Source organism: Barbatula barbatula (assembly GCF_947034865.1).
Source record: "Barbatula barbatula genome assembly, chromosome: 18".
Classification (NCBI taxonomy): domain Eukaryota; kingdom Metazoa; phylum Chordata; class Actinopteri; order Cypriniformes; family Nemacheilidae; genus Barbatula; species Barbatula barbatula.
This window is the reverse complement of record NC_136781.1, coordinates 8947869-9092047: the sequence shown is the minus strand read 5'-3', so window position 1 is coordinate 9092047 and position 144179 is coordinate 8947869. Positions and strand designations below refer to the sequence as shown.

The window sequence follows — 144179 nt, the reverse complement described above, 5'->3', positions numbered from 1 at the left end:
AAAATCATAACAAATCAATTTGAAAGTGGGGGGCCACGAACAGGATTTTAAAAAGTGGAGGGGACATGTCCCCCTTGTCCCCAGTGGAAATGACGCCCCTGGCTGTTTCCAACAATCATGACTATTTGTCTCAGGAAACAAGCAGGATTGTTTTGCTTTCACCTCTCTTGCACTCGAAGAGAAATAAAGATTGTGGTTTTACTGGAGAATTCTTAGCTTAATTGACCACCTTAGGTTTTGTTTTTGATACTGAGGGCTAATTTTAAGCTCAGACAGAGATACCGACCGCCTTTGACATTGCAGAAATAGGAATGAAAACTGATGTTAGCCTGAATATCACATGAGAAGTGTGTGGTGATCTCTAATGTAAGTGTTTGTGAAAGGGATTAGCAATATTGCTTCACAACTGCAGCACGAACTATTTTAAATCTGCACCGCTTAAATAGGAGAGCTAGTAATGAAACCTTTTTCACATAGCTGCGAAAACAGACCGCTAGTAAAATGAGGAAAGAAAAAGTTTTAAAGGCCTCAAAAAGGAAAGCTGAGAAACCAAACCCCAGCATATGTTGTGCCAAATGCCGGTTAACTTTTCTTAGGTGACTACCATGTGTTCTTCTGGAAGAAACTTTCTCATGCCAACACATTCAAAACCTACTTCGTTTCCAGAAAAAATCACTTTTTATAAAGAGACTAACATAAAAAAGATTCGGTTGTAGGGTTTTTGCTATAATAACTCCAAAAACATGTTGCTTTATTTACGCACGTCATGTACAACAGCGGTTTGTCGGCACCAACTTGAACGTGCTTGGTGGCAAACATTTGTTTGTGTTTTTTGCACAGGCGTGCTCCCAATTTCAAAGGGAAGCATGCGTGAAACGTTGTGAGGCTCACAGTCCCGCTCCAATGAGAAACACATTTAAGCATTCAGCACTGAAATGTCAAAACCCACTACTGTGCCAGCACAATAAGGGGAAGGAGAGAATAGATTAGTGTTTGAAACCTGTCTGTTGTCAAACGATGGAAAACAAATCACAAGGCTTTAATTATTGAAATTGTAAAACTCCAATCTTCCACATCCCAAAGTGAGACGCACATGAATAATGTTCAGAGGGGAATTTGCATGCATGAACACAACCTTTGTTAAAGAAATGAGCGGGAGCAAATTAATGTTTCTATTTGTCATACATCAGCTAAGTTGGCATCCATAAGAATGTTAATGGTTTGGGATTTTTTGGCATATTTGATGACCTCCTGGTCTGCTTATTTTTACTGCACTAACACAGCGTCAGCAAAGGCATTTGGTTTAAAAGCTTTCAACACAACACAGAGACGAATTACTTATAAGACGACAAGCAATACCATTGGCAAGACAAGCAGAACTGTACTTCTTTCATTCTGTGCAAGAGAAATGTTCTCCTTTATAAATACTTCAATTTTAAAATCAAGTTGAACATACAAGCAAGAGAATTCTTTAAACTTGAATCCAGTTCAGAAATACATATTAATAAGTAATTTCTCATCGAGTTGTATTAACACTGATAGAAAAGTAATATATCGCCCCCCCAACCCCGTCACCCAATAGAGGCACTTCAGTGTAGAGGGTTTTAAAATTAAATTAGGATCCTCTTGAAGTCACATTTACCACGGCTGACATTTAACAACATCCTGTGACCTGATGGTTGACAAGCTTTTCATTAAGTACTGCTGCGCTCCTCTCTTGCATATTTAACATCTAATTTCCATTAGAGAAATACAGAGTAAATTCCTTTGATCTGACTGAATTTCACACAGCATGAAAGCTAAAGAAAGCATATAGTTATTGGTGTAGCAATTTTAGTAAGAACTGTACATTAAGGCATTTAGCGGACGCTTTAATACACGAAAAACAATTAAGCGATTCTTCTGGATGTGATCTGAGAAATGATTTACAGATGAGTTACAGAGTTTCTGAAGTTTGACATTGGGAATGTTGGTAACCAAACAATGGCAGCACCCTTTCACTTCTATTGTGCGGAAACAAAACCAGTGCAAGTGAACGGTTACCAACATTATTCAAAATATCTTCTTCAGTGTCCAGCAGAAGAAGAAAAAACCATACAGGATTGAAATGACAAGAGAGTAAGTACATTTTTGGTTGAACTATCCCTTTAACTGTATAACATGCATTATGCACATTATGAGCTTGTAGTCAGTAAAAACTATACATGTATTAAATTCTTTTTATTTACTTTAATATATAACAAGGCCCCCGTTTGAACGCACATAGCCTTCATAAAAAGTCTATATGTCCCTGGTTGCCTTAATTTCACTCAGAAGGAGGTTTGGGAAAAGATCAGTGACACAAACCCACCCCACACACGCAGAGCATGCAGAAGCCTAAGCAAAAACATGCCTCCCCACAAAAACAAATGCATGTGTACACGCACAGAACACTATCTTAATCATCCAAATCATTCCCATATACTGTTACAACAGGACTGGGAGGGTGAAAGGCTGAATGTTTTGATTTACCAGAAAGGAAACATTAAATGATTGACAGACCAGCCCACCTATTAGATTAGATTAGATTCAACTTTATTGTCATTACACATATACAAGTAGGCCTACAGTGTAACGAAATGTAGTTTAGGTCTAACCAGAAGTGCAGTTAGCAAGTGCACTGCAGGATACACAGTTAGAATAAATACAGAATACAATATGGGAGAATATAATACAGTGGGCATGGACTATAAAAATATTTTGCAGTAGGAATGTTCTATGAAAATATGACAGTAGGTATATACTATGAACAATATATACAGATGGCTATATACTATGAACATAAATGTACAGGTGGATATGAACAGATAATAATTTAGACTAAAATAGTGCAAGTGACTTAGGTATGCTTATATTACCCATCATAGCGGGGAGTCCAAATATTAAGCTGTTCTTTTGATTACTTCAGTTTGTGGATGCAGTTACATGAAATGAAAAGAGATGGAAAAAAGGCAAAGGGGGAGGGGGAAATGTTCTGAAACTAGACCCAAGGCACACCTGTCTGTGGACTGAGGGGGGCTGGGCAGAGCTGAAATAAAGTCCTTATGAGAGCACTGTGATCATAACCTTCACAATCCACAACCCTTACAGCTGTCTCTTACTGGCCCCGAGACCGACACGCACTTCAGCGCATGTGGGCATGTTCAAACAACATGGTCCAAAATTCTGCGATCACACTGAATACAAAGTCTTGGGATTTTTTTATTTTAACGTTAAACCAACTAGAAAGAGGGAGTTTTTCAATAAAGCAAAGTTCAAATTTTGTTCAATCCAATAAGTTAAACTTTCTCTTATTGTTATTCTCATTCATATAAATTGGCTTCTATTTTAAAATGTTTCTAATAAATTTGACATTTCATTGGTGGTCTCAGACTTTTGGACCTCACCACACATGCAAGCAGACAACCACAAACCACTCTCTACCAAAGTGTGTGTGTGCGCATGCGTGTACTGCATATCATCAGGGGAATAAATACCATCACTCACTTGTGTAAGTATTCAAATTCACAGCTGGTATATTATGGAAAGTAATAGGCTATAGAGAAGGAGAAAGAGGTCTTTTATTTTTAGGTACCAGAACAACACTAACAAGCATCGTGCTCTTTAGTGTCCCCACTGTTCACACAAGCACACTACTTTAAAATAGCTAAAGCACATCCACTTATCCTGCGAAGGGGATTTGAACCCCTAAATAAAAACGAGGGATGTTTACTCATCCGCATCTCACCCTCTGCTCTCTCCGACAGGGGAAAAACAGGCGCTAAGCCCCAATCAGGCTCAGAGAGGCTGAGAGTTTGTGAGTCAAGGCTCTGAATAGCAGAGAGGGTAAGATACGCCACCTGAGAATGCGCCCTACTTTGGTCTAATTAAAAGTTGGCCTCAAAGCAGAAGAAAAAATGATTAGTACTTTTGTGATAATCTAATTGGCGAAGTGGATGCACCTCTTACATTCTGTGGGATGGCTAAAGCAAGCGGAAAATTTAAGTATATGGAAATTTTGTGCCATGTTGTGGAGAGATGGATTACTTTTCACTTTGACGGATGGATGTGTTGCTTGTCACTCCTGAAAGAATGTATGAGACACTGATATGAATTTACAGATACAAGTAATTATACAACAATAATTTGCATTGTTTCGAAAATAACAATATTTTTTGGTTTTACAAACGTTCACTGTAAACACGCTTTCCGAAATTCTAGCAGTTAATAGGCTTCGGCTGTAGTTTATCATATTAAGTTTATAACAGTTATATATGTATTATTATTATTATTTTCTCTTTTATTTTTTTAATTTTCCTTCTCATAGTGGACATGATATATTTATGTGGAATGACTCATCTTCAGGTCAGAGTATTTTTTCTTTGCCATGGCTATATTTTCCGTCCAGTTTGGAAGGGATTACCTGAGCTTTGGCCGCTCACTCAGCCATTGCCCACCTTCCTCAGACTACCGCCGAGACGTCCTGCGCCCAGGGCGTAAAGTATCTGTCATTTAGCAGCTAAACGTTCTTTAGCTTCCCCTGCTCCTCCTCCTTCAACTCTCTTTTTGGCCCCTACTCTCATCTGGTTTCCAATGTGTTAATAAGGGGGATTTCAGAATATCTCAAGCCGGTTGCTTCTGCCTAACGAAGCTTCATTACTGTGAAAACGAAGAGGATGTTTCAAATTCCTCTCCAGAAACTGGCAAACGCCTTACAGAATTTATCTCCACATTGTTTTTTTATTACATGAAATGGATGGCGGGGATGTGGAGACCGTCTGCCATTTTTCTTTATGCTGTAATAACTCCTCTTTCTCACTGCAGTCCAGCACTGTCTCGCAAAGACAGCCTGAAGCTCCAAAACAGGCCTAAATATAGCTTACGTACCTCAGATTAGGACTAGTTTAAGAACAAACCAAATCATTATTAGACCGATCCTGTGTCAAGAAGGGATGAAATTATAAAGCCCTCAAAGGCAAACTCTTGTTTAACTAGAAATTAAATCTTTTACAATCTTATCCTGTAAATAATTTGGCCAGCTGGCTTTCGAATCACTGCCGTATGTCCAGGTTTCCTGAGCACGTTGTGAAAACTCTTCAGTTACGTTATTCTATATCAAGCACTTCAAATACGCTAATACTTTGTTTATAGTGAGACGCAAACTATTTGTAGTGTAGATTATATTTCATCACTGCATGGTAAATTACTAAATAGACCAAAAACCCAACGGCATGTGGGTGCCTCCTGCCTCATTGCTCCACCTCTATTTATTGCTGGTGCAAAGGGCACATTCGACGTCTCGTGTTGCCTCCCAGACAGAAAGAAGGAACATCATAAAACAGAAGAGAGAGCCAGTCTCACCCACCTGTTGTCACAGAGACGGGATGCCATGGTGAGGCTGTGGCACGGGGTCTATAAAACCACCTGCAATGGATACATTAAACAGGAATAAGGGAACTTCATCCTCCATGTCTTGGTTGAGTGGAACCCTCCTCACTGTGATAGTGATAATGAACAAAAGTAGACATTTTGAAGAATGTTGGTAGCTAAACAACATTGGACCCCATTGACTTCCAATATATGGACACAAAACCACTGAGATATTTCTCAGTGTAAAGAAATATACAGGTCATATACAGGTTATGAACAAATACATTTTCCTCATTCTTCCCATTTCTTAAGGAGTCTGTTTGACATTGATTGGTTTTTATTGGACACTCTTGAAACTCTAAAGGGTCGCCAGCAGACCCCTGTCGTGAGGTGAGTCATCCCTGCATTGACTGTAGGATGGAGGGATGGGAACATATGACAGGAAAACTTGGACTGCTCTTGACTCTCTGTATGTTGGGTGATGTGACTGTCCGCTGTTGGAACAATGGCAGGATTACACCAGAGGACTATTTAAAGACCAAAGCGTCCGTGCCAAACAATGTAGGGGTTGACTCCATCACAATGGAACGACTATGATCTGCACCATCTGCCAGGGATGCCTCCAGGGCTACCACACTAAACCCACAGATAAGTGTTGGCAAAACAGTTTAGGCAAAATCAAGGTCCCGAGTCGAGCTTTAAATGTTACTTGATATATGTATGTGTGTGTGTTTTTGTAGGCTGTTGTTCTGATTTTCATATTCTGTACTATGTTGTTTTTTTAAAACACATGTTTTGTATATGTGTGTGTGGGTGGGTGTGTGTGCGTGCATGCGTGTGTGAGAAAGAGAGAGAGAGAGAGAGAGAGAGAGAGAGAGAGAGTTGGAGTTGGAGTTGAGGAGGAAACTTGAGATGCACATAAATTAATCTCAAAGAAACTTTGGCAAACATTCAAACGAAACGCTCCCTTATTTATTATGACAGAGAGATTGACCCATTAAGAAAGCCATAACTTCAACCCGTCATGTTGCTGGCATGTTTTTAATGGCAACTCTGCATCTCTTTCCCCGTGTCATGACAAATATCGATTGCTGAATGAAACCTCGTCCAAACAACAAGCACGTGCTGCATTGTTTCAAAGCTATCCATGGCGCTTATTTTTAGCTGCTTATACAAACTATTCCACAGGTCCTCAAATGGTCATTCTTGCAAGCTCCAGCATTTTCATTGTGACAGTGGGATGTCCAAACTTTCCTGCCACATCTCATTTGTATTTTTCTTTCTCTGTTCTTATCATGTAATATGTACTACAATTTGTTTATCAGAGGCTAAGAGTTCATTCTAAATGTGATCTTCATATGTTATGTTCACAAATTAAGACGAAATAACAATGTATGATTGATCATCAAAAACTGAGTTAAAGGGAGAGAGATGATGAAGGCACATTATCTGACGGTCTAACGCTATTGTTGTTTTGCCTTTATAAACATAAGCCTTTCCACGTAAACTATCACCCTGACTGCCACAATTTATTAAAGCGATTGAGATGAAGTGTAGCATTCCATAAATCATAAAAGATGGAATTTCAATTCAAATCCGTATTGATTCTGCTTATAGAAACAAGGTGTTGTGTGGGTGTTGAGTCTGGCTCTGAAAAACTACACTGCGTTAGGAGGTATCGCTTTCAGTGGCTCAAAAAGAAACATCTGGAACAGGCACGACTCCAGAGAACACAAACCCGGCTGAGACTGAAGAGGAATCCTGGAGACCTGGCAACCCACATAATTGCACTCCACCTCCCACTACATGCACATAAACATTCAAAAAGCTTTACTGTAATTTTGTTTTCTCTTCAGAATTTGCTGTGATTACCAGTTAACAGGTTTTTCTTTCAGGTCATTGACTAATAAACTTTAAATATTAGATTTGAGAAAGTATACACATCTGTTCGGAGTTTGATTCTAGAGTTATGTCGGCAGGGTCCAGTGAATATAAAAGCCCACACTCATGTGGATAATGTCTTTTTGCTACCAAGTGTGTCTTACAGAGACATGGAAAAACGAAGGAAAAGAAAAATGATATTAGCAACTTATTAGGAATGGCAGATATTTACTCAAATGTATTTACATAATGAAGTTGCACCTTATTCTTGTTCATAAAAGTCTTGAATGTAATGATAAACGGAGGATGATGAATGTTTAGCCACTGGATTGCTATCAACTTTATCAGTAGGCAGAATTACTAGGTAGTCTTAAACACTCTCTTCTTCTGGCAGATAGCCCCATGCTCTTGTTCTGCTCACCATCCTTACAGAGAATCTTCCATTCTCATAAAACTCACCCGGGGTACACGGTGTAACTACTATTGCCACTATCAAGCCAAATTTTCAAGCATCAATGCAGCGTGTTGTGATTCTATGTGAAAGTTGTAGCTGCAGTTCCTAGAAAGCAGCTTGTTGACTCAAGAATATAATAAGGGGCCAGTATCACTATGTTTGGCACTGATGAGAACAAAGGGAAGCTTATGTAATGCAAATTGCAAACATATTCAACTCCGCATGAGCCCCACAGCCCGAACTGATTCAGCTCAAAATAAACCGACGCTTAGAGAAGGGAAAGAATGAGGGATCTATAAAAGAACAGCTAAGAGCAGAAGATAGAGGAAACATTGAGGAGGAGGAAAACAGTAGGACTCTTGGAATAGCTTCTATAACTCTGATATGGTGGGTTGTTGATTGACCACAGAAATCTGGCTGTGAACCGCCACTGTGTGTTATTGTGTCCTTTTCTCTTTTTCACATCTTTCGGCTGCAACATCAGCACTTTTCCCAGAATTACATCTGAGGGAAGTTCTTACACATATTGAAATCCCAGAGGTACACTGGAGAGTTTATTTTGTCAGCAATGTTACGTTTCACTCTTACTAAAGTGAAAGTGACACCTCATTCAATGGAAAAGAGAGAAAAAGAGAGTGATAGAGAGATGGAGAGTTTTAAAGATCCAATGTGTAATTTTTTTGAGGAACTATTGACAGAAATGCAATATAAAATACATGTCCTCAGAGGTGTATAAAGACCTTACATAATGAAGCGTTATGTTTCGATTATGTTTGATTATCTTCTTGATTTCTATCTACATACAATGCAGGACCCCGTACATGGAATTCGCCATGTTGTTTCTACAGTAGACCTAAACGGACAAACTGCTCTACATTAAGCGTTTTGAAAAGACGTTATCTCCTTCAGCAAAGAAGCAAAAACCTGACGACTTCTTAGGGGTCAGACGCGCATTGCAATTCGCATCCTCACCAACCGATCCCGCTAAATTACATACATTACAGTCTAGACCTTCAAGAACAACTTGTTTTTTAGGGAAACTGATAACAGACTAACAGTGTCTTGGTTCAAGATTGAGAATAATGTATGTACATGCAGAAATAGAACTTTTATCATCTGCTATTCCTGATAGCCACAAACTGAAAAAGTAAAAAAAAAACTTTATTCCCTTTAGGGAGGTAATGTTTACAAACACGCACAAAAATAAGATTGACAGTAAAAAAGTGCTCACTGCATGACGTTTTAATTTTTAAACATGATGCTATTTATACAATAATCACAGACAATACAACCATGTACAAGCACCTCTGCATGAGAAAACGAAAATGTTTCCTGGCAAGACACGAAGGCTAATTTGAAATGACGAAGTCTTCTGGTCTGCAGAGCACAGGCTGTGGGCTAAGATTACAGACATCTCAAGTTTAAAAATGCCACAGCACTCTCCCTCTCAGCCAGCAAACTGCCTTCACTGCACTTTTGCAGACGCTCTGTAAATTAATTGCGTATGAGCGTTTTCTGATTGAGCCGTCTGGCAACTTCTGTCCACTAACAGACTGAGGAACGATCTGAAAAAAAGCTGGCATCTTTCAGCAGCAAATTTATGGATGAAATGTTCTGCTCTTTTCATGTTTTATATGCTCAATTTTGACCAGTTTACTTTGGCAGCGCTTGACGAGAAACACGGCTGCACAAGATGTTGCGGCGTGAATGACAACTGATGAAATCCTCTTGTAACATACAGTTAGCGATTTCACGGTCGGCATATCAGATTGATATGAAAAAAATTCACTTATAGAGACATACTTTTTGGGGGCTTCTCATCTTTTTCACACTTGCTGACGCCTATACCAAAAAAAGCAAACAGACACCTTTTTAAACTGTGAGACTTCACGGATGTAAAGGTTAAACTGCAGAATCTGGGATTATATGGAAAATAATAAAAAGCAGGCTGTTTAACATTCCCTGGCCATGAAGTTCAGCCATGGAATCACTCCTTTTCCCTTTCGCGCAATCAACACTTTTTGTTACTTCCCTAAAGCTGTAAGAGCAGTTTAGAAAAGTGAGGCGCACTCGGAGGAAAAGTGGAGGAGGAACGAGGGGACGATCAACAGCTACTGAAGCTTAAAATGAGAAAAGAGACTGCCAGTGCCTCTCTGACCTCCACGGTTTGATTTGGCAGAGACAGTGGATAATGGGTAACGATCAAGCATGTAGAAGAGGGTCAAAGTGAAGAGGGAAGAAACAAAGAAAATGGAGATGAGAGAAAGTTGGTGAGAGTGAGAATGATGTATCCTTCTCATGTTTTCTGGCCTCCTGCCCTGCTGGTATCTCTCTCTGCAGTGTCTGCTCTCTCCTTCACGCCACAGACAGCTGGAGTTGTCAACACTCGTCTGGGCCCAAATCTCTTTTACCCACAAGCCCAGCCTCTGTTTATGCAGACAAAGCAGCCGCCTGTCACAATACACACATCTCCTACTGATCTCAAGCCTTGTGTATCTTGGTGTAACTCTTTGGGTCTGTACGCCCCTCCCTATAACGTGAGGTATCATTTACTCTTCAAGTTTGTAGCTTTTCAGCATCTTTGTAATATGTTTGGCTATAAGCCCCGAGTTAATGAATTTAAAGCAGGTTGTTTAACAGATATTCTTGTGTTGGGTAGATGATATTACTGCAATGCCAAATGTCGCCAGTGGAGGTTTTGAAGTGAATGTAGTGCAAATTAACGCTATAGAGACTGAGACTATCAATGTGAGACGGAGGAAAGTGTTTGATGCCAAAAACAATAACATTAACATGTCTCAATCCGAGCTAGCGCTTTCCTGTCAGAGTTCTGCATCCACCATTGTCTTGATACTAGTAAGGGGTTAAAGTTCCAACTACAAATCACACTGTGTGGGAACACACTTCATATACTTTCTTAATAGATTCCAGAAAATGAAATGACTGGTAATCAAATGGGCTTCCTTGAAACGTTTCCCGTGTACATTTTACTGCAGACGGGAATAAACTGGAGAATAACAAAAATGACAGATAAGAGAAGGTTATTTCCGGTCACATTTTAAATTGAATTAGAAATGAATGTCTGAAGTTTGATAAAAGTACACACTGTCTTGCCACAGAGTAAAAGAAGATATAGAAGGAAAGAGTGGAGGACAGCACATTCCTGGGAAGTAAGTTGGACTAGCTGGCAGAGGCGGTTCAGAAAAGCTGAGAGTGATGAATACCATTGGCCTTTAAAATTGGACTAGACAGACAGAATCCTTGTGACGGTTCACCGAAACCTTCAAGGCTACCACGACATCAAAGACAGACATACCAAAAAATTAAAATGTGACATGGCCTCATAAACTAGGGATGCTCTAAACCTGGCTAAACATTGGGAAAACGGCATCCCAGACAAGCAGATCGCCAAAACCACAAGAGCTAGTTCCAAACCAGGAAGAGATCTAAATTGAGTCGAAGCTTCCAAAACTAGAGGACTAAAAACTGAGAGTACATTGTTGTTTTTGCCTGCAAATAGGTAACTGGCGAACGTCATTGGGAATTTTATTGTTTTATTTATTGGTTTTAATGTTATTGAGTAAGTAAGTTAAAATGTACAGTGATAAAATCTGTTACCTTCCCCGATTCGTAACTGTAACAATAATTTAGGTGTTATTTCATGGAGACCGTCAGTGTGATGTCATTTGACCTCAAGCCATTGCAAGTAACCTGCAATTGTATGTTCCAAACAGCGATGGTGATAAAGCGACAAAAGTTTTAGATTTCAGATTTAAAATCATAGTTTACAATAAATCTCATAAATATAAATGTGGAAAGGGTTTTAAATTAAAGACAATGTAGCTGAGCAGTTTTAACATATATTGTATATGCAAGACCAACACAATCCTTCATTCATTCATTCATTCATTCATTTTCTACCGCTTATCCGGGGCCGGGTCGCGGGGGCAGCAGTCTAAGCAGAGATGCCCAGACATCCCTCACCCTAGACACTTCCTCCAGCTCTTCCGGGGGGACACGGAGGCGTTCCCAGGCCAGCCGGGAGACATAGTCCCACCAGCGTGTCCTAGGTCTTCCCCGGGGTCTCCTCCCGGTCGGACGGGCCCGGAGCACCTTCCGGGGAAGGCATCCAGTAGGCATCCGTAACAGATGCCCTAGCCACCTCAGCTGACCCCTCTCGATGTGGAGGAGCAGCGGCTCTACTCCGAGCTCCTCCTGGGTGGCCGAGCTTCTCACCCTATCTCTAAGGGATCGCCCAGCCACCCTGCGGAGGAAGCTCATTTCAGCCGCCTGTATCCGGGATCTTGTCCTTTCGGTCATGACCCAAAGCTCATGACCATAGGTGAGAGTAGGAACGTAGATTGACCGGTAAATTAAGAGCTTCGCCTTGCGGCTCAGCTCTTTCTTTACCACGACGGACCGGTACATCGACCGCATTACTGCAGAAGCTGCACCGATCCGTCAGTCAATCTCCCGTTCCATCCTTCCCTCACTCGTGAACAAGACCCCGAGATACTTAAACTCCTCCACTTGAGGAAGGAACTCTCAACCAACCTGAAGTGGGCAAGCCACCCTTTTCCGACTGAGGACCATGGCCTCGGATTTTGAGGTACTGATTTTCATTCCAGCCGCTTCACACTCTGCTGTAAACCATCCCAGTGCATACTGAAGGTCCTGGTTTAAAGGGGCCAACACGACAACATCATCCGCAAATAGCAGAGACGAGATCGTGTGGTCCCCAAACCTGACACCCTCCGGCCCCTGGCTGCGCCTAGAAATTCTGTCCATAAAAATTACGAACAGAACCGGCGACAAAGGGCAGCCCTGCCGGAGTCCGACATGCACTGGGAACAAGTCCGACTTACTGCCGGCAATGCGAACCAAGCTCCTGCTCCGGCCGTACAGGGACCTGACAGCCCTTAGTAAAGGACCACAGACCCCATACTCCCGAAGCACCCTCCACAGGATGCCACGAGGGACACAGTCGAATGCCTTCTCCAAATCCACAAAACACATGTGGATTGGATGAGCAAACTCCCGTGAACCCTCCAGCACCCTGTAGAGGGTGTAGAGCTGGTCCAGCGTTCCACGGCCTGGACGAAAACCACACTGTTCCTCCTGAATCCGAGGTTCTACTATCGGCCGTATTCTCCTCTCCAGTACCCTGGCATAGACTTTCCCGGGAAGGCTGATAAGTGTGATCCGCCTTTAGTTGGAACACACCCTCCGGTCCCCCTTCTTAAAAAGAGGGACCACCACCCGGACTGCCATCCCAGAGGCACTGTCCCCGACCGCCACGCGATGCTGCAGAGGCGTGTCAGCCAAGACAGCCCCACAACATCCAGAGACTTGAGGTACTCAGGGCGAATCTCATCCACCCCCGGTGCCTTGCCACTGAGGAGTTTCTTGACTACCTCAGTGACTTCGGCTTGGGTGATGGACGAGTCCACCTCTGAGCCCTCAACCTCTGCTTCCTCAATGGAGGACGTGACGGTGGGATTGAGGAGATCCTCGAAGTACTCCTTCCACCGTCCGACGACATCCCCAGTTGAGGTCAACAGCCTCCCACCTCCACAGTAAACAGCGTTGGTAGGGCACTGTTTCCCTCTCCTGAGGCGCCGGACGGTTTGCCAGAATCTCTTCGAGGCCAGTCGATAGTCCTTCTCCATGGCCTCACCAAACTCCTCCCAGGCCCGAGTTTTTGCCTCCACAACCACCCGGGCAGCAGTCCGCTTGGCCTGCCGGTACCTGTCAGCTGCCTCAGGAGTCCCACAAGCCAACCAGGCCCGATAAGACTCCTTCTTCAGCTTGACGGTTTCCCTTGCTTCAGGTGTCCCCCACTGGGTTCGGGGATTCCCGCCTCGACAGGCACCGGAGACCTTACGGCCACAGCTCCGAGTGGCCACTTCGACAATGGAGGCGGAAAAAACATGGTCCACTCGGACTCAATGTCTCCAGCCTCCCTCGGGATCTGGTTGAAGCGGAGGTGGGAGTTAAAGATCTCTCTGACAGGAGACTCGGACAGGCGTTCCCAGCAGACCCTTACAGTACGTTTGGGTCTGCCGAGTCTGTACAGCTTCCTCTCCTGCCATCGGATCCAACTCACCACCAGGTGGTGATCAGTTGACAGCTCCGCCCCTCTCTTAACCCGAGTGTCCAAAACATATGGTCGCAGGTCAGATGAAACGACCACAAAGTCGATCATCGACCTGCGCGTCCTGGTGCCACGTGCACTGATGGACACCCTTATGCTTGAACATGGTGTTCGTTATAGACAAACTGTGGCTAGCACAGAAGTCCAATAACTGAACACCGCTCGGGTTCAGATCAGGGGGGTCGTTCCTCCCAATCACGCCCCTCCAGGTGTCACTGTCGTTGCACCTCTACGCATGGCTTGGGCTCTGGAACCACACTCCTCGAGAGAGGATGGACACTTCTTGAAGACAATTTAAAGACAATGTAGCTGAGCAGTTTTAACATATATTGTATATGCAAGACCAACACAATCTCACAGCAATTTGTATATTACAAGGTGGCCAATTCATATAAATTCTTACTCATTTGTACATTTTAAGATTTGCTTTTGCGCCAGTGATGTTAGGTGTAGGGGTGGTGGATGGGCTTCAGTGTTCTTAATAATAGTAAGTTTTTATACAATTCACATCATACGACTTCATCCGAATTAGCCACCTCTTAAAATAGTTACAAATTCCTGTAAAAAGCTGGCAAGACCATAATGGAAAATTCATATCATGTTTTTTTACTTACGCATGACATATTTCCTAAACCTTGTATTTCTACTTGACTGATCCTGACAGCTTTGAATGTAATCACTTGTGATATACTTCCATTTCCAAAATTTCGTTCCTGCATTGCCTATACTCAAGTCATCATAGGGATACAATAAATAATAAATGATGCTGAAATTTCTGATGGAATTCCCATTTGCTGTGTGGACATTTTTCCAGCACTAAGGATTACGGTTCATTTCATGCGGTGTCCTTTTCAACAGTATCCGCTTGTCTGGTGGCACAGAGATTTCTCACAATCACCAACTGCACCACAAATTGAACCAAGCGCACAAGACTTCAACACGTTTTTAGATACGATTCGGACATTTCTTGATAACATTTCCAGGGTTTTGTAAACAAAGCCACTTTCTATAGGTCACTCCTGCAAAATGTCTGCTTTAGACCTGCTTCCCGCCCTTCATACTTGAGTTTGATCTTGAGCTAAATTAATATTTTGGTGTTTCAGAGTAGATGAAGCACCAGTCTCTCCTCCGTGTGAGCATTCTAATGAAGAAATGTGGAATTCTCTAACCATTAGTCACAAGTAAAGGCTTACAAAGCTTGCATTTTACATTTACATTCTAGCTACAGGAACGCTTTTATCTTGCCATCGGTGCAAAGTTAGCATACAGTACAGTACTTTCAAGCCCTCATGGATGAGTTAGGTGTCAGGATGATTCCAGCCCTCATTACCCAACATTCTTATTGGCTGGATGGCTGGCAGGGCTTGCTGAGCAGCAGGGGCGACAATGATTGATTGAAGTATGATTGATGACTACAGCTGACCGTTTATCTCAGATTTCAATTGTTGTGGTTTAGGCTCTTCACACCTTGTAAAGCACTTTAAGAGGAGTGTGTTGCTTGAAAGACGGGAGAGCAAAGAAAATGGAGGAAAGCAGTGTGTCCAACAAATGCCAGTCTAGCCCCTCATGTCATCAGCATGTTGCCATGGCGCCATTACTCTCTGGCCTATTTCTCAGGTCAGCAGGGGTACTCGCAGTGTCTCGACTGAGATGAAGTGGAACAACAAAGCAGACAGAAACGAATGTGTAAAAGAAAAGAAAAACAAAGGCTTAAGAGAAAACGAAAGCATTTGAGGACTCAAATCAACTATTGTTTGACTTTACTTTAATTGGTTGGATCACTGCAAGTACCTTTAAATGTCTTGTATTGGGTTACATATTCAAATAAATAGATTATTTTTTATATTTTTCATAATCCAAATACTTGTCATCAACTAACTTTGATAATTTGGCAACTGTCAATTGGCTAAACAGCAATGTTTAAAAAGAATCGGGAATACATTTGATCGATTGGCTTCATCATGAGATTGCGCGGACGAAACTGATTCAGGCCTCCAAAGTGACCCTGCTGGTGTCACAACTGATCTCTATCCTTCATAAATCAACCCCTGGGATAGGGGTCAGAGGTCATACAGCACCCCACAACACAACCAAGCCATGCACAACGTGAGGGATTTCCAAATCCATGCCACAAAGCGGGAGTCATCAGGCCTGGGGTAATATCAAAATTCAAGATGTAAAAAGCTTTACATTACCCACAGAATGCATGTGTAAAATCTATTTTCACAAAACGTATTTCATTTTTTGGCAAATAAAATGTGAGGAATAGACATAAAATCTATTCAATGGGATATAAGATGTTTTAAATCTTGGTGATGCATCATTGAAAATGGTTATTTTGAAAAAACATAGACAATTATTCAACATGCTGAATGACCGGCCCTTTGAGTTTTCTTTGCAAACAATTAAACCGTGCATCTATAAAAATGAAAAATGACATAGACATTCAAATACATACAAGAAAAGGGATCCAATTACAACATGCAATATGCCTTTAATTTGGAATTCAATGTTTAATACATAAGTTTTGCTTTGTAAAGGAAAACAAACAGGAATGTGGATTGTGAACAAACTTAATTACGAGCCGAAGACTGGGTGAGGGTAAATTTTGGCCTTAAAATCAGAAAAGAGCCATTCATCTGCAACATAAGCACAGTAAGACGAGGCCAGAAATATCAGAGATATCATCCTCCTTACAAATACCCCTCACTGTCCAGATAACTCTGTCAAGATACACAAGGTGATTTCAAAGGCCTGACTGCTGTGCAGACTCATGCCACAAGAATGTGAAGCAATAAGAACAAATAATGACAATAATGAAATTTGTTCTCTTGTCAGGGAGTTATTCATCAAATACCAGAATGGACACACAAAAAAGTCCCACAGGGGGCGACTGTTGTCTAAAGCCAAAACCTTTCACCTTCATCCAGACATGCAATATGAAGTCATTTTTACACAAACGGACCTTAAAGAGAGAGTTCATCCTAATTGTAACTTGATAAAGCTTTTCTTTGGCCAAGCAATTACACATTTGAGAAGGTAATAATTCTAAACGCCTGCGGCCAATCACAGCTCCATAAAGACAAATGTGATATAAGGAACACACAAATTTATGGCGTTTTTTTTCCACACACACTGTTGAAACGTTAAGTATTTAAAACACAGAATTTCATGTGCCATCTCTCCAAGTTCTTAGCAGAACTTGTTCCTGTAAGCTTAGTAACGTTTTGCGACAATGTACATTAAGATATTGCCACACACATGGAGTAGACTAAATACCCTGCAAAGTAGCCTTGAGCATCGTATTGACATCCACCAATAAGAGAGAAGCTGTGCCTGCCAAAGTTCTCTCTGCAGGATCTAAGTCCACTTAGGGAACAGCAGATGTGGCTTTGAACTCAGCAGTGGTGCCCTTTATTTACAGACTATCCAATTCAGGAGTATTGTTTGATAGATGATAAATGACAGATTAATAGCGGAGCATGACAAAACACATTCTCAATGAGGATTATTGTTAATAGATGACATTTGCATCAGTCAGGTTAAAAGACAACCTGATTTTGATTTTGTTAAAACTAGTTCTGACTGATGAAACATGACTAAAGTCAGTTCAAATGTCAACATCTTGTTTAGCACAAGAACGTGTTTAAATATAACACGTACCATTTTCAGATGATCCAGTTTAAAAACATACCATTGGAGTTAAAAGTCCATGAAAACTTACTCCTGAATTCAGGGGTACAGTTTGTACTCCAGCTTCGGAAATCCCCTCTGATGTTTGGTTACATTTGGTACATGCCAGGGGTGGTTGCTTGCCACGAGGGAGAGCGAAGTGCCATCAAGACCGTTTGGAAACATTTTATTTTAAGCAAAATTTACGAGGTCAGCTTCTGCCACCAAAGTAAATTATGATAACGCTTAAGCTTGGCCCATTAGGGACTTATTCAGAAGTATGTAGCACTCAACAAATCACAAACGGTCAGAAAAGGATTTATGACGCCCGTCGCAGTCCATGCATTAGAGCAATAAAATTGAAAAGCTTTTTCCGTGCATTAAATGGCAATGGTGTGACTTTGGTATTTTTTAGATCTTTGAAGGTTGCCTATAGTGATGATAATTGTTTTAGCGAACTTGAATGAAATGTGTTAAGACAAATACAGTACATTTTAGAAGATATGATTCCCAGAGCATAAGAGTTACATGGTTAACACACAGTGGGTCCATGGACTTTTTAAATCATCATCATCGAAGTTTAAATTTTAAATAAATACGTCCGTATATGGGAAAGTAAATATCTTCGGTTCAGCAACATTTCTTATTCGTCTGTGAAACAATAAAACACAAAAACCTCAAGTAAACCAAGTGGAGTATTCTATAGGCTTGCAGCGTTTCCAACTTCTGTGGCAGCATGATATACTCGTATGAATTAGCAAGCCTATGTTTAAACTTGAAAGGAGCGTGCTACTAAGCGTAATGCATTCTGCCAACAAGCTTGTATCTTTAGTGAGCAGTACTGTGCCAAGAAAAACATCTCGGGTTCTGATATTTATAGTGGCTTTGTGGATCTTCTTGCTGGACCTTGCGCATCTTATGTCTTAGAGGTTGACCGAGATGAACAGATCATAAGGAAAACGCACTATATTATTTGTTTTCACAGAAACAACCATGGCGTTTATCTTATAAATCCTCTTTAAAATAAATCATTAAATAAACGTAGGAAACTGACAAAACAGTGCTGATAAAATTATCCGTACACTTAAGCGATGCTATTAAAATATCCTTCCACAATTAGGCAAAGCTGAAAACAATTCAACTACAAGCACATAAGTGGGTCAGCTGCTTCAAACGCATTGTGGTGATGTTTGTGAGTGAAACATCATACCAACAATGACCAGGCTCAGAGGAGCAGGCCATGCTAGATTAAAGTCTGAATGATTCTTAACCCTGGCCTCTACTGAAATGGACGCGACTTCAGCTTTCCGTCACTCACACACAATACACACACACAAAAGCGCAAAGGCTTTGATCCACAGTAGAGAGGCTTTGATGGCTGAGGTACAGGAGTCTTGTGAAATCATCACAACCTCATCTAATCTTAGTGACCGGTGCTTATTTGTACTAAGCGTCTCGGAGTCCGAGTGCCTTAGTGTAAGACACTATACATAGGCCTACGGTCCTTTGGCCAAATTTCAGTTTGGTGAATTTTTAATTATTGTACATTATTGTATGGTGATGAGATTTCTGTGATGCCGCACATGTGAACAGTTTGTGTTCTTGCAGTGCATTAACAAAAAGTAGTGCTTGAATGTGTATTCATTTGTGTGCTTTTTTCAGATCATTATATTGTATGTATATAAAAAATATATAATTATTATCCTACTTTGTCACAAATTGGAAATGAAAAAATAACCAGAGATCATATAAAATAATCCTTTTTAATACATTATTTTATTGTATTGTTATGTTTTGGGAATTGCACTACAGATGTAGCCTAATATTATCTCACCCTCTTGTCATTTCAAACCTGTATGGCTTTCTTTCTTCTGCAGAACACAAAAGAAGATATTTCGAAGAATGTTGATAACCGAACAGCGGTGGCAGCCAAGGACTTCTATTGTATGGACACAAAACCAATGCAAGCGAATGGCTACCATTACTATTCAGTCAACCACAATTTTCAAAATATCTTCTTGTCCTCATGCAATTTTGACATAACAAGAGGGTTAGTAAATGTAAAATTTTGGGTGAACAACACTTTAAAAGTTACCCAAATTATTTCAACTAACTTGTATCCAAAGGTCTGCGCACTCTTCAAAATAAAGGTGCTTCACAACACCATAGAAGAACTATTTTGTCTAAATGGTTCCATAAAGAACCCTATAACATCTGAAGAACCTGTTCTGTTTCACAAAAAATTCTTTCTTTGTGTCAAAGAAAGGCTCTTTTCATTACAAAAAGGAAAGAAAGAGGTGGAACTATTGTGACTAATGTTTTGTGGAACAGAAAATGGTTATTTGATGAACCTTTTAAGAACCTTTTTAAGAGTGTGGAAGCAGAGAAAAGAGAGAATGTGTGCGAGACAAAGAGCAAAGAACCAATAACAGGGAGCATCTTCAGATATTACCTTTTCTGTGCTTTGCTTGTTTCATTAGTTTAAGTGTTTAAATTCTGAAACAATAAAGGTATGAACAGTCTCGCGACTTCTAGGGTATCTGACAAATCACAAATATTCGATACCGAATAATCTGATGCTTACAGAATGACACAAATCACTGATGTGTCATTATTTGAGACTGAAGATTGATCTCTCTTTCTCTCTGTCTCTCTCTCCATGTGTGTGTGTTAATCCCCTTTATCCTCGCATCAAGCCAGGGCGTGTCTCCCTGTCTCCAGTAATAGGCAGCAATGAGAAGCTTGAGTAAACACAATCAATGAGAAACAGTACAGCACACACAGGCAAGATACACACTCTGACAAAGATGAACACACACATGAACACACAGCACACTTTCCCTCCTGCCACCCACTGCACTGTCCACAGTCACTTCCACAGCCATATTGCACCTATCGATCGGCAAAAACTACCAAGCCCGAAGAAATGATTGTAGTTGCGATCATCAATTTGGAGGTATACTTGAAATAAAAACTGCACCTGTCTCTTTCTTTCACCCATTCCTTTAATGCTTTTAGATTACAATCTCTTCATCCATTATTGATGAACCTAAACTAGTGGCATGCTGAACGTGCTGCATGGAAGATTTGCGGCTAATCCAGCAAAAAACAGACACAGGCACATAATGAAGAAAAAAGGCACAAATGTCAACAGTTTTACGTAGGGACTGGATTAAGCAAACCCACACTTAGACAGTGTGTTTCTAGCCTTTCATACACAAACACCATGTCTCACCCAAGGATTAACACACGGCCAAACAGCAAATCTGATCTAATTTGCTTGTCCCGAAGTACCCACACAAGGATGAACATAACACGATAATGCATTTATATTGTATACATTTCAGCATTAAAAAGAAAATTGTATCAAATGAAAAATAACCAAGATTGGATTTTCAGTATTTATAACATGACCTTTCTCTAGCTCTTTTCGCTGTGTGCCAGCCTCCGTCTCAGTCACAGTGGACCAATTAAATGCTAAGCTGACTCAAGTGGAGGTTTGTGAAACACCTGAGCAGTAGTTGTCAATGCTTCACTAGCCATCTGATCTCTTCAGCTGATGACCGGGCGCTGGCGTCCATCATGTTTGTCTCATTACCTCCATTTCATTCTTGGACAATTTTCCCTCCGACAGCCCAGGGGCATCACCGCAGTTAACTACTACTGTCAGCGATCAGAGAGCTCGCTCCAGCTGTTTATTGGCACCACTGCATCTGTAATTAAGCGATGCACTCACGTTTATATTTTCTAGCCATACTTGAAAATATATTCCAGACATATGTAGACTACAATGGTATGTCATTAATGTACTGTATATGTAGATTATTTTAGAATAATCAGGCATCATCCACTCCATTAACCTGGAGAATCATTTAACATTCAAAACACATTACATCAGTAGGAGTTTCTGCTACCGTAGTAAATGAACCAGAGTATGTGGGACAGTGGCAAAATGTAAGTGTTTTTTAAGTATATACTACAGCTTCATTGGGTTCAGTTTGTATGTGTGAGCATGTAGGTACAGACTTGCTTGCCAATATTTGTCCATCAAACGCTATGACAGTCAATGTTAACCACAATACATATGTCTCTGATGATAGCATCATATGCTTTCCAGAATCTGAGTGATGTTTCACAGAAGCTTTTAAAAAAAACTGTTAGATATTTTGCTAACTGTCAGCAAAAAAGTCATCAGTCTCATCAAGAGCTCTTGTGACTATTAGCTAGGCTTACAAATCAATTTGCCAAGTAGAAATACATAGTTTCTTTGACGTTCTCGTGGCTCCCACGTCTGCCCTTTTTCATTTCTCCCGTCCTGAGGCATCTTACTTCAACCAAAGTAGTCAAAGTAAATAAATAAACAAATAAGTAACACACCCACAATAAAGTCTGTTTCTGCTGTAATACTTCTGGTCTAACATATACACCTAGCATATATCATTATTTGTTTAATGGATTCCAACAAGTATTTTTCGTGAATAAAGTGTCTGACAGCCACTGTTTACAGTGACTCGCTGGCCATAAAATATTACATTAAGCATATATTTTTGTTATTATAACAAAGTTACATTAATAATATGTAATAAAAACAAACTACATCAATGATAAATATATCAATAATATGTCAAACTGTATATGACAATTCAGCAGTTCGCAGGTTATATGTGTTGAATGCCATACTAATGATACATACATTTCTTTTGTCCATAGCCTGACATACGTCATATATAATTGAGTCCTTATGTGAAACGTAGTTCACCCTAAACTGAACAAAGAAAAATTAATTTGTTATACTGAAGCAATCAACCAGTATGTCAGAGAGTCTACACTGTGATAGAATGATCTTTCACACATTCGGTCTTCACCCGTTATTAGTCAAGGCATTGTTTTCAGGAACAATGCTGACAACCAAGACATTGTTATTTTAGTCAGATTACTGTTGAATTATTTTATTAGAAATAATATGTCAGACCTGACCAAAATAATGAGTGATTGACAAGATTGTAATGACTAAAACCACAAAAGGAACAAAAAAATAACACACCTAGATTCTCAAGAGGCAAAGTCAAGCTGCTTTAAATCGAATCTTACACATTTTAAATTTAACTTATCTTATAAATTCTAGCGAATTTACGTTAGCATGCACAAGATTCCAGCGTCCTCGCGTCATTTAATAATTAAAGCCTTTATACTATTTATTCAGAATGCATACATGATCATTATTCCTTATTTTTGCCGCGGTGCATGAGTCTGTGAAGTCTTTGAACAGAGTTTTGTTCGGGTCATTTCAGACTGAACATCAGAGCCCTTTGCGATATTCTTTCAAGTGTCCTTCTATGCCAAAGATGACAACAGCGAATCGATAAAGAGCCAGAAATGAAAAGAAGCCGCCGGTCTGCCCCCGAGGCATGAAGATCTTCGAGCGACCCCTTTTTCTGAACTTTGGGCATTCCTTTGCTGTCTTTTCCAGCGTGAGAAAACGAGGCTCAGCTGCTGCAAGAGAAAAGAAAGGCGCGCGGACGCATCTCTCCCATAGAAGACAGTAGAGATGGACATTAGGTCCTAAAGCAGATTTATAATGCTGCTACGCTTTCTCTCTCTGAAAGTGAGGGCGGGAGCAAAAATCATAAGGACGAGTGGTTGTTAACATGATTTTTCTTAAAAATTCTTATTGATTTGAGAAAAAAAGTTAGACACTAAAAATACTGTTAAATATTTTGTATGAAAGCCATTTTACTGCCGTATTGCCTTTGGTAAACGGATGTTGTTGGATGCGGATGGATGGGGGGAAATGGATTATGGCAGCCTATTTGGTTTTTCATATTTCTATCATATGCGAGGTAATTGCAGTATATAATAACAGCTGTCTGCGTGCAGAATTATAGTTAAACATGCATGTCATTTTTAGGCTCACGGGCCTATTAAAGCTGTGACAGAGTGAGTGGAGTATTCCAGCACAAGAAGCCCGGGTGCGCGCAAGCTTGGGAATTCCCTCATGGCCGAGCGCATTAATTACTCGCTTAATGGGTGTATGACCCACAATGTAAAAAACGGATTAGACGCGTGAAACCTTCGTCCGGTCTGCTTTGCTCGCGTGAGATGTGGATGGAAATCAGTCCGGTACACGCGGATCTTTAAAGATCATTTGCATCCAAGCCAGCTGTTCACTTCATTTCTAGACCTAACCGACAGTTAAACACACACACACTTCAACAGAACAGAAGAAACAGCCATATCATATTACGTATCCTATTCTAGTAATCAAATAATGTGTCCTGTAAAATAATAACAATAGCCTAATAATAATAATAATAATAATAACATTACACAGTTGAGCCTGCTCATTATGTTGGTCGCCACAAAAACCTTCTCGGTTTTGGAAAAACCAAAACGCAAAGTCTACAGACCGTCTTGTTTGCTGTTTGTACAGCAATAGCACAAACTGGGACAGATACAATAATGACATTGCTGTCTTATTTATCAACAAATTATTATTTATTAACCATTGTCTATAATATTCTTAACATTATTGAGAACATCTTAAGAACGAGATAAGAATTACTCTTCTAGCATGTGTTATACATAAAACGGATATAAAATAATATAAACATATGGAGGAAATTAAACTTTAAGATGATCGTAACGAAAAAGGTTAAAAACTTGGAAAGGTTTATTTTTTCATATAATTATAAAAAATTGTTTTTAGCCGCTTTTTTAACAGCATTAGATAATCAGACCGCCTAATTATAGTGACCAATTTAAAATGCTTATTGACAGAGAGTTAAAATGTTAAAATCAATAAAGTAAAATTAAATTGTTCATAAAATGTTCTCCGCGGGAACATTAATTAGTTGAATCGACATTACGTGTTTTATTGGTTAAATGGTCAAATCTAGTACAGCCTAACTCAGAGACCGGACTTACCCAGTTTAGCATTATTTCACCCCTTTCACACACTACATGCCATTTGTGCATACAAACACACCCACTGTGGCACGCATGCACACGCACGCGCTTATACACACAAACTCACGCACGCCCACGCGCTGACAGTCAAAGCCAGCCAGAGGGAGAAATGCACCACTCTCTGCGTCTTTGTGCGGAAAAAGTTGTAGTCGTGGAGCTTCTGCAGAGAATGAGCTTCTAAAGCAACTTTATATTTTGTAGCTCGTGACATTTTAGTCTGAAGGTAACACGGGGACCATTTTCGAGTTTCTGCAATAACCCAGAGACATCCCCAAACATTTTCATTGAGGTGGAAGAGGTTACGTTCGTTTTGGACCTGGTATAAACAGTTTATCCAACCGGACTTCAGCAAGGGCTAAGATAAGCTTGTTCAGAGGTGTGGAATTTATCTTTTTGCAAAGAAAATCAAGACGGGCACGGCTGCAAAACGCCGCTTTTAAAGAACCACTGGTAAGTGCACATGACACCCTATCTTGAATGTGAGATAATGCAAGTGAAGGAATTCGTTCCACTTCAGGGTTGCAAGCCATGGTTGAACTTCAGCTTTAGTGTTGTTAGATGGAGAGGGATGATAAGTGATGTTTTGGCAGGTCTCACCTTGGTTTCGCTGTTGTAAATGATATATTGTTAACACTGCGATGCAAACGGGATAAAAACAACTTCATAATTTGAGCGTGCAATTAACATTAACACGTGTATGACTGGTTAACATCCGCAGGAATACATCATGCTAACGAAATTTGCTACAAATACTCACAGAAACAGACTTAAACTGTTACATTTCTGTATTGACATTTATATATAAATATAGGTTAAATTAAATTACTGAAAAATCCTATACAATGTAATGCACGTACATCTTCTAAGAATGTTTAGGTGAAGAAACGCTTGTCCTTGGCAAACCATATCTGTAAACCATTACATAATAAGCTATTCGTTTATCCATGTTTATTTAAATGTCATTTTAACGCACTCATACAACGCTAAATAATAACGAATAAATACAATACATTTATTAATGTCTTAAATGGTATTAGAATTATCCTTTAAAGGAATATAGTAAAACTCGATAATTGTGACAACACTACATAATCACACATTGAATAAAATAAAATAAGCTAAATGTGGCTCCATTAATTATTGAAAATCAATTTTATTTATTATTATTTCATGAATTGCATTATGTCGGTGAAGTTCAGTTGTAAAACTTGTAAATAAACGAAAGTAAATTAAATAAAAAACGCATTACAAAATTCTGCATACATGTAAAGTAATTTCATATTTCCCTTCTTTAATTATATTAGCTATTGCAACTTGCTCTGAGGTAGCATTACTAAAATATTGTTTATTTTCTCACGTCCATAGGTACTGTAATATATTTTGGCATCACTTTCCTGCTTGAACTATAATTCAAAACGGTCAAATAAAAAATATATAAAAATAACTCAGAAATATAATACATTGATTAAATAACTGTATGTACTATATTACATGTATTCAATATTTAATATGATATATAAAAAACTGATTACAGTCAGAACATTTTTTTGAACGAGAGAAAATCAGTCGCCCATGTCACATGCTATTTTGAGAGACAACTAAATATAATCGCTTTTTCATAATAACGATGTAACATTGCGTTGTTTGTACTAGAATCTCAAAATAGTATTTGATTTAATGACTTAAGTCTAAGTCAAGCGAATTTAATATAACTGGGTAGACATATACAAAAGAAACGCAAACGAATTAAATTTCCAGTATCTCAAGCTTTGACTAAAGGCCCAGATGCGAGGCAGGTGATATAAGGGGAGGGCTATAGTAAAGCGTTGCATTCGGAAAGAGAAAAATGGAGAGGGAAAACGGTTAACAGCAGGATTGCATGCAAATTTCCGTCGAAAATTATCATAAGCAAACAGCTGAAGCCTGGGCTAATAAAGGCCCATCTGTGTTACTTCATATCGGGTTAGTATAGAGCTGCGATAATGAATTTTGTAATATCCAAGCGACAGACATCTCAATCAGACACTAATCCCTTGATTTTACAGCGGAATCACTCAACTTCTAGCGCTCAAACTGCTCTCTCTTTCTCCCACTGACAGACACACACACAGCTTTGTCTCTCCTCTTTGTGCGTTGTTTTCATGTGCGTTTCGGAGACGCGGGTCTTAATTAGGTGGGACTAGAGCGAGCGCTAAGGGATTTCAAAACAAATGATGAGGAATGTGCACATCCTATTACAGACAGGAACTATCCAATATAGAACAATGGATTTGAAATATATCAGTATTGAGTGGGCCATCCGGCCATTATGAGAGCCTTTATATGGATGTCTGAAGTGTTTGACACCTATGAAAAAGATAAACTATTAAGTTTACTCATATATCCATAAAGCATTTTTGTAATATCAAAAGTGCTTATATTTGTTTTTTATTTTTTCCACAGGTCCTCAACCTACAATCTATTAAATGGAGTCCCACTGCCGCAAACTTGCATCAACCTGTGCTCAATTAGGTAAGATCATCTTTGTGAATCACAAGTGACCCCCTCCTTGAGAAGGTCTGAAAGTTTTATTACTTTTTCGCGTAGTTCCCTTTCTTCGTTTTTTAACCACCTCGAACTCATTTAATCACATACCATTAACTAGTAGACTACTTGCGATTAATAGAAATAATAGATAGGGTAAAGTAAAGGTTGAGCAAAAGACCTTAGGTGTTTGACTTATAGAGAATGCCTTATGGTTTATAGTCGAAGGTGGACATCTGGTGGCAGGACATGATAATACACAGGCAAATGGACGCGTCTCCCTTCTACCGCGCAGCAGCTCCTCACAGGGACTTAGTTTTTATAGTCTATGTGATCATTCTAACCCCTGGAACAGGTTTATGATCTCTAAAATAAACTGCATTTGGTCAAACAACATGCTTATCAGATTTAAGAGAGCTTATCGATAATGGTATTTGCAGTGATCACGTGCGGCCAGTACGAAACTATATATAAATAATTTGTTTAAAATAATCATAAATTGTATTTTAGTACACCCTATAAGATGGTAGATTGCATGAGCAAAAACGATCTCTAATTTTCTGCAACGTACAGCACAGACAACAGATACAGCGGACAACAGATACGTCTTCCAATTATCTGGCATCTTCATTAGGCTAATTAAAGCACCATGAAAAAAAAGAAAACACAACTCTTGTGGTTAGGTTCAAATAGGTTTACTTAGTAAATACTAAATGACAATAGGTGGGCGTCACTGTGGGTTCAAATGACAAATGAGCCTATGAATGCATCATTACACCAGATAAGAGATAAAAGAGAAAATGAGCATAAAAATGCAAAGAGCAAAGTAAGAGGGAAAAGACTCTCGAGTGACTTGATCAGCGACAAACTCGTATCCTGAGAGGTAATATATGCGGCGCTTGTAGAAAGACTCGGGGGGAAAGTAAATGTGTAATGAAAGCCTCCTCGTGAGGAGGAATATACTAATGGAAGAATCTAATGTCCTCTTAATCCTATGGAAAGGCTTTGTCGTCTCCCTTATATTGACTGAATTGGTAATTAATGGCTCTGTGGTACACCATGGCCAGTAATCCACAGCAGGCAATAAGAGCGCTCTGAAGCATTTTGAGGTTCCAGAATAAATACAGAACTATAATTTAGTCCACATCTTTAACAAGAAACGGGCTCTGCCACTTTTACGAACTCTTGATATTTGTACTTAATATTTCTGCTATTAAAACCTTTTCTCACAAATGAGGGATTTTAGACAACTTAAAGTGTTTGAAATAGAAATTGCATTTATAGAATAATTATTTGTGTTATCTTGGATCTAGAAAAAAAGTAGTAAGTAATTTGAATAGCCTACGTTTTCAAAATGAAAGCATACAAAAATAAAACACAAATAACCGCGTCTTGCACGTGTAGTGAACGCACCTGAACTAAGCACAAATCCATTTAAGGTTACAAATTCATTCAAAAGACGTGTAGATTGTTCGGTATCAGTTTTTTATTGCGCTATGTTATTAATCCTCACATCGTTAGTAGGCCTAAACGTAAGAAAGTAATTGATGTGTTGGTCGGGTTATTTTCTTAACAAGCAATGTGTGAGTGAAGGCATCTCACACTATTCAACGTTTGTCACTTTCGCACATTTATTTCGGGGGTGCTCCTAAATCTAATTCGTATTGCGCTTCGGGTAATTTTACTGCAGCGTATTAGAAGTCATTCGGGAAAGTCGGCAAGTGGATGTGAATAACGTAAAAAGCAGTGCGAAAAATGGAATTGTAGCCTATTGAATCTGAGGATCTGTAAAAAAATTTTTTAAAGACGCAGATGATTTCCATCATTTATCTATAAGAAAATGAAACAAAATAACTGTCCTCTCCCCGAGGAATTCTGATCTTAAACATTGTGAATTTTACATTATTTTAAATATAACGTTGTATAACATTAAATAGCCTTTAAAGGCTCACGGAGTGGACTTTTTGCGGTAACTTTTGACAAATATATGAATGACGGGCAAAGACAGATTACTTTTGACCTCTAAATGATTAAATAACACGCAAGAATAAAATAAGCTAAAACATATTTTATGTATTCCAGATATGGATTTGCCGTTACTTGAAGGCGATATAATAGGAGTAACACATGATCTTACCATGATGTTAAATAACTGTCTCTGAATCCCGAAATGGAAATGTCAACAGAGCATGTATTAGAATGTCATGATAATGAGTACATTCTCACCTTATTAACATGGCTGCGCCTTTCGCTCATGTTATTTTAATTTCATAAAAAATGTCCTTGAGATAAGCTGCTGTGTATGATGTTATATCTGTGTCTATCTCCTGTCAAAAGTTTAAGCATCACTTTTGAATACTGTTCAAAGAGCAAGGTGTGTAGATATTCTGTTTCTTATTCACCTTTTCTACATATAAATATAGTGCGACTTTCTTTACATGCTTTTATGATAAAGAAAAGAGACGTGCACAGTAGAAGTTTTATATTTTTTAGGGCCGTTTCTCAGTCGGTTGGCCAAAAAAAGCTGTCATGTATAGAGTCTGATGTTCCGTCAGATTGTGGGCGGAGCGTGTGACGTCAGGGTGCATTGGTTGGACGGCTGGAAGGACAGCTGAAATGAGGAGAGCTGTAATGTGCAGAAGAGTGTGTGTGTATGCGAGTGGATATAATATCACATACCTGTCCCTGTCACTCTGGCTCTCCTTGCAGCTCTCGGAATTAAATCGAGATTTGTTTTTCCCAGCCGAAAGAAAAAAACGTTAACTTTCTTGAGCGATGGGTTTATTTTAAGACGATTAACGCCGTTTGTGAGTGTCGCTTTAAGTGATTTAATTGCGAAAGCAACACAGTTCCTGTAAACCCTGCCGCGATCGCTAGCCTACCTCAATCTACCGGACAATTTCGTTTCCTTTATTTATTTTTTCCCGTCTTAAATTTATGCCTCCGTTTTTGTGATCTTCGCTGAGGAAGTCAAAGCTGCTTGCGAGCCCTGCGTAAATCGTTTGTGTTATCCATGACCTCTATGAAGGATCCGTTGAGTTTGGACCAACATCACCACAATCACCACATTATCGGAAGTAAACACACGCCGCTCACGATGGCCTCTAGTCTGCAGCCGCTTCAGCGGTCTGTGGACTCGAAGCACAAGCTGGAGGTGCACACGGTATCAGACACCTCCAGTCCAGAGTCCGTAGGTAAGCCGTGGTTTTCTGAATAGATGCTTAACTGGAGTGATTTGGCTAAGGTCTGCTGCGTCTAAACTTTATTTTAATTGAAAACAAGGGAAGTTACAGTATGTGGTATGCAAAAATACCGACCTGGCAGTTAGTTTATTCACGGGGTTATTGAAGTAAGCTACATAAGTCATGCCCTTTGACGGGACTTTATTTGCTTAATTTTTGTGTCTAAAAACGTGGGCTTCACACAAATGTTTACATTGTGACAATGGCTTTTTGTATTGAACAATGTAAATATTCCCAAACAAGTATGCCCCGTCTTTCTTAGTATAGATTTGGGTTAAATGTGATTAAAATAATTATTCTTCTAATTCTTAATTTTTTTCACAGAATTTTAAAATGTAGCCTACCTTTAATAGAAGTTTTGTCAGAGAAGTGTTAAACACTGACCTGTGTTTCCTGAACACAACATTTGTATTTATTTATTCATTTAACAATTTCGTGTTTTTAAAAGCTTAAAACAAAAATGTTGTATATAGTGTATTTTAATATACAAAATAAATAAATACTATTTTACTTTCCATTGCAGAGAAAGAAAAGGGACAGAGTAAAAATGAAGATTCGTCCGATGACCCGAAAAAGAAGAGGCAGAGGCGGCAACGTACGCATTTTACTAGCCAACAGCTCCAGGAATTGGAGGCCACTTTTCAGAGGAACCGCTACCCGGACATGTCAACCAGAGAAGAGATCGCCGTTTGGACAAATTTAACTGAGGCCAGAGTCAGAGTAAGTCTGAATATGAATATTATTCATATTAATAATAGCAACACTAAAACTATTAAATAACTATGTAAAATATGATATTTTATCTAAAGATTCATATTTTATCTAATATATGATGATTAGAAGTTTTCGGAGAACCTTTTTTAAACTCATTCGGAATGAGTTTACAACTGGCAAAAGTGTTAAAATATCAACGTAATTGATCGAAACATTTTAGGACAGGTAGGCCTGAAATCGCGCATAAAATTCAAGATTTCTTTTACGTGTTTGCCGTACAGTCCCGCGGCACAAACAGAACATTTTATATTTTGAAAACAACCAATTCATAAAATCTTTATCTATCAAATATCATATATGTAACGCATGTCTCATAAATATAAAAACAATTGTAATATTATATGTGGTAAATGCTTGCTATACGCGTTATTTGATACTATTGACTATAAATGAAGTGCTAAATTTAACTTTGTAAATTCGGACATCGTGACAAATGTGACTGTTTGCCGAGAGGCTAATTGTGGGTGAAAGAAATTATTAGTTACCATCTAGAAAGGTGACGCCGTACTGATGACAGGCCCTAATGGACTCACACAGTCGCTGTAAAAGAGGTGCAAATCTAGTATTTTGCGGTTGTCATTCTCGTGTTATGTCCTTGGTTTAAGCGTGTCTCCGCCTGTTTAGGGTGAATACACATTTGAAGCGTCGGGCGGCCCAATGACCGCCATGCGACTGGATGTGTATTTGGGATTCCTGTGGAATCAGACAAGATTCTGGGTGGCAGATAAAAAGGAAATCAATTAGGGAACCGAACACTGTCCCACATTGTCACTCGTCGTATCTACTAAAACAGACCGACATATTGCATCACTTTTATCGTGTTGAATCACTTTTATTAACTTGTTTGTAAAGGTTCTTTGGACGTAGGCTATTTCATTTTGTAATTTATTTACGTATTTCCTACATTTGTTGCAGGTGTGGTTCAAGAACCGGCGGGCAAAGTGGAGGAAAAGAGAGAGGAACCAACAGGCCGAACTGTGCAAAAATGGTTTCGGCCCGCAATTTAATGGACTTATGCAACCCTACGATGATATGTACCCAAGCTATACCTACAACAACTGGGCGGCAAAGGGGCTCACGTCGGCCTCTCTGTCTACCAAAAGCTTCCCCTTTTTTAATTCCATGAATGTAAATCCGCTGTCGTCTCAAGCCATGTTCTCCCCCCCTAACTCCATTTCTTCAATGAGCATGTCCTCCAGTATGGTTCCGTCTGCTGTCACCGGCGTACACGGATCAAGCTTAAACAGTCTCAATAACTTGAATAACCTCAGCAACCCCTCTCTAAATTCTGGAGTTCCTACGCCGGCGTGCCCTTACGCTCCACCGACACCTCCGTATGTTTACCGGGACACTTGTAACTCCAGCCTTGCCAGTCTGAGACTGAAAGCCAAGCAGCACTCGAGTTTTGGATACGCGACTGTGCAGAACCCAGGCTCCAATCTCAGCGCGTGCCAGTACGCAGTGGATAGACCGGTGTAAGAGACGATTGCAGAGTTTACATCAAGAAATCCCAGGAACGAAAGACTACATTTTTTTGTTTAAAGGGCACTACAAGATTAAACCACTGAAACACGTCAAATCCTGTGATGGAATGTCGGTCGGAAACGGAAGCAACCGTGCCGTTTCTAATAAGATTTGTGCTTTACACTAGCAAGTGTTGACTGATGATATTTAAAAACCTTTATTTTGACGTCTCGATTTTTTGGACATTAATTGACTGAACGGTTGTATATAGACTATATATATATATATCTTAATATCATCTCCAGTTTGTAGAGGCGAAAGCTCTGACTCTTACTGCATTTTCAGAAAAAAAATCAGTTTAACAACAGCATGTGGAAAAACGTACCGGAATCATGTCTTGCTTGCGAACAAGGGAATGTACATACTAAACGCACCAGTCGTGTGTTATATTATAAATTTATTATTAAATGTCTGTGTGAATATAGGTCTAGAATAGCAACTTGGGTAATAATACGCAAATGTTTCTGCGAAATGAACTTGGTTTTACTCTGTGTATACTATTTGGTACGAATTTTTGTTTCGTTTTTCAACATCCCAAAAATAAAATATTGTGTTTTATTTAATGGAAGTAAATATATTGTTCCAAAACATTTCAAAAGGTTTTCCTGAAAATTATTGACCTCTCGTAATTTCCTCTTGTTGCAGGTAACCTTTAAGCGGATAACACACGGGTTGGTTTGTGGGTTTAAGCATTTCTAAAGTATATAAAGAGGCAGGAAAAAAGGCAATCTAATACACATAAGCGCGACATGAGAAGTCCGGTGAGGAGGGCGAGATGTCCCGAGCAGATTAAAAGAGTCGAATATACAAGACTGACTGAGTCTGGGCCTCCAATGATCAGCGACGCTTGAAATAACATTGCAATAAGATCAGTGAGACCTGGACCACACAACACCGAGCCATCTGCCAGCTAAACTCGTTTCAAGCAAATCAAATATGAAGTGATACATGACGATTCAACACCAAGAGATCGGATCGTGTGGAAAATTAGGCTCAAACATGCGCAAATAAATTATGCATTACCTCTCATATAAAGAGGCTACCACTGTGCAAACAAAACTGTGTATTTTTATCAGGTTGACAGTATGCCTGTTTTCACATTTGATTAAACTGACCGAGTTTCAATGGACTGGCTGTTTGTAAAGAAAGAAAGCTCGCAGCATCAAATTAATTGAAAATTGCTTCCCAATAAACGAAACAACCCATCAAACTAATATAAAATAATTGCAATTGTAAATTGACAAGCGTTTTCATTTTAATTAAAATATAATTCATTAGATTCTCGGGAAATATCCAACAGCACTTCTGTCTCGACCGGTGGTCTTCGTCGTCCATCATTAACTACAATGAAGCATTCAGAGACTTTTATTTATAGAAGAGTTTTCACAAAGTCAGGTATGCAGCAGAGAGGTGTTTGCTAATGTGTATCTATCCATGAAAGTCATGTCACAGCGCGTACCGAACACAATGAGTGAACATTTACATCGGTGTCATGCTGCAAAAGTGTAATATGTCCACTGAATATCACAACTGAATGCATCACAATGTTCATTGCGCTCATAAAGTGATGATAAACGAGACAGAACATGCGTACAGACAATTATAAAATACAGTGCTGGATTACTGTTAATTATTTGAGAACGTGTTAATCATATCTATTAAATAAAAGTGTAACATCTGAGCAATTTTATGCGCCCATTAAGAAAACAAATGTTTGTCAGAAATCCAGATCATAAATCATCCCTTTTGCGGTGGATTTTCCCAGTTAAGAGCTTTCAATCTAACCAGGCCTAAATTATTCATTCCCAGCAACATCACGGTCTGGGGTCCCAATACACATCTCAATAAACACTGAGAGCGGGGGGCCCACGGGAGCAATACTGAACAGCTTCAGAGGAACCCTTCAGTAGACCCAAATACAGCCTTGAAAGCTTCTCCTTTTCTTAAGACTGCATTAAAGGTAAGGCATTTTAATGCACATTATCTGCAGAAAACTAAAAACATGCCCTTGCATGACTGCGAGAAGGCCCAAGTGTTTGCATTCATTTGAAATTCGAGTTTTCTTTTTAGAGCAGACTATGTTTCTGTCTTTCCGTGTTTGTTTATATTATTTGCTGACACACAAATATCTTCCTCCGTCGTTTCACTTTCACTTTTGACTGCGAGAAAAACGCTTGTATTGAATTGTGCTCTATTTGAAAGCGCCTCACGAAAGTCCCTCAAGAGGCTTCAGCATTGCTCGCTCGGTTATTTTGTGTCGTTTGTTATTACCCGTCTTTATGCACGCATGATTTGGTAAGAATTGCTGTTAATTTGGATTAGTTAAACATATTATTTTACTATTTTTGTTCATAATTATTATACTCATCAAGTCTTTTCAAAAGAATGCCAAATACTTGACATTAATTTCATTGCGTTCCTTTAGCCTCTGAATCAAATATTTCCTATAACTATTTGTTATTGTATTAATGTAACATAGCTGTGATCATATCTATAATAATGATCAATTCTTTGTATTCAGTTGTAGTATGTCTGTAGGGAGGTCTAATTTGTTCATTTTAACAAATAGATAACTGCGAAAAATAATACCTTTACAAATTTCCATGAGGAAATAATAGGATTAGTTAAATTCAGATTTCACGCGTTAGTTTAACTGTACATGTTAATCATTTATTAATTGATAAAATAACGCGAATTTCTAAATCGATTCCTTGTTATTAAAATAAATAATATGTTCTTTTTCTTTGGTTCGCCAATGTAATTTACCGTCAATGGCAGTTTAACATAACGGATTGAGCTATGTGTCCGGGACTAATGTTAATTTTCACATCTTTGCCTAGTAACTCATCTGTCCAAGCACAGTCCCGTTAAATGCATCATACTGATCCATCAAACATAAAACAACGAAAGGTTTAATTGACCTCTGTTGGAGTTTCTGTTCGAGTAGTCTATATAGGCCTCAATAAATTGGACGGCAATGTTGTTACCACTCCATGTCAGCTAAAGCACATATTGTCCAATCACACTAAAGATATTCAACCGCGAGGTCGGGTGTGATGACCTCGTGCATTCTCGCGCTTACCATGAAAAATTACACTGCCTGACATGCAACATGTAAAACAGAGGATGGGCAATTCTTTCGATATTCATGAAATAATGAATAAACATCAGTTGACTTTTCCCATTGGCCTAAATTTCAGTTTCATGCTAGCAATTAAATGGGTGTACAGAAACTTGTTACCTCTATTAAGCTTTATACCAAGCATGTTAATGCTAGCAACAGTCTTTTCACAATATCATTGGCAGTGTGCAGTGTGACCATGCAAACTTGGCTTTGCATCTGTTGGTCAATGCGCCATTAATCAATCAATTAATGAATAGTAAACTTCTTAGTACATTTATTAAGTGTTTATTCAAGCAAAGTATGTTTTTAAATAAAAAAACAACAACATAATGTATTGCATTCTAATGGTAATGTGCCACCTTCGTACCTGCATCATTAAACCCATATTGGTCAACCATAAATCTGTATCTTCTGCTCGTCTTACACATTATTATTTTAAGTCAAAGGTCTTTAAAATTGTTTCATTTTATCAGTCTTTCAGTGTTGTTGAGTTTATAAAACTTGACACAGATCAGCAGATATCTGACAAAGTTGTTAGTCACTGGCACACCAAGAATGGCTCTGTAGAGACTCTACATTGCTCCTGCAGTTATTTGTGTATGTAGACACACTGACTGATGTTTTCTAAAGAGTGAGCAAACATCAACAGGGTGAGCTTGAATGGCTGCAATAAATGTATCTGGGGATTATGGGTGTGGAGGTGTGTGTATGGAAAACCTCACATGTCACAGCCTGGAGTTAGGATCAGATCATTATGGGGAAAGAGTAAACTTGTTTCAGTCCTTTCTAAACTGTACCTATGTGTCTGTACCTGCATCCGTGCATGTGCCCCTTCTCTCTTACGTTCCAGTGCTTTGTGTTTTTTGTTGCGTTTGGAAAATGTGCTGGCATATCGCTAACATGTCTACACTTTCTTCTGACATGCGTGTGTATTGTGGGTCAAATGTGTGCGTATACCTCGCTTAGGATGTGCCAGAGCTTGTGTGCATTTATGTATATATCCAATCCCTTGACGTGCTTGAGTGTTCTTTTTTGTGTATTGGGGTGTGTGTGCGTCTGACATGGCCCTGCCTTTGATGAGCCGAGTGAGGCCAGAATGGCTCCTCTTGCCGCAGGCGTGTGCTAGTGTGGGAGCGTGTGAACGCACAGCGATGGAATAAACTTCCATGACTCAGACATTTCCTGCTTTCTTTACTTATATTAAAAAGAAACACTTTGAATGTTTGTTTTCTAAAAATCGATAGGGGTTTCACGCACGATGAAATCAGCTGCACCGATGTGCGAGTAATCAACAAAGATAGTATGTAGTCTGTCACAACCTTTCTATTAGACTGTAGTGGAAAGCTTGTGACGGAGCACTGATGATGTAACACAATGCTTAAATAGAGCCTGACAAGTTGTCAAGACTGCAAACACGTCTTATTTTGAATGCAGAGAGATACAGAGTTTCAGAATTTTAAATATTATTTATTATCTGGTCATGATGTTATATTTTATACACTTGCAAATATGTACCACATTTATACAATACTACATAATAAGTACACTTTATTTTTAAATGTCACTGACTGCAGGTGCATGTGAAAAAAGCCATAAATCCTTAAAACGTTAAGACAAGTTACACAAGAAGAAAACTCTATTGTTTAAAGTGAATAAGTCATGGTCATTCCCATGAACAATGCAAAAGGAACTAGTCATAGCTGGGAGGAACACACCCTAAAACAGAACATCATTTACATACATTTCTACATAGGCTTGAAATAAACACAGTTTTCTCTGTTGTCCTGCGAATCCTATGTTTACTACGCAAACAGAAGACACATTTAAAAGAATGTTCGTGCAAATGTGAATTAGCGTCTGCACTGCCTAAAGAATTAAGGGAAAGGTAAGAAGAGAATAAAAGACAGCATGGTGACGCTGAAGTGTTAACAGTAACAAGAAACTCCAGCTCTTTTGGCATCATTATCTTTCAAAAACGTTAACATCATCAATAGCTTAAGCCTCAAACCATCAGTTGTGAAAAGGTGAGAAGCATTAAGCCTCAAGCAAGAGAACTGTACACTTTAACTACACTATGACAAAATTGCGGAATGCATCAGGAAATAATAAAAATGTCAACTGTAAATTAACAAATTTTGGAAGTTACTTTTTTTATTGAAGCGTGCAAATTTCAGTTTGAAGACATTTAATGCTTGCATAGCAGACTTCTCTTATGAAATATTAAAACGTCATGCTGGACATGTTGGAACCTGCAGGCGGCCTAATAAACCAGTGAACGCAATCTGCTGCAATTCTTTTTCAAACATCCTCCTCATTACGTGACGCAGTTTGCATAGGTCATAGTAATCTCAGCAGAAAGATGACATAAGCTGATCAACATTCATGCTCTGTGGATGTAGAAGTGTATGATACACACAATGCATGTAAGTGAGGAGTGAAGCACGCTATTCTGTCTCTGTCTGTCAGCTCTGCCTCTTTGTGTGTCTTCATAATGGCTTGTCAACTGACTTTCCAACTTCTTACTACAGCAGGTGCACTTATCCTTGTGCTTTTGCATGACATACAGCAGGTCTGAATTACTGTACAGCATCTAATAATAGTATATTGAATGAATGTTATCTATGCTGCATACATTCATAAGCTCATGACTCACACCTAGCCAAAACCTAAATGCCTGAGGCACAATTGAAACATTTTTGTTAAACGTGTTATATACCTTTATGTCCGATAGAGGTCAGCAAAACGATTCAAATTAACAGCAGATATTTACAATGCAGAGTATTCAATCGTATTGTTACCCTGAAATATGTAATCCTTATTTTTTAAATATGGAATGACTTTTCGAATACAATCAGTATTCGGAGTGCACATTGTTGGTTCTTTAACATTATATTCAATAAATGCTTAGGATGTGTACATCATTTTCACCAAATAACAAAATAGTTAAAAGGGGTGATGAAAAGGGTATAAACATGTAGGAGACGAATCAACATGCTAATGAGATGTAATAACAGCTACTGTAAAGAACAGTTATTGTTATATTATGGTTATTGCTGTGCAAACTAAAGCGAATATTCAAGGAACTGCTGTTTCTGTATATGACCACTAGATGCCGCCCCAATAAGTAAAATGAGTAAAAAAGCCTGAAACATTTTGAAAACATTATTAGGACCACCAAATAAAAATAATTAGTGAATAAGTAATGTACTATTATCCAGGCTCCAATAACACTGTATTTATGCAACACACCCATAAAGAGCCGTAGGGTTTTATTTGTATTTTGTCTTAAACCTAAAATCATAAGACAAATATAATTTACCAAACATAAATACAAATTATAATTCTAAAAGTTCTAATATAAATTCGCCACATGACAGACAGGCGTAGTTTGATGTGTAGCGTTCAGGACGTGAAAATAAATATTATTACAAGGATGTCTCCATTAAACTTTGGTGCAGTAAAAGTGTCATCCATCACAAGTATCCATCATTCATTGATCTGTGTAATACCGTCAAACCTAAATCTTGACAATATTACAGTCCTGGATTGCTAATTTATGTAATCTCCTCATCTGTACTGTGATTTAATATCGCTGCAATTATTCTGCTAAATGCATTTTACAAGTAACCGTTAATCTTTACAGGGATATGCTATTCAGGTGAACACACATACCACATCAAACAGTTTAGGCTGATTATATAATATAATATGATTTTAACAACCTACAGGATCAGACAAGTCAAAACTGAGGATGACAAATAAGGATTGTGCTTCATACAACATTAAACATCTGTGAAATTTTTAATAGAAAGAACTTCTAAAGCCTAGTTATTAATTGTGTAAATGCAAGAGACGCTGGCCTTCTCTCAGTAAACATTGTATTACAACAAACACAAGAACATAAATAAAAATAAGAATCTATTTTCTTACCCATTACCTATTGCTCACATTATTTTTCATTAGGAACATAAATACACCCTCTCTGGTCTGTTGTCACATTCTGTCTGCAACACCCTCTGACTGTTTTCAAAATGGAAACCCTCCATGAAGCTTTCCAGCTCACTAAGTGTTCTTATTTGTAAACAATGTACATGTCAGTTTACTCGATTTCTGAACTTGCTTCCCCACGAACAGGGAACATTGTGGTCCATTGAATCAATTATAATCCCTAAAATCAATACAACTACTGTCCCAAGAGCTAAAATAAGAAGCTACTGGATTCTCTTAGAGGAGTTTTGATAAAGTAAATGAGGGCTGTTAAATTCCATTGCCCCAGAGACTAAATCACATCATGGGGCGATTATGAAACCAGTTATGACAGAGATGTAGACATGTAGACTTTGTTTTGGTGCCCACAGGACTGCTAAGGCCGAGTTCATTGACATTTTAAAAAAGTAGCTTATTTTTTAGAATTCAACCCACGGCTACAATACAGTTGTCGGCTCAGATCTTTTTATCTTTAGCCGATATAGCGCACCTGCACAACCTTTACAACAGAAGGACAGAAGTGTTTCTTGAAATCAATGAATGAATCAGTCAACACATATACTCTTATGTATGACAAAGGCATGACAAAGGTGAAAAGATCAAGTGTGACAACTCTGATAACGTCCATAATCCATAATTATCTGTTTGTCTTTACAAGTTAATGTAAATAAAGTAAATCAAATGAATAGATGAAGTAAAGTAAATGAGTATGAGGTATTTTGCTCTCCAATAGATGAATGCCTTTGTGTAACTGGCAAATAAGACAACTCGGTGACAACCAGCCAACTCAATATGCATTAAACGTAAGCTATACAATCAATATATTCACCTAAGAACGACGGTACCTTCCTTCCATCTATTAAAACGTATAATTTCTGAATCTATGCCAAAGGTCACTGCAGTTTAAGAACGACGCCAGCACAGGAGGATGCATCAGCGCTGCGGCATTAGGACCTTGAGCTCTTCTTCCTCACAGGAGACTAAGAGGAGGGCGTATGCCGGTGGCTCAGAGACACACAGGCTGACATTAGACAAGAGCTTAGCGAGCGTGCTGGGGCGCAAAGAGCGATGCGAGGGCAAGGCTGGAGTCTGCGACAGAAATAAAACAGAAAATCCGCGCAACTGTACTCATTTAGACGAGAAAGCAAGGCTCTATACGCGTTCAAAGGAAGGAAATCATGTCGGTGCTTGCGCTGCAAGAGTACGAATTCGAGAGGCAGTTCAATGAAGATGAAGCCATTCGATGGATGCAAGAGAACTGGTACAGTAGCTGTTTCATGATCAACCGTGATATAATAACTACAGTAGAATTTAAAACACTCGCATCATCATACAGATGATATAAGATATGTGCGTAGATTAATGTTCAGCCTTTGCAGCGGTTTGGGTTAAAAACATTTAACCATGCATTAGCTAGTGGTGCTGTCTGTAAATCGTCAGGGACTTTTGTAAGTCATAGGCTTCCGTTTAGACAAGCAGCACGTTTTCCGCCCTTGAAAGACCGTGGCATCAGTGTGGTTTCAGCATTGCGTTATTTTGAAGATCTCAACTGATGTGCATGTAATGAGTGGGTCTATATTTGAAGCGTCACTGCTTCCTAATCAGATTCAGCCTGTCCAATGTGATGCTTTGCGTGTCGTCCGCGGTAAGAGCAGTTTTCATCCTTTAGAAAGACGAAATGTTGGATGCATATTTTTCTAAGAAATACACGAAAGATGCCCTTTTTTAAACAACATAGCAATGTGGTGTTTTAAATAACCGTTTATCCTCCCAAGAATAGTCCTAAATCTAAAAGCTTAAACACAACTGCTGTGCATTACCCCTCTTACACAAGTATCGATATGAAATGATTAAGAATTAATTATAAGGGATATCAAATGTAGAGTCAATATAGTTTCAGCACCCAAAAGGCACATGTTCCAGATGTATTTTATAATTCGTTTTTGGCAAATAATCGCGCATTCTGCACGTTTCCACTTTGAGAAACAAACCTGACACATGGTAACATTGACACGATTACTCACGTGTATCGATTTTACGCTTCTGTGATGTTGTAGCGTGTAGAGACACGGACGTCAGGCTTCTTTAGATTCATATCGACCGACCAATGGGTGGCGGCTTTTAATGTCTGCTGACAGAAATCTGACCAATCACGTTTCAGCATAACTGTGCCGACGTCTCGGGCAGGGTTGCTTGCACACATATATCGCCTTGTTTCCTCATGGGAAGAGAGAGCAGTGAATCTGAATCTTTTGGTTGTTTAACTTTTTCCAATGACAAAATGTCAGTGTAGATGTTAGCTGCAACTTGTTTCAATGAAATCTTAATTCTTTGTTTGCCCATGCCAATTAATACTAACACTGACGCACCTGTATGAATGGAAAACACGGGAGCGCGCGCGCACACACACACGGGCATCAAACACTCTGGCGTCAATCTGGCAACCCATCAAAATAATGCAGAGTTGAAAACTGGCTCATAAACCATTCCTGCGTCAAGGTATTTAGTTAACATGCTGTCATTAATGCTGTCCATCATTTCATAAAACTTCTTCTTACAATAGTTTCACATGGACATTTCAGCACTTCATACAGATTTATTTGAGAATCAGATTCTACAAAAATTCAATTGCTAATATACATAGTTGTACTAAAGCTATGTTTACACTCAAGGGAAATCAACATTTCAATGGTGACCGTTCAAAGTAACATTCAAAGCTGTTCTGCTTTTGTTAGCGTGATCACATTGGCTGTTATCGATTCTATGCAAGCTTGTGTAGATGGATCACGCGTAAAATGTAAGAAATTAGCGTTTAGCCGTTGACATTTTTAATGAGCGCATTTTCAAATGGGGATTTGCTGGATTGGTTGTCCATACTCTTGGAGGGGACAGTTAAGTTTTATTGCTGGAACACCTGACAACAGATCAAATCAGACAAAAACCAAACAGATTTTTACCTCAAACCTGACGACAGATTTGACATGGACATAACATTATCATTAAACCATGCGGTCACTAGCCTATTTTTCTATAGCCTCTATGTACAACACATATCAAAGGTGATGTTTGGCACTTCAGCAGAGGTGTGGTTAAATAAAGAGATATTGAACAATCAAGGCCGGGAATAGCAGAGATGTACAAACAGGGTTGAATGGTGTTTAATTCCCATTTGGTTTCAGAAAGTGTGTTTTCAGTTTACAGCCTGTACAGCTGTTTACAGCCAAAGATTCATTATCATACAGATTTGTTGCATTTCACCTTGTGATTATGTGCCAAAGGTCATTCAATTGAACTAAAATACCAATTACCTGTACCGTTACGCAGCAGTATCTGTGGCTATTGATCTGGGCGATTAACATTGTGCCACATTTGCATTTCAGGGGAAACAGAAAGTAAACATTTGCTTGAAAAACACAACCAGGAAATTCCCCTTGTTTTTGGAGTATCAGTAGTGATTTTTCAGACATATCTTTTATGGAGGACTTACTGTTTTAATAATTATTTTAAGTACTTTCTGATTATTAGGGGAACAGCTTTGACTTACAATGTTTTATTTTATTTATGTTACATAAACAAAAGCTTCAAATCAGATCACATGGAGTGCAACATTTGTTCCTTTTGTAACGTTTTGTAAAATATGGTACATAAATATACATTTAGTGTATGAGTGGCAGTCAGACTCTTCATTAGAGATGTTTCGTTAACTACATCACACTTAACATAGGACAAACAACATATTTAAAGTTCTCTGAACCTCTGACTCCTACAAGTACTGCTGCATTTCTGGTCACAGTCAGTCCTCACAAATTCAGTGTATGTAGCATGCATACATTATTTTTTACATGCACATGTTTTGTAAATCTCAGGCAAGACTGGGCCCATACCAGGCCGCAATAAATCGTTGGTCAGTCAGCCTGTATGGATTTAGATTGTACATCAGAACATCAACCTGTATCTGTAATCAATCAAAGTTTTGGAATACCAAATATTTGAAAAAGGACGCATTAGGTCCATTTCATTCAGGCCATTCCCATGCCCGATTGTCAGCATAGCACCCGTAGACTGCACCATGTTGCATGTTGTTCTGGTTTAACAGGAATGAATTAGCCACAGGCTGTATAAGTAGCCACAGGCTGTATAGGTAACCACAGGCTGTATAGGTAGCCGCAGGTCAATCTTTAATCTGGGTGTATTTTTATCTTCCGTTCTCACCTCGTTGCACTGCCCAAAAGTTGATTTAACAAGCCCTCTCTTATTCTAACATAGTCAGTCAGAGACCAGCTCAGGGCTCCAGATGAACCTTTTTTACTAGTAGCACTGTAGCATTTGTTCGCAGTCTGGAGGCCTGCAGCTCATGAAATCCTCAAAATGCATGGCCATGTAAAAGTAGACTGAATCCTGCCACGGACTGCCAGCCTTACATAACAATGGAACCACCTTCTTGATGAGTCTTTCCTGGCACCATCGGATCCCTTGCATTAAATGTCACTGACTACAATCTAGGGCTGGGCGATATGGCCAAAAATTCATATCTCAGTATTTTTAGGAGGAATAGCGGTATACGATATATATCCGGTATTTTTTACCAAAAGGAATAAATGGTTACTCGAAAATCAAAGCCTTTATTAAACCTTCATTTTAACAGTTTTTGAGCAAAATAAAATGCAAATACAGGGTTTTCCCTCCCTGTTTACAAATAAACAGCTTCACAACATATTTTAAATTATATAAAATATTTGATAAATAAAATACAGCACACGCAGTTTTCATTTCCCAATCTTCAAGAAAATTAACTGTCAAACTCATATATGGCTCGCATGTCCTGCTTGACCATAGCAGATGTTAGCGCGAAATGAGACACTTTTGCGAGCCGCTCGGAAAGCTTCCGTCTGCGTCAGAGCTTCTGTTGCAAAGTACTTGCGACTGGGTAACTGGTATCTTGGGTCAATGGTTTTAGCAGCGTTTTAAAACATTCTTGTTCCACTGTTGCAATAGGAACCATGTCTTTAGCAATGTGATAAGCTACCGCCTTAGTTATATCGCACCACTTGCGACTTTTCTTTTCGTAAAGCTTCCAGAGAGCTTTGTTTCGGGACAGATGTTTTGAGTTGCGTGGTCTTCGTGGCCGAAGTTGTAAACACTCATCTTACTGTTTTTTATAGTAATTTTGTAAGTGGTGGAAGAGATTTGATGTGCTTCCACATTTTGATACAACGGATTTATTACATTCCCTACAGATTGGCTGTTTTTGCTTCTCATCGGAACTATTAAATCCAAACCACCTCTAAATGAGTGAACCATTATTCTTTTTTACTAACCAGTAAGTTTTCTGTAGGGTGACCAGCGGCACGTGTTCCTCCATGTCGCATGCTACCTTGTGTGCTGGAGCAGGCAAGCGGGCGCGATCTGGTTCTCGCAAAACGCGAGCGCGTGCACGGCATCAAACCATATCGATATGAACGATATAGGCTAATCCCGCATCGCGTTGGGTAAACATATCGATATATTCCTCCAACTCGGTATACCGCACAGCCCTACTACAATCTTACAAATACCGAGTCACACTATGAGATTCAGTCTCAGAAAAATACTGAAAATACCCTCGACAGAGTATCTAGGAAAATAATTAGTTTAACCTGCACTCTTGAAAATAAAGGTGAAAAACCTTTTAGGCACATTTATTCACCTCTAGTGTGCATCCTTAAAATGTAAGTCTAAAAGGTCTTTGACAGAACTTAAAGCTTCCTCTTCCCACCTCAGCACGAACACGAGAATTCGTAAAAATGCATTTCAAATTTGACCTCTGAAAGAGTGACCTTGTTTCTATTTTCACTATGAGTAACCCCGCAGAAGAGATTGCTTGTGATTGTTAGAGACAGCAGTTGAGGAACCTCTGGCTAAAGCCTTGTTCACCGTGTCATAGATTATTACATCAGCATTGGGGTCCTTTGGCTATATCTGTGTCTACGCAGTATTCAGAAATTCTCATGCAAGTACAGTATTTCCCTCTAACGCGACTGATTTGCATGTCCACGTATTGAAATCATTCCAGAGCTCATTTTCTATCAACCTTTCCAGCATTTTGCGGCACTTGGTTAAAAATCATTGATTCTAGCAGAACACATTTTGCTATCGTCATTAGTCTAAAACTGCTAATAGTCTGCAGATTCGGTTTATTTAGCGGATTTAAATTACTTTGGAAGCCAGATGTGATCCACTGCTGGTACCTTCAACATTGGTCACTGTCCGCTGCACGTTTGATGTACTCAGCTGAAAAAATGAGAGCATAGACAAAAAAAGTGCAGATGAAGGACTCGATGGTCTTGCAATGCATAGACCTACTTTGAGCTGATGATGCAAGACCCGAATCGGTTGCTGCAGGATGTTTGTTGTTTAGGAACACACCTCACAACAGTCTTCTAGAAATGTCTTGCTGCAGATGCATTAGCTCACAAAGCTCTGCTTTTCTGGCATGGTAACAATGCAGCAAGGCCTGATGGGCTTTACTTTGGGTGGTCAGTATTAGGTGCAAGGCTTTAATAAAGCGACATGGCGTATGATTAATCCATCTCCCCCTGATCAAACAGAATAAGATGCCCCCTTTGATGCTAATGTATTCTGAATATTTACTTATAATGTGTCTTCTTTACATGATATTGATTCGCACAGCCCAGTTACCCCTACGCCCCAAAGATCTGTGAATTCTAACACAGGTTATTCATTTGTGACTTGTGATCCTGTGATTTGGAAGAGATTCTTAATGATAACAGATGTTATAACCGATGACTGTTAGCTGCATCACAGGCCGTTTTGTCAAGAACAGACTTCGGCTGTAACTGCAATCAAAATGTCTCCATAAGAACGCAGTCAGCGTATTTACCCCAATACCGAAATCAGTCTTCCAATAAAACTGATAAATCTTCCCTTTAAAATGTGCGCATTCTGTTGCAGCCTCCATCTGTACACAAAGAACAATGCAATGACAATCCAAGGTTGGAGGAGGCTGTATGCAATGCATAGAATAGACTCGCTGTTCTGAGCAGAGTGAGGTCAGTGTTTCTCACATCTAGTGGGCAGAAACGATGGCCAGAGAGCCTTTACAACCTACACCCTTCTGTTCTTCACACAATGCCTGTAGAAGTCATGCATAAATCAACAGTACACACGCTCAGACAGCGCTCGATTAATTAATTAAATACTATCGAGGGAAGTCAAAATATACAATGTCTTTACCAATACAGATCTGGTGTTAATGTAAACATAGTTTGTTATGTAGTTCTAGACATGTGCATTGTTAACGCACCCTCATAGACCTGTCCCTGTCTTTTTGATTATTAATATTACCCAAAAAACAATAGAAATATTGACAATAGAAAAGCATTCAAAGCTCTTAGTTGCACAGCTGCATTAGTAAGCCCTTTCAATTTAAAATGTGCTGGAAAACTTAATTGCCATTTTATTATTTTTCATGAATAAAGAAATTACTTGATACTTAATAAATTACTTAATTTGTATCAATTAGTCACTGTCCTTCTAAAACCTTATATGTGAATTTGCTGCTTTTAGAAAATGGAAAAACACTACTTTTTATATGAATGACTTTGATTTATGACTACATACTTTGTTGTCAAAGTTGACAAGCACTTTTTAATACGTTTTATTGGTTAGATATTTGCTAAACCTAGTGACAAACATAAAGGGGGACTAATAATAATGAGAAATGAGAAAATACAAAAAATCATGAAATATGGAGATGCAAGGTTTCAGAAGGACAGCAGTGAATTGTTTTAATTTCTACTGTTTAGTTGAAAATAAATAATCAATTTCAATGTAACAGAGTACATTTTGGTAGTTATTTTTTTTATTTAATTGACGTCCCACATACAAGCAAACTGAATATCACAGATAATCTGAACTCTATGTGTTAACCGGAATTAGCTATATTAATTTAGTTTCTCAACAACATTCTAGACGGCATGGATGAGAAACAAATTTAATGCAAATCAGATTTAGCAGGATGAAAGTGCCTTCGAAATGGAATCAGACCACACTGTGGATGTTTGTTTCCAGCTATGAGATAAATGCACTTCAGCTCTGCCAGATATTACAAGATCTTAAAAGCAATGCAAGCTGTCAGAATAAACCCAATAATCTGTTTGTGACGAAAAGCTTCAACAACAGTTTATTTCATTTCACTTTGGCAAGACAGAAGTGATGAGTATAGGCTTTAAGAAATACAATGACACTTTTATGTTATGTTCGATGCGTTTGGACAGCACCACTTCAAGCAGCGAAACGTGCTGAGCCAATTGGATTAGATTCTGGGTTCAGGATTTAATGTGATAGAACAACAATGTGTTTATAGCAAAGATATAAACTTATATCTGAAATGTTTTGTTTGGACTAGGATTTGAGCTCAATGGGCCTGATTCGTGAAACACGAGCAGAACAAATTTTGGAGTAAATCAATCGTATCATCAAAAGTCATTCCAATATAAATTTTGAGATTCATGAAATTTTTCATATTCTCAAAATGATATTTGGTACGAAAGAAATGTACACATGCTCCATACCAGGTGTCAATAGTGCGTAAAACCGCACGTAACATTCTGTATTCTTTTAGACAAACTGATGACACTGAATTTTGATTCACAATTTCTTTTATAGTTGTTTTAATTTTAACTTCAGGTAAAACACAGAGCTTGTTACTGTCCTTTTTAACACTGCCGTCCAATCACAGTGGAGAAGAAGCGGGACAAACACTACACTGACCAAACATCATACACAACAACGGAGAAGTTATTATTAATGGTTACTGCATTTTCATAAGTAATATTCTTTAAAATAAAATACTAATAACAAAGTAGGCTAACTGTTGCGTATATTTTATATCAGAAGAGCACCACGTATTAGTGCTGGATGGTATGACCTTAAATTTCCATTTTTTACATCACATTTTCTAATGATTGAGAGAGGAAATACTGCAGTTGATTGACTTAAAATGCCCTTTTATAGGCCTACTGTCATGGTGAGTGAATATTGTAGAAAGATGCCACACTGGTGTAGGTAAGTTAGTCCCACAAAAGTATGCTGTTTATAAAGAGGTGGCATTCCTGATGAAGTGAAGGAATCTGGATGCATGACAGCTGCAGTCAAAACACAGAACCTTTTAATTGTGCAAATTCCGCAAACAAATTTGTAGCTACACAATGTAAACAATTGCCTTCCCCTATAATAACTGCAAAGTTTAGACTGCTTTAACAACTGAATAGCATGCAAAGGTAATTTGCATATATACTAATTATTATAAATAAAATAAATAGAGAACAACGCTACGGTACTTTTTCCCTATGGTTAGCACTGTTGCTCCCATCTTCAAGAGAATGTGCAACCACCCGAAAATGCATACCATGGGCTGTTTGAATAGTTGAACACAAAATAGTAACAATTTTACTATTAAAACATGCATGTGATGTCTGCTGTGTTTTACAGGCTTCGTAATGTCCTGAAGTCATTTTTTGTCATAAAACAAAGGCTTGAATTAGATGTGTGAGAGGAAAGCGAACGCATCATGCTGTCAATCCTCCTTCCTGTCATAGCATAGGCCTACAGACAAACAGTTAAAACTAGAAACACATGTTATACGCTTATATTGAGCAGATTTGAGGGGAACACGATCGCTTTTTGAAGATGTTTGCTCGTGGGTGTTTTAATATAACGTAATGTGAACTTGCAATTGCTACACCTGTGTTACAGTCATCTGATGTTCAGCCGTGCAGTGCGCGCTCCCAATGCGTCGCAATTGAAATATGTAACTATACCGCTCATGCGCGTATATGGACATTTTCTCTATGAGAGCAATATATCGGCAATATCAGTGCCTTGCAAAAGTATTCATCCCCCTCCATTTTATTCACATTTTGTTAGGTTGCTACTTTAGATTAAAATCATTACATTCATCTAATCTACGCCTCCGTTTAGCGAATGTTTAAATAGAAAAATGATGATACAGTTGTGCAAAGAAAGACACATTGAATGGCCATTCACAGTGAAACAGTGAAAAGCAACCGAAACAGCTGCACGTTGTTTAAGCTACACTGGTATTCGGTATTAACCGTATTATTATTACCACGTATTATTATTTTAGCTGGCTAAAACGCTTTGGTAAGCATATTGAAGTATTGTGCATTCATGCAATATAATGTAGCCAAACCAGAGAATGAAGTTCATAGGATTCCGGCATTCATAGATACGTAATTTGCGTAGCTGTCATTCATAGGCGGATTTATGCTAATTGTGAACGAGCGTGCATGCACGGCATGTTTACGAATGATTGGAATTCAGTAACATACACACATTTTATTGTCAAATCGGACGTTTACAAAGTATTTGTGAATCAGGAGGAAAGATTTAACTCGGTCTAACTCGGAAGGTCTCACTAAACATTTACGAATGTGAATGAGGCCCAATATCAGTTTCTGAGATTGCTCCACTATTAAAGACTTTTCTCTCGCTTTTGACATACATATCAGGATTAGATTACAGTAATTTACATTAAATTGATGCATTTAGCAGAAGCTTTATTCGAATCCAACTTTTATCGGTTTATGGACATTTTCTCTATGAGAGCAAGATATCGGCTATATACAGCGCCTTGCAAAAGTATTCATCCCGCTTCATTTTATTCACATTGTATTATGTTGCTACTTTATCTTAAACTACTTTAAATTAAAAACATTACATTAATGTACACTCCATGCACAATAATGATAAAACAGAAAACTTTGCACATTTATTAAAAGCTAGTACTTGGGCTTGAACCCAACTGAACTTCTCTGTAGAAACCTGAAAATGTCTTTCTACTGATGATCTCCATCCAACCGGAGTTTGAGAGGATCTGAGAAGAAGAATGGCAGAAAATTGCCAAATGCAGATGTGTAAAGCTGGTCACATCAGACATGCTTTAACCAACTACTGAGTTAAGGGTATGAATACTAATGCATTATACGTTTTTTAATACATTTTTCTAAGTCACAAATCTGTTTTTAGTTTTGTCATTATTGTCCATAAAATAATTTAAAGCAGTTTAATAGAAGACAGCAACATAGCAAAATGTGAATAAAATGACAGGAATGAATACTTTTGCAAGGCACTGTATTTATGTGGCGTATATCACCTCACTCCATCGACACATCAATATGGCGCTAAGATCCACAGCTTCAAATATGAATCATAATAATTGATATGATCATAATTAAAGACTAAGAAATAACATGTTGTGAACAGATGGTCATGCTGATGGTTGTTATAGCATATGCTAAATTTCCTTTGACTATATTTATTCATTTCTTACCATCTCTCTCCCCACAGGAAGAAGTCTTTCCTGTTCTCGGCGCTCTACGCTGCATGCATACTTGGTGGGCGGCATGTAATGAAGCAAAGGGAGAAGTTTGAATTGAGGAAACCGCTGGTACTATGGTCTTTAACACTCGCCGTCTTCAGGTAATTATGCCTTTAGGTACATAATAAACTAACTGTCTAATACCAAACAATTAACTCCCAACAGATCTATATGGGGTCACAGCACCTGCCGATTCTAAAACTTACAAGTATTTAACACATTGCTGTGGGAGGAGAAGTGAAAGAAATATGACATCATGTAAATTAATATGCAAACCAGATGCCCGTGATACACAAGGTGGTGGTATTAACAAATACAATAAAATATGATCTATTGTGGATGCAGAATTTTTTTTATATTACAGCAAAGGCAACAAAGAATATTTGATATTTTGATAAAGTATATCTATTAGGACCTCTGTAGTTATATATAATCTTAAATACAGTAGTCTTACAGCAGCAGGGCACTTTCCTTGGGAGAGGCACCCAACCCCAAAAAAGACTGCACTAAAATACACTTAATTTACAATTACACTTATTTAATAACACTAAAGTGCTCCACTTTCACACATTGTAATTAGTATACTAAATAAAGTCTTCGGTACTTCTATTCATTGTGTCTTAAAATACCACAGTTGAGTACACTTAGTTACTACTAAAGACATGTTTTGTATATCTAGTTCAAAGTTAGTGTGTGAAAATGAAAATAGCTCAGTTTAATTACATTTGTGTATTTTAGTGCACTTTTTCCACCTGGGAAAGAGAAACGCATAATGTGGCAGGTACCATGTGTGTACATAAATTGTTTAATGTTTTCATTTAGCAGACACTTTTACTCAAAGCGACTTAAAAAGAGTTCGGGGAGCAATAAGCAATGTGTGATAAAAGGGCAATAGTACAATAGGTGCTAATACAAAGTTACTAGTTTCAACAAAAGCTAGACCACTACCTGTTGAGAGAAGAGAGAGGGTTAGTGTCCTTTTTTTCATTTGTCTGTCAAGAGTTCACAGAAGAGATGTGTTTTAAGTAGTTTTTTGAAGGTTGTGAAAGATGTGGTTGACCGTACCGCGTAAGAATGTTCCACCAGGAAGGAGAAATCACCTTTTACCAGATTAATGGTGTGCATTATAGGCAGAAAACAAGCCACTTACTCGTTCCAAGTTACTTACTAAAGACCTGCATATAATGAAACGTTTCAAACTTCCACCTCATCTCCTCTTACATCTTACTCTGTCACCCACTCTTCTATAAACTATCTATCTATAAACATCAGCACTCAAGCAACTGTAGAAGAGACATGGCGCAAACTCCAAGGTCTAGCACATCGATCAAACCACTCAAAATTTGAAACTTGACCCACCCACCCAATGCCACAGACTGTCAATCAATAAATGCAGCCAATGAGAATAAAGTCAGAAAAGCTCAGAGAGCTAGAGGGCGCTCTCGCACAGAAACTCAGAAAATGGGACAGAAGAACGATTTACAACATACTGTAGGGTTATGGCTAGAAGCATGCGCACTTCAATACTGCATAATTGTTATCATGCTGACAACAGTTTATAACTATTTTTTTATTATTGTATGGCTAGGTTTAGGGTTGGGGTAGGTGTAGGCATTAGCTAATGTAATTCCATAGCTGTATCCCTTCTAGCCACAATCATAAGCTGTGTCTTGTTTCGTAAGGCTTCGTCCTTCTGTCCTCCAGAGGTCTCATCCTCTAAAGGACGCAGTATACGGAGGATTCTTTACTTAGAATTAAACGAGACGTCCTTCGTAGGACATTCTGGCAGAAGAGGAAACAGGAAGTACTACGTTGCTATGACAACACGTGGCACTGACACACCTGTCATATTAATTTAAATTATTTCTACATGATTTTAAGAGGTAAAAAGTTGGTTACTTTCTACCCTAAGCAATGCCAAAAGAGTTAAACAAATGTACCATTTTTTGCCTTGCTGTTTTAAAATGTTTGAAAAAAATAACTTAACACGTGTAAACCTAATTACTACATATGCCTGCTAAGATAAAAAAAAACGTGACAAGTTGTAAACTGTTAACATTTAAAAACACCACATATTTGATTGAATGTGCACCTGCTGCTGTTTATTCAAATAACAGACGTTGGCCGACACAAAGAATTGTGGGTTATCTCTAGCATGAAGGATACACCTCACGTGTCTTCTGAATTCCCGTGAAAGTAGTTTGCATTAGAGGGGTGCATATAGAGTGTCCTACCTGCTTTTATGAAACAAGACAGCCTTGATGACGTAGCATGCTTCAAATTAGACCTCCGGAGGACGCAGCCTTCTGGAACGAAACGTTATAAATATAAAAACTAGATGCCGCATTAACAACTGTTTCTGTGGGCAGCTACGTACTGTATGTCGTCCGCCATATTGGAACGGTGCGAGCCAGTCTGTGTTGCCTAGTCTGCTACTTTCCAATGGAATTGGGCCACGGTTTGTATCTACAGGCTGGGAGTGGAATGTTTTTTATATAGCTGTCAATCTTAAGATGTTTTTATTTATGAATATTAAGTTCTGTTATTTGGACTAGGGACGTTAGGCTCGTGATGAAGGATTTTGTCTCACAGATCTGCCAACCCTGCCATACCGGTCCGTTAACAGTCAGCTGAATGTGACAGCTGAATGTGATGATTATGAAAACAAAACATATTTTTTGTTGTGTAAACTCAAATATTATATTTCCTACACTAACACATGACAACAATGAAAGGGTATCCAATTTATTCGGAAATTAAAATACATTGAAGCATTCTAGCAAACTGAGTGACGTCAGTGGACCGTTCCAAGATGGTTCCAGGAAATACCAATGGTCATTTTCTATCGCAATTCTTCAAAATCTTTTCAGGTATTTTATAAAATATATTTATAATGATGATGTTTGACGAGTGTTGCTGTTCAAATGCACGTTATAAACGACTCAATCTCGTAGTGATTTTAGATCGAGCAGTACTTCCTACTGATCAAAGAGCCGTAATTCACAGAAGAGCTGTCCATAAAACACAGAATCGAAGCCTTTTGAGATTCAGAATCAATTCTAGACAGGTATTATAACTAGTGCGAATCGCAATACATTGTCCCCAGCCCTAATTCTAGTTTTAATAGCAGTACTTTAGATCATTTAAAAGCTCAATGTATCTGATATAAATATATATTCCCTTTTGTTCCGTATCTCCTTCTTAGTATATTTGGTGCCGTCAGAACTGGTGGATACATGGTGAACATCTTGATGACCAAGGGCCTGAAGCAGTCTGTGTGCGATCAGAGCTTCTACAACGGACCAGTCAGCAAGTTCTGGGCTTATGCGTTTGTTCTCAGCAAGGCTCCTGAATTAGGTGAGATTATGTGATATTCTATTCAAGTTGTTTTGTGTTCATGTGTTAAATAGGTAAAACCACGTAATACATCCGCTTAACCACCAAACAAATCAATTTAATCAGCATTACATTTAGCCATAACATGCATGAGTACCTATGAGATGTCACATTGGGAGATGTGCTTGACGTAAGGCCCAGTGTTTAAAATTTGGTTGCCAATTTACACAAATCACTACAGTGGCTCTCAGGACAAAGATGTCATCACGTTTTCGCTTCCTTGCTGAAGGAGATAACATGCTCTGTAGAGAAGTTTAGGGCTACTGTAGAAACAACATGGCAAATTCCATGAAAGGGGACCTTTGGTGTATGTGGATGACATAAAGTTTCATTATGTAAGGTCTTAAAACAGCTCTGAAGACATAGTTTATTAACGTGTATTATATTGCATTTCTGTCGATAAATGTTTTTGAGATTAGAAAACACACAACACAAAATGTACAACTGTTGTTTCTTCTCAAGAACTTTTTTGGTGGAAAAATCCACCTTTTTGTTAAATGGGTTCAAACTACAATTTCAGCTACAAAGCACTGCAGAGAGTCTTGTGTTCATCTGCATGAGTATAATCGGTTGTGAAAGCGTAAGTTAATTTATTGTTAGCGTGGACCTTGCAGTAAAACCCTGAGTCTAAAGATCTGGAACAGTGGTCCTTTTTTCGCATGCTTGGGTCTATTGTGTTGGCTGTGTCCTGATGGTTAGGGGCTACCAGGCCATTTGTTCAATATTAAGACATTGTGACAACCCTTAACATCCACAAAGACTCAGGCCAAAAATAATGACTCATGAGGTCTTTGATATACAGCAGGGGACACGCCAACATAACGGACCTTTGACCGTCTGAACACACGCTTACTGTATCATGATAAATTAAAGGTTATGAAGGGCAAATGTGAAAGTAATTCAAAAGGTAATAAGCTACTTATTCAAGTATGCATTCAACCTCTAACACAGTGCCAAATCAATTTCCAGTTTTCTTATGCAAAACACCTCATCTTCCATTGTTTGGACGCACAGGTTATTCCAGCCCAAAGTCACACCTTCAGTCAAAGTTTCTAACTGTAAATTACCCGCCGCACATTTAATGACCTAATATGTAATAATTACTGACTTAAACGGCAGTAATGATTTTTCATTGACTGTTCCATCCTTATTCATTCTACAAGTTAATAGTGTTTACACAAGGCGTTTATGAAATCGTAATTGTATGCTTTGTCTAGTGAATACATTGATAAACTCTGCTATGGTTAGATACTGAAAATTTCCAAGTACGTTTCATTGAATCTGTACAGTGCATGTCACAACATCAATAGTTTTACAATCTATCCATGGTCACAAACCCCGTAGAAAATAGAAAAGATAAGGATATCTAAAAACAGTAGTTGTTGCACAGTGACTGGTGTTTTGTGTTTTTGGTTCAAACTTTTGTTTAATTAAGTGTTATATTATTCATTAGAATCCAAGATTTATTTCTCTCTAAAACTCCCATTTCACAAATAACAGTGTATTGGAATCTTTCCAACACACCCCTTAGGAAAATGAAGCATACTGTAGTTTTATTTAGTTAAGTAACATTGTTTTTTGGTGGATTGCTTACGATTTGTATAACCATCATTTCACTATATCAAGGTTAAACTCTGGTCGCTCTAGTAAGATCATGGTCAATTTGTGGTTTTGCTTAAAACAAAAACAGTTTAATCATATTTAATTCTCCTTCTATATCTCATGTTGTTTCTGCTTATCATACTTTCAGGAGACACGCTGTTCATTGTGCTACGCAAGCAGAAGCTAATCTTCCTTCATTGGTATCACCACATCACAGTATTGCTGTATTCCTGGTACTCCTACAAGGACATGGTAGCCGGCGGTGGTTGGTTCATGACCATGAACTACCTGGTTCATGCCGTTATGTATTCTTACTATGCTTTGAGGGCTGCCGGCTTCAAAATCTCCCGCAGGTTTGCCATGTTCATCACTCTGACACAGATCACTCAGATGGTGATGGGTTGCGTGGTCAACTACCTGGTGTATTCGTGGATGCAACAAGGCCAAGAGTGCCCGTCGCATGTGCAGAACATTGTATGGTCATCCCTCATGTACCTCAGCTACTTTGTGCTCTTCTGTCAGTTTTTCTTTGAAGCCTACGTCACCAAGACCAAATCCAATGCAGCCAAGAAAAGACAATAAAGCGAAAGATTCAATTAATAACAATCAACAAGAGGTGGGGAAAAATAGAAAAGTGGACCAACGAATAAGAGTCTTTACTGTTAGGGCTTTACTGTTATGAACTTTAAGGAAGTGAAGACAGTGAGGGGCTACTTTTAAGGCTTGTGCATATATGAACTACTAAAGTATGGAGTTTAACCTCCCCGCCACTAGGGGAGCTCTATTGATCTGCACTGAGAAGTCATTACGATATGATATCAGTTGAACAAAAATGTGTCTTTTTTGTGATGTCCCCAATCCTATGTATTTAAAAAATGTATAGATCAAAAGGAGGTGAATAAATTTAAATAGAATGAAGGACATTTTGAAGTAAAAAATGAATTCTAAATTCAGTGGAAGTTATATGAATAGAATTGTGTGATAATGTCTACAAGTCGTCTAAACATTAAATGTTACCGTTCCATTTTTTATTCAATCGATACTAGAGCGTGTTCGGTAGTTTTGTACGAAAGCCATGTTAATGGATGACTGGTCCATGTTGAGCTAGAAATGCCACAGTGTGTTCCGTGTTCAGCATCGCAGCACCAAAATTCTCTCAGGTCTTCACGTTTTCCACATGATGTGCATATCATTTTAGAAAAAAACAAAGAGGGCAAAATAGTCAACGTAGTTAAATAGGCTTGAAATGTTAACACTATAAAGTATGCTTTCATTGAAACAGCAGCCACACAAGTATACAAAAGGGAAAAAAGACCAATGAAGGTCAATATTGAGAGGACATTCAGGCCAAGTGATCATGAGAGCACCTCGAGTTTTCTGTGAAATATGAATCATTGGGACTCTAATGCGGAGTTCTACGCCTGGCCTTCTTCCGATGGCTTAAGGTCATAATTTCCTTCATTTAGTCCAAAGACCAACATCGTAGTGTCTAGCCAAACTAGCCCTGTCTAAAGAACCATGAGGTCCAGCATATGTACACGAAATGCAACATGACATGTCTATATTTGCTGTATCAAATCTAAATAACCTGTCACTGGTGTCCATTGTGCTCTTGTGCATTTGCACTGTATACATGTAAAGCATCTATAGAAATTTTAACAAAGAGCCAAAAGTGCTAAAATAATGATGTGTCTGTTTTTATTTATATAAATTTTGCAACAACCAAAAAACGTTTCATTACTTCTTACACTGAGAGAAGCATGCACTATTTCTGGTACATATTTTGTTCATGACTGTCAGTCTAGCTGTGAACAGGCTCGGCAGCATGCCAGATGGAAGCACTATTGCCTCACTGACATAAGGCATACGACTGTCCTGGTTTATAAAGCCACACTAAGTGGTGTGCAAGCCTGAAAGGGTGGGGTTGTGAGTGTGTGCTGGAGTAAAGTAAGTGTGGTAGAAATGCTTCTATGAGACATTTCAAGCTTTTTAGAAATGATCTATTGAAAGTATGATTAAATGGTCCAAAGTACAAGTCACGCCTTCTTGAAATCTCCATCTCCATAAAGATGATACTGTATAACATATAACCAGGTTTGCATTGAATTAAGTGACTTTTCACATACAACCATGTTCAGATACTTAACTGAAGTCTATAGGGGTTCTACGAGTTATATATGATAAATAGGTATGCTTGCCAGTTGGATTGCCTATTATTTTATAAGTGCTTTTGGTAGTGTTAAAGATAACAAAATCAATAACACACCTTAACATAAACAGACAGCATCAGATGTATGGATAAACAATTGATCCCATTTAGATAAAAACTGAGACTAAAACATTTTAAACATTAAAGGGATACTCCACCCCAAAATTTAAATGGTAGTCAAATAAACGAATGGTATGCGTATTTGGCGTGCTGTCCGGGGAGTGCTCCCAGAGTTACACACAGGTAGAAACGGGAAGATGGTGAGTGGTGGGATGCTGTGAAATGTAGAGAGAAGAAAGTTAAGAAGGTATATCTATTTATAGAGCTTGAGCTGATAGGGTGAGTGCCAGGTGAAGTGATTGCGGATGAAGAATTGGCTTTGTAGATTATTTGCACGTGGTCCTCTTGGACCATTGCTGATAAAACATAATTTTGTGTTCAACAGAACAAACAAAATGATACGATTATTTCACCTACTACGATAGTCAATGCTGTCCCATAACAGTCAGTTGTTAACATTTATCCAAATATCTTTATTTGTGTTCAACAGAATAAAGAAATGTATACAGGTTTGGAACTGTTTCCACTCTTTTGTGAATCCAGTCATACTAATCGCTCCAAAGACAGTGTGACAGTAGCTATGAGAAAACAAAATGATACCTACTCTTTTACTCAATGATTCCAGTGCAGGATTTAAAGTACTCCAGACAAGCTGTTCAAACAACGTGGGACCTAGATTTTTATGGTGAGGCCCAGACTAAGTATAACTACAGCCAACACAGAATCCACACAGTCAGGATTCACAAAGTAACTTTGTGTCCATCTTCCCCCCCATCACAGCTATACAGAGCTCAATGTGTTCGGGATACTTCGGCCAAAAATAAAAATTCTGTCATCATTTACTCAGCTTCGAGTTCTTCCAAATCTGTATACATTTCTTTATTTTGATGAACACAGAGAAAGATATTTGGAAGACTGCTTAAAGGGACCACCGCGGCGGCCCTCCTACTCCTCGCAGCCTATCTCGTTTTTATTTTTGGATGAAGCTTTACTTTAAGATCACACCAAAGGATGCATACAATTACATCTAAAACTGAGACCTTTAACGCTCTATACAGTTTTTGTTATGCAACCTGTGAAAACTTGTTAGGGCCTAAAGTCTTTTTTGTATGTGATTGATTTACTATTTTACACATAAAATCATCCTACATACTGTAAAGAAACATGTGAGAATATAACAGTGATATCAAAATCAAACTTTAACGATCATTATTTCATAATTTAAGACTTCAGCCTGGATACACATATTGTGACAGACTGGGACACATATTTTTTGCAATTACTACATTTGGACTTTGAACTCAGGCATTTGCATGGCAATTTAATTTTAGGATGTTGTGTATTTATGAATATGTTTCATGCTCTTTGTGTCATAATATGGTTCCAACTCCCAAGTTTCATAATCGTCTCATTACAGTCATAAAACAATAAGCTTGAAGTCTCAGCTCTATGGAGAATGCAACAAAAGTCATTAGGTCAGGTGAGACTCTGATAAAACATCAGCCATCATGCTGAAAGAGACCAAACACTGGTGGCTACAGTAGGTGAATGGGAAATGGTTCTAATTTAGTTGTATTGCGAGATGTATCACCTTAAGAACACGCACATAATTCAACAATAATAATGAATGAAAATACAACATACTTCTAATGGATTAGAAAATAGCATCTATTATCAAGGCAACAGAACAAAACCCATACATTCAAGTTTTACATGACCTAACAATTCAGGCAAATAATATAGATTTGTAATCGAGATTCACATTTGCACAGCTAGCGTTTAAAGACTATTGTGTGGGTTTCTACTGTGAATGTCACTTTTCACATCAACATCAACAATAACAAAAAAATTAATTGAACCATTTCAAAACTAGGACCGCGGATTTTGATAGATAAAGTAAATTTGTGGTTTTGAGAGGAATTACCTTTTTTCAGACGGACAACAAACACAAACTCTGTCACCAAAAAGCTTCAAACAGTCACAATTCAAAACAAACAGAAACCATGCCCGGAACTGGCATGAACAACTTCTTCAATTGCAGGTTGAGTCACATAATTAAAGGCTTTTGGTGTGTGTGAATGTGGTATCCTGATATTTAAGTAATACTTTTGCACTTCCACACCACAAGAGTTGCAGTTGTCCAGGAGGTGTGTGTGGACCGGGGGAAGAAGTGTTACGTTGTTGTAGGATGCTCTGAAAAGTAAAGCAATAAAACACAGTACCCTTATAGTGTGTGATTCAGTCCTTATATAACTGAAGTTTCCACAGTGAAATAACAGGATAAACACATGTTTCATATCCTACCTGTTCACATCATTCTCAGTGCAGCTGGGTGAGCTGAGTTGCATATCCGCTAGTAGTGTGTTACTTCATTTTGCTATTTATCATTGCCCCCTACTGGACAGGTGACAGATACACAGGCTTTTTGTAGTGGTGTGGACTAAATGGTTAGCTGGCTCAAAAAATAATAAATCAATAAAACATGTCTATCCCTTTGATATATTTATTTACAGTTTCAAGTATTTTATTGGCAGTGTTATATGTATTTGCTTTCACAGAATGGTAGTTGTGAACACACCCTAGACGCACAGATCATCAAGTAAATAATGTTTACACAATGCAGTCTATTGGATACTGCAGCACAACATAAATATTTCAATATAACATTAAATGTTTTTATTTTTGTTAAATACGTTAACAGGTTAACTCATACCAGGAAAGTAGTATCACAATTATGCATGAAGCTTACACACATCACACTTCTTAATCATTCATGCCGCATCTTCACAACATAAATTGAATTTGCCTTGAGCAATAAACAAGCTCAAATCCAACATGCGCGTTGTCAGCGTCACCGGCCTACCACAGTTCTCCCTTCTGTCTGACAGCTCTATTAGGGCACTGACAAGCGTTCCCGTCAATAAAATTGAGCCTTAAGCACATGTGCCTGTGCCCAAATTCATGCATTATCTCTTGCGCTAAATCTACTCAAAGCCTAGAAAGCAGCATGGCTCTGGGCAGGTCACAGGCCACAGTGGCTGTGCGCTGACCTGGAGGATCAGCAACAAAGCCTTTGAGTGGGCATCTAATGCCTTATTTAGTCCTCTCATCTGTGCACCTTTTGGAGTCTCCACAGACCAACTGCTTCCTGTCTGATGAGAGAAAAAACTGGGGGAAAAAACGTTGAAAAGGAGGCCAACTGCAAACACCTTTGTTCACACATTTCCTCTTTATCGCCATCTTTCTCCTCCACTCACAGGTGGATTAGCTCTCTCATCCTTTGATCCCCCCATTTTAATTCCCTACAGCTGACAGAGGGAGCGCGGCCAGATTGTTTCAGATCCTGAATCTCATTTCATCAGTTGGAAAAAGTGGAAAAGCGTGATTCCTTCCAGAACATACTGAAGTTATAATAGGGAGCGATATGTTGTTGTTTCTCATAATCTCCTCGAAGCACTTTCTTGACAGTTTGTAATATTAAGGCATCATGAGCTTTAAAATGTAAAATTATATTAACCAAAATACCCACAGAGACACAATTCTATCCGACCCACAGACAAAAAAATACAGTAAATATAAGACTTTACCGGGAACAAATATGAAACAAATATGCCCTTTGCCTTTTGGTGCGTGTACCATGAAACACGAAAAGTGGCAAAATGCTGAGAGGTTAAAGATAACATGTCCACTCATTTTAGAGTCTCTTGGCTTTTGTATTATCAGTGCAATTGATGCAGGTTCAATTTCATCTTTATTACGGGCTCTATTCTCCCCAGTTTGAAGTGCAACCCAGACTGCACTACTCATCATATCAGACAGCAATATATAGATAAGTGGACAATCTCAAAAAATCAATAGATGTGGGCCAGTGACGGTAAAGAAAGAGATTAAAAGAGAGAGAGGGAGAGAGAGAGAGAGAGAGAGAGAGAGAGAGAGAGAGAGAATTATGTGTGGTCTGTCCCTCTCATAAAACAAAGGTTAGCTTACAGACAGTTGACCTTAGTGAAAACAACATATACTCTGTGGAAACAATAAATTAGAAATCTAGTACATATTCACTCAAACAGAATAGTACTATAGAACTAAAAGGGGTTCTAAGGGGAACCCTTTTAGTGCTATAAAGCACCATTTATTTTGTTGCATCTATATAATTACAGCCCCTCAGTCATCCCAAAGAACCGCAGAAGAACCATGGAAGCACCAAAACATGATTTCAAGCAAAGAACCTATTTTTGTGCTATATAGTAGTATTTATTTTAGAGTGTTTAGAGTTCTCACTTCGTAGCTATATTCTGTGAAGGAATCCTTTTCAGTCTGACATATACCTTCCTGATTACCCGGTAAAAAATCCCTAAAAAAACTGTAAATGATTTACAACATTCTCAAACAATTTATCATCCTTTACTTTATTCATTGATCTTTATAACTTGCAAAAGACATTACATCAACATCGCAGAAGCAGACACCAGTAGCAGGATGAACATAGTTTCTAATAAAAATTTAAATATGATGATTTTCATCTGAATTTAGATCATATACAATTATCAGCTGTAGCACATGATAAACAGTGACCTCCTTGCATGTACAAAAGTCTTGTTTAGGTAACATTTGCTTTATATATAATTGTCTCTCTTCAGATGACCTTAAATGATCTCAATATATTCTAAAGCTCGTGTTTGAATTGCATTAAAGCATTTGTAAGATGTGCACTGGTTTTTATATGAATAGGAGTGACCTATTTTTTTACATGAAATCTGCTGACAAATCGCTGGTGCTACATGAACCTGCAAGCTTGTTTTAACCTCACTTTTACTGTTACACTCTTTTACATTAAACAAATTCACATTAGCAGTTCACGGGCCAGCCTCTAAACAAGGCTTTCGGGTGAATCAGTGGGGTGTTGACAGAGAGTCTTCTAGAGATATTAAGTTATCAGTGGTCTCCATTGTAAGCAACAGCGTGTCTGTGTTGGAGGACACAGAGCAGTTGGCAGCATCCAGACAATGTTTGTTAAGTGTCCCAGACTCAACTGAAGCAATACTTACTCCTGAAAAAAAATCAATATTACACACATTCTGATTCAACAAATCCGCACTACGTGGCATTAATAATCTCAGGCACTGAGACAGCTAATGTTTATTCAGACTATACATTGATTAATTGCATCCAGAATAAATGTTTGTGTTTACATAATATATATGCATATGTACATATAATACTATGCTAGTAATGTTGTATTTATAAAAACATACACATACATGCATATATTATATAAAATATTAAAATGTATAAACATTTCTGTATCATTTAAAATATTGGATAAATAAATATTTCCTAAATATGTAAACATGTATGCGTATGTGTTAATAAATACAACATTAATTAGCATAATACACTGATGTAAACACTACATTTTATTCTGCTAGTAATTAATCACAATTAATCGTTTGACAACCCTAATTCTGACATAAAAATATGAGAAGACAGACATTTGTATTCTTACCTGCTTTTGAGGAGCAAGAGGGGCATACTGCTTTTCTAGGACACCCCACAACATGAATAACCCTTTCATCGCCACACGTTATAGTGTTCACAACTACATAGATCTGCATAAACACAAAGAGTAAATACACATTATTTTTTGAGAAAAGCAAGCAAATCACATTACAGACTGAGAAATATTAGGCTACCTGTGGGGCGGTTGTTGACGTCTCAGTCATGCTGTCCTCACTCATGCTCATGTCACCCACATGATCTTCTGAGAGACACGTTCCAAACTGTTGTTTAAACCTGACAAACAACATTATATACTTACATGAAATAAAATACTATACAATATATAATCATTAGTGTAAAACATATTAAGCATTTTTTGTGTGCCTCAATCGGTGAAACATCTGACATACAGTATGTCTCTTTATCTTACATATCTAATGTAGGTTTTTTTAACCTTGTCATTAAACCCCAATGACCTTTCAATATATCATTTTTGTTCTTAAAAGGCGGAGTGTCAATATCATTGAACTGGCTGGTTTACAGTCACATAACACTCATATCTATGTAAATAGCACGCTGAGGTTTTCCTCTGTTCATGGATCTGAATCGTCCAACACTAACACAGAGGGCAAAACCAATCTCTGGATGCCGTTGAGAAACAATGAAATAGGCAGAATGGCAGCGAGTCGTGGAGGTATGATAAGTAGCATTATTACAAACATGTGTATTTGATGTGTGTGTCTCAACTTGACACCTGGGGCAATAATGGGCTTAGGAATAAACCAATTTCGCGTTTGTGTGGGCGTGTATTAGCCTGCCGGGTATAGTGCGTGAAAACTTGATATAGATAGAAAATTACTGAAAAAAGAAAGAGCGAAAACACAAGTAACCAAGTGAAAAACGCAATTTGAGAGAGAAAAATTTACACTCGTGGAGCTATTAAATAATGTTATAGATCACCGGGTCCATTTTGGGCCGTATGAAATGACCTATTTTGCAGTGTAATTGCTGTAGTACAAACTAAACCAAGCATGTAATTGAAAGCGTGCAACTGCTGCATTGAGGCGCATGGAGTGAGAGGAGCCCTACATAAGTATGCTGCTTTAAGACTATAAGAAATCACCACACCGCTGCTCAATGTCACTAAGCCTTCCAAACACTGTGGCATACAGAATCAGACATCGAAGCGGAGTGCTGTGTGTGCGTGTGTGTTTAAAGTCTTTTGACACATGCTCAAGGCAAGAAAAACCTTCTCTAAATCTTTTTTTTTTTGTTGGCTTTGGCTCCAACCACCCTCTCCAAATAAACAATTTAATGCCACTTTTACATACTGTTCACCTGATAAGGAAGGAAATAAACCTAAATGAAACTATTGAGGATTTATGACGAAATAGGATTTGAAGGATGTGTTGAATCCAAAACAAACTGCACCTATTGGCAGATGCTCTTGTTTTGTATCTACTATTATTTGATTTAGAATTTTAGGTTGTTGAATATTACCAAGTAAAATTTCGATAAAAATGAATATGTTAACAAGTGCTTCTTTGACTCTCTCACCCATAGCAGTAGGTGACGCAGGCAGCGAAGGAGAGCAGGGTAACAAGCAGCACAATACACACGGCTATAGCCATGTTTCTCTTCTTCTCTTGTTCGGCCTGCTGCAGTTCCCACCACTCAAGATCACTGAACTGACAGCGTTCCCCCATGTAGCCTGATACACAACTGCAAAATCACACAATCACACAAACACATGAAACGTAATATTCAGTTTTTCCTGCCTCTGCATACAGATCACGGAAAATGAGAATAAAATGGTCTGTAGAACTATCTAATGTGCGTCTTTTTCATCAAGGACAAATATTTAATGACAGCAAACATTTTTAGTACTACACTGCCATCTACAGTAGACTTGAGATTTCTAGATTTGAGAAAATTAAGAAAATTGTGCAGCATGCAGAGACTAATATTAAGAGATGTGTGTAAGATGCTGTCAAAGTTAAAGTGCGGACACTTGCTTGCAGCCATAAGACTCCATTTCGGGGAAATAGAAGCAGACCCCTTCATACAGACAGTAGGAGTCATGTGTGGAAGGACAGCTCTGCACAGAGTTGTTGCGTTGCCATGGTGATGTCACATCAAGCGGACTACCTGTACTAAACCTGGAGGAGGCGCCCTTAAACTCATCTGTAACAAGAAAGAGACCATTAAAATGGGGTCACTGTGCCAAATCATGTTGTATCATGCATTGTTTGATAAATGTCAGCGCATTATGACTCATGTTATCCTATTAAGCAACTTCTCATGGTGTCAAGCAAAACACACAATAACACAGAACTAAAAGGGATGGTTCATTCAAAAATGAAAATTCTTTCCGCATTTACTCACCCTTATGTCATCCCAAACCTATATGAGTTTCGTGTGGAGAAGACAAAAGAAATTGTGAAGTGGTGGTGGACTAATACCTGTGGCCTCCACTGACTTCCATTGCATGGACACAAAATCACAAGGACATTTCATTTTGAAATGGAGTATTTTCTTTTGTGTTCCAAGTGACATAAGGATCAATAAATGCTGACAGAATTTTTTATTTTGTGTGAACATTCCCTTTAAAATTCTTTTTTGAGAAGTGACTTTTTTCTCAAAACAAAAGAAGTGAATCTTACCTCTACAGTGGAATCCAGCGCCAGTGTAACCGGACCGACATTTACATGTATATTTTCCTACTGTATTCAAGCACTCAGCGTTTACATCACATTCATGCGTATCCAATCGACACTCATCTATATCTATGAAGACACAGAAACCATATTAACAGTATGACAAATGAGAAATTAAATTTCCATAATGTTCCTCTGTGTTTTTGGCCCCAGATTTCTATATGTGTTTTGTCTCACCAATACAGTGTTGACCATCTCTGCTAAATCCAGTTTTGCACTGGCAGAAATATCCACCTGCTGTGTTCAAACAGTGAGAATGAGAGCTGCTACACTCCGCCAGGCCTTCTGTGCATTCATCAATATCTGCACACACACACACACATACTGTCAATACTGTGGGTGTACTTGTAAACAAACCCACATTTACATAAAGCTTGATCAATGCCTCCAATAATACCCTACCCACACATCAATATCCACACACAGAAATTCAGCTTCACAGATACATCACAGAGCATGTGTTTAAGTCCATACTAAATCAAAATGATTTGACATTCAGTGTCAACAAACACAGATGCTTATACTCACCCACACACAGCTGCCCATCTGCAGTGAAGCCTCTCACACACTGACACACTGCTCTGCCTCCCTCTAGCGTGCACTGAGCGTTCGGACCACAGTTAAGAGAATAGCAATCATCCTGGTCTAAGAGAGAAAAAGAAATCAGGTCATACCACAAAATCGTGTACGTAATTAGGTAGAAATGATTGTGAGAAATGAAGAATTGTAAAACAGATGTTGAATTGGATCGGTTTTCACCTGACACCATCTTTTTGGTGAAGAGCACTGGCGGGTCTCCTTCAGAATGGATGTCTGATATGACAAGCAGTGTGCTCTCATCATTCAGTGTTATATTGTTCAGACTTAATGAATTATCACCCGATTCTGGGAGGAAAATTACAATATTAGTTGTATTGCACATATGGAAATGCTTTTACACTGTATAAAATCTGAATTAAAGGGAGTTCACAAAATATAAAAATTCTGCCATCATTTTTCAAAATGCAGGTTTGGAATGACATGGCGGTGAATAAATCAGTGAGTAAAATTCAGTCTGGGTGAAGAACTTTTAAACTCCTTAGTTTGTTGAAGGTCACATTATTTGAACCAACAATATACAAGAATATACGTTTTTTTTCATCAGTTGGTAACGTCTGTGTCTTAATAATCCATACCTGGTTTGGTGCGAGGATGGACAACAGCTAGAGCAGCCGGTTGAATTGACTTGACCTGCAGACGCTCAGCGCTTTGTCCAGTTCTCATGTCCAGCCGGTAAAGAAGGTGATCCTCCTGATCACTGACCCAGAGCACGTTCTCAAACACCGCAAGAGCAAAAGGATGACCTGAACCAAATCAGAAAATATGAATTACATTGTCTTACACTGACCTAAAACAGCACTCAAAATCATGGTGGAGTCACGCTGAGGGTTTGGTTAAGAACAATTTGTAACATACAAAAAAGCATCAACTGTTGGTCTCTTGGTGTGTGTATCAGTATAATCTCATCCTCACGCATACATCATTTTGTGAAGCACAAATAAATACGTGTGTTTGTGTTTTGGCAAAGAAGCCTCACCTACTTGGTTCTCGCTTAGTACATGGCGAGCAGAACCATCCAGGTTGGCTGACTCAATCATACCACTGCTCAGGTCACACCAAAACAGACGCTGAGAGCCGTGGTCCACAGACAGTCCACTGGGAGACACCAGTCCAGTGCTGACCACAACCTCACGCATTTCTCTGTTCAAACCTGAACGTTCAACTGCTGGATGATTTCCCATATCTGTCCAGTACACCTTCCTCCAGACATACACATAGAAATCCATGCATGAGTCTACATGTAAGGCTATTTCATGCCAGGAACAGCGAAAAACAAATGCAAGCAATTACTAATTGTCACTCTTACAAATGTCACAAAAACACCACAGGAGTGCGAAAAGTTTCCGGCAAGTTTGATGTTTGTTCATATTACAAAAAACAGTATTGGTGATGTCATTATGACATTCAAAGCATTTAGAATTAGAAAAAAACATGAAGGCAAGTGACACAATGACAGCAGTTTTGTTTTGCCTATTAACTAACATTTATAATATTAGTAAGGCTGTATATGACCATGATTTTAAATGTAAAACGTCTTACTGTGCTTGAGGATGTACTGCAATGCCTCTTGGCTTCTGGATGTCTCTATCTATAAAGATTTCTCTATTAAGCCCATTTAAACTACTGAGGGAAATAGAAGATAATCTGAAATAAACAATGTTCAGTCAGTTGAGGAAATTAGCATATTTTGCCTAAATTGTTTATTTGTATACTACATTGTCTATAACCCACCCTTTGTCAGTCCAGTACAGTTTACGATTGATCCAGTCTACAGCCAGTCCTTCAGGTGAATCTAATCCAGTGGAGAACAGCATCTCCCTCAAACCTCCATCCATTGAAGCTCTCTCAATACGTTTCAGCCCTTTATCTGCAAAATACACCTAAAACGAACACACACCAATGCAAGACTAATGTCTTAAACATGAGCGCGTATGTGTTGTGTGGCCACCAGGTGGCAGTAAATACATAAAGTGACCACTGCTCACAACCACTTGCGTTTCCACCACACGACCACTAGATGGCGATTTTACACGCAATCTTAACTATAGTGACGTCATAAGCCTGATCACCCACCTTGTTTTCCACTGGATCATAGTCCACAGCTAGAATTGTGCCTCTTGCTTCCTCCAGGAGTTTCTTGCTCTGTGTGCCGTCTATGTTCATCTTTCTAATATCCACTACATTGGCAAATAACAGGCATGGTGGAGGCCCTGCTAGAAATGAAGCAAAGAGGATTGCAGACTGGGTCATTAGAATTAAAATGCACTTACCAATAACTTTAGGTAAATTGGGCAAATAGGTTGTGCAGTGTCACTTGCCTGTGGCAGTACAGTGTTTTCCGTCAGGCTGTAGTTGGTATCCAGGTCGGCACTCACATGCCCACCTGCCCGGGAATAATGTCACACAAATATGACTGCAACCTCCACGATCAGCTGACAAACAGCCTGAAACATACACAGACAGACAGTGATAAAATGTCGTTTTAAGAAGTTTTTGAATCATACACACTAGTTATCATACAGTGTGTGTTTTTATTGGCAAATGTGCTCAGATAATATGATTCACAAAAATACACACACCTGTGCATGAACGTCCATCTGCCTTTAGTATCGATCCCTCTGTACACAAGCACACATCTCCATCTGCTGTATGGACGCATGCATGATCACAAACGGTCTTACTCTCCACACATGGTTTAGCTTCTGGTAAGGCATATATGACATAAAAATTAATAGTAAATTGAGGAAAATGGCTTACCGTGTACTGGTCTTAATTTATAAATGCATGTTACAAAGCACAAGGGCCTAAAGATGTACAGTCAAGCTTCACTTTAAACTTTAAATACAAGATTAACTATTTGCCCAGTTCAATTGAAAAATGTAGGTTGGATGTCCAAGACTTCCCACTATTTTCTCTTTGCACAGGGGAATAATGTAAGAGATATGACAAACTGTTATGTACCCAATAACTTTAGGAAAAAAATCAAACACTTCAATTCAACACAAAAACAAAACACAAAACAATTCAAAGATAAACTTTCTTATATATTCATTTTTGTATTTCTTATTATTATATAAATATATTTGTATCCGTTTGTTCATTTTCCATTATCTGTTGCTCCTCAGCATTGAGCATCTTTATTCATGGATGTGTGGCACTTATAACAACAACTTTCATAAGCATTCAACAATGTTGTTACTGTCATAAAAGAGAATGTCTTAGTAAAACACAGTTCTAGTAAACATGTTGTTAGCTCACTATGCCCCCTGCTGGTCATACCCATTCTATAATCCGTGCGTGTGTTTTGGCTGAACAACCTGCAACAGGATGACAAGACAACACAGACAAGTCTAAAGCTTATGGCCACAATCTTTAATGTCCCAAACTCCATGTCCGCAGTGGATTAACTCTCACCTCAACCTCGCCATGAAAACCTCTCTAACATAACAGAATTCTCTGCACTTTGGAATTTCAAAATTCATTGTTTTGACACCTAATAATCCCATGACCAATCATCCTATATTTACAAAATACAAGTCCTAAATACCATTAAGAGTGTCTAGAGGATTACTATATTCCAGTTACCAATTTAGCAAAATCAAACCATCCAGCAGTTATATTTGATAGACCGTGTAGATGTTATTCTAAAAAGCTCTAGAAAATAGGAGTTGTGTTGTTTTCAATGCCAATGATAGGCTCTGAAGAACACAGATGGTTGGTAGGAAACAATCTTCTTAGCAGGACACGGTTTCCGATCCCATTATGATGTCATAGCCAAAATTCCACCCCACAAAGGTTAAACTACAAAAGGGGTCTCGGGGGGGGGGGTACAATTGCATCCCAGAACATGACAGTGATGTTCTGGGATGCAATTGTACGTACCGTGGTGGCTTTAGAGAGAACATTACTTTACAATACTGACATATTACTCTCAGACATGGATTGAGATCCATATTTTCATACATTCATATTACTTTTTTTGCATTAAAATTGGTATCCTTTCTTAATATTATTTCCTTTATATCTTTATAATCTTTATTTACTTCTTCTGTCTGGAAACACAAGAACAGACTTGATCGCATGTGTGTGTCTGCTAGTGAGAGAATTGTACTGAGAGTTTATCTTGCTGTGGATCTGTTCTTGACCTGCTTAGCAAGGCAAAGCTGCTGACTAAATATGTTCCTTATTACTGATGTCACCTCATCATCTTATCACTGTGCCGCCGGTCCAGCTTTGCCTCATTACACAATTAAGCAAGAACAATAAAGTCCATAGACCTACATCTTCCCAAATTCAGAGACACTGTGATAAGAGTGCTTTAAACACATGCTTCGTCTATCATGTGCTTATTCTCTATTCTTACCATGACAGGTTTTCATATCAGGCAAGAGCAGGTAACCTTTAGGACAGGTGCAAAAGTAAGAGCCCGGAACGTTCTCACACCCCAGTGAGCAGCCATGATTCCACAGGGCACATTCATTTATATCTGAAAGAGAGGACAAAGAAAAAGTAATCTTTATGTTACCTCTTTTGGATTAATATTGTTGCTTGTGCTTGTTTCAAAGGGAAATGGAAGTTGTACCTCCACAGTAGTTTCCATGTTCACTGAGAGAAAAACCGTCCCTGCAGCGACAAACGCCTGTGTCACTGTGACGGGAACAGACCTTTACACATTCTTCTGTCTGTGGATTACAACCTACACAACAATACACAAAATCTAATTTCATTCACCTTGTGCTTTCTGACATTAAAGTGATAGTTCACCCAACAATGAAAATTCTGTCATCATTTACTCACCCTCTTGTCATTTCAAACCTGCAAGACTTTCTTTCTTCTGCAAAACTCAAAAGAAGATATTTTGAAGAATATTGAGAACCGAATGTTGGTACCCATTCACTTGCATTGGTTTTGTGGCCATACAATAGAAGTCAGTGGATACCGTTGCTGTGCATTTACCAACGTTCTTTATAAAATCTTCTTTTGTGGTAAGTCATACAGGTATGAAATGACAAGAGGGTGACTAAATGATGACAGCATTTTCATTTTGGGGTGAACTGTCACTTTAAGTACCATAACTTTTCATTAAGTAATACATACAAATACCTAAAACAATTAAGATGAGCTGCAGGACCTCAAGGAGGACATCTGAGAACCAATGACATTTCATTTTATTACCAACCTGGAGTGAAAGAAGCAGGACTCTCCACCACCGGCTGATTGATGGGATGTACCACTTTAACATCAGCAGGGGGGTATGGCATCCGTCTGGAATTGACATTCTCCCCTGTGCCCCCTATGTACTTGTTTATTCGTTTTAGGCTTTTTGATTTTGAGTCTGTTAAGTACACGTAATCCAGGAAAACTGTCATCCTCAGGGATTGTGATCTAGGTGTAGAAAAGGCAGGAGGTCTTCACCATTAATGTATAGTGTTAAAATGAGGATAATGTATAGTCTAATTTAATGTTACCTTAAGGGCTGATTGAAGACGTTGATGATGTTGCCATCATAATTGCAGGACCCCAGTGCAGTTTGACGTCTTATGCCTTGCTCCACCCAAAACAGTCTTCTGTCCCTGTGGTCAATGGTCAAAACCTTTAGTTTGTCTGCAACTTTTAGCAACGTTGTCATTTGACCACCCGTGGTGTCTGAACGCTGGATACTGGGGGTCGGTCCATCTGATAACCAGAAAATATATCTGGGGAAAAAGGTGTTAGCATCTTTGGATTTCTGTTTAAATCTAAAAAAAAAAAACAGATCGAACACAACAAAACATTTCAAATACACATGTGTTCGGGAACAAATGTTTTATTTATGTTCTCATTTATAACAGTTTAAATAAAATGAGTATATTAATATAACCACATAATAAATACGGGGTTAATTTAAATTATTTTAGATAAATAATAAGGAATAAATCAAATACAAACATGTACAAGCAAATAAAAAAAATAATTCAAACAAAAATCTGAAAATTGTTTATTTTCCTTCGAAAATATGTGCTAATGTTGCGTTTAAATGTTTGTGTTATTATTTGTGTTTAAATGCTAGCTGATGACAGACAGGTCCTCTGATAAATGAGTGAGGACAGTGTGCTTCTGTGAAACACTCACAATTACACCTATGTGCCAGTCATGTTTGAAAGAATGTGACCGTCTGAATGCTTCTGCATTTTTCGCTCGCACGCAAACTAGGCGTTGAGCAATACAGTCCTGAATAGAAATGTCATATTGTTTTCTCTCCTATAGGCAATAAGCACACTGCTAAGAGAAAACATAAAATAATGTAAACCATGTTGTTGTGGCTGCTAGGTTTGACGTTTGGCTTCGCAAGCCAGATTTGTTTTCCTTTTTCTGTTTCTATTCAAGTGATGGACATTTTGTATATTTACCAGTAACAACTTTATAAATAGTATCTTTATTTAGGCCTATATACAATTGTTGAATGTGTGTCACTACTGTTTAAATCAAATGTATTAAAATAAAATATAGTTAAACAATACACTTATTTATAATTATTACACACTTATTGCTCCCTGAACTCTTTGCAAGTCACTTTGGATAGAAGCGTCTGCTAAATGACTGAATGTAATGTAATGTAATTTAATGAATTATAATAAACACACGTATAATGTTGTGCCATTTATTTTAAATGCAGAGATCTTCATTAAATTGAATTGTTTATGGTTCTTCCTACAGTATAGCCTCTCATTTTGTACCTCTCATTTGGATCAATGACAACACTGCTTGGCTGAGACAGGTCTTGTAGGACAGTCTTTTTGTTTCTTCCGTCTATGTCCACTCTCCGTATCGTTCCGTTTTCTGCATTGCTCCAGAGCAGTGAGTTTTCAATCCAGTCCACAGCCAGCCCTGTGATTCCTTTTACTGACGAGAGAAGCTTCTAAAAGAATGAAGCAAACCTGCAATAAGAGGCTGATATACACACAAAACACATACAGTCATTGATGGTACCTGACACTACCTGTCTGTTTGTCCCATCCAGTCCTGCTCTGTTTATTAGTCCTGCATGTGTGTCGGCCCAGAACACTGTGCCCTCACCTAAGTGGAAGTCCAATAAGATGGACCTTCCTACGCCAGACACGATTCTTCTTTGGTCTTTGCCATCTAAGTTCATTTTAATGATGCTGTTTCCAACCCCAGTTAACAGATAAGGCTCAGGATCTTTAAAGAAATAAATTGCAGCGAAATGCATGTAAACACCTAAAAAAGATCTCTTTCAAATCAAATATTCAATAAAACATTTAAAATTCCATGATGTCATTCATGAAACGCCATTCCTATCAACCAATCATCAGCATAAGATTGAGGAAAGTTGTTTTAGGAAAAACAAATGATGAGTTTGGTTCCAAATTGAGATCAAAGGAAATGTTTTTATTGTATTTTACTGTGTTAGTAAGCTATATTTTGAGTTATTATGGCTTAAATCTAAACAAACCAACTGCAGTTTGATTGAGATATAAATTGGAATGCACATAAAAAACATGATTTTTTATTGATGAGTTATCTCATTTTGGAACCAAACTCTTCAAATGTTGTTGAACCAGAAACATGCTTTGTATGAAATAATCACATTTTGTGTTTATATAGATATTGGCAAATATGTATATATATATATGAATTGTGTGTTTATTTTATCAGTCTGTAAACATTAAAAAGTTATTATTTTCTCAAAATCAAACAATGTGCAATATGGAAGCAGGGTCATGAGGAACAAGTGATGGGTTTTATTTAGTTTTGTTATTCATTCTATTTAATGAATCAAACGAATTCGCCGTAGCGTTTATGTTTCCGTAGTAAGACCTTCCTAAATCCCTGTGGTGTGACCCTTAAGCAAAGCATTTGATAAATACGACCTGTCAGCCAACAAATACATTCTGTCTTGGTCATAAAATTGCAAATTATTCCTTTTTCTTGCCTTCCCACTTTAGAACCTATAATGTCATGAATATAATAAATTAATGTTGCTTTGTGACCCAAGCCTTTTCATTCGGTAATGGGTGAGGTTCACAGATCTTTGCCTCAAAGAAGCCTCTAGAAATAATACAACTGTATCTTAGCAACACACACCACAATGGAGGCCTTCTATGTGTATCGCACAAAGACACGAACATGTTGCTAGGAAGGGCAAATAACACAAAATTTTAAATATGAGGATGGGATGCAGTTTCCGATCGGAAGTCAGGGATCTGGAAACATTTAGAAGTGTAAAAGCAATGCAGGTCTGATCTTTGGGTTGTTTGAATTCTCAAAGGGTAGATTTATATTGATCAAAACTTTAGGTGTGGACAATGTTATTTCACAAAGGGAGATTTTATACTCTGTATTAGGATGCCTTTATATTCTGTTCACTGAGACATTTAACAGACTTATGCTGATCAGCATAAATACTATGAGTCACGAAGGGAAAGTTTGTTGCTGCGGCATAGCTTAGGACAAAACATGCTAAAACCATTCTTGATGTAGACCATTCAAAGGTATATGAAAAAAGCATTTTATATCTTTCTATGCAATGTAAATTATTTTAGATTTGACTGTATAAAGTATTTAAAAGTATATACATTTATACATTTTCTGGAAAATACAAATTCAGCAGATTTAACTGTTGAGTTTGATATTAAAGAAACAATCTAAATGCCAAACATAATCTTTCATATAATAAGCAAACAGATTAACTTTCAATATTGTTTGACCTTTCAAATTAAAATGCTATTATGAGCCACAATAACAATGTGATGTAATAAGCAAAGTGTGTCCTTTAATTGTTTAACTTCATCCCCTCCCCACACTCACATTCAAACCCTGAGGAACTCAACATGAACTTACCCACACAGCTGAAGTTACCAGTGGCCCAGGGACGTCCATTCCAACATAAAGCTCTTTGTGAAGACGCATGAGCAGGGCCCATTCTCACCATCCAGAACCACAACTGAAAGGTGGCTGCTATCATCCCCCAAAACATAATCTTGTGCCAATTATTACAGCTCTCGTCTCTTAGGTGTTTTTTTGGACACGGTACCATACCACGCAGCCATAACCTCCATGCATTTTACACATAGCTTCAACCAAGACAGCAATCAAATCTTTTCACCAGTCTACATCCCAGAAACGTCCTTTTCAAATGGTTAAAAGTGATGTTGCAGGAACAGCCAGGTTTGCGAAGAGCCCTGACAGAGACACACACACGCACTCTCTAATCTCCAGCCCTCTTGCTCTCTAGCTGTTTTGGAAGCAAAGTATGAAATTCCTGACAGTCCCATGGTAAATTTGACACATGGTGAGACCAGCCACGGCTGTAAAGAGGCTTTTCCTGGTAAAAGTGTGTAGGTTTAAAGTCAGAACACTCAGATCGTCCATAAGGTAACCAAAACTGACCTGCTTCAGCTTAGAAGAATAGCCCTCGGTCAGCCCGGTTCACCTCCTGGCCTTTTCCTGCTCCTGAACTCTATGCGTGTGATTTGGTGGGAGTGGTCATTAGATCAGGCCAAAAGCTTTTTTTGCTGCTCATGAGTAATGAGATGCTCCCTTCACATTTTCTCCCATCCATCCCTCCCTCACACATACACACACACATGCTTGTTTCATTATATTAGTCAGGATATCTCATAACTATAATGATAATGATAACTCATATCCTCTAACCTTAAATGTAAACCCCTTATACAATTGTTTTTACGTAGTTATAAAATATAATATTATTTGTTTGGTGTATGAGCACTTTTTACTTTTCTACACAAACGTGTTGTTGTGTCTGCATAGTCTGTGTCTGGCTAGTATAAGAAATAGGGTTTAGGGGTGGGGCTTGTAAGTATTTCACCTAAATGTATTATGTAGTGGTATTATCTGAATGACTGTCATATTGTCACAGGAATGAGAACGCTGCTCTGGGAAAATGTGGCAGGCACAGATACAACAGATTCTCTGTTGTATTTAGGCAGGAAATGCAGCACAATGTGTGCTCTGAAATAAACTCAAAAATTTTTTTGTTGAGTTAAACTCATACCACACTTCAATGGTAGTTAAGTATCAAGTCATGACTGGTCAATGTAGATATTTGTTTATATAATAATACATTTCAATGCTGCATTCAGTAATTTGCAGCTGCAAACTTATGATTTGTAAACTGAAATTGTCAGTTTGACATCATTTGAATCAACACTTAAAGAAACAGTTTAACCCCAAAATGTGTCTTCATTTGCTCACCCCCAGGTTGTTTCAAATCTGTATAAATGTTTTTTTTTTTTGATGAACACATAGAAAATTATTCGGAAGAAGCCCCATAACTGTTTTGCTTTTTTACATTCTTTATTATATTATTTTGTGTTCAACAGAACAAAGAAATGTATAAAGAAATTATTCCTACTATGAAAACTGTTTGTTTACAAGCATTCTTTGATTTAAATCTTTCTCTGTGTTCATCAGAACAAAGACATTCATACCGATCTGGAAGGGTGAGAAATTGTTTTTTATTTCTGAGTGAACCGTCTCTTTAAGCTCTTTAATTGTAATTTATTTTGTTTCCAAAAGAGATGGAAATACAGAAGCAAAGGTTACTGATTTCAGCTTAATGCACTTTAAGAAACCAAATGCTGATGATACACACAAAGAATTTCCAGTGTCACACAAGGCATGCATACAGATACACTGTAATATACTGAAAAATGTTTACACAAACAACAGGGCATGTACCTCCTGTAAAACAAAAAAGAGTAAGACAAACACAACACAAAAATACATCAGTTGTGTTTATATAATCCTTTGAACATCAAGTGGACACTTCAAATCAAAGACCTAAGAATATGAACCGTGTAACTAAAAAGTGTTTTGTGTGATTCCTCTATTTGATCCTTACTTTGACACAATTAACTAGAACGTTGACATTATCAAAAATAAACAACATGAAACTAAAAGAACCTCACTGCTACATGTAAATCTGCCATGAATTAACTGATGTACAGTATACATCTCCAATATTTTTATCTTTCAGTTCTGATTAGAAAAAAGAAAATATATCAAAAGGCATATTAAAATGAAACTTAATGACCTGTTTTATGATGAATTAGTGTTACATAAAATCACATATTGGCATACACAAAATGCATCTTTACATTTACATCCACTGCATTTCATATTAAAAAACAACCACAGCATTATATGGAACTGAATGAAAACTTTTACGAAATAAGATCTGAGACACCAGATCAAATTTAGGGTGCAGAAATATCAGGTAAGGCAAGTTTGACAGTAAATCAACAGCTAAGAGCTAAACAATGTTCCTAGTGTGAAGAAAAGATAACCCTTCAATGCTGATACGCCATGTGCTATACATTAGCACAGATATTCAGATCTAGAGCTGTCACTTTTGTAAGTCATTTGAGAGTCGATACTTGAGCGTGAGCAAAGGAGCATTCGCTCAGACTCCTGAGTCTGTCTCCGGGCCCAGAGATCGTTGGGCTGGCCATTCTGTGTTCTCTGTTTCATAGTAAGCGTTGCAAACTTCACATATGTCTCTTTTGACAGGTCCTCCTCTGGTCCACTATTCTCACTACTGTTTCCTTTACAGCAGAGACACAAGATCTTGTAAACCAACACTACGATGAGAGGCACTACAATTACACATGCAACCCCACTGACAATCATCAGGAAATTGCTTTGTCCATCATCTCTAGTGTTATCCAGAGTACTGAAATCCATACATTGCTCTTTCCCAGACACGGACCCCTTTGTCACCAAACACACTGTGTACATCTGGTTGGGCATCAGATATTCCAGGAGGAGCTTCCCTTGCCCCAGCACCGTATCGACTGTTTCTTTATCATCTTTAGCATCATATGGAAAGTACACCACGGTCAGCGGTGTGTTGCTGGGTAAGCTACCAGACGTCCACAGTAAGACGGCTGAGTCACTGGTCTCCTCCACTATCTCAACCCCTTCGATATCAGCTTTGTATTTTGATTGTCCGTTCTTTATTAAACTCTTGCTTTGCTGGACTTTAGCCGGTCTGTCCGCAGGTGGAGACCTTTGCAGTCCTCCACCAGGTCCCGGATTTTTCTTGGGTGGTAGAGGGGACTGCGTGGTTATGGCATCACGGTTAATAAATCTGGTGGGGCTTAGAGATGTAGAAACAAGCATCCTTGTGGTCTCTGTGACAGAAACCACGGTTTGATCAACAAGTTTGTCATCTGCATTGGGCCTTTTGGTCACATTTGGCGAAGGTGACTGCATTGAGGTTTCCATGCCGTCCACAGATAGGGTGATGAACGCCTGGGCATTCCCTGCAACGTTTTTGGCCTTGCAACGGTAATCGCCAGCATCCTTGAACACAATACTATGCAAACTGAGGATGGACCAACGAACCCCCTCACCAGGAGATTCCTGCACAACTACAGGGATTTGAAATGGTGAGATGGGAAACAAGGTTAAAGCCATGGTCACATTAGACTGAGAAGATATTCCAGGATATGATGTCACACTGTAGGACTTGTGTTTACGTGAATAGTACATCACAAATAATGAATTCAACATGGAACAAAACTTGCAGCTGTCCTTTGAAGAAATCAAGTCGGAGGTCATCTCATGACCTCACAGGTCCCCACATTAGCATGTGCATAAATGGCAGTCAACAGAGTGATTGTCTCATGTCATTCCAAACCTGTTTTACTTTCTACTGCAGTAACCAAACAACATAGAGTTCCATTATATGGACACAAAACCCCTGAGATATTTCTCAAAATATGTTTTTTGTGTTTCACAGAAAAAAAAGATCAAAAGCTTTTGAGCAACATGAGATGTCAATAACCAAACTTTAAGGGTGCTTCAGATATTGATAGAACTGACAGTCATACCTGTGTTGTTGAGTGCTGATCTATCTGCTCTGCTCCAGATAAGGGTGGGTGTAGGGAAACCCGTGGCATCGCACCTCAGGAGCACATTACTCCCTAGAGGAGATGTGATCTTCGTTGCTGACATCATAACTGATGGCTTTAGGCACTGATCCAGTTCAGCCCGCTGGAAGAGAACACCAGCTAAGTTCTCCGGCCCAGTACATGTCAGAAACAGATCCATCAACACCACAGGTGTGCTGGCCATCTTTGACAGCTCAATGAGCTTGGAAATACGACAGTCACAGTGCCAGGGATTGTCCTGCAGACCTACAAAGATTTGAAAATGTTGTTTATAATATGCATATGTAAACATCATAAGGAATATTTTGTGTAAAACTTCAGATGTATCCTTTTTTTATATTGATCATTTTTATTTTTACCCCCACAACATATTCAACATGATGTAATACAAATAACACATTTATTGTGATTTGGCTAAAGAGATGGACATTATACTAAAATGTGTAAGGTGCTACAAATTGTGAAGCCAGGAAGTCCTGTCTGGCTAGCATCAGGTGTTGGACATGAACATCTCCGTCTGCACATAATTCTGTCTGTGACAGGATATTAGATCAGTTGACTGTAAACAAAGATTTAGACATTGCACTGATACAGCTGAACAGCTGGGTGGTGATAACTGCTTATATCATAATAACACCCTTTGAGTGACCCAAAAAATACACATTCTGAATACTGTTTACACAATATTCTATTCTACAGCCGAGCTATCAGATTGAGACTTTTAGTTTATGCTTAAAGTACAGCTTGCAGTTCCACTTTTAATGTTAAAAACTCCCTGATTTTACTCTATAATTTACAATAAAAACAGATGTGTCTACTACAGATGCGCAGAAGATCAGGTCTAAGAAAAGCTGAAGGTTTGGTTTTAGTTCAATTGACACATAAGGCGTATTTGCTTTAACTTAAAAAAAATAAAACAGCTGAAATTTTTTACATTGTTGTTCACAATAGCTTAATATTTTAACTTGATCAAATTAGATCAAACTAGATTTTGTTCACTTTTTTGTTCATCAATATTTTATATTGGAAACAAAATTATTAATAACAAATGAGTTAGCAACCATAAACTTTTGAATGATAGTGTATATGCTGCAGACAAGCACAAAGAAACTCATCTCAGAGCCTCATACACAGTTGTAAGGCCCATTAAAAGATTAGCTTGTACTTATCTTGGGAGAGACCAGGAAGACACAGGCTAGATTTAGATATTTGGAATTACTATATATAGACACAATGAAGAGAAAAGCATTAGATGCTCTCACGTGGAAGGGAACTTGAAGTCACCTTGACTTTAAATTTACCTTAAAAAAGAACAATGAACATTCAACTTGTTTTTGTATACAGTAACTACATTTGTTATTTGTCGTTGTTTGCCTTATAAGAGGAAACACAAAACGAAGTAGCAACATCATAATGTACTAATATGTTCATAATGTTGAGAAAGTAATATTGTTGCATTGAATGTTTTTTTGTCTACATTCCTTATGTTTCTTTCCTGTCTTTTTTTGCACATTAGATGATTAAAGAGCATTTCATGCCATTTTCCTGTTTCTTTAGTCTTTACGCAGATATATTCAGCAATACGAGCCACATTAATTGCTGAACACTTCATTTTCATGAACTACCAAAACATTTGTGATTAGTAGTGAGTGACAGCCATAGCATTTTTTAGTGGTGAAGTTGTACACAGACGTGCAAATGTTTCCATAAGGGTTGGCAGGGATTTCAGTGTCATGAGAGCGAGTCAGATTAAGTCAGATTAAGAGTTTATTGGAAAATCCTATCAGACTTCTCAAGCGATCTCACACACGTTGTCTGAAAAGATATCAATATGGAAAATATTCAACAAACTTAAAGTTACGTTTGTAAGCGGTTTACCCAAACGACAACATATTTGATCCAGGCAGAGAGTCTCTCATCTACAGTCGGGAAAGTAACATTTTGTTTGAACATTTAGCAATACAGTTTTAATACTTTAAATCTGCTAAAGCCTCCATTAGCTACCATGAATCCTAATCTGATGTCTTACTTCAGGTCAACAAACTATACTATAACAAAGAGGAATCCATTAAAAGAACAGCCATTGCTCAATAGTCATCATAAAAAAATCAACCTTGTAAGACATATTTTACCATCATTATATTGACTACCCACCAAGAACAATCTTTTGTGAAGGGTTGGCACTCTGCACGGTGCCTGAAAATGGAGGCCAGATGTCCACCAGGTCGGAGGGCAGGGTAGTTAGCTTGTTACTGGATATGTCCAGGTAGGTGATGTTAGCCAGGTAGGGTGCTGCCTCCACAGGAACACTAGTCAACCGGTTGTTGTGCAGATCCAAGGTCCTCAGATTGGGCATCTCTTTAAGAGACTCCCAGGGAAAGGTAGTGATCATGTTCCCATCCAGTCGTAGCTCATGAAGAACCTTCAGGTTGTAGAAACTGCCAGTGTCCACAGAAGTGATAGAATTGTACGTGATCCATAAATAGCGCAGTTCTGTCAGGTAATAGAAGGCCTCGGTGGGCACTCGGCGCACAGCTGTCTTCTCTACCCTCAATTTCACAGTGTCCACAGGGACGTTGACGGGAATATCTGCCATGTCAGGGTCATTGCAAAGAACAGACCTGAGACAGATTTTGAATCACAGGTTAATAAAAGTGAAGCTCTTAATATGTGGTGTTGTTCTCTTCAAGAGAAGGGATTAAAATGCACAGTAACATTAACATTCATAACTAACGTAAGTCTTTTTAACCTAGTGGATGCCACTCTTCTAGATGCTTCAGAATGTTTTGATATTCAACATGCTCTAAACCCTCTAAAACCCAATTCATTCAATGAAAGAAGCACAGCCGGATAGCCAATTGGATTTCAGGCTGATTTAAAAATGTTCATAGATTTTTTAATGGTTCTAACTTTATATACATATATCTAATAATTTACTGGTTGTTTTTTCATTTTTTCAAGTCTTTTATTTCTCTTGTCCATGCTGTTTAAGGGAAAAAAATACTCTTTAGTATGTGTAAAAACTATTTCACCTTCAATAAATTCAAAATGTAATATATATTTCCAGCTTTTTCACTACAAAGACCCTTTTCAGATGTTTAAGGTTCTTTATACTGTAGAACTATGGTTAAATGATATTCTTTTACGGCATTGTGAAGCACCTTTAACCTTCTTTCAAAAGGGTTAAAGATTACCATTTTTCATTTGTTTATTTGTTCTTCATCGAAGTGATAAATGTATTTGAAATTTTATTCATTTAATGTGCATTTTTATGCAATGATATCTAACAGCATCCCGGACACATTAACTGTACGCCATGCAGTACATTACACCTCAAACTTACAATTATAAAGCAATGCAGTACAAGCTATGACAACAGCGTTCTTACCTGGCACCAGTGCCATCACCGCGTCCATGGTACACACAAGTGCATAGAGAGGGACAGAAGGGCTGTGCCACACTCCAGCAGCCCAGCAGGACCTGAGCCACCAGCAGACGATACATCCTTCAGTGAGCTGAACCAACAGGTAACCACTCACTCGCACACATCAGAACCCAACACTCGATCACCAGTGGATGAAAACACCTTTACCATTCCCCAACTAGCGCAAACAGCAGCAATAAAAGTGCACTGCAGCATCGCTAACAGGTAGGGAACCAGGAGCCTACGGTGCACAGTAGAAGGATGCAGAGTGAACACACAGGAAAGGGGGAGGTGGGGTGTTAATTTGAAAGAGGATTGCTCAAGGCTGAGTAGGTCACTGAAGTTTAACAGGGGTGGGATGGGAAGTGTGCATGAGTTTATGCGATTGTTAGAGGGAGGATAAGCTCTCTGAAGGCACACGTTAATCGGCTAACAGCAAGAAGGTTCTCCCATCACGTGACACTTTTCCATCCTGCGTTTACTGTGTCAGGACCGGTTGCCTTTTTCCGGACGGTGTTTGTGCGTGTATGAGGGTAGATGACACCTGAGTGCGAGCTGTGGTCCATGGTCGTGATTTATGAATAACAGGGCCGGGGGGGTGACACTACCAACTGAGAGTTTCATAACGACAATCTTTATGTGGCCCAAAGTTCCGGTAGACCTACAAATAATTGATACCTGTTGAGTAGTTTGATTTAATTTCATGCAATTAACAAAGAATAAAATATCAATATAATTTACCATAAATAAAATATAAAATAAATTGTTAGCCCTATATTATATATAACCAAACACTGACCAGTTATAACTTCAGGCAAGGCACGTGCATCTGATTTGGATAACGTTATCAACACTCCTTTAATGCTGGTCCAGAAGAACTTCTGTTTTACAAACGTAAAATACAACCTAACCAATTTAAAATGTTAAGCAAATAGTTTTAAGATGTAATTATAATGAAAAAATACTAATAATAATTAGTTATATATTTGTTGTTGTATATTTGAATTTACCATTTGATTTTTTTTATCATATTAAAAGTAGGCCTAGTTTAAAACAATAGATCTATACTTTTTGTTTCATCTCATAAGTTACATTAATTAAATAGAATTTTCCAGTTGCTGTATATTTACATTTTGTTATTAAATTGCAGAATATTGCATATGGTTGTAAACATGTTTTACATAAAGATTCCTTATATACTATTTGTAAGTTATTCTCATAAACAATTCTATAGGCAACCTGATTTGACCTTCACGCAAGTTTATGTGAGTAACAACAGTTACAGTAACCCAGTAGTCAGTTCATTCAGTTAAATAGATTTTAAAGCCGATTCATCTCGATGTTACCTTGCGTTTTAGGTGAACTGATGAAACAATTCAGGAAATTTGAATAAGAACAGAGTACACACACTTATTTTTAAGAACCACAATGACCAACATAAAGTATTTATTAACAAGTACACCAGTGTAGTTTATTTATGCAAGCACTTTGTCCCTACAGATCAGAAAAGCCACTGTCAAGCGGTTGGCACATTTATGTACAAAACAAATGAATGGTACAGCTTGCTACTAAGCATTCTTTAGTGAGAGTACAAAAGACTAATACTGGGACAGAGAGAGTGAGAGAGATAGAAAGAGAGCGAGAGAGGTGAGGGTTCAGAGAAAGCATTAAGTTAGGGGCTCAACAAGCAATAGTAATAGAAGGGTGAGAGTTATACTCAGAGGGAGTTAGAGAGATCACCACAACGTAAACAGGCACAAATCAAGCACTACCATCAAAGAGAATGAGTTTCAGCGTAATGTTTTTAGCATAGGATTCAATTTACTGCACATTATGAAGAAGGGCATGACCCAGCAAGACAGTCGCATATAACAAACTCTTAAAAAGGTGAAATGAAACTCTTTTTTTTCATTTAGATTTTTTCCAATATCGTTATTATTTTTTGATCCAGTAAAAACGATTACCATTGAATGCATGACCATGCCACAAATAACACTTAGGTTCACACAGTCTTTACCTAACATTACAGGGATCTGACTCTGCAGTTGATATCCCAATGCATTTACACAGAGAAAGAGCTCACAAAATGGTCAAATAAGTGCACGAAACTAGCTCTTGAAAACACTGACAGAACATGACTTGCCAGGCAGTAAAAGAATAAGACATCTCCATTGTCCAATATAATAATGACTGGTTAGCAAGACAACGAGTAACTTTATTGTCATCGAGATAATATTATAAGCTCTTTAAATAGCTGTTTTCATCGTGTTATTCCCCTTTGAAAAGAAAACCCGCTAAAATATGTGATCTGTCACAAAAACAACATTACTGTGTCGCCTGGATTTAGCTTCTTCTCTGATTTTTCTGAATAGATTTGAAAAAGAATACCCTCCCTCTCCCCACCCAATCCGGTCATGGAATGTGTTTTGTCAATCTAATACGAATTAACCTGAAGTTTAAGTGCTAACGTACAGTACATACATTTACAGAATGACTATATACAAAAGTCGGAAATAAAAATAGTCAAATTAAAAACCCTGTCATGTGTCTAAATCTGCATCTATAGGAAAATAAAAAATGGGGGTCATAATGCTGTGGGCTTGTGCATATGTAGCTTGCTGCCGGTAATGGGAGAGCTGCATTGTAATCGAAAAGGGAGTCTGGCAGATTTTACACCCACTGCAAAGTGGTCACAAGTAGCCCAGTTCCTCTCCCCCTCAGAGAAGTTACAATGCCACCCACTGGCACACTGAGGACTACCTGAAAACTGAACTAGCACGGCAAGCAAATAATAACCATTATGTATTTATCTTGATAATGACATTTGTAGAAAAATAATAAATAAACACTTTATGGTACATCTGTTATAGCTTAATTTTCTTTTTTGTCTTTCTTTCTCAGTTTTGAGTTTTCTTTTACCAAAATAATGCAGAACGAGCACCCCTTCTGCTGGTGTCGGGCTTTATACCTTCTAACGATTTAAAAAAAGAGAGAAAGAGAGGGAGAGAGAGCGAGAGAAAGAGAGAGATATTTTTTTACCAAAATGTTGTCATGCTGTAAGTCCTTGATTATGAGACCATAAGAGACAAACACACATGAAAAATGTGCTTTTTTAACCCCAGAAACCGACCCTGTACGTAAGAATGATTCATGTATTAATGTTCAATTAAGTTTAAAAAAAGAAAGATAATAATGAAAAATTAAGCGTGTGGTGGAAAAAGAACCTGCACAATTTTTGATTTTTTTTTGTTGAAAAAACTTACAACACTACTGCTACCACTACATAATAATAATAATAGTAATAATAGTAATAATAATAATATTAATAATAATAATGTTTGTGCGAGAGGTAATGGGTTGGCCCTGGGGTTGGTCGTATGACACACCACCTGGACTGCACCAGTGCCAAAACTCCCTTTAACAGGAAGTGAAGGCTCTGAGGGTCCTCTCGCCCCTGCTGCTGCTTCCTGTCTTATGTGTAGGCATTGAGCCGCTCCTTGGAACGCGTGGAGTGGATGTCATGCAGCTCCTGCTCCTCCTTGGACTTGCAGTCCTCGTATTTCTGCATTTTGCAAGCGTCCTTCACATAGGCCCAGTTGGCAGACAGGACCATCAGATAGTGGATCTAAAGCAAAGCCATTCAACATTAAATCACAAGTGCATCTTATTGATACAAGGTACATTGATAAAATATTCAGTTATTTCTTTTTATATATAATTTATTTCTGTTATTCTGACACATTTATGCTGTTTAAAATGTTTCCTTATGTACATCTGATCGGAATGCATTTACATGAGAATCTGTGCATTGAGCCTGTTTCTTTTTATAGAATATATTTATATTACTATTTATGCAATTGCATTTATTCATTCATATTTTAAAATAACCGATATCATTTTGAACTCTAGGACATTTGTTAAGAATTATATACATCATGTGTTTTTTCGGTACTAAGAAGGTAGTACACAGCAGACTGTGATGACGCATGTTGTTCAGGTCAGTCTAATATTAGCAGTAGCACCAGCAGGAGGCAGCATTGCACAGCAGCCAGACACCTCACATATGAGCTCTGGCAGCCTGCCTGGCTTTGGAGGAAATTCTACAGTCGACTTGAAACATGCATGAGAATGCAGTCATAAAAGCTTTGTGCTAATTCCCATTATGTAAACCCGTCGAAAGCTTTTACATGTGTGAAATATAAACACATTTTATGTTCTGTATATTTAACATTAGAAAAAACTATAAACAAAGCATAAGGGGTGTTGATATATAATGAGCATTCTTTTCTAATAAAAATGTCTAATTTAGATTTTTTTCTGCATTTGAGCACACACCATGTTGCCTGCTTCAGTGCATTGGCTACAAACATGCAGATCACGTGTACATGATGCATGCTCATTTGAATAAGGCCACACCCTAATTTTCATGTTGACAAAAGAATAGCTCGATTATTATCCTCCTCATAGAGTGTAAGGAAACATTGTACTTAATAATCAGTAAAAGTAGCTTTTTCCTCGGCAGGAGACAAAAAGTTCCTACTCTAATTCGCTCCATCGTACCAAACTAACAAGCGCGTTCCCTTGTTCAGAAAATGGCTTCTCTCAAATTACTGAGCACTGCTGCTACAAGCTCTAGGGCCTTTCTTCTCCCAGTTTCCATGACAACTAAAAGACATGCTCCATGTGTGTGAGAGAGACTAGAGAGAAAGAGGGAGAAGTAAGAAAAATGGGCAGGAAGATAAAAGACGTTAAATATCAAGAAAGAAAAACCAATAAGCGACCTGCCAGTGCCACCGATGCTCTAAATATTTCCCAGGGATGAATTGGGTAAACAGTGACAATCATTCACGACTGTATACTGCTCCTTTAGACTCAAGCTAAAGTGGGTGATGTCATTCATTCACGTTGCATCATCAAATAAACACACGGTGACTGGTTTCAAGGGAATAATCCAGCTGTCATGTTAACATTTTATTGGTGGAATTTAAACAAACACTGAAACATTGTTTTTATTGCGAACAATCTATTCTATTTGGACATTTTTCAACTGTTAATTTATGTGTTTTATAATTTTAAGTATAACCAAGTATTTTAGTCTTCAAAACAGTTCAAGAACTGTTTGGTTTCAAGCATTTTCAAAATATCTTTCTCTGTGTTCATGAGAACAAAGAAATGTATACAGATTTGGAACAACGTGAGGGTGAGTAAATGAAGATAGAATATTTATTTTTGGGTGAACTGTTTCTTTAGGTAGAGTATAATTTAAGAGCTTGGTTCCAAAATGAGATAACTCAGTTTTCATGTTCATGTCAAAAATCATGTTTTTTATTGTGCATAAAATCCAACTGCTGTTGGTTTGTTTTGATTTAAGCCATAATAACTAATAAATACAGCTTACTTATACAATAAAATACAAGGCAAACATGATAACATGATAACATTTTTTTTAAACTGAGTTAAATCATTTTGGAGCCAAACTCTTCAGGTAAAGGGCACATTTGCCAATACTCACCATTGCAATGACAGCTGCTCCAGCCCCAGCCAGTGCACAGACAAACAGATGGAAAGTCATATCCAGCTGTAAGAAAAACAGTGTTGAATAGACTTTTACAATATTCTTCATTGCTGCTGTAATCTATGAAATTATTTAAACACATAAGACCATGTCAATACTTATATAGCCTACACATGCATGCCTATGATACTGTATATATGAATACCATTACTCACCTCATTTGATTGACACATTTCAGAGAACTTATCTGATCCTGCACAGAGAGACTTCGCCTCTGCAATGGGCACGACACCTACAATCCATAATATTTCTTATTCCACAAGAACAATCTTTGTTTATAATGTTACATAAATATATATATATATTCATATCAATGTAAAACGAAATGCTGTGTAACTCGTTTCGGATAAAAGCGTCTGCCAAATGCGTACATTTAAATGTAAAATATCACTTATGCAGTATAACTAATAACAAACAAAAACAAATAATCATTCTCTCTGCTCCTTGCACTGTAAACCACACCTACACATTAGCCGGTGAAGTCAATAGATTGTGAAGCGTACCATACTGGCGTGGGTCAAAGCATAAACTTGCTCCCGCTAGGGCAGTAGTGTTCTGGCAGATGGTCCAGATGTTGAAATACATGAAGACAGGCAAAGAGGTGAATGCTGTCACACCCAGCCAAGCCAACATGAAGATGTAGGTCAGCATGATGAACTACGTAGAGAAAAAAGTAGAAAAAAATGTAAACCTTACAATCTCGATACACCATCACCAAATGAACATCACAGCACTAAATAAAAAATATTTAGAATACGTAATGACTTGTGCTAAATTGCACCTTTATTTTAGCCAACAGATTCACATTCTTAGCCAAGCAGAAAATGTGTATTGGTATAGGAAAGTTTTAGCACTAATTTATTTGGCAATTAGTGTTATCCTTTGCCAGGTTGAAATACATGAGATACTATGGCACAAATGAAATGAGAGTAACTGTGATTTAATGTGTACTCATTACAGGCCCATATAGAAAGTGATCTTTATGTGCTGCAGTTACTCTAAGTGGCTGTGTATTTGCCCTTTGCTAAATCACTATGCAGTGATTTCTCACCCATGCACTGACGCAGCGTCCACAGTTGGTGATCTTGAAGTCTCCATACAGATCCTTGATGGCACCACTGGTGAAGAAGCCTTCTACCATCAGAAGAATGCCATACACGAAGAACGCAGAGGCAATACCGTAGATCACATACTTTATGATATCAATGCTGTGGAAAAAAGGGGAAAAGTTAATGAAAGGATGAAAATGTTACATTAAAGCAGCAATGTGGAGATTTTCGCATCATCTAGCGGTGATGTTGAGAAATTGCAACCAACGGCTCACTCCACCACTCTCTTTCGAAGCTCTACGGTGACTGACACAGAACTAGATGTCATCACGTTTTGGCTTCTTTGCCAAAGGAGATAGCATATTTATGAAACACGCTCTGTAGAGCAGTTTGTCTATTAAAGCTACTGTAGACACATGTAAGGGGGCCCTGCGCTGTAGATAGAAATAGCTCATTCTAAAGTAATACAAAAACATAACACTATTATGTTTTGTGTTTTTACACCTCTGAACACAGTTATGTATATTATATTGCATTTCTGTCAATAGATCCACAAAAAAAGACACTTTATTTCGAGAACATTATTTTTACTTCCTTTATCCAGTCCACACATGCATGCTGGGAATCACTCTGACGGCATTGGAGGATATATTTATACAAATTTTGAGGTAAGTGACTTCCTATTTTTGTGTCACTGAAACTCAAAATATCAAAATCGTTCAACAGTTAAATGTTTTAAGATAAATTAACTTTTTCACAGTTTTGAGAACAGTTTGCTAATTTTTTATAAATAGATTATACTGTTCTGAATGTTTTTGTGATTTGCAAATCATTGCAAACTTACATATTAGACAGTGTCTTAACTTTGGGTATAGAGTTGTTAATCACTGTTTTTGTTTTGTTTTCCCAGTAACATATATTTACATTTCCTTAAAGGTTGAGTAGGCAATCTTGCCCAGAAACGTTTTTGTCATGCTGGTTGGTGGCTTCGTTTTTGAGGAGGCGTGGCTTTGGATGGCGATTCGAAGGGAGGGTGGAGATCATGATTTCATGAGATAGCATGAGATCATGAGTGCTAGCAGGCTAAAGTTAGCATCTTACCAAATCGTCTATTCCGCCTTTAAGAAGAAGACGTTTTTTTTATAGTTTTAAGTTCAAAACAAGGACATAACTATTCGACAATGTATTTAAAAATAAATATTATCTGAAAACATGAACAAAAATTTAAATTTTTTGAAAAACATTTTCTGTATTTAGGTTTAGGAGATTTACACTAAAGATACTAAATAAGAGATTTAATTGTAACAATCTTATTGTAATCAAAAAACCTAAAGTGATGATGTTTGTTATATGTGCTGGTGTAACTTACATTGTAAAGACATCCAGGGCATCTCCAGGTGTCCTGATCACCTCAAAGTAATTCTGGAGAATGGTGACCGTTCCAGACAGAGCCTCATGACCACATCCACAGAAGAGTGCCACTCCAGCATACAGCAGGATAGTGGCAATCAGTGATGGATAAGGGATGCCGCCTAGACACTTCAGACAACACTCCATACATCCTGAAAGGAGGAAGAAGAAAGGCTCAGATTTTATTCATCTAAAAAACAAAGACTGTGGAGAACAAGATGCAAGTTTCTCATCACATCTTGTGTCTGTCATTTCTGCAGTGACATTCTTAGTTTAATATAAAGTGTGTTCCTTAAGTTGTTTTATATGCTATATAACACTAAAATGTCCTCAAAAGGCAAACGTAAGTAGTCTTGAATGCCTTCTTCAGTGCCCGCCTCTGCATGACAAGACTAACAAGTATCCAGACGTTTGGAACTAAATCCTCAATCTATTCACTCTGAGCCCAGACCAGCGAGGTCCGGCATCACTGTTTGTTGCTCTCCAATGATTAGCAGAATTGCCCCTGCTGCAGACTGTTTCTCCTCTTAGCATCATATATCAGAGTGAATCATAACAGAATGATTTATGAATACCAATGGATGTGAGGCGAAGCACACGGATAGTCTTTGATGCTTCTGATTGAGTTTTCTACATGATTACCTTAATGTGTTTGAGTTGTACTTTGACTTTAAGAACTTTACATGCAAATCATCAGATAGATTAGCTCATATGTTCCCACTCAGTGAAGGAATGCTGAGAAGAGTTCTGACCATGGCATGGTTGCGGTCAGTGGCCAGTTACAATTCTGATTATTCTGATTATTATGAATCATAGGAGACTGTCAAACAGCGCAGTGGTATTGATTCGATAAACCTCAGACCAGGCTTTATAGTGGCTTTGGGAAGGGACCAACATGTTGTCATAGCAACTGCTGTGGATGAGAGTGAGGAAATGGATGGGATTCTTCACAGGAGCGTTTGATGGAGCTACAGCTCTGCTTTGCTACGTTGTAACATACTCTGCATTGAGTTTAGTGTGTTCTCATCGGCTGACAGTATTAGCGTTCTGAATCCATTACAAAATGACATTACACTACAACGCAGTCTCACATTCAACACTCAAGGGTTAGATGATGAAATAACATTAAGAATGCATGAAGATTGCACACTTTGTGATTACAGGATTTTGAATGTATTTGCATTACAAATCCTCACAGGATCGACTTGATGACAAAATACTGTGACACAATTGAATTTCATATTAGTTCATACATTCCAAAATATTAATAACCAATGCATCTAACGCAAAGTACAAACCTGGAAAACACTTAAAAATAAAAAATAAATAATATACAGTAAGTGGGTTTAAAGCTGTATTTTACAATTTCAAAAATGTATGCAAAGGCAGCATCATTTATCACTGGATGAAAATAGTTTCACTAATGTTATTTTTTGCTATATAAAATTGTGTTAATTAACTTAGACATAATAAAGTATATATTTAACTGAAAAAACTGTGCAAAATGAGCTTTCCTGTAATGCAACTAAATATTGCTCTCAGGCACAAAAACGAAACGTATACACACAAAAGAGAGACCCTCAACCCAAACAATATTAACAAAAGCAGCTAAGAGGGACCTGTAATAATAAAGCTATTGCAACTCCCACCCCAATTACCCCTCGCAGCCCCCCCAAACTCACCCCACCCTAACGTCCATCTGTCAGTCTGACAGCCACAGTGCCACTCCTGGCCTGCCCCTCCCCCATCCATCAATTAATCCCATGAACTATGGGGTCTCTATGAGCCAGTGGTCAGATGGATATGTTTGGAGGGAACCGTTCTCCCAGAACTCTCAAAGGCTGTGCGACAAAGGGCCGAGGTAGAAACACTAATGCTAATCCTAATGATGGAGGGCATAGAGAAAGAGAGAGTGATGGGATAAGAGATTGCGACAGATGAAAGAGAAAAGACAGTGGGAGTCAGAGATGGAGACAAATAGAGATGTAGAGGAAAAGGTTCAGAGCGTTAGAGATGAGTGCTTTTTGACACATCACAAACAATGCTCAGTTTGCCGTTCATTTTTTTCCTCCGCAGTCAAATTTTCATGAGCTCAATCGGACCCTGTTAAGCTTTCAGCCTTTATCTCGATGATAGTCAAAAGGATCTGAATAATTTGTCAATTAAAAGCGATTAGCATTTCATTATACTGAATGCTGTTGTTCTGTCGAGATTAAAAGAATTGACATTCTATTGAGCCTGATCGCAATGAGGGGCAAGGCGAGGGGCGCTGATATTCCATCTCTGATCCCTCCCTGGAAGCAACTAGGTTTTCATCGCGGCACATCTACACGCCTTCTCTGCGCATGTTTAATCAACCAGCAGGGTTGCCATGACGACGGAGTTGCTGGGCCTGAGACTGGGCCGGGCCTGCGCGCACCATGACCCACTTACAGCGCCGTGTGTCAACACATTCAGTGGCAAACGGACTGAATGGTAAGACACATTTACGCGGATTACTAGGGGGAAAACACATCTCTGCTCAGCATTGCATTGAATGATGCAGGAACAGAGGAGACTACCATCTCCGCTTAGCGACGGTGACGTTGTTGCTACTGGAAGATTCCAGTATTCTTGAAACCATCCTCCAAAACTTCCCTATGCGAACCCAACCTAGGGCTGCGAAAAGTCATTTAGACTCTTTTTTGCTTTATACGTATATTGGAAATATACCAATTGTAAGATATGGTACTCTTGTAAATGGCTGTAACATCTGACGAACGGATCTGTTCTCATGGTCATCTGCCCTGTTGGAAACATTAGAGAGAACAATTGTTTACAAAACGAACATTCTATAAATAGGCATGAACCAATTTTATGGACGATTAGTAAAACTTCTGGGTCCCTGAGAGGCTTGACCAATGCGTGAGAACAATAGAGGGGTGCGGATTAGAAGGTGGCCTCTGGATCACAGAGGGTCAGGAAGGAAATGAGACATTTAAACCGCCAGATAATTTACAGAGGTATAGAATTAAAGTTTTCCTTTAAATAACATGGTCTATTTAAAATCCATCACAAGTCACAATAAATTAGAATGTTAATTTGCAAAACTGGATCAAGCTTGCCATATTATAACTATAAGGGAACCAGGGAACACACTCAATCACACCTTGCAAATTCCATGTGTATAATAACACTGATCAAAAATATATCTTCATTGTATTTCTAAACAAAGCATGCTAAAAACAAACTTAATAGTATTATGCTTGAATCTTATCAGAGGATGTTACCAAATAAAGATCTGAACAGTAACAGTCTGTCAACAATGGAAGATGGGAGAAATTTGTGGGGAAAATCCATAAATAAAAGATGAGGAGCATGATGGTGTGTGTGTGCGTGTGTTAACAGCCTAATGTTCTGTAATCCAATAATCATGAGAGGTAATGAAATGTCCATTCTCCCATGAGGCTGCATAGTTCCTCTATTCATCTGATGTGCAGCTGGCTGCTCGTCCACTAGGTCAGTGCTCTGGTCAATGCACTTAAGAGAATAAAGTCCACTTGATCATTGGAAATTCGGTTTTCCTTTATGGAGTCAAGAAACCTCTTTGACTTGATGACAAGTGTCTTCAACTAACTGGAGCTTTAGAATTACATATTAGGCCAATAATCATTTCCTCAATTAATTAGGTGAAACAATATTCATCTAGAATGATTATTAATAAAATCTAATTGTAAATAATCCATATAGGGAAAGCTTTAAGTCACTTCATGGTACTCCAAGTTTTGTATGGCCATCTTACAGATTTCTAATGGTTACTTCTCACTGTATGAGGTGAGTCATACTAGCATTTAAATATCACATTCTTAGGTCAGTAAGCATTTAAGAACACGCATGACAGCTCAAAATAAATGTAAAAAATAAAACAAAGGGAGACTGAATGAAATGTTCATTGACAGACTATGTATTTACTAGATGCAATGCTAAATCCACCCAATCATGTCATGGCTTCTCTGTCTTCAATAGATGTAATCCATATAAACAATAATGACAATGACCTAACAAAACACAAAGTAATAACTGGGTGTTACAACACCCCATCAGGCTGTGCATAAATCTATCATTCTTGCAGTGTAATGCTACATGTTGTTGCATTTACCATGAAAAAATATAACAAACCCAATGACTGTCTAAACACACTGACATGGCCGCTATTCTATCATCATGCTCTGCTTTTAGAAGGGAGGGGGGGAAATCTCAGAACTAAAGAGCCATCATGGATGGAACGGAGGAGGAGACGAACCAAAGGAGTTCCGAAGATTGTACCCGAGATATTTTTATATCCCTCGTTGTATTTTTTAATGCCCTCGCCTCTACCATGTAACCATGCATAAATGTGCAAAAATTTTCTTTATAGACCACCAAGATGAAAAAGAGCAGATCCAAATGATTTCCACCCTTAGCTTGAAACCACAGCCAAAAGCTGGTATTATAAATAGCAGGCTCCCTCTCACACACAAAGCTAACAAATGCTCCTGCACACAAATGAGAGAAAACCCCACGCAGTCGAGGGAAGAAAAGAAAAGATTTTGGTAAAGAAACAATGGATTAGGTTCGATGATTTAAATGTCCATCGCATACAGAAGGGGCCTCTTCTGCGTCTGTCTCAACCTCCCACAGACAGACTGACAGAAATGCGCGGCAAACAAAGACAGTCCCCTCAGATTGTTCACACGCACACAAACACAGGATCCATCCCCTGCACACACCCCTCTACACAATCGCTCTCCAATCTAAAATCAATCTATTCTTTGTAGGATGTGGGCAGTGGTCGTATTTGCTCAAACATGGGTTTCTTTTCGCCATGTAGTTGAAAGCAAATAAAATAAATAATTTTAATATGTACTGCATTGCAATGTGCACGCATCATTGGTGAATTCGTCAAAAATGTGAATCAAAAGTATGTCAGAAAAAGCAATTTCCCCACACGAAAAATAAATAATAACCCATATTGTGATGCTTTTAATAACCTCGTTGTATAATCCACAAGATCAGAGACAATGGAAAACACTGAGGGGATTAGGCACAAAGATAAACAACAGAACCAGATACCACGATGAAAAAACGAAGGGAGAAAAAAGCATTCCATTACCCTTCTGGGTCTGTCCTTCATCCATATCCTCCTCCATATTGCCTTGTCCGCCGATTTCGGGGGTCTCCACAGCAGTGACCAGTGTTGCGCCTGTGGGTTTAAATTCCGCTCCTAAAACGCCTTTCCTTGCCTGCTTACCTACAATAGAGGCTGGGGCTGGGTCTCTGTGCACAAGTCTCTCTCTTTCTCTCTCTCTCTCAGACTCTCGCTCCCTCCTCCCTCTCCTCACTCGCCCGCTCCTGCTACCCTGTTCCTCACAGAGGAGAGCTGCTGTCAACACTGATTTTTTCCAGTTGATTTCCCTTCTGTGCGAGGAGCTTCAGTGTGGCATCTCAACACAGGCATATGCAAACCAGTGTGTGCTAAGACATTCAGACTTCTATACGGAGTACAACATTTATGTACAGTAAGTGTTTGAATGGTAACAAGACCTCATGTGCTACAACAAAAACAACAGCATCCACCCAAAACATGGATGAGCAAACGGGCAGACAGAGAGAGGTGGGTTTTCGGGTGGAGTCGAGCAACAAGCCAATATAATGGTTTACACCCCTCTTGTACACATGAAGTGTTAAGGCTGGGTAAGGCCCTGCATGATAAAACCAAAATAAATAACTGGAAATGAAAAATGCATCTGTGATTGAAGCAAATGTGACGACTGATACTGTACATAAAAGAATACACACATACACGAAGAACATTCAATCTGAGGGTCTGAAATCTGATGATGAAATTTGAAGATTGTTTTTTTTCAGCTTCTGTGCACAACACGGAGGAAATATACATGCATGTGATTAATATAACATCATATGGCATGCTCATGTGATGCGTTGCATGTGTGTGTGTTGCAAATGTTCACTGTCATCCTGGTGTGAAATAAAATTAGAACATGATATTAAAGACATGAGGGGAGTCATTTGTTTGTTTGTTTTTTGGTGCATTTATAAAGTCACATATTATTTGAAAGATCTGCAATTAAGGATGGAAGGGTCATTATAATCTGCAATGGTAATGATGATGATTTGACTCATTTGGAAAATCAAGAGAAGTTCTCAGACCTCAACTGACATTTACAAAATGGAATAAAACACAATTTATAAACATTTTCCTTAAACCAGTATTTAGATCATTTTATTATTTTAAGGAAAAGAGGATTTTCTTGTTATAGTACTTTAGCCAAGTGTAATACATTACACATAACATTAATTACACCTGTTTAAGAGATTTATAAACTTAATTTTTTACCTTAAATCAAGCATTAGCAGATTACATATCCTGCATAATTGGTACATCTGGGACGCCATTTGTATTGGAATGGGGTCCTAATAACGCCTGTACTAAAATGTTTAATACTGTTCTGCGTAATGCCCCATTACTTCAAACACTGGTTTCACAGCAGCCAACAATTTTAAAGATATGTCACCATGTCATGTCAGAACACTGACAGATTTAAACTCTACTACCACCATTAAGTTCTAAAATTATTGCAAAGACTGACCTGCTTTCTTAGTTTCATTCTAAGAATAACATTTAGATTGGGAGGGATGCAGCTGCTACCGAAAGTATTCAACGGTCCCTTCACACAGGAAACTCTCTTGCGTTACATTATTCTTGAAATTGTTGGTCATATGGATGTCAAATTTTCTTATGTCATGATAACACTTTTAACTAAAAGCCGTGTAAAGTGTAAAATGATACTAAAGTTCAATGTTGTAAAAGACGCTCCAAGGTCCCTGCATTCTATCCCACAACACTCTAGCTGTTTTTGAAGGCTGGGCTCTTTAATCTACTCCAAAAAAAGATTGTTTGTCCTCTGACAATAACAATTTGCCTTATGTGTTGATACTGCTATGCCATGTTTAACATTCCTGTCCTGAGTGCCTATATAACAGTGTTTCACAACGGAGGCATAAATGACCAAATGTAGACTAACAATTTACACTTATACAGTAAAATGTTGTTATATGAGGATAATGAACGCATTCTGTGTTCACACTCTCATCATTATCACTCAAGGCAACACATATATTTGCACGGTGAAAACTAATAATATACAGATGATCCACCAGAAGATTATAGCATATTAATTGACCAGGCCAAACTACATCGATTTAGCAGAAAACAAATATCTGAGTTTTCATCTTATCAGCAGATAAGTATATTAATTCCAAATTTTCAGAGAATTTCAAGTAAACCTTTTTAAAATATACCAAATCTCATTCGTTATCATTTATTTATAAACCACTAAGCAGTCGTGTATAAGAAGCATTATAATATTCAAAGAATCATATATTATGCAGCTGACATATGAAAAACATTACATTACATTTACAGAAAACTGCCTTTCACTGATTGTCACGTGTCAGCGAGGCTATCCACAGGCACGTAAACAGCTAACGTTACACCCCGGTCACCGATGATGATGCTTTTCTGGGAAGGTGGCGGGAGAGAGACGTTAGCGCCTGTCGCCAAGTGTGTGTGCTGTTCGTATGTGCATGTGTTAAAGTGTGATGCATAGAGTAGGCAGTATGTACGGGCTGGGTTTTGGAGGGGGGAGTCCAGAGTTAATGAGCGATACTTTAACACCCGAACCCCCTTCTGGCTAATCATGTTTCTGTCTGGAATAAACACGCGAGTCAGAACAGCCCTCCTCCTCCAACTCTCACATACACGCATCCTCCCTGTTTTGCGCTGCAGGCCCATATGAAAAAATACACAACAGATGGCTTAACGGCCTCTACAAGGGCATCTAGCCGTCTACATGCAGTTAGTTGGCAGTGTGATGCATCGCGCGAAATGTGTTCGGGTGTGCGTACTTTCAGATTCTTGCAGCGAACGCTACCGTGTCCCGCTCGATAGTAGCGCTAGCTGCCGTGTTGCCATGGAAACCGGCTTTAGCTGTTACCAAGAGGCAACGCATGCACACATACGTGCTTTCGTCGAGCACAGAATAAATCAAATCAAACGCCACAGCGTTTAATGGATATTTACATGGATTACACAAATATTTACAAGCTTACACGGGTGTCTGTCACCTAACGGCCAAGATTGTATTATTTACATAAGCCTCCTTAACTATAAGCAAATAAATGGAATATAATGCGTGTTTGAAACTGCAGTTGCGACTTGTTCCTTATTTTACGGTTGATCTTAAAAACAGAGTTAGCTACTATGTTGAATTAATACCAAAGCACCGGGATTTTAGCAATGAGGTTAAACTTCTCAGGGTCACACCTCATTTAATTTTATTCCACAAAAGGGAAATTTAGTTTTTTTAAATGTCTGTTTTGAGCATAAAACAATATGAACATTTCATTGGAAGGAGGTTGATAAAAAGAAAGAGCGTGAGAGAGACTAAAAAGTTGGTTTCTGGGCACATTCATGAAAAGCGGTATGCTTGCTTTAGATATCCATGGCAACCTTATGCAATGAATTGAGTCTGAGATTCATGGTAACAACAGAAAGACGCTTTATGTATTGACAGTGGCAGTGGCCGTGTGAGTGTCTGTGTGTTTGTGATGGAAATGAAAAGAAACAGTGTGACAGTGTGTGTGTGTGGGTATAAGGGAGAGAGAAACAGGGTAAAGAGAGGCTAAAGGGGGTAAACAGGGACTCGGGCAGCTTGCCTGAATCCTGCCCTGTTTCGCTGTGAGCTTGCTAAATTAACTTCTAATTTGTAGTGGGCCATGGGGGAAGTAGGAAGAAGACGTGGTTTGCATTGTTTAAAACAAGACACAGGCATGTTAATACAGAGACAACAATAGGCCATGGGAGCTGCTGGGGTTAACTGATAAATGCTAGATTTATAGTTACAGACGTTTTTACTGCACTTCCAAAGAGACCAATTAAATTGTATTTGTAGCTACAGTTAGATGAAAGGTTTTGGGATGGTGTTCTAAATCTGTGTGTTTTTCCTGAATACAAATGAAGTATTTTGGATAATTTACAATACGCAGTTTTTAATACATATGTATAAATTGGCGACCTGAACTATAAAAAAGGTCAAACATATATCATAAAAATCATGAGATTCATGCAGTAAATTCAGAATCTAAGTTACAATGCTTTTAAACTTGGTATACATCGTTTAAACTTAAGAAAGTATATATTATGTAGAAACAATTGAAGTGGCTGTACGCTGATTTATTTGTTGCATAGACATGTTAGTTTATTTCAAGAATGAATCCTTGGGCTGATTCTAGAACCTTGTATTGTGACATAAACCTCTTGTAGAACACAACATTTTTTAAACAGATCACAATAGCTGAACATCGTTGATAGACATCTTTCTGCAAGAGTCTCCAGTCCTCCTCATCATCACTTAATTTGTTCAATAACAATAAATTTGTAGTTATGTTAACAATGCTTTTGTGACTACCATCTATGAAACCCAAGATAAATACATTTGATAAATGAGGTATGTTGGCTTACACGTAAGGCCCAGGCACTTAACAAACCACACGACTGGAGTTTATCTGAAGTTCTGGCTCACTCTGGTGAGCTAAAAGTGGAGCCAATCGGAGCGCCTGTTCTCCAAGAGTGGGCTTAACATTGAATCGATCTATCAAGAAGCCAAAGAAAAAATATGTCAGGCTTACCTTTTACTATATACAATTGTAATATATACAGTGCAATACATCTATCCGTCCAAAATATACCTTAAACTCTACAGTAATAGTTCTTTCACATGACACAAATATCTCTTTCAACACATGATGTAACAGTGAGCAATGACTCACTTGGGTCTTGGTTTCTCTCCTCTTTTCTCTGTTCTATGTGTCTGTGTATGATGGTCAGGGCTTTACGTTGGTTGGCCATGATGTTTGGTTCAGCTATAACCTCACTGAGACACATGTTGTTTTTTACGGCGACTGAAGCTGTGGCTCGAGCCACCATAGGTAACTGTTCCTGATAGGCCTTATCTGTGAATTCTTGCTCCACCCTCTGGATGGTTTGGATCCTACAGGAAACATAAAACAAAGGAGAGCAGGTGAGCTTAACCTCATTGGAAATGATGTACCTGACTGGAAATTATACACATGTTTTTTACATGGCATTATTTTCAATCGTGGATAGTGTTAAGGACAGAATGCAAACTAGGATTCAGGGCATGCGTTACAGCCCCCATTCAACAATGAATGAAGCAATTACTTTTTATGTGCTTGTACGTACACAGAAATAGTTTACACAGCCTAAAAATGTTTTCAAAATAACTCCATGTATGATCTGTATTTGCTCAGCTGTTTAAGGCATGCATGCATGCACTATATGCTTACCTTCTGTTGGTCAGGATGCTGTAAATGTCCTGCACAAGGAGCTCTGCAGCACCAGGTTTACAGTGGATTGTGCCGTCTATGACTTCTTTCGACAGACCAATGCAATACTTCACAAAAAACTTCAAAAAGCAAATGTCTCATTACAGAAAGTGGTTCTTTATTGTACCTGTGAGAAATCTTGGCCTACTCATAATAGACATATTAAAATAAATTACAAAGATACTATTCAAATACATTTTTCATGTAATTTGGTCGAGTATCTGACTCACTTTGTCAATCTGGGACCAGTTTGATTGCTTGGTGGCCAGTGACGCTCCATTGCCATACGAGTGCATGTGAAAGTCCTTTGGGAAGTACCAAGAAAATATTTCTGCCACTAGATATCCATTGGAAAAGTCTCTTTGAGTTTATGACATAAGCAAAGAATGGTTAGTGTTTGTTGAAGGAACATTTAACCCAAAAATGAAAGTTCACGTGTCATGATTTACTCCCCCTCAGGTTGTTCCAAACCTATATCAATTTATTTGTTCGGTTGAACACAAAGCAAGTTATTTGGAAGAATGTTAGCAACTTCAGTTCTGGGACACCATTGACTATTGGTTCTGTTCAACACAAAATAAGATATTTTGAGGAATTTAGGAAAGCAAACAGTTCTGGGGCAAGTAAATTATTCCTACTGGTAGTCAATGATGACTGTCAGCTGCTAACATTCTTCTAAATATCTTTGTGTTCAACCGAACAAAGACAACTATTTGTCTAAGTTTGGAACAACTAGTGTAACCAATTCATGGCAGAAGTTTCATTTTTGGGTGAACTGTCCGTTTAACCACGTTGCTCACAACTTCATCATTGACAAAAAACGCATTGTTCACCAATAGATGTATTAAATGTTTTCATGTCAATACATTTCATTCTAATCTAAATGCCATTATTAAATAAGGATTGAATTGCAATCGTTATACGACAACGTGACTCTTCTGGTATATAAGGCTACTGCGTTTTACAAATAAAAGTATAATTTAGTTACATCCAAGTTTAAATGTATTAAGATCCACTGCTTTAGGGTTTCAAAACAAAGCCGCCGTTATCTTCTTATCCGACTCACCTGCGCACGTTTTTAGGAGAAATCGATAAATCAAGACTTTGCAGCCATTTTAACACCTCTCTTGGTAGACCAGCCTTCTTGGGCGACTGTGAATAGGCCATTTCTAGGTGCTATTTACGACCGACACGCTATTTGTTCGGTGAGAGGACAAAACATCTTACGCCTCATTGTTTACTGTTGCGTGGTAACGTGAACACGGGAGTACTGGAGTTTATCTTCTGCCACCCGCTGGTCACTCAGTGTAGTACACCTTTACAGCCTCACTGCTTATTTTCTCCTGGCAACTCTCAGCAAAAGTACACGAAGGCACATATGACTACAAAATATGTTTTTTATGTTTTTTTTTCACAGATTAAAACAGTATGTATCAAAACGTTCTTACCTTTGTGTAAAATGTGATTTTTGGGACCTGCACTATATGGGAGATAGCTGTTCTTGATCTGAAATGCTATGTTACAGTAGGCTACATAATATACAATATGTAAATAAGTCTAACTTAGTGTTATAGAATCTATTCTTTGCTGTTCAAATAAATAGCCTATGAGATCTATAGCTTTAGAATGAATGACTAGTTAAGCGGTACAAGTCACAAGTTTATTGTATCATGTTTAGTTATAGGTTATACTAAATTTAAGTTAAGAAGTTATACTTCCTTCCGACCTTTGGTATACAGAAACTTATTATTAACAAACCAGGCCCCAGAAAAAGATATTGATTATATAGATTATAATTTGATTTTATAGATTATATTTAAGTCAAACCAAACATCAAAATATAGACAGCCGGTGGGGGCAATGACATCATTTATATTGAAGAAAGTCCTTCATTGCTTTAGGGAGGGGCAAATGTGGTATAAAATGTAGTCGGGAACGCCCCAAACTCTCCCTGATTTGCTGACGAGACAGCTGATGCAAAGAACGGGGAGTAGCTGTTGAAGAAACACAAAAGATCAAATCCAATGGAGAAAAATGTGTAAACGTTTAAACGTTATGAAATTAAAGTGATTACAATACTTCTAAACCGAACCAGTGATAGAAAGTTTTAAAAAATACCTTCACAAGTAGATACAACTTACCTTCATAATTCAACAGGAAGCCCTCTGTTAAACTCCCTGGAGGTGCAACCTCTACGGGCCGTTTATACTCCAGGTTACGTGCATTTATATCTGCCCCGTATTCCAGCAGGAGCTTCACTATGCTTACACAGTCTTTCTGGGCAGCTGCATGAAGAGGTGTCTCCATATTTGTGCCTCTTTGCACATTTGCACCTATGGTGTGATTATGACAAATGTAGTATCATAATAATATACTGTAGCGTATTCACACTTTAAGTGTGAACCTGATATAAAAATGTAAAAACCTAGGTGAAAAATATAAAAGCCTATTATAGTTGCAGGACTCACATTAGTTAAACGTTTTAGTGCTCTGGATATGATACCGTATCACTGTTTCTCAACATGCTAGTTGTGTGAATTTTGGGACATGAATACCTCCATCAAGCAGCTTGTGGGCACATACGAATTCCCTACATCGACAAGCGCTGTATAGAGGGGTGCCCATGTGGGGAATTTCATAATCTACATCCACACCCCACTCGACCAGCACCTCCAAACACTTGCTGTGGCCTTTTGCATGACACCACAAAACATAAACATCATTAGACATAATTCAAGTGTCTGTCACCAAGTGATAGATATGATATTGGTTGTGTGAAACCCTGGTCCCCAAGAGCCAGTCCTTTACCCACCTCTGCTGACTGTCTCATGGATGGGTGAAGGCTGGCATATAGCCAGGGCCTGTGGTCTAGCATCGCTCTGCAAGAGAAGCTCTAGACATGGCAGACTGCCAGCTGAACAGGCATTAAACAATGGAGTCATACCATCAATAGTTGTCACATTGACCTGAGCAAACAGACATAAATAACAGAAGCAGCATGAGAAGACATTACGAACAAAATAACTGAATATATATATATATACTTAATTCTCTTTTATCTGGTGTTTTGCTGTTTAAGCTATTGTTTTATTTAACCCACTTAATCTTATAACCCAAGAACATTGGTAACTAAATATATTTTAATAAAAATGAATATTTAATTTTATAACAAAAAAAATCCGATGTAACATAGCAGGTATACTGCATAAATAACATTCAGTATTCTTTACTGTATAAAATGACACTAATCTAAGTAAAACAAGCATTAGCCAATGCTACTTGAATCCTGTCAAATGAAAATGTTACCAATCAGCCCTACAGAGACTAACGTTGGCTCCGGCATCTATCAGGGCTCTGGCACAGGCAACATGGCTCCCTATGCACGCCTCATGAAGAGGGCTAATGTGGTCTATTGTCAGCACATTCACACTGTGACCCTGAGGACAGATTAAAAGATATGAGTATTGCATTACAATGTGCAGGGCTGTTCAGTTCCAGATGGTGGCAGTAGTGCCCTTTTACAAGTGTGAATGATGGATTGCAGTTCTTGTAATGCACATAATGTGTATTACATTTTTAATCCTGTAGAGTGCATGTGACTATATATAATAACATGACATTGCACAGCAATCACATGTTATTTAAACAGGCATATTACCTGAGCAATGAGGGTCTTGAGGGCCAGCAGTCGTCCTTGGCTGGCTGCATCGTGAAGAGGCGATCGATCAGCCCATGATCCTAAAGAAAAGGGGAAAAGTGATTCACTAAAGAGGAATCTGATATTTGAGCCGTTTGAAATGAGAGCACCATCCTATGGATGCAAACACTTGGATGTAAAAGTCAGACACTATAGAGAAAATGCTTTTATTTTAAGTTACTACCATAGATAGAAATCACAGTGGTATAGTCAAAAGTGCTCCAGTACTTAATTCTTTTGAATTCTTCAAAATATCTTATTTTGTGTTTAACAGAACAAACAAATTTATAAAGAAATTTTCCATGGTACCACATAAATTGTTTACATTTGAATGCTGAATTCTAAATATGTCACATGGATTTTGTCAACCTTTCCTTGTTTTGAAAATACCATTTTATTTCCGGACTTTAAATCCAAGATTTTCAATTTGATCTTAGACTGTGGACACCACCGCATTTAAAAAATAATTACAGTAAATGATAATATACACACCTGAGTCGATATCCAGTATAACCGCTGATGCATTCCACACCTCCCTTCATCTCTCACTCAACTACACTAATGTATATTATGCTGCTGACATAGAGCATAAAACTAAACCTCAAACTAACTGTACTTTATGAGACCTATCTATCTCTGCAACAAAGCTAAAACCCACTACTCATTGCCAATATGCTTAGTGTTTGACACAACCATCTTCTCAACATCCATAAGACCTCTGATGTGACTGCTTCACACATCATTCTTTTACTTCCCTTCTTTGGTTTCACATTCAAGAACAATTAATTCAAGAACACAGCTCACTTCTGCACTCTGGATATTGTAAATCGGCCCACGTACACACAAAACATATCAAAGCACCAACCTTGGCTGGTTAACCAGCTCAGCAAGACTTCCACTTTTGACAGAGCTTGCGTCCCTTCAGGAAAATGTTTTCTCCTTATATCATTCTCTTCAAAACATATTTTACAAAGAGTTACTGAGGCTGTCTGCTCTTTTCATCTGCTTTGCCCTACTTTAGTTGCTTGGTAAATGCCAGACTATGGCAATCCCCTGTGACTATCCCTTGACTCTGTTACCTGGTCCCTGATCTTAAACCCAGAGAAACAGTTTTCTGAGATGCTCTGTGAAACAACTTGTTAATACCAAAAGCCCTCTCTGCTGTTTACTGCTGCCTGCTCAGCATCCTGCAGACAACCGTCTGGCTGTACAGACTTTTGCTAGACCAAAGATGACAGGGTTTTTATTTAATCAAAGAGTGCATGGGGGGAGTGCTGGAATCAGATGCCATGGCCTCAATTCTATTTATACAACACTGTAAACTGCAGTCTGGCAGCCATGAGCCGTAAAATGCTTAGTGAAATGTTACATGATTAAATGGTCAGGGTCCGGGGGACTGGTCATGTGTTCTTACCCTTCATGAGCATACAAATGCAAATCCTAACAACATGCCTTGGAATACAGAGATGATGCCATTCGAAAGGGTGTTTGACATTTATACAAATCACAAGTGAACTACTCCCTGCTGTGGATATGACACAACTGGCAGGCCCTTAACACATGCTGTGACAACTGCTATATATAAATCAAATCACAGAGTGCCATAAAACCATTAATGATACTGTTGCTAATCCACCGCAAACAGGTCAACATGTAAAAAATGTATACAAAAAAGTAAACTTCTGGATGACTTACCATAACCTTGACCATTACTATAGAAGTCAGCTGAAATTCGGGCAGCCTCCCTGCGGTTGCCTCTGATGATGTAGAAGTGCGTTAGTAAGTTAAGGGTAATTCTGACAAATAGTTTGAAGCAGAAGAGGGCCAGGATGGTGAGGTAAACATTGGACAGCTGTGCTGCAAATGGTCTGTATTCCTCAGTGGTCTCTGTCATGGCTGGCTGTGTTTGAAAGGTTTTGGGCAGGATATACACACAGATTGTGTTTGCCACCCCAACAGCACCCCCTATAAACTCGGGCCTGTACTGCAGCTCAAATGAAATTTGAGGCAAGATTTTACCTTGATTGTGAGAACCTTACACCACAAGTAGGCTGGATTTTCACATGTTGTATGAAGATGGAAGGAATTAAATACTGTAATAAAAACGATTGTGTTTTATTAAATATGAATATTAATTAAATTATTGTATTAATAGTACATTAATTCAAACTATTAAATAAAAAATTGTGACATAGTTTAAAGTTTTGTTCTCCTGACGATTTGTTAAAATGCATCAAATGGATATAAAATAAAAACAGAAAAAATAATAAAGCTTTTTATGAAACATTGCATTTTAGTTTAGTCCACCAGAAGTTCTCTGCAAGCTCAAGTTACAAACAGCATGGCATAATATTTTTTTTATCAAATGTGAACAGAGCAACATCAATGTCATTACACTGATATAGAAATAATAATGACTGCTATAGCTATTCTTGTATTTTCATTTTAGAAGCCACAATGTCTCCGAACCACTGTAAACCCTGCAGTTTCTCTTTGTTACCAATAAATAAAATGAGGTGGAAAATGTAAAAAAAATATCCTCAAATACAAGAACTACTACTTTGATGAAATTGTCAAGAAACCAGTCAAAAAATCGATGAAATTGTCAGAAACCAGTCAAAAAAGCGAATCAAGTAAAAAGTAACTTCTTGAAAATGTACTCAAAGTAAAAGCACTTAAAAGCGGGAGGTGGACCTCTCCTGTTTAGTGCAACACCAACAATAGTCATAGTGCCTAATTTAATATATATTAAAACGGGTTACAAGTGCACTGCAAAAAATAAATAAATTATTGCCTTGTTTTGCAGAAATATCACAGAATCCTATAGCAGAAATATTAACGAAACAATTCTTTAGTCAAAAGATATTTTCTTCAGAAGCTAAATTAAGCCTTAAAAACATTGCATGCCTTATTTTCTTAATAAATAATCAATGGACTGCAAAATTTCAGCGGTGAAACCACTTATAAATGGTTCCACGTTAGTACGCAATGAGAGTGATGATTGACCGTTGTAATCTGATCGTTACCATGGCAACATTTTTGCCGTTGATCGCAGTTTACCAGAATTGATCGGGCAGATAAACACACAAATATAATTGTTCATGTTAAGTAAATCGCAAAAAAAGACGGTACAGAAAAACGCGCATTCTATTGCAATGGGATTGTATCTGTAGGGGAAGTTGCTTTACCCTACTGTGACGTCGTTTCCGATTTTTGTGAAAAGGCGTATTGTTTGAAAAAAACTGTTTTATTGGAGTTAACATTAGCAGTTAACGCAACTCTCTCGCTCAATGGCTCTGGACTGACCTACAAAAAGCCTAATTTCCGCTCAATGCGCATGCGCACGATTCTGGTGGATACTTTGGTCTACACTCCAGTTCAGTAGGTGGCGGTAATGCATCTTAACGTTGGATGCCACCCGCCATAAAACAATAAAGAAGCATGCGCATGCGTAAACTCTAAATCAATGGCGGGTTTCTTGAATCACCCTATGGCGCGAAAACCGACCATCAAAGATAAACTAAGCTAACTTATTTGATCCGATGCTCAGAGGCTTTTAGAAAAAGATCATCATGGTCGAGGGTCCGGGTTGCACTTTAAATGGAGAGAAGATTCGTGCAAAAGTTCAAAAGGGACAGAAAGTCGTAGACATACGCGGAAATGAAACAAATACACCAGTAAGTAACGTAGACAGTTCAAGGTGATGCGATAGCAGTTCTGTTATATAAAGCGGGATCATCAATGTGCTATAATGTCTTCTGTATCATAAATGTTTACTCGTTTTATCTCTGTTTAGTCAGCTGACAGACAGAATTGTTTTCAGAGCATTTTGGGCTGCGAGTTCTCAGGAGTGGAGACATTGGGCAAAGAGATGTTCATGTATTTTGGCTGTAGAGCTCTAAGGTGAGTAAAGTCTTCAGTCGACTTTCTGCTGTAAATCATCATTTCAGTTGGTGATTGTGGTTTGTTATGATCAAACGATGTCATTTGTCCACATGAAAACAGATCGAACTGAAAAACTTTCAAGAGCTCTGCTTGATAAGATAGACAAGCTTTTGCTTTTCAATGACAGTTTGGAAAGTCTTTGATGAAGGCAACTGCAAGACTAGAATGATGTAAACGATGATGTAAATTATATACTTTTCAATTATTATATATTACAATACAAAGATGTGTGTTGATGTGATGTATTTCCATTGCATAAAAGCAAATCCTAGACAATTCAAAGATTTGACTTGCAAAAGTTTTAGAAATTTGTAAAATATTTAAAAACAGAAATATTTGAATAGATTTTTAGTTCATGTTCTCTGTATTACTTTATCTAGATCTTACTATTTTTATAATGTGGCGAATATTATGCACTAGCTATTGCATGGATTGGTATACAAATCAAAATTTGCCCAAGATTATCACTACAAAATAAAACATTTCCTCCTTATTGAGTAATTACAAAAGACTGAATAAGAATGAATTGTTTAAACTTTTGAAACTCCTATTTGCAATGTGTTTTGCTTTAGGTTGCATTTTGGCATGAATGGTTCCTTGAGGATAAATCCCTCAGAAAGAAAGGATATGAAAGGAAAACTACCAGCGCTGGTTGTTCAATTTAGCAGTGATGTTGTCTGTTTCTTTGACACAACTGCAGAAATCAGGTAAAAATTCTTCCAATAGGTATAAGCATTAAACCCCGAATTTAATCCTGGATTAGATTACATCTTCATTCAAAGATTGTCACAGTCAAGCACTTTATCCTAATTTACATCTGATATGTCAGTTTATTAAGTGCAGTTCTTAACCGTCATAACTCTTGAGTGATCCAGACAGCTCAAGCTCTTTTTCAGCTTTACCCTGAGCCTTCAGTGATTCTGACCATTCTGGGAAATTTAATTCTGGCTTTCCTAGATCCACAGATAACTGTAAGCAGAAAGTGACAGCCATGGAGGGTCTAGATGTCTGTTCATCCAAGTTTAGTTTCTCTCGGGCGGTGGAGGCTGTAAAGAGAGAGAGTGCGAGAATGCTCTGTGATGTGCTTTTGGATCAAGCTGTCCTTCCTGGTGTAGGAAACATAATTAAAAATGAAGCTCTTTTCGATGGTGGTCTTAACCCTGCTGTCAAGGTGCCTTTGCTTTTTTAAGTCAGAGACTAGCAATGCAAAATAATTCATTTGGATGTATTAAAACCATATTTGGTTTGAAATGCTATTTTCTTACAAAATCTATGTGCTTTTATAGGTCAATCAATTGACCACTGAACAGATTCATCATCTTGTGAAGATGACACGAGATTTCACACTCCTGTTTTATAAGGTACTTTATCTAGTGTTCAAAGTAAAAATATATGAAGTATCAAAATATGAGATGAAAGACACAAAATAGACAAAATTAAAAATGTACTCGGCATATCAGGAAATATGGGTTTTATTTGGCCTTTAATATCCCAAAAAATGCATAGCAAAAAGCTTGCAGGAAACAAGTATACATTAACTACAATTCTATCTGTTGTTATCTGTTAGGATCTGTTGTTTCTCTTGTGTATTAATATTTTGCTGCCATTCTGGGCCTTTACTCTGTAAGCTTTGTTCATGTGTGTTATTTCTCGCCAAGCCTCCTTAAATTCTTATCAAATCTCATATGTTGTACTTAAAGTGTAAACTAAAGCTAAGTTCATAAACATTGCTAAAGACTAGTCCCAGACTAAAATGAAAGTTTGAGCTTAAAATATGTCATTGCCATTGTTTTGTCTCAAGATGCACACCAGTAATGTTTTTTTCAATGGCATTTTCATAAAAGTGTATTAAAATGCTAATTTAACTAAGGCATAGTCCTGGCTTAAGTTAAGACTTGTCTGTGAAACAGGGCCGATGTTTTTAATATATCTTTGAATAAAGTTAATATGTAAATTTTCAATGGAGACATCACTTTTGGCGACGATTCTGTATTTTATTAACTTTAATTTATATTATATGTTATGTCGAAGGTCAAAAGCTGTATTTTCGAGGCAATTTTCAGTACATTACAAAATGAAGAGAACTGTAGAAAATAGAAAGAAAATTGCTAGTGAACAATGGCCATTTCAAGCTCTGATTATATTTTCTTTCCATTTCTCCTCTAAAAAAGGCTTTGAAACAAAGTTAGCAAATGCTGGAAGGGTTTTGAGATTTGTGCTCAAGCCTGTTACATCATATATGTTACTTTTTCCCTGCACACATCCAGTGTAGAAAGAATGGGTCCCCACTTTACAAGCATTACAAAGTGTACAAACGTCCACATTGTGGCCAATGCAGTGGAACCGTCACTGTCTGTCGACTGGGAGACAATGGCAGGATGACATACTTCTGTCAACGTTGTCAGTCAGGTGATCCAAGTGAAGTTAACATCAGGTGAGCTACACACTATCTGACATACACACTTACAGATGGAGATCTAAACTGTCTTGTTTTCCAATTTGACAGTAAACTCCCGACTCGTAACAGTTTGATTGGATGGGCGTATCAGGGTGAATCGAGCAGCGACGATCATGTGGCAAAGAGAGAGGAAGAGGAATGGACATGTTCCCTTTGTACTCTAATCAACCTCCCGAGCTGCAAATCCTGTGAAGCTTGTATGAGCCCCAGACCGGAAGGTAATTTTCCGACACAGACGCAACTACAGACTTCCAAATGTAGGTCACTGTTGCCGAACAGATGTTATCCAATCCCAATCTAACAAACACTTAATAATTTTTTCGTAGTATCTAAAGATCCCCCAAAGCAGACCCATTCACCCATGAGTCGAGACCTGATCCGCTACCCTTGCAACAATTTCAGCAAACCCCTGCAGGAAGTAAAGATGAATCGCAGGGCTGCATTTGGGACCACCACTCTAGTTCTAACCAACCTCAGTGCAAAACCTGACTCTACTTTAAATCCTGCCATTAACCAGACAAACACTCCAGAGACAGCGAGGGTTCTGAGCCCGCTCGGCGACTGGCCGCAGAAGAGTCACAGTAATAGGAATAGTGGGATGCAGTTCGTAGGCAATGAGCGCTATAAAAGAGAAACTTCGGCAGACCACATTCAGCCTAACAAGAGAATGAGAACCACAAACGGAGCGCTTTCTGGAGGAAGCATGCAGCCCACCTGCTCTGGGAGGTAAGCCAGTTAAATTGGCCTTTAGGCTATGATAAGATGTTTTAGTAAAGTAGTGATATTTAAATCAATCTATAAAGCATAAAGAGTTTTAGGTGTAACCGATAAAAAAAAAACATGATTAAATTGGATGTAAAATTGTAAAATACTTTGGATTTTGGAATAAGAGGCTTCTTATCTTGCCAAATTTACACAGGGGCACGCAGAGTAATGATGCCTCACTTTCCGAAACCCCCTGCTGCAAAAGTCATCACCGGCCGTGTGCCCTTAGGGTGGTCAATAAGGACGGAGAGAACAAAGGCAGACAGTTTTACACCTGCTCCCTTCCCAGGGAGACTCAGTGTAACTTCTTTGAGGTAAGAAGCAGTTTTCAAGGTTCTCTGATTACTAGGGATAAATAGTTAGCTGTACAAAACACATTCATACGGTTTGTTTTCAACTATTTGATAAACTGATAAGTATAATCCCAAAATTTTTGTATAATCTTTTAAGCATGTATCAACATATTCTTGCGTAAAAAAAATGTAATTGTGATTTTTGCAACAGTGGGCAGACCTGCATTTTCCCATGTGTCATCATGGAAAGCGAACTCTTACGAAGACCGTTCTAAAACTGGGACCAAATAATGGGCGCAACTTCTACACATGCCCAGTTAAAATGGGGAAACAATGTAACTTTTTCCAGTGGGCTGAGAACGGCCCAGGCATCTCCAATCTGCCTGGCTGCTGAATCTACACTTTTAACTAAATGTATTAAAATAATACAAATGAAAAAGTGTGTGCATTGTACAGTAATACATTTTTAATTAAATAAATGGATTGAAATTCTTTAAAAAAATTAATTGACCAATTTTTTATTTTTGTTTCATGTAAAAAAGGGGGTAGATCTAACAACAGTTTAATCTATTTTTTTTAAAGTGCATAAAAAGCTTGCTCATAAGACACACATCAATCAATAAAAATCAACAGACAGAAATTATATATGTGAACAAAAATCAGGATGTGTATCGTTAAAAACAGTCCACTTTTTCCAGTCGAGGTTTGTTTGTCTGCGAGTTGAACACCATGAAGGAGAACTGACTGAACTCAGGCAGCTTGTTGCAAGCAGCACCTTTGGACAAAAGTCTTAAATGATCATCTTTTATTCATATTCAGAGTGTGTATACAAAATAATCAATAAATATACATTATCTTACCATATCCACCAGTAGTATTGGCACAAATAACAGCTCCAAAAAAATTTGGGTAGTGCTTCTGGATTCTAGAGATGGCTGTTTTGCAGGCAATGGTGGGTTCAGTTCCAGATCTCATTAATTCAACAGCTAAAAAACTGAATAAAAATTAACATTAGGAATGTAAATATAAAATGAAGAACTATAGCAAGTATAAAAACGAGGTTTGACAAATTAAATTAAGGCAGCTCATAGCATTTAGTTTGTTGATGCTATAAAATAATTAATAATCTCACAAGAAGGGTGATTACCTAGGGAGGAAACGCATCATGATGTCTCCATCGCCAGTGGCGGCAGCTCCTCCCGCTGTGCTATCTGCATAAGCTCCAGCTCCAGCCACTGGTGAATCACCCACACGTCTATGCAGATCAACATGCATACAGGACACAAAAAATATGATGCCGTTTCTACACCAGACGTGACATGACAAACGGCTTGTTCTAATGCACTGCATCCAGTGTGGACAAATGTTTGAATTATGTAATTATAGTGCCCGTCCGTTGTAGACACAGTGTGACCGTACTATACAAAAGGAAACCAAATCTATTTTGCTTACTTACCCAGGTATCTTATGATTCGCTCCATTGGTTGATGTTGCAGCAGCTGCCTGTCCATTTTTACCAATCACAACCATTCCTAATCCAAAGAAATTTGGACAGTGTCACTTCACTTAATATATCTAATAATAGATCTTATACAACCATGAGGTTTTTTTTGTTGCAATGTTTAGTGTGTTGTGACTACACAACAAATGTAAACAAATGAGCTAAAGATTTTCTATTGTTGTATTTTTAAATTTACAATAAACAGACACTTATGTTAACAGGAACATTACCAATTGTATCATGAGCACTAGGGTCAATTTTTCCTTTTTGATGTTTTGGCCTCCATAGCCTTGTTTTGGGTTTGTATGGGCCACAATATTTGGTAGGGTCTGGAAAAACACTCTGAAAATGAAAATAAGATAATTCATGTCACTCTGATATGAATATTGTGGAAACAAAACAGAAAACTAAGTTGTGTTTTATGACTTGAAGGTTTTAAAGATCTGTTTTTCATATCAGTCCTTGATTTGTCTTATCCACCTTAAGGTTTTTAAAAGATTTGATTAACTTGAACAACAACCGATACACAGTTTCATATGCTTGGGTATGAAAATACACAAAAAGAAATGTTTTTTAGAGTTTTGTTTCTAGCATTTCCATAGGGCTTTGACTGTGCCAGTATCAGAATGTTGGAATCAACTGTTGGATTCTTTATAAAGCTCCCAATGCATTATTCATTGTGGCTATGTTTCACTTTGCATATTGTCCTCACAGTGATTACACCAATATCCTTTCTGAATATCACTGTACAGGACTTTGTAAACATCCATAAAGCACAAGACGTTCTGGTTCTAACCGTAACACTGAATGTTTTTTATACTTTATTTACAAAGAATCTTTCAAAGGTGTTTGGTACATTTGAAGTATACGAAAACGTTATCTGCCACGGATCTGCTTCTAAACCCATGTTTGATGTTTCAAAAGCTGCTTAGGAACTTAAAAGCTAAACCCCGGGGTGATGATTACACTGGAGTTCTGGTTTTGGGCAAAAAAAAAACTCACCTTTCTATAGTTTGGTTGACAATTGTGCTGCAACCACTGAGAGAAAATAGTTATTGATTTGTTAGTGGACAAGTCTTCAGATTTAAAGCCCATGTTTTCAGCAAAGATTGAGGCTGTATGAAAAAAATGAAAAAAGAAAATGTGTTTTTTTTTAGTTCTGTTCAACTTCATATCGCAACTAAATCACATACAGAGCTGGTTTTAAATAAACATTAGTTTTGAGAGAAGCAAAATTGGGAGCAGTGGGAGGCTGACTCAGCTTTTTCATTGTTTGTGAATATTACACATGCAGTAAGGCAGCCTTGCATTAAGAAAGAGTAACTTTAATACTACATAATTCCTTTTGATTAAGATAACAGATGGAATCAATGGAGTTGGCCTACTTTTATGATCTATAGCAGAAGCAGAATGTAAAGTGCTCTCGACTATAAACTGATGTCTGTCTCATTGGGACTCCAGTGTCTACACATATTTTAGAGAAATGAATGGTTGATGAGGCCTGCAGAAAATGCTGATTCCAAACCTGAATGACTTGCTTCTGCGGAACATGAAAATTTGATATCTGAAGAACATTCTCAACAAACATCCGACATTGAATTAATTGTATAAGTGCAAAACCACAGAGACATCAAGATATATTCCACAGAAGAAAGTCATGAACATGTTTTAATAAGGGTGAATGAATGATGATATTTATATTTCTGAGTGAACTATGACATTGCCAGATAGACCCAGGGACTTGTTCAAGCCATATTCTAGCCCTACAATCGAGATTTGTAATAACAGGCAATTATTTCAATCTATAACTGTCTGCTTTTGGTGGGCCTGTGCCCACCGTTACTTCGGTGTTGCTTTCCTGTCAGCTTACCCCAGTATTTTCCTTTGAACACTTCCCGGTCGCTTCCACGGAAATACCATCCATTGCATTTTATATTTTTACTTTTTCACAATTTGTGAATTCTTGAGCGTATGTGTGACAATATGTGTATAGTCCTTGTACCTGATTCGCCCACTAAGAAAGTGTGCTCTGTGTATTCCATTACTGCTCGAGCGACACCCACAGCATTTTTAACCCTGCGCAGGTTTCCCACTGCCCCCACTTCCATCGTTTCTCTAAACGTAAGATGTTCCGAGGGGAAACAAAACTGTTAATATTTCACAAAAACAATTCTTCAGTTTGTGTCGGATATCAAATGATTGAATGCACATTAATTATATCCTCGCTGAATTGAAGAGAGTGCGGTACCCATTCATGATCATAGCGTCCAATGTAGTCTCTCCGCGCTCGTCAGGGTGGTCGCCAAACCCAATGCTTCCGTCACACTGCTCTAGCTCACACTGCGCGCAGCCCCTCTCCGCCGCATCCACCACCGAGCCTCCTTTCTGCAGTGAGCTCCAGGCTACAGAGAGACAAACCCACTTTAGATTAAAGTCTGCACGGACATGCCTTTGAGGATCAACCGAATGAAATAACACCGAGGCAGAGGCGCGCGGGTCGATCAGCCAGAGAAATAGTATTTCTTTTATTACCTGCGCTAGTTGCATCTTCAAAATGCCAAGTATTGATCACCAAAGGCAGAGCAGATTGAGTTAGAGGTAGCAAACAAATGATGCTAAATATTTTCAGCATAATGGTATACTCGAATTCATTTCCTTCAATAAGCAAATCCTCCATCCATACTTAAAGTTTACAAACTGTCATGTGGCATTTATGCACTTCCGTGTTTTGTCACGTGATTTCGGGTTACGTTTGTGGGTGTATTTAAAGGAACAGCGCGGCTATTCATAATTTTCAGAAAATTCATTCTTTTTTTCTGGTTGTTCAAACATATTTTAGACGTTAATTTTGCAGTCAAAATAAAGTAACAAAGAGGCTAAAAACAATTGTGTTTGGTAAATAGAAGAATAGTTTAGTTGTTTTAGTAGCTCTTTCTAAAGTGCACTCGGATCAACGAAATCTGTTAAACTAAGATGCAAACATGTCTTACCCTCCAAAACTGTGTGATGTATAATAGTAAAATATTTATAGGTTTATGTGAATTCTGTTGGTGTCAAGATCCTGTCGTTTTTGTCAGGAGTTTTCTAGTTCTGTGGACAGGGTCGTGACAGTACCACGTGTTTTTGCTTGTTGTGTTTGTGTGGAAGCACATGGCCTTTGTTGTCACTTTGCGCCATGTCCTCTCCAGTTTGCGTGTCTTGGCCCCGACTCCCTGTTTCCCATAATCTTCCCATTAGCGTTTAATTCCCCTACCTGCCCAGTGCAATTATCCCTTGTTAGTTTCCCCTATTTATGGCCCTCTTGTCCTGTGCTGGTTCGTTTTGACTCTTTCCCGTATGCTAGTCCGCCTTGTCCCCAAAGAAGTGAGGTGTGTTTATTTTCGTTTAGTTCTTGTTTTGCCCCCTCCTGGGAAGTGTTTTATTTAAGTATTCATTATCTACCCTTGGTGTTTATTTTCTGTTGGCCCCCTCGTGGGCTTTTTATTTAAAGACTTATGCAACTGCTGTCTGTCTATGGGTTCTCACTCCAAGTTTATGACAGGTGGTCTACAGCTTAATACAACCTTGTATTCTCTTTAGTATAATGAAACATCCTATTTTTCTTTCCTCTGTAAATGCTAAACCAGGAAGAGCAGCAATACATATAGGTTGTGACAACTTTGCTCTAACCAGAACAAGACAGCAAATATATACATTATTCATTAAAATGAATTTACAGTTTCTGCCATATTTTATTCATGGAGTTGCCCTCATACAATAATACCAGATAAAAGAGTCTGTGTGCACCAGAGGAGAGTGTTAGAGTTTAGAGGAGGGGCTGAAGGACGGCTCTGAAACAGTTATTAAAAACACTGAGGACACAGGCAGATCTAACACTACTAACTTTAAGTGACTTTACCAAAATCTTTAGGAATCTATTTCAATCAATTTCTTTATGGTTATATTGCTGCCTTTTTTTGTAAACAAGTAAGCCCTCAGAGAAGTAAACCGACTTTTCATATAGTGAACAGCAGAGTCCTATAGCATTTTAAACTTCTAATATGTCTGAACATTAAATTGAAACAATTTTCCAAAACTTTTCCAAGGGAAATGTCCCTTGACACACTGGGAACTCATGCAGCAATAAAATGATTGATTGCATTTCAACACTATAAACATCAACACAGTCATTGCTGTCTACAACACATCTTTATTTCTTTATGTATTTGACCATGACGATACATTTTCAGATTTGTCTGTGCTGCTGATTCTCCCTAAATGCTTCTGTCTGTCTTTTAGCATATACAGTAGGTTATTCTATCCCTTATTGCTATATTTATTTAATCTCCTTGGACTCACAGTCATAAGTCATAAATTATGGATGCTAAATTGCCTCTTAAAAATCAATGTTATTCTACTTTATGTACAAAAAAATAGTGTTATATAGCAGTAAAAGTCATTGGCTCGTATTCATAGGGGAACCACTAATGTGCAGAATTATTCTAGTATTGTATTTTTTCACAAATAGAAAGTTACAAATGTATTTACAAGTAGAGTTAAAAACATAATTTTAAAATTTTTCTAACGTCTAACCAAATTGCCATAAAGAATGAAAATGTGCTAGATTACTGCAGCAATCGTGTTTCTGCATTATATACAAGGTTTATCAATAACTTTCTTCCATGTTTAAACTAAGTTAAACAGATGTCTGAGGTTTTCAGTTAATAATGTCAGACTTTTATTTCAATTTTAAGTGGTGTAACATGTGGAAATTAATCAAAGAAAAATGACTGTAAAACTGGGTTTGTGAAGGGTTTACACAGCAGTCACCTGATGCATGGGGAACACTGCGATTAAATATCAATGTTTGGTGTAAGAATAAACATTCAGTGTGATAGATCTGCCATCAGAAGATCTCAGTTTTTTTAGAACAAAGGTATTGTAACTGAACATCTCTTAAAAGCGGACATGAATCTATATTTGTCTTTATTTTGCCTTAAAAAGAAACTTTATTAATTTAAAAGTAATGCCAACAACAATGCTAATTATAAAACTTGCTTGAAGTGTGACCTTTTCAACGTAATTACGTGAAGTCCTGAGCATGCTTTGCAGAACATAGCAAGGCAAGCATTTGTGATTATAAAGCATATACATATATATATATTTTTTAAATGACCGATCTTTTCGCTAGATAAGCCAATGTTCATCGTCTGATATCGTTTAAAGCCCTATGAAGCTGCACTGAAACTGTAATTTTGACCTTCAATCGTTTGGAGTCCATTGAAGTCCACTCACTATATGGAGAATAATCATGGAATGTTTTCATCAAAATCCTTCATTTCTTTTCGACTACAAAAAAATACATAAACATCTTGGATGACAACAGGGGTGAGTAAATTATCATGAAAATGTATGTTGAAAGGGAAAATCCAATTTATTTCACATGAGACTTTATATACTAAGCGACTCTATGAGTAAAGATCAAATTAAAGAATACAGGATTTTTCAGTGAACTATGCCTTGGTCTGAAAAAAGAAAAACACAAAAAATTTTCAGAAACATTTCATGCTTTAGAAAACATCCAAACTTTTACAGGTATGAACCATAACTTCACACTCACTTATTCAGAAAAAGAGAAAGCTATTCAGGAAAGTTTGGCTGTTTCTCTAGTAACAGTTCGAGTCCTTGAGCTCCTGCAGTAGCTCTACAGACTTTACGGGGCAATTCATGTGTCACCAAAGAGCTTAAGGTCAATGATGCACCAATGACGACTCTGATAATAAGAAAAAGGATGCCACATCTGTAGCTACTGTACCTTGCCTGTGCCAGCTGTCCGCTCATGGACTGATTTGTGTTTTGAACTGAAACTCAACCCTGGGGCAGCTCCATATTTTTGCCTCCTATCTTGGGAGCATTCCTGCTCGACTCCCAGCAACCACCATTAATGTAAAATGATGGCCTCTGGCAAAACTCGAGCAACCTGAAGTATGGCACTGAGTTTTCCAGCTTGCATCCATCTCTGCTGCATAAGCAACAAAAAGGAAAGAGGCCTTTAATGATGGAGGGTGAGGCACAGAAGCTGGAGATGAGTTGATTGAATTTGAACATCCTCACAAAATAATCTCCTGGAAACATTGCATCTCTTTGAGAGTAAATCAAACCCAGATGTAAACTATGAACAAATTAAATAGAGCATTCAACAACTGAATCCTATTCCTCATTATTTTGAATATTGAATCATGCTTCTATATTACTATAATCATTTTTGCATTGTTTTTGTTGTGTGTTCTTGTTTGAGACCAAATCAAATCATTTATAATATTTTTTTCATCATTTTTTTCTGCTCAACGGAACATTTAAACTATTCATGCATTATTATTAAATAAAGCATCTTAATGTTACTTACTTTCAGGTGGAAATAGGAAACATGTTTTGATTGCCCGTGACAATTCTAGCCAAGGATGAAGATTCTCAGTGTGGTCCATTAAATGTCTGGAGGTGAAAGAGGTTTCTCTAGGCAACAGGTAACATTTTTATAAATACTGCGGCACATCTTTGTTGTGGACTCTGACCATTGAAACATGATGGGCAGCAATATAAATAAAAACATATCTCTTATTTTAAAAAATGTATAAATGGATTCAATTAAATCCGGATAAAACTAAAATATTCAATTGCAATGAAGAGCCACCATGTAATTGTACTGAGAGAGATGGAAGAAGAGATAATTTTATTTCCTAATTGCAGTGTGATGTTTGATTCTAAATGACCAAACCACTTAAATAAAAAATGTTAAGTGTTCTAATAGCTCTCTAGTTACGACCGCCTATTCTTTGACCAGTTGATAGGGCTGTAGAGTCACAGCAGTACACAATAGAAATGTAATTGATGTAATCAGTGTTTCAGTCATTGCTTTTGGATTATTTTGGAAGTGAGTTGTTAATAAATTCTTCGAAATAATGCTGGACGCAACCGAGAATATTACCCCAAGATCTGTTATAGCTGGCTTTATTATTGCTTTCTCTTTTATATGGCTGGCAAACAGGATAATTTGTATGTGTAAATAATCACAGCACTGGTGTTTCTATATTTTAAGTGTAATCTATCAGAAACAGAAGAAAACACAGGGGCCTGCGGTGTTTGTCATCCCACTTGAATGGTTGACTTATTCCCCATTGCCTCGCTCTCTTCCACCTTCTGTCTGTTCAGTACAGATAAGGCTGCAGTTTTAAGGGCTCTAATATGTTGTATCTGAGGTTAAGGTTAGATATCGTACATAAAAACCTCCGTGGGCTTTGAAATGCTGTTTTATTCTTGTTGGCCTCATGTTGTCTTACTTCAAGCAGCTGCTTGCCATTCAAATGAGTTGCGAGTAGTGAAACAATTCCAAATTAATGCAAAAAATACGTTGTTTAATATGTTTTGTGATTTGTAAATCGATATTGCCTTTTCCTCCTTTTGTCTAGTTGCGCATGCAAATGCAAAAACTTTAATTGTTTTTAAATAGCCGTAATGGAACAAAATGGGTTTTTAAGGATTTATTAAACAAGTTTGAGGCACGTGTGTTCATCTAGTCCTGTCAATTACATCACGAAGATACGTACTTTAAGTGTCTTGCGTTAGTTGCACATATCCCTAGCTTAAATATATCTCTCTGCAATTATAGTCAGCAAACCAAATCCGTTTCCCTCACTCTCAAGGATTGTACTGCACGAGCATGCGAGTCTATAAAATAGATTGCTATTTTCTGTCTCTATACATTTTTGCCAAACAGATGTGCATACACAAATCCAAATATTACCATCATTAAGAATGCATTCATTTTTGAGATGTGGGTGATGTTGAATTTAATGATTGGGGCACAAACACGGAGACTAGCACGTACTGAGTGAGGTGTTGCCTAAAATTCAACAGGATTATATGGATCCGTGGCTCACTGAGAATCCCATCCTCTCTGTCCTCTTGTGAATTTTGCCAAGCTGGCATCTCTCAAGGCATTGATTCTGCAGTGTAATTTAATGCTTTTCCATCGCTAAGTACAAGCCTCCCTTCCTCACCCAAAATAGCAGTGTTTCTCTGCACCCCGCTGTGATATGAACGCTGTTTGGATCATTATAGCTCGGAGGCAGAAATAAATGGCAAAATCGTATGTGAAAGACAGTGTTGGGATGGTCAAGAGCCATCTGTGAGAATTGTGCTTCTGGTGAGAGTTAATTTCTCTATGAAAAGCTTTTCCTCCTATCTTTAATTAGCTGAAGAAGATTCAGTTAATAGTTGATGGTGAAACCTCAGGGGTGTCTGATATTAAAATGGCTCACTGAGGGAGTCATTTTTTTGTCCTTTCAATATTTTCCCCTTTAGGCCTATAGTCCAATATCAAATTTTACAGTGAGCCTTTCAAACAGTAGGAGGTTCAATGAAGGCACTCGTGGTGTGATCTGACTAGAATTTCAATCACAGAACAGCTGATACTTGTGGTAGATTGCGGCATTGATTAATTTTTCTTTGTCTTTAAAAAAATGAATCACTGCAGCAACCCATGAATGCTCTTTAAAGTCACATCAGTGCTTATATATTTTTTTAAAGCACGTTGGGCTATCAGACTGTAGTGCACATTAGGTCACAAAGATTATGGTTTCATTTCATTTTAGATTGGTTTTCTAATAGCGTTTTCATTTCACACTTGAAGTCTGTAGTCAGGTTTCCAGCTCAAACATTATTCAGAGAAACAGCCCATCCCAAACTCGCTGTTGGTTAAACTAAGTATGCATATCAGGTTGGGCCGAGGGGCAACCTTCCGGTCTTACTCATGAAACCAAAAGGAGGTGACTTAAACTGCAATTCATCGACTGGCCGATATAGAGACTGACAACAAAATTTCACAGACAACCCATGTTAAAGTGTTCAACTTCACTGCAGAAAAAAAACATGTTGACAGCCTGGTACAAAAAGTAGATTTGGTCTATATAGCAAATATTGTCCTGTGAAGGTGTGAATTTTGTATAATTCATCCATTTAAATTTAATTTGAGCTTTGAAGTTCTACATAATGAAGGGGCTGGCCACTTGAGTGACAGGTGGAATACTGTGATGTATATCTCGAAGAGATAGTTCACCCTAGAGTTCAAATTAGTTGTTTTTTTACTCATCCTCAGGCCATGGAAGGGTGATCCCCACGGCTCCTAATGACATTTCGTTGTCTTGTGAACCGAATCGATCGTTATTTGCAATAAACTGAACGTAATTTATAAAATGATCTCTCTTCCTCAGATGTATCTCAAAGGTGAAGGGTCATTAGTTTGTTTACACAGTAGAGGGATGATGTGTGTGCAGATCTTAAAATATGTCATATTTTATACAGTCTATAGGTTCTATAGAAGGTCCACAATATCTTTTAAATCAGAATTTTAAAAATGACTGTTTTTCGTGTTGTATAATCTGACCTAAAGACAACGTAGTATACGCACGCATCTCCTAAGCCTAGCACGTTTGTTTATTAAATATTTTGGCTAATCTGATTAGCGCTCAGCTACCCCAAACCAGTGCAGGAAATCTTTGAAAAATATCAGCAGATTTCATCTGGGAATAGTAATGATGTAAGCGTCAGCATAATGGCAACAGATTTTCTCATACAACAGCTGAGAGTTGCTGTCAGGGTGGAAAGACGGAGAACTGAAATTTTTGTGTGTGCTCATGACACCTCACCGCAATGAATAAACGACAAAGGCATTTTTACACATTCATGCACATACTGTGTCCAAAACCGCTGACTCGTTTACTAACTAGTACTACACTATATAGTGAATGTCACATACAGTATTTTGCTATAAGAAGTAAAGGTGAATGGAAATGAGCGTATTTGTTTGAGCCCAGTTATAGCTGCTGGCAGTATAATGCACTTTGTGCATTGTCTCATGAATACCGAAAAACCCTATATGTATTGAATTTTACCAGCATATTTGTGTAACCCGGACAGGTCACCCAAGTAAACAATGTTTTGATAACTATCGTGTTTACAAATTTTAGGAAAATCAAACTACAAATGGCTTGCTTGTTGTTCTCTCTGCATATGGAGCTAGGATAGTAATTTAACATCACGAAATTACATCAGCTTTTGGTGTTACGATCCCGTTATAAGGTTCGACATACGCGCATACACGCAAGTGAGAGGTCACAGACAGCTTTCATCTTCTCTCACCCCCATCCTCTCTTCTACTCCTTTAATATTTGTGACACATTTATCAAAAACGTATGACAGAATGAGTTTACACAACAGACAGCTTTCGTCTTTGATATGGGAATGATTCTCTTCGAATAAGGTTCCCATAGTTGGAACAGTAGCGATTAAACTTGTAGCACGAGCGACAGTGAGATTTCTCATTTGTGGGTGAGCAGCGGGTGGCCTGTGAGATACAAGACGTCTTTGTGGACCATGACTTTGAACGTTCCTTTTCCACAGCCACAATGTAAATCAAACTGTAACCCTAGCAAGGTGAATTGGGAAATGCAAAAACCCATCGCTGCGCTTGTAGCCATTTCTGTTTAGAATACATAATGGTTGAGTGGAGAAATTGTGTTGTGCAGTAAAGTGGAAGGGGTAGCAGGAATTTGAAACATATAGAGGCGCTGGAATATTATATATAGAAACACATTTAATGTTGTCTATTAACTTAGACATGTGAGGATTATAAGGTACCTTGAAAAAAACAAGGTCCTGCTGTGCAACAAATATGTTCCTTCTTACCATCATATTTTCAAGGTGATTAATTAGCATTAGCCTGAAGCATGCAGAATTTATGATGGAGGCATTTATCGTAGTTATGCAAATGTGTTTTTATGTTGATAAGGTTTGACAGTTTGATGTTGTTTTGACATCAAAGAAGACCCTTGCCCAAATAAATAGTGGGTATCATTTCAGTTTAATTAAATATTTGTTCATGTTAAATATGATGGCAGATCATTTTACATTCCACTAGGTACAACATATAGCAATGCTTAGACAATATATTCTTCCCTTTTTATTTGAAAATGTCACCATCGTCTAAACATCAATATGCTTAGAATAGACCAAACCTGTGCAGAAAATGTTTGTCACTATAGGGAGAATCTGCTTGCAACAAAAATCATCTGGCATCATAGTAACTATATCTAGTTTGGCCAAATGTATTTGCATTTCTAATACCTCTGAAACCAGTTGCCTTCTGTCTTTTAAGTGCATAGGCTTATGTTTAATTGGTATGTTCATAAAAAGCATTTGGTGCTTGATTCAGCGTGCTGTTGTTTTCAAAGCAGCTGACATCTGTTCCATACTTTCACATTGCCTTAAGGCTGCTTTCTGCTCTTCTCTGTTTGATTTTTAACAGCCAGATCTACATTTTTCAGAGGTTTTAGATGTTCCAGCCGTCATTTTTGCAGTGGTTTAGAACCAGCTTTTAATATCCAGTTTTGCTACATACCGATCTCACATACCGTGGAAGTCAAAAGTGGCTTCCAGGCTTGCTGTTCGACTCTGTCACTTTTAGTGGTTGGTTACTTGTCATTTAGTAGGCACTTTTCACCAAAGTGACTTGTTATATTTGCTGACTTACAAAGGGGCATCATGTGGTTGAATGACTTGTGATATAGCTCCCTCACTTCACAAATCAGTCTTATCAGGATTTGAAACTGCAATCATTAAGTTGCCAGCTTAGATCAATGAAACTACACCTCTGGTACACTAAAAGTAGTTCTTTGCTGCAATATACTAGCACAAGTTTTCCATTGCCTGTACCTCATTATAAAATGGTATAGTAATACAATTAAATGGTTATTAAAATTTTGAAAAATATATTTATAATTTGCATAGAACATAAACCTGAGATTGAATGTGCTTAAAGAGCAATATGGAGATTTTAGCAGCGTCTCGGTTGCCAATTGCAACCAACGTGTCACTTCACCCCTCCCTCTCTCTTTCAAAGCATTACGGTGGCTCTCACAGGACAAATACGTCATCACATTTTAACGTATTTGCCGAAGGTACAGCAGAAACAACATGGCTAATTCCGCGTATGGGGACCCGCGGTGTATGTATATAGAAATAGCTAATTTTAAGGTAATAAAAACATAACGCTTCATTATGTGAGGTCTTTAAACACCTCTGAAGACAAGTAATGTATATTATATTGAATTTCTGTCAATAGATCCTCCAGACACAGCACCTTTTATGAACAGATCACTTATGTCAAAACAAGCTTTAAAAACATATTAAAAAACTATTTGCTTTTGTTTTCTTTGTTCACGAGGTAGAAATAAGCTTAACATGACATTTTACTATCCACACAGTTTGAGGCTACAGATGTTGTAGAAATGTGACATTTGTGCTAAAAGCTAACAGCTACCAAATGGCAGAGTCCCATCATGCCCTTGTCACTGCATTTGTTAATAAGCCACAGGACTATTCGTTTTACCTGAGTCAGGTAATCATTACTAAACCAATTTAATTTCTGTGCCGGGAAAATTATTGGCAAGGAAGGAACACAGAAGGCAGAGATGAATCTGAATTCCACTTATGTAATGAAATGTGTGTGGAGTATTGATCCCTAAGGTTGTTTTGCAGGTGTCTTGCAGCAGTGACCTGCTCTGCATTAAAGTAATGGCTTTATAATTTGACATTTGTCCCTCCTCTTTTCTATAGATGGATGCATTGTCAAATAATATGATATGATACACAGACATTTTCTTTTGTTTAATTTGTGAGGTGTCCATAATTGCATACAGATGGGACTAAACTGATTTGCAGTTGCTTTAGTGGAAAACGCTTGAGTGTGTGCAAATGAGAGTCTTAGAGAGAAGGTTAAAGAGAGAAAGAGCACCTACTCTTAAGTATCTACTCTTACTATGATACTCTGCTGCATAACCAGATAACATATACAGTACGCCAAAATTTGTAGTATACGACATTGTATGAAATACTGTATCCCATAATGCTTTGGCCTTTCTTCAAACAAAGTGAAGTCATGTGATAATAATGCAGCAAAGTACCGATTTAATTGATTGTGATTACGTTACAAACCATTTCAAGTGCTTTTTAAAATAGTGGATAGAATGCGATAGTAAGCATTATTCAGCAAGATTAAGCTATTACTCCATTCTAAACACACATCCTGAGATTAGATAGTCAGCTGTACAAATTCACATCTCTCTGGAATCTAAATAAAAGACACAAAGATCCCACCAGCCTTTTCAGTTGTAACCCAAGCATTTTTTTTCAATAATTGACTAAAGGCCTGAAGGAACAGAGCTGAAAGAAAGCAGAAGATACTCTCAGCTTTTTGATGTTGCCTCGCTCGAAGAAAGAGCAGGATCTTGACGACGCATACTAGTGAGATGAAAGGCTAGTTATTCACAAAAGAAGGAGGAAAAGAGCGAGTTTAATTGGGCTGAGGATGAATCTATGCAGAGTGAATGCTTGTATTGTGATAGATGGAGTGTGTTTCTCCATGGACACTGCAGAGGGAATTATAATGCTGGGGGTTGTGGATGGTGGGTGCCAACTGTTATGACTCACAATTGCTTGGTCCAAAAAAATTATAAAAAGAGAAAGATAAGATAGGGATGGATACAACTGGCCAAAACATCATTAAGGTTTCGCTCATCAGGGGACCCAACTGATGCTCACTTAAAATTTCTTCACCACTTATACAATAGAGACAGTTAGTTCAGAAGTACACCATCCCGCACAATGAAATAAGGGTAAAAGAAATGGGCTGGCTGTCTGTGAAGGAGTACGGCTTCAATGTTGGATAAAATTAGATGCTGTGTTGACACTGAAGAGGGATGCTGGAAGAATTTGAGATGCATTAATAACAAGACAGAACAATAAAGCTTTTATGGAACTTACGCGTTAACTTCATGTACTACTCTTTAAAAGTTTAGGGTCACTTGAGCAGGAAGTTTCTTATGATCTTAAAAAAATCTTTGATTTGATGGTGCATGCGTTATCTGCAAATAGCTTTATAGACAAAAATCTAACTGCCAACATTGAACTATATAACATTAAATATATACAAATATAATTGCCAACATTTAATATTTGATATATTTCTTTTGAATTTTTTTTTATGTATTTGAAATATATGACTCAATGCCAATTTTGTGTTTTGCAGAAGAAAGAAAATCACACAGGTTTTAAATGACAACAGGGCGAGTAAATTTATAGAATTTCAATTTTGAAGGTGAGCTATTCCTATAAGTCCTGTCTTTTACAGTACCTATGCTTATTTATCACTTTAAATCAGCACAACTACAGTATTGTACACAATTCAATATCTTGATGGTCCAGAATTTGAGCCAGTATTTTTTCCAGCTTTATTCTGTATACTGATTTTTTTATGAATCCTAAACTAATGAAAAACAGATTGAACTACCACAGAAAGTTACTCATAATCACTCATCGCAGTTTACGGTGGATAACGGCGATTTAAAAAGCCCTGTAATTCCTCAGAACAAAATGGATACAAATCAAAACGCTTCCTGCATTATTTAAAAGGAAGAGATCTATTCTACCTTAAGTCTGCAGATATTACCTTCAGCCCTTAAAAGCTAAAACGTACAATGCAGCCCTGACAACCGCACAGTGAGCCATTACTGCTCAGAGGAAAGTGCCACTGCCATGAGAGCGTAATTTGGACTCAATTAAATCAACTCCCTGCTGTTAAGGTCCTGAGTATCGCTCTATCACAAGGGTCCAGAAGGCCCCTGTCCTCACATCTCGAAGCAGATATGGACATAATTATTTCCTTAATTGCAAACTTCACTTTTGCCACAGACTGAACAGCCATCTTGAGAATTTTTAAACGTCAGGGTTGTTAGTTTTCTGCTGCTGGATGATGATGGTAGATAATGGATCTGTGGAGATGTGGAAGAGGCCGATTTTACTCAGAATGACACACAGGTACATACATGCACGGAGGTTCTATTGGCAGCTTGTCTTGGATTTTCAGAATAGGAATCTATAGTGCACGTGTTGCACTGTCACTGAACGTGAGGGGAACATCCGTTGCTCACTGTGGGGATAGACGGGAGAATTCATTATCGCATCTGTACATGCTTAATTAAACTGGTACAATCCTTAGTTGTTCACTTTATTCATCAAAATAACAGACCAGTATGTCTACATACATACATATCAGAAAACAAATGCCTATGTTGTGCTATAGCTCCCCTTCTGCTTTGTTTTCCAGTCTGATGTATTATCCAAAGGCATTGTTAAGTATTGATCGTCCTCTGTTTAAAGAAGCATTACATGATCAAAGGAAAGGCAATGGAATAAGTCTGACTTGTTCTTTAATTAAACACATCAGGTTTGATGCCTTGAGGGTTGTTACAATGTTTTGATGGTCCTCTTACTTAATTTAATGTTTAAGTATTCATGTTGTCATTCGCATAGATTTGCCTAATATGGCAGCAGGTGGTCGTATCTGGTTTTGCACAAAAACTGACGTGAAATAGATTTTAAATGTTCTCCTCGTGTTTCAAGCTACATGAAAGATTTGTCAGTCACGCTGGTTCGCTAAATCTTTTCTGTGTGTTTTTTTCTGTCTCTGTTTCTTCTACATTTTCCCACACTTGATCTCTTATTCATTCATTCACTCATGCACTCATTTGTTCAGTTACTCATCCACACACGCATGCACAGACCGGGCAAAAGAGGCTGGATATAATCAATCATTTTGGAGAAAATCACAGCACACAATCTCTTCTGCTCAAACCTGAATAAATGTGGTATTAGGGACACAAGTGTCATTGGCTTGATGAATCACCAGAGGACTAACGATTATGGAGATGACTATTGACTGGTCATTCGTCTCCATGGTTTTCAGATTCATGCTTGGGGATCGTAGCATGGACACAGGCGTTTTACGCCTTTGTTCTTAAAAGACCTGTTAAAGCTTTTCTTATGCGTCTTCTAGCTTTATGGTATTGAATGAGCAAATTCACAAACAGTAAATGACGTGCATGGTGTGTTCTGGTGTGTAGGCGCTAGTGTAAATTATAGTACTTTGACAAAGAAATATTGTATGTATAATTAATATGAATGACCTAGATATGTAATTTAGGGATAATGCCTCACATTTGGATTTTTTAAAGACATTTTTCATGTAAATGGTTGTGAATGTCAGTTTCCCCTCAGATAAAGTCAATACCACACACTGTTTAGGTTTAATGTATGTCTTGTCGAGTCTTTTAAAGTCAGAAGACGATGGCATTATTTGGAAAACCTTGATTCTAAAGTCACCACAGGGTCACTCTATAATTCCACTGTATTACATTGTATATTGCTTTTTTTGCTAATCTAAGTAGTTATAAATTTGTTTGGCTTTCTGTTCAAAACATGGCCGCTCAGTAAAACCCTCTTGGCCCTCATGTACAACCAATTTGTTACAACATATAAAAGGATTTGTTTTTATAATACATTCTTAAATGAGTGGACGCATATAATAATGCATGATGAAAATAATTCAGCTTTGTTGTATGCCGCACTTTAACAGATTTACACAATAAAGGCACATGCATGCAATTTTGATCAATTTGAGGACACTATTTTTACAGCTCTTTCAGCTCTGTCAAGATGGCTTACTCACACAATCCTTTATTGCAATCTTTGGAAATTGTTTTTTATTGATGTAGCCTGCCTCCAAATAAACATATTTGCTGAAAATATCACCATCAGGTTCCATATCCAAATAATTTGTTTGCAGTCACGCAGATGTGCCATTTACACTGTTCCTCTTCCCCACTAGAGGGTACAGATGAGCCCATCAGTCGTAAAGTGATGGATTAGCTGGAAAGAGGAACGTTTAATGCTGTCCCAGAAATTGTGTTTCGAGGGTTCAGGCAGACCATTCCCAGAACTGTGTTCAAGAACTCATTTGATTGGCTTAACACTGTTTAAAGTGTTTATGCAGTAATGTGGGATTGTTTATCGCCTGAATGTTGATATATTTGTCTGGGTGTGTTACATTTCAGTGACAAATCTATCACTCTATGTAATATGTTGTGACCCTGTTACTGCCAAACAGGGCAAAGCACATTTTAAACGCTGAATTCTAAATTCAGTCCAAGTAAAACATTACTTTCAGAGAAAACAACATTTATGTGACCTTGAATAGTTACTAAAAAAAAACTAAAACTTTATTATGCTTACAGTACCTTGCCACAGGTTTCACTTTATAATTCTGTATGTAAATAATGGTGGTCAAAGTAAATTTGAATAAATAACTATTATCTAATTCATTTTACACTCTTTGTTCAAAATCACACTAGGCCCTTTTCACAATGACGTCATTCAACTTTCGCCTTTTCGCAAAGCAGTGTATCACAACTTCCGTTTTGCCCTCGCACTAAAATTTTACAACAGCGACTGACCATGCAAGTGGCCAAGACATCGGTAAGATTATTATTGTGTTTAGTATCAGGCATGTTCATATTTTGTAACGTTATTGACTCTGCAGCGCTTATCACTTCTGTTGTTGTCCTTCACTTGTAGTGTAAGGTAGACTACTGATCAAACTGTCTTTCATGCAGATAATAGCACTTCCTGATGGGAGAAGGTTTTATGTACTGGGCATGGAGACTTGGATGCTAAGCTCTGGTGCTAGAACAGCTTGCATTGAGAGATAACTCCTTCTCAGCATGAGGTCTGAGGTTTGGGATGCAGGAGGAGGGCGCGAGGAGAGCCACTGCTCCGCCTGCTGAGTCCAGACCTTCGGGCTCAAACTCTTCAATCCATCCTCACTGGACGCAAGACATGGAAAGACAGTCCGATAGACATACAAAAAGCAATTGAAGATAAAGGGTAATTCAAAAGAAAGAATGAGAAGATAAAAGTGGGTTTGTAATGAAACAGAAAAGAAAAAATGATACGAAGGCGCAGAAAAGAGGAAAAGAAAAAACAGCCAGACGCTTGTGGGGGAGTAAAAATGGGGGCGACTGAAAGGAAAACAAGAGAAAAAGAAGGAGAGGGGAAAACAGAGGAGGGCAAGATAGCGACAGACGCCTCAAGCTCTATTTCGAGTGGGATTAAGTAGCGGGGCTTTTGTAATTAATGATCTTCATTCTTCAGACACAGCCACAGTCATTTCACAGCCGTCAATATGCAATGTGCTTTTCACATCAGATCTTTGATGAAAGCCAAATGGCCCTCTAATATCTTCTAAGATGGGACAACTACACCAGAAATGCCACAGCAGGCCGGACTTGAGGGAGAAGGCACATAGTCACCTCACCATGCACTGATAATTACCTGATAGGTAAAATTCGTTTTTAAGGCAAAATAAGCTTTTAAATAATGTCCACAGTAAATCCGTTAAAAGCGAATTAATGGTGATGTTTATTATGTATCCCAGAAGGACCAGATATCAATGAATGTAATTTTGTCTTTCTACACAGAACAAAAACACGACCGCTTTGATGTTTTGTACAACATATCATGCTTGTTATAAGTCTTAGCTACGTTTTAAAAAGATAATTTCCTGCATTATTTCAAGAATTTGTAAACGCCAGTCTAGAGGTGATACAAGTACACCAGCAGTTTATACAAGCTCTAACTTATTTTACTTTTACATCTGTTAATTGTTTTATTTCAGCTATTGTTACTCATAGAAACTCTCAGGCTTGTGTTTAAAAGATAAAACAGAATACAGGACAATGTTTTTTTTCCCAGTATGATGCATCTGGCTTAAAGGAGAGCACTCGTGCTGTTAATGACACTGCCTCACTAGTCTAGTTTAGCGCGGGTGCCGTGCGCGCAGTCGTCCCCTCTCCTCAGCACCGCAGCTCACACACAGGGAGAACAGAGGAGTGGTACAGTCCTCGGCTCTAAGTGTACAACGAACGGTTTTCACGGGGTTTGGACTTGGTGCCACTGGCTTCTTCGGGTGCACATCACCGTCCCGTTATTCACGCGGTGTGCGAGGCTGATCGTTTGCGGAGGAATTTCCCCCATACACGAGCGCGATCAGTGCGTGTCTCGTGAGAGGCGCTGGAAGGCGTGACTGCGGGAAATGTATCGTCCTAACGGTTATTTCACCTCACCTCACAGTTGCCGTTTTTAATAAGTTTGGATACCTGCAGTATAAAGTTTTTTTCCACGCCAACGAGGAGCTAAACCGAATTAAGCGAGGTAAGGAAGCGCATTTGAAGGATAAGTGTCAGAATAATTTGTTTTAATGTTGCCGTTACTTCATCTTACGGTATTATATTTTGCAATGTGGGGCATTACATAGAACTGGTTGTAACGAACCTGTATTCCGGTAATTTATTGAATCATTTTCAGTTATAATCTGGCAAGTTTGAATACCCTTAAACATCCTAATCTGAAATAACCAGACACAAACCCGTTATAATGTACCACATAAAAATAGCTCGTGTGTGGATGGATGACTTGATCTCCGTCCCATAGCCTTAACCGTGGCAGACATGCTAAAATTGTCCACAAAATGTCACACAGAACATAAACAGGTAGTTGGACATTTGATTTAGCATCGGTGGCAAAACACAGAACAAGTGGGCTCAACTCGGCTTACGAAAAACGATACACCACGGTTTGAGTAGATATCTGTCTAAAGATGTTGTTTACCTTCACATCGGGAGAGTTTGATTCAAATCGGCGATTATTATCATTGAAGTGCACCAAGCTGGATATCCCGAATATCCCGATGCTGGACCCAGCGCGCGACAGCATCGCTAGGAGTTGAGAGCAGCAGTGAATCATGATAACTAGACCAAAATGTTAATTATGGTATTAGTCAGAATAACATTTTAAGAGAGGACAGTTTCCACTCTGTCATTTTATTGTTTTTACACGCGGGGCACAGAATAAGGAGCAACTTGACTCCAATTTAACTATGGTCACTCTTGCCTTGAAGGACCAGATAATAGAGGTAGCCATCCTTTGATTAAACTTGATTAAAGTTACATCATTGCCTGAAGGTACTTGCACATGTCGATGAGCATTTTACTAATTGGGCTCATTTGTTAACAATGGTGGTCGTGGTTTTAGAAGATTTACAAACAATTAATAACAACAACAAAAGTAATAAAGGCATTATAAACTCATAGACATCATATATGATTAAACCGTTAAAGGTTTTTAAGATATGTTTTATAGGCTAGGCATATACTTAACAATTTTTGCGTTGGCTGGGCACACTGTCTTTTCATTCCAAACTCCCTGTATTTTTTCACCAGCGAGTGCTGCAATTGATGTAAAACTTTTTTTATCCTAAAAAATCCCATTGCTGGGGATGGGATGGACAACATAACAGTGAAAATGAAAATAACTGTACTGTACATGACAGAAAGAAGGAAGCACGTTGTCAGTATTTTTTGTGACATAAAGATACTCACAGCAGAGGCCTGCCATTTTGATTTGTGTTTTGATGGTCCCGATCTTGATACAGAACAGCTGATTCATATTCCATAGCCGTAAATTCACATTATTCATTGACACTTTGTGAATAACAAAGTGCTTACAAGCCCCACACATACTCAGACAATCTATTTTACGATATTACTGTATTTTTGTACATGGCAAGAATGGGGGTCACATTGTGAACACAGACCACTGATTAGGTGAAAACCCACTTATTCTGGTTGGGGATAAAAAGGGACAAAGACGGACGAAAACAATAGCAACAAAAACAAATTGCTATTATCAATAGCTTTTTAAAAAGATATTGTCTGTCTCATTATCTATTCAGTCAGGGTTTTGTAGCTTTTTATTTTAGAGAATGCTTCGAAAGTAACACAAAGGGACAATGCGAAGAAGAGTTTATAGTCAAGCTCTAAATAAGTAAAAGGTTGCATTCAGTCATGCTCCATTTAATCAGCGTAAACACAATCCTGTGGCCTTCTTATTTATTGTGTCTTGCAGAATTACTCAAATTCTTTTTTCAGGTCTCTTGGATGACGATATCGTAATACATTTTGCAGACCGTGGAATACATTCCATTTTACATTCCAGCGTTTGCCCTGTTCAGTCTTTTCCAGTACCAGTTTAAATGACATTTTTGCTTGTTTTAATTTAAAAAAGGTTGCTCTGAAAGACTTGTTGATGCCACAATGTGACTTTTGGCAGTTTATTAAACAGGAGAGCCCTGTTCACTTCTTTCAATATTTTTTTATTTACTTAAACACTACCAGTGAAGTTATTTTTTAGTCCAGCACAGAATGAGTTAGAGTGTGTGTGCGCGTGTGTGAGACTATGAAAGTAGCTCAGCCATCAGTGCCTATTTCAACAGTGCTAAGCAAACAGGCGCAGGTTAATGTACCCTGACAAACACACACTGCCAGAACGCTAGCCTCTGCGTATTTCATTTACACTGCATTTATTCTGCATAATCATAGTGGACAGACCTGATCTCCGTCGGCTTAACATTGTCCAGGTTATCACGGCTTGTAATGGATTTATTGGATTTATCGTCCATCCAAAGAATTCTCAAAGAATTCTCAATATGGTAAATAAATTGTAAGTGTGTTCGTATTGTGTTTACATTGGAGTGGATTTGGACATTTTCCTTATGCGTAATGCCATTTGCATTAGACTTATCTCTATTTTGGCTGATAAATGTTTTAACAAGCACACATATAAATGTTTACAAGCAATGTAACACAGGTTAACAGCTCCAAGAAATAATGGCTAATCAATTTAAAAGCACTGTAAAATAATTGGAGATGCCACACAAAGCACTGTCGACAGTTGCAGTTGCAAGATCCTATGGCCAAATTGACATCTGATTTCCCTCGTGGACTCCAGCATGTCAACAAGGCTTTACATATTGATTACTCTTTAAACTAATGTCATTTCAAATTGGTTTGCCACTATAGCTGAGCAGAGGACAAATCAGGATTTTAAGAAATTCACAAATCCTCTCTAATGTCTTTTAGGTGTTCGCTGTCTCGGGCGTCATGGCTAAAATACAGAAATGAATGCTTGCGATTGACGCACAGACTCAAAAACTGTCCTTCAGAATAAGTTGTTTTGGTCATCATTGCAATGCAGGCATTTTTGGATCTGTAATTTATTGTAGTAAGAACTGTATAGTGGTTCTACTTGATGGTTGAACACATTCTTGAAATTTAAGCAGTTAATAAAAAAATCACAATGGTATATCAAATTTGATTTAGCAAATAAAAGAAACAGGCTTTCTCAATGTCACACAACCTTTTTATGCTGAAATAAATGTCAGCCAAGGTCTCCTGTGCATTGTGTTTCACACTCAAGGAATGTGCTTATTAGTACAGAATTGAGATGGATTGCTAGTCATCCATCTTTACATGACACTTTACATGGTTTTACAAAAGGTTGTGGCGTGATGTATTGGTGTTTCAGTTTTTGTCTTTGAAGCATCCAAAAGTGTTTGTATGCATTTCTGGTCATGCATTTATGTTATAGCCTGTTTTTTTGTGTGCTTTTGTGTGTGTAAGCAAACTGCTTAAAGTTAAACACATTCTCTGTGTCTGTGACTTAAGCTATAGATGTCCTAAAGTCTATGACAGGCTCGGCTGCTTACAGTACACTTTTCCATAACATCCTTGTTTCTCTTCCTAAATTTCTCTTTCCTCATTCTCTCACTCTCCCCTCATCACCCACCCTCTCACACTCCCCATACCGCTCTCCAATTTGCTGTGGAGCTCTCTTGCCTGCCTCCTGCTGTGTTGGAGGCAGCCTATGATTTGCCACAGGCAGGAAGTGCGCTGACCATGCAATGAAACTCGCCAGTATCTCTTTTCCAAAGTGCCTCAGCTCTGGAACCAAGGGATTTACATTAATGTCCCACTGAGATGACAGTCAAAGGATAATACTATATCGGAACAGAAACTGAAGAGTAAAAGGCAGAAAGGGTTTATTATGAGAAATAGGTTGAGAAATGCAAGGCGATATGGTCCTCATCAAGAAAGTTAATACTTTTCTGTAATGAAAACAACCAGAGAATGTAAGCGGTGAAGAGAGGAAGGGTGAGGAGCAGGTTTTTGAAAGTTAAAGTGTTGGGGTTGTCTTTTGCAATAGAAAGTAGAATGGGAACGGATTGTGTGATTTTGCCTGCAGGAAAGAGAGCGGGTTTTTAGAAGCAAGATCAGTTTTCTCTTGCTCCAGATTCATCTTTGGTAGGGTGGGAAACTGAAAACCCAACTATATTACACAAAGTACCGTGTGTTGTCCTATGGTGTGGCAGCAACAAATTAGAAAACAAACTGTAAATGATAAATTATTTTATATTATTAATATTAATATTTATAATATGAAATAGCATAAGAGAGGTTTATCTGCATAGTTTTTTCCCAAAAATGTTGCTGTCACACCAAACTACACGTGCGGTTTATTTGTTAACTACCCACATGCAGTTGTACTGAATATCAGTATAATTACCAGCTCTCGGCACATTTACAGTAAAAACGTATATGTCAGTGTTTTCCATTTCCATAAAAACTCAACAACAAGGACTGCCCGGGGACTGGCATGACAGACTCAGGTCAGTTGATAGACGTGTCACTTGCCCAATGGGGCCAGTGCTGTATCATTACATTTACATTTTTGCATTTGGAAGATGCTTTTATCCAAAGTGACTTACAATACATTATACTACACATCTGAGTATGTGCAATCCTCTGTGATCGAACCCATGACCTTGGCATTGCTAGCGCCATGCTCTAACCACTGAGTTACAGGAAAGCTGTATCCTAACGAATGTGTAAAATATGCACGCTTTTATGGCTTGCTTATTTAGATATTCTCAAAAAAAAGGATGTTTGAAATATGCACGTGGCCGGACAATGCCCAAAATACTGAACTGAGTTCTCTTTCACGTCGTCTTACTCTTAAACAGACATATGCACATAAAATGATGCCAAACTGCCCATATTAGCAAGTATCCTTGTAAAAGTAGTCCATTATGTCTTAAATGGATAACTGTGACAGTGTCATGATTGAGTCAGAACAGTTTCTGACTAATTAAATTATAACTTATAGTAAGATTTTGAAAAATGTAATCTATATTTCATTGAAAACACTGATTATTTGTGTATTTGTTACAAAATACTTTAATTACTTGTTCTTATTTTATCACTTACTGTTTAGTTAATTTTTAAGTTAAAATTTGGAGATTTCTGTTGACCGGGCCAGTAGAAAAAATCCTTAGTGCCCTGTTTGTTTGGCCATAGTTTCAAAACTAATTGAAAATATTTTTGTACTTCTCATAATTTACGCACATATCTAAATAATGTTCTTTGTGCTGTTGTTTCGGTCACTTGGAATCATTCAGACTCCCCACCATCACCCCTGCTTTGGTCCCTGCAACATGCACACACAGGAGCATGCAAACTAGTGTTGCTACCTTAGCAATTTTGTCACTAAGTTGACCAGCTTTTCAGACTCATTCACAACTGTACCCCTAAATTTATGTTTTAAATAAATCCATCGATTCCCATCCATTAATTAGACTATGGCGGTCTGCCATAATCTAGTATGTTCCGCCATTGTTTCAAATCACGGCCTGCTGGACTATCAACACTGGCCACCATGAATAGAATTTTCATTTACATTTTAATCTTAGTATTTAAAACAGCGTCATGATGACGTCACACATATTCTAATTAGTGTGTGACGTCATCAGCGCCACAGTCTCTCAAAATCCTCTGGTAAACATTGAAATCATAGTTTTCATTTAGTAGAGAAGGATCTGCCTTGTAAGCATGGGGTTTTACTTTCCCATCACATATGCATCTGTTCACTGAGCAGAGCAGCAGAGAGAAGCAGCAACACATTCAATTGACCGTTCATCAGCTGACTCGTAAATGAATAAGTACAAAACAGGATTTCCCAGCCATTTATTTGTATGTTCTACTAGCTTCTCCAGTTTAAATGTAAATATTTCACTTGAATGTTTGGACATAATAACATAAATATACATAGTTTGTTACCCACATGGATCCTGTGCGCTGCATGAGAGAAAAATATAGTTGTATTATAGGCAAAATCATAGATTAATGTATGTGTAATGTATGCATGCGTGACTTCCGCGTTTCACAGGAAGAACCCCAGGTAGTTTCCTATGGGGAGACTTAAAGCAGAGAAATGGAAAAATGAGAAAATAGTTCAATTTAACAGTGGTATATAGAAGTGCAGTTCTACCGTATTTGAAATTATACTTTCATAAGTTAACAGTTTCCTAATGTAACTTTTTTCAAATTTAAGTCTTCCAAACCGGAAATTTCCTATTGTTCTACCTGTGAATCACGGACGTATAATAATACAGCAGACCGTGTGCATGTCAATGCTTTTTTAATTTCGGCACGGAGGATTTCTGGAATCCTAAGATGTATAAAAGAGTGCAGGATCTTTATAACTGTAGGAATTAGAGTAAAAAGCCCATTGCACTGCTGAGCACAACATTTCATTGTGATGTTTTTTAATAAGAGCTTTATCTCTGTGTTCTGTTGTTGAGCGTGCAATCATAACCTATAACCTTGTTCCCACCTCTTTATATGCCGACATAAGGAGAATTGTAAAAGTTTTGTTTGATCACTTTAAGGCCAATGCTAAAACATTTGATGAATCTCTGTGCTCTTTTAATTGTGATTCAAGTGCAGTGATTTAAACTGTGTTATTTAGAATGGAATTGAAGTTCTTAAATTGGTGTAATTTAACTTTACCATTCAGGATATCGTTATCTTGCATGAAGAATTGAGTCTTACATTATTTGTTCACTACTGTGCAGTTTATTAAAGTTATGGGTACGTTTTTTGGTGTTAAAGAGTGATTTAAGATCACTCTATCAATTCTGAGTGTATTGCACAGCTTGGTATAGACGTGGGAAGCACATCTGACTGTAAATGCTCGAAATTAAAGCTCACAGAAAACCTCTTACACAAATGATCTAAGTCCAGGAAATAGACAGCCTTGAGGTCATGAATACTGAAAAAGAGGAACACAAGTGGATTTGTCTTCTTCCATGCCTGTGTACATCTGTGTCTGCCGCTTAGCATCTCCACCATGATGTAGCGGTGGTGAAAGCAACGACCACCAGACAATAGTGGCACTATCCCAGGGTGCAACAGTCTAGTGTGGGAACAGGCACTGGCTAATGGAAGTGTGCCCTTGTTTCCTGTCTGTGTTTTTTCCGTTGTCTCAGCGAGGTGCTGGGCTGGGCTCAGGGAGTGCAGTGCAGAGCATGAATTATGCAAAGCTGTCAAAGCAAGCTGTTGTCGGTGGCGACGGCCACAGTAAAGCTTAGAACGGGTGGGGTAGGGAACAGTGATGGAGGGAGCGGGTTCTGCATTTCTCCGGGCTATGTGCACTTAGTATCCTGGAGCGAACTTTAGCGGCTTGTTGCCGACTGTGGTGAGCGATTGAAGGATTTGTGCAGGAAAATGCATGGCTGTTCATCCTATATTATCATTGTCATAAATATATAATAGCTGCCAAAGATGTTAACATCAGCATTGTGCCTTCTGGTGCAGACAGATTTTTACAGACTACTTCAGAGAATTTATCATGTACACTGTATTAAATAACGGGCAGGATGACTTGATGTCTATGTGGTGAAACTATGCCATTAATGAATACCAAGTTATTTTCAAGAAGTTGGGCAGAACTTACTGCATCAGGTTACTTTAGTGGGTGCTTTTTGTCTGCAGCAGCCTTCTCCCCAGAGGCAACTCATTTGGAGTGATATATGATTTGACCCATTCTTTAGTTGCATCTGGTAAATATATAAATAAGTGTGGATCTAGTTTCTAGTTTCCTTCATTGTGAGTTTTATTCTCTGGCTTTCTGCATATGTCGGATGTCTGCATAGACCTGTATAATACACTATGTTTTAAAGGCTTTATACTTTATTCGGTTAATAAGCTAAATTATAAATACATATTGAGTGCATTAGCTTTTTTGTCTCTACAGCAACTCAATTTTTTTACATTTAGGCCTATATGTTTTACTTTGTTATTTTTTTTCCTGCCTGATTTTCTCTATTTTGATTCTGTACAATACACAGATTGAGAAATTTGTTTGTATAATTCATGTAAAACCATAAAGATCATAAGGCTTAGAAGTGTTTTCATTTTAATTTAATCAAATTAAATTTCAATTCAAATGATCCTAATTTTCAGTATATTTGAGTTATTCGCTGCGTACGAAATCACCTACTTCCAAACCATATAGTAGGTGAAAATAAGTATGAGTCATGAATATTTTGTCTGAAACCTCAGTATGCAAAAAACAGTAGGCGAGAAATACCCGAATGGTCTACTTCTGTCACGGACCACAGATAAGGAGGCACACATAAACACCTGTTAATGTTCTTGTAAACAAGCGTGATACAAAACAAGCGAGTATAATATTGACAAGACAGGACAAAGAACAAAGGCACAGAGTGAGAATATATGCAATCCGATGATGAGTGGATCGCTGACAGGTGCGGGTATTGCAGACGAGTGACAGGGGCGGGAGAGTGGAGGATCGTGGGAAATAAAGTCCATGGGGAAACTCGGGGAGAAACAGAGTGAAACTACTTCCGCCGAGATTCGTGAGTGTGGATCGGATGGACACTTCTCTTTCCCATGATTCCACGGGGAGCTGATCAACGGTCAAATTTCATAAGTAAACCAAATAAATATCGAAAATGTATTCATACCCACTTATGCTATATAGAACGTACTGTTAACGGCCGATAGGTACTTATTCAAATTCAGTAAGTGCTGTCAAAGTTTGATTTTGGTTTATTTGTACCCTGACATTGCAGAATTTTCTTAAATACGAAACATATGAGCTTCTTAAAAATACACTAAAAACGCATTTGACCAAGGATGCTTGTATGCAATGTTTCGATCGAAACGCTTGTTAATTATCCTGTCTGCCTGTTCTTTTTGCTAGAGATTTTACAGACCATCTCCCCCTTGGCCATCTCTCACCAAACTACCATCCAATATCTCACTGGATGAGCAGCCTTGACGCTTTTTATATACTCCAGAGAAGTAACTGGATACTGTTAAAGGCTGGTCTCTCAAAATAATAATATTTTATTTAGTTTCCATAACAAAATAATCAAACATTCAGTGCTGGTGAAAACTAACCTAATTGTTGAAAAGTTTGCTTACTACTTAGGTCACATTTTTTTTACCTAATCCTTTCAATTAATTTTTACAGTTTTATTATGCACTAGATTAAAGTCAGTCAGAATAGTAAAAAAGTCTACAGTTTTTCCAAATAATGTTATAATTTTTATGAAATAATCAGTCTAAACCCCAGAGTGACCATTAAAAAGGAGTACAAATATGATTAGATTATGGGAACGTTGTAGTACGTTATAATACAATCTTAAAAATAAATAAGCAGGTTTAGGCATAGTAAGTTTGATAAGGTGGATGTGAGGATGAAGTAGGCCGATGAAGGGATTGAAAATGAAGATATGAAGTTGAGCACACAACATAGATGGGAGTAGTGGTCTTGTCAGCTGACACTGCTATGATGATCATTATTTATGGAGTATGGGGTCATAGGTGAAATCCGATATCCACAGCTAGTCCCAATGAAATGTAATTACCGAACAAAGAGACTTGCTATAGATGTGCACATTCAGCCGTCAGACCCACACTCTCACACCATCTGCAGAATATCCAATGTGCTTTGGTAAGAAAGATGGGTCATGAAGGTTGTCACCAATTTATTTATCCATGGGTGACTGCATTGGTTCAAAGTCACGATGTCTTATCTGGCTGTTCTCTCCGTTATTGTGAATCTATTAGGTTTGCACAAATGTAAAAAGTAACGTTTTCCAGAGTAATATGGGGTAAATAAATATATACTTAGCTTTTTTTGCTTGTTATCCAGCACAGTTAAACAGGATGTTAGATAAAAGCATTTTTACTGTGAGGTTACTGAAGGTATTGGAAAACCATTTAGAATTTTATTTGAATTGTAAAAGTGAAATTGCCATATTTGCTTTTCATTAGGCAGATTGGTTTGATTAGGACTGCAATCTGTTGTTTTGTGTTGGTCAATGACAAACCCCAGGGTCAGTATTCACACTTTTATTCTCACTTATCTTCAGTTATACCAGCTGGCCAGCAATCTGATTTAGTGTAGCCATTGGCATTAGATCATATTAAGTGTGGTACAGTCAAGTGACATCTCTTTGCCTGGTCGCTTCTTGCTATGGATCCCACCGGTCCGTCTGCTTACTGCTGAGTCTTTGCTTTTCAGTGGCCCCATGGGTCAATGCCCATCTAAGCATAATATGACCGCTACAGAGGTACTGTGATTTATATTCCTGCTTTCAGTCCTTCACATTTAAAATTCTAAGTGAATGATTAGTGTATTTGCTCAAATCAAGCAACCATGATTGGTGTCCTTGATTCAGAAGGTTTCAGCTTTCTAAAGAGGGACTGCAAATAAAAGAAAAAAATCGAATCACATAATTGATGTCAGTAAGTTTATCTTTGTAGATGTTGTCATGTTTGTCGTGTTAATGAATTAGATGCAAATCTTATATCGAGATCAGTTGTAAGAATT

At 38.1% G+C, this 144179-nt stretch overlaps 9 protein-coding genes across 13 annotated transcripts; 3 read left to right on the top strand and 6 right to left on the bottom strand.

Annotated features, from left to right (window-relative positions):
• Positions 1-24594: 24594 nt before the first annotated feature.
• On the top strand, positions 24595-33172 carry pitx2 (paired-like homeodomain 2). 3 transcript variants are annotated; one of them, XM_079479736.1, is made up of 4 exons: positions 24595-24965; positions 26958-27026; positions 30804-31000; positions 31970-33172. In XM_079479736.1, the coding sequence occupies exons 2-4, from the start codon at positions 26981-26983 to the stop codon at positions 32531-32533; spliced, it is 807 nt and encodes a 268-aa protein (XP_079335862.1). In that variant the 5' UTR covers positions 24595-24965; positions 26958-26980; the 3' UTR covers positions 32534-33172. The 3 variants fall into 3 exon arrangements, with proteins under 3 accessions (XP_079335862.1, XP_079335863.1, XP_079335861.1); XM_079479737.1 differs by lacking the exon at positions 24595-24965 and adding an exon at positions 26344-26477; XM_079479735.1 differs by lacking the exons at positions 24595-24965; positions 26958-27026 and adding an exon at positions 29679-30232.
• Positions 33173-40661: 7489 nt separating this feature from the next.
• elovl6 (ELOVL fatty acid elongase 6) lies at positions 40662-57812 on the top strand. Of its 2 annotated transcripts, none has more exons than XM_079479371.1 (4): positions 40662-40950; positions 51060-51191; positions 54296-54447; positions 56237-57812. In XM_079479371.1, exons 1-4 carry the CDS (start codon positions 40868-40870, stop codon positions 56668-56670), a joined length of 801 nt encoding a protein of 266 aa, XP_079335497.1. In that variant the 5' UTR covers positions 40662-40867; the 3' UTR covers positions 56671-57812. The 2 variants fall into 2 exon arrangements, with proteins under 2 accessions (XP_079335497.1, XP_079335498.1); XM_079479372.1 differs by lacking the exon at positions 40662-40950 and adding an exon at positions 41293-41334.
• A 4928-nt stretch (positions 57813-62740) lies between these two features.
• Positions 62741-76641, bottom strand: egf (epidermal growth factor). Its single transcript, XM_079480539.1, has 23 exons — positions 76012-76641; positions 74150-74349; positions 73887-74068; positions 72639-72866; positions 72350-72555; positions 71753-71866; positions 71534-71656; positions 69750-69872; positions 69489-69614; positions 69244-69380; positions 68902-69050; positions 68710-68814; positions 68147-68370; positions 67746-67913; positions 67330-67455; positions 67099-67215; positions 66748-66873; positions 66517-66639; positions 65869-66037; positions 65411-65575; positions 64048-64147; positions 63861-63963; positions 62741-63404 (listed from the first exon to the last, which is right to left on the bottom strand). Exons 1-23 carry the CDS (start codon positions 76205-76207, stop codon positions 63247-63249), a joined length of 3468 nt encoding a protein of 1155 aa, XP_079336665.1. The 5' UTR covers positions 76208-76641; the 3' UTR covers positions 62741-63246.
• Positions 76642-77224: 583 nt separating this feature from the next.
• lrit3a (info leucine-rich repeat, immunoglobulin-like and transmembrane domains 3a) lies at positions 77225-83908 on the bottom strand. Its single transcript, XM_079479230.1, has 4 exons — positions 83479-83908; positions 82245-82711; positions 80031-80336; positions 77225-79568 (listed from the first exon to the last, which is right to left on the bottom strand). Exons 1-4 carry the CDS (start codon positions 83592-83594, stop codon positions 78514-78516), a joined length of 1944 nt encoding a protein of 647 aa, XP_079335356.1. The 5' UTR covers positions 83595-83908; the 3' UTR covers positions 77225-78513.
• A 1030-nt stretch (positions 83909-84938) lies between these two features.
• On the bottom strand, positions 84939-96808 carry gpm6aa (glycoprotein M6Aa). The gene is made up of 7 exons (XM_079480132.1): positions 96680-96808; positions 91508-91700; positions 90141-90297; positions 89593-89746; positions 89245-89321; positions 89027-89092; positions 84939-87139 (listed from the first exon to the last, which is right to left on the bottom strand). The coding sequence occupies exons 1-7, from the start codon at positions 96714-96716 to the stop codon at positions 86987-86989; spliced, it is 837 nt and encodes a 278-aa protein (XP_079336258.1). The 5' UTR covers positions 96717-96808; the 3' UTR covers positions 84939-86986.
• Positions 96809-100807: 3999 nt separating this feature from the next.
• On the bottom strand, positions 100808-103266 carry spata4 (spermatogenesis associated 4). The gene is made up of 5 exons (XM_079480496.1): positions 103061-103266; positions 102225-102354; positions 101956-102074; positions 101419-101639; positions 100808-101240 (listed from the first exon to the last, which is right to left on the bottom strand). The coding sequence occupies exons 1-5, from the start codon at positions 103159-103161 to the stop codon at positions 101128-101130; spliced, it is 684 nt and encodes a 227-aa protein (XP_079336622.1). The 5' UTR covers positions 103162-103266; the 3' UTR covers positions 100808-101127.
• Positions 103267-103635: 369 nt separating this feature from the next.
• On the bottom strand, positions 103636-107589 carry asb5a (ankyrin repeat and SOCS box containing 5a). The gene is made up of 7 exons (XM_079480493.1): positions 107387-107589; positions 105653-105732; positions 105324-105431; positions 104807-104960; positions 104550-104684; positions 104136-104327; positions 103636-103988 (listed from the first exon to the last, which is right to left on the bottom strand). Exons 1-7 carry the CDS (start codon positions 107583-107585, stop codon positions 103861-103863), a joined length of 996 nt encoding a protein of 331 aa, XP_079336619.1. The 5' UTR covers positions 107586-107589; the 3' UTR covers positions 103636-103860.
• A 1535-nt stretch (positions 107590-109124) lies between these two features.
• neil3 (nei-like DNA glycosylase 3) lies at positions 109125-113870 on the top strand. 2 transcript variants are annotated; one of them, XM_079480178.1, is made up of 10 exons: positions 109125-109368; positions 109488-109594; positions 110209-110343; positions 110594-110807; positions 110923-110997; positions 111904-112070; positions 112143-112312; positions 112421-112820; positions 113014-113173; positions 113364-113870. In XM_079480178.1, exons 1-10 carry the CDS (start codon positions 109264-109266, stop codon positions 113544-113546), a joined length of 1716 nt encoding a protein of 571 aa, XP_079336304.1. In that variant the 5' UTR covers positions 109125-109263; the 3' UTR covers positions 113547-113870. The 2 variants fall into 2 exon arrangements, with proteins under 2 accessions (XP_079336304.1, XP_079336305.1); XM_079480179.1 differs by having other exon boundaries at positions 109154-109368; positions 109515-109594; positions 113364-113647.
• On the bottom strand, positions 113581-117413 carry aga (aspartylglucosaminidase). Its single transcript, XM_079480180.1, has 9 exons — positions 117186-117413; positions 116902-117055; positions 116656-116768; positions 115656-115768; positions 114884-114995; positions 114609-114684; positions 114300-114407; positions 114013-114146; positions 113581-113927 (listed from the first exon to the last, which is right to left on the bottom strand). Exons 1-9 carry the CDS (start codon positions 117328-117330, stop codon positions 113827-113829), a joined length of 1056 nt encoding a protein of 351 aa, XP_079336306.1. The 5' UTR covers positions 117331-117413; the 3' UTR covers positions 113581-113826.
• Positions 117414-144179: the final 26766 nt, after the last annotated feature.

Excerpts from the sequence above, each read along its gene's own strand:
- neil3 (XM_079480178.1), top strand. The coding sequence starts at position 109,264 with ATGGTCGAGGGTCCGGGTTGCACTTTAAATGGAGAGAAGATTCGTGCA. Across the intron at positions 109,369-109,487 it reads GAAATGAAACAAATACACCA|TCAGCTGACAGACAGAATTG; the intron begins GTAAGTAACGTA and ends ATCTCTGTTTAG. Across the intron at positions 113,174-113,363 it reads CTCAGTGTAACTTCTTTGAG|TGGGCAGACCTGCATTTTCC; the intron begins GTAAGAAGCAGT and ends TTTTTGCAACAG.
- asb5a (XM_079480493.1), bottom strand. The coding sequence starts at position 107,585 with ATGACAGAGACCACTGAGGAATACAGACCATTTGCAGCACAGCTGTCC. Across the intron at positions 105,733-107,386 it reads TAGTAATGGTCAAGGTTATG|GATCATGGGCTGATCGATCG; the intron begins GTAAGTCATCCA and ends CCTTTTCTTTAG. Across the intron at positions 105,432-105,652 it reads TCAAGACCCTCATTGCTCAG|GGTCACAGTGTGAATGTGCT; the intron begins GTAATATGCCTG and ends ATCTGTCCTCAG.
- elovl6 (XM_079479371.1), top strand. The coding sequence starts at position 40,868 with ATGTCGGTGCTTGCGCTGCAAGAGTACGAATTCGAGAGGCAGTTCAAT. Across the intron at positions 40,951-51,059 it reads CGATGGATGCAAGAGAACTG|GAAGAAGTCTTTCCTGTTCT; the intron begins GTACAGTAGCTG and ends CTCTCCCCACAG. Across the intron at positions 51,192-54,295 it reads TTAACACTCGCCGTCTTCAG|TATATTTGGTGCCGTCAGAA; the intron begins GTAATTATGCCT and ends TCTCCTTCTTAG.
- spata4 (XM_079480496.1), bottom strand. The coding sequence starts at position 103,161 with ATGGCCTATTCACAGTCGCCCAAGAAGGCTGGTCTACCAAGAGAGGTG. Across the intron at positions 102,355-103,060 it reads TCTCCTAAAAACGTGCGCAG|AGACTTTTCCAATGGATATC; the intron begins GTGAGTCGGATA and ends ATAAACTCAAAG. Across the intron at positions 101,241-101,418 it reads GGAGAGAAACCAAGACCCAA|ATCGATTCAATGTTAAGCCC; the intron begins GTGAGTCATTGC and ends GCTTCTTGATAG.
- gpm6aa (XM_079480132.1), bottom strand. The coding sequence starts at position 96,716 with ATGGAGGAGGATATGGATGAAGGACAGACCCAGAAGG. Across the intron at positions 91,701-96,679 it reads TGAAGGACAGACCCAGAAGG|GATGTATGGAGTGTTGTCTG; the intron begins GTAATGGAATGC and ends TCCTCCTTTCAG. Across the intron at positions 89,093-89,244 it reads AAATGTGTCAATCAAATGAG|CTGGATATGACTTTCCATCT; the intron begins GTGAGTAATGGT and ends TTTTTCTTACAG.
- lrit3a (XM_079479230.1), bottom strand. The coding sequence starts at position 83,594 with ATGTATCGTCTGCTGGTGGCTCAGGTCCTGCTGGGCTGCTGGAGTGTG. Across the intron at positions 82,712-83,478 it reads GGTGATGGCACTGGTGCCAG|GTCTGTTCTTTGCAATGACC; the intron begins GTAAGAACGCTG and ends AATCTGTCTCAG. Across the intron at positions 80,337-82,244 it reads TTCACAAAAGATTGTTCTTG|GTCTGCAGGACAATCCCTGG; the intron begins GTGGGTAGTCAA and ends AAATCTTTGTAG.
- aga (XM_079480180.1), bottom strand. The coding sequence starts at position 117,330 with ATGGAGGATTTGCTTATTGAAGGAAATGAATTCGAGTATACCATTATG. Across the intron at positions 114,996-115,655 it reads GTCAACCAAACTATAGAAAG|AGTGTTTTTCCAGACCCTAC; the intron begins GTGAGTTTTTTT and ends TTTCATTTTCAG. Across the intron at positions 114,685-114,883 it reads TAGTGCTCATGATACAATTG|GAATGGTTGTGATTGGTAAA; the intron begins GTAATGTTCCTG and ends TCTTTGGATTAG.
- pitx2 (XM_079479735.1), top strand. The coding sequence starts at position 30,052 with ATGACCTCTATGAAGGATCCGTTGAGTTTGGACCAACATCACCACAAT. Across the intron at positions 30,233-30,803 it reads CTCCAGTCCAGAGTCCGTAG|AGAAAGAAAAGGGACAGAGT; the intron begins GTAAGCCGTGGT and ends TTTCCATTGCAG. Across the intron at positions 31,001-31,969 it reads TAACTGAGGCCAGAGTCAGA|GTGTGGTTCAAGAACCGGCG; the intron begins GTAAGTCTGAAT and ends CATTTGTTGCAG.
- egf (XM_079480539.1), bottom strand. The coding sequence starts at position 76,207 with ATGGTACCGTGTCCAAAAAAACACCTAAGAGACGAGAGCTGTAATAAT. Across the intron at positions 72,556-72,638 it reads GTCTTCAATCAGCCCTTAAG|ATCACAATCCCTGAGGATGA; the intron begins GTAACATTAAAT and ends TTCTACACCTAG. Across the intron at positions 71,657-71,752 it reads ACATGGAAACTACTGTGGAG|ATATAAATGAATGTGCCCTG; the intron begins GTACAACTTCCA and ends CCTCTCTTTCAG.